The sequence below is a fragment of the Mesoplodon densirostris genome, unplaced genomic scaffold (genome assembly GCF_025265405.1).
Source record: "Mesoplodon densirostris isolate mMesDen1 unplaced genomic scaffold, mMesDen1 primary haplotype scaffold_41, whole genome shotgun sequence".
Taxonomy (NCBI): Eukaryota; Metazoa; Chordata; class Mammalia; order Artiodactyla; family Ziphiidae; genus Mesoplodon; species Mesoplodon densirostris.
Window position 1 is genome coordinate 6,059,633 of NW_026778197.1, and position 144,179 is coordinate 6,203,811.

Consider the following 144,179-nt stretch of genomic DNA (forward strand, 5'->3'; position numbering starts at 1 on the left):
ACATGGAGAATTTTGAGGACAAGGGACATTGAGCTTTGAGATGACAAGGCATGGAGCATGGTGATGGCAAAACCTTGGAGCATTGTGATGAGAAGACCTTGGGTAATTGTGATGTCGAGCATCATGGAGCACTGTAATGACAAGGGGCATGAAGCATTGTGATGACAGGTTTCACGGAGCATTGTGATCACAGGGTTCATGGAGCATTGTGATGACAAGTGCATGGAGCATTGTGATGACAAGTGCATGGAGCATTGAAATGTCAAGTGCATGGAGAATTGTGATGACAAGAGCATGAAACGTTGTGATGAGAAGTGTCATGTAGCATTGTGATGTCAAGGACGTGGAGAATTGTGATGACAAGGGACATGGAGCATTGTGATAACCAGAGCGTGGAGCATTGTGATGACAGGGGTCATGGAGCATTATTATGACAAGAGCCATAGTGCATTCTGACATAAGATATCACTTATGAAGGGAATGTAAACATGGCTAAATATGAAATGAATTAGGGAAGAGAACAGAGTCTCAGATTTAGAAAACACTCTAACGCTTGCTTAAGGGGAAAGAGAGGTGGGGAGATGCACAAAACAGAAGTTTGATATTAGCTCAGGTAATGTTCCATAATCCAAAAACAGAAGAGACAAGCCCTACTCCTTCCTCAGTGAATGGAACTCAACATCCCTATTCCCCGCAGAGAAATATATCTGACTAGTAAGAATTTTAACACCTATGTATTGATATGTCTCCATAAGGGAACGAAGTGTGTCTAGAACGACATAAACATGGCAGTGAAAATCAACTCAAACCCACTATAAAAATAAATTTCAAAACAAAAGATAAAAACAGTAAAATTCTTACACAATACCTTCAGGGGTTCTGATGAAACCTGGAATGACCCTATCTACAATGACAGCTGGATGTGGCATAAGGCTGGTCACTTGGGACTGAGAGGATTGGTGAGATTGGGTGAAAAAATGCCGACCCTTTAAAGCAATAATGCCTGCCACCCATTCCATGGTTCCCATCTCTCCAGGTAGAAGGGAATATCACTACAATTATAACATGTATGGGAACCTAGAGAATGGAAACCGACTTATGGTGAAAGGTTTTTAAAACTCTACTACTTTTTTTCTCTCCTTGTGCTCCAGTTTGACATTCCAACTGCTTTACTATCACTCTCACAACTTGGAGAGTCAGCCCCTATAACCTCATGGTTCACACAGTTGGCAAATTCTGCAGAGGATATAAGGGATGAGAGAGAACCAAAGAGAGAGTAGCTGTAGGCATTTGGATGGCCACATGTCACTCTAATTTCCCGTCACGAAGAGGAATTAACCAAAGTCTCAGCCTTCCCCCCCAGAACCAGGATAGTTCCAGAAGCAAAACTGTGGATCTGTGGTCAGCTAACAAAAACGCAAGTTGAAAAATGGAGCTCAGGGCCACAGCAATTCACTAACCTGCAGAGTTATAAAGGAGTACTCTCTTCCAAAAATCTGTTGACGGAAAGCCACGAGGCGGAAGCGAAAATGAGGCAGAATGGCATGTAACAGATTTCAAGAGGTACATTGGAATCGCCTTTAAACCCAGGAAAAGCATCACAACGTCGAAAATTATGGAAATGGCCATAAAGGGCATATGGGATTTCACGTGAATATATTCAGGAGAAAACGCTTATGACCTTTTCAGACAAGCAAGCAAGCGGGCAATGCAAATCTGCACTACAATGAAGTATCACTTCCCACCGGTCAAACAGGACATCCACAAAATGTGTAAAAACCAGAAAGGCAAGACAGGCCCTGGAGAACAGGGTGCCCTGTTAGGCTGATGGGCGGGATGTAAATTGCCAACTGCCTCTCTGGAGGAGTGCATTGTGTTACCTAAAACAAGTAAACAACAAAGCTATGGAGCCAAGAGCACTTCCAATCTAGGGAATATACCTTGGGAAAACTGAAATCAATAAGACAGATCCACACAAAAATTCAGGGCTGCACTGCTTACAAAAACCTCAACTTGGGTACACCTTAAATATCCCAGGAAAGATAAAAATGGTTCAGGAAATTGTGGTACTTACGTATGATGGATTATCCCTGAGCCATAAAATCAATGTCATAAGGCCAGTAGCAGCAAAATGAGTGGATTCAGGTACGATGATTCTAAGTGAAATAAGTCACACAGAAAAAGAAACTTATCATAAAATATCACTTATGAAGATCCTGTAAACATGGCTACACATGAACTGAGTTAGGAAAGAAAAGAGAGTCTCACATTTAGAAAACACCCTTTTGTCTTCTTAAGGGGGAAGGAGAGGTGGGGTGATGCATAAAACCAGAGTTTGATATTAGTACAGGTACCGTTCCAAAAACCAAATATGGAATAGACAAGACCTACTCCTTCCTCAGTGAAAGGGACTCAACACCTCATATTCACCGCAGAGTAATATATCTTACTAGTAAGAATCTTAATACCTATGTATTGATATGTCTCCATAAGGGAAACAAGTGTGTCTAGACTGGCATAAACATGGCAGTGAGAATCAGCTCAAACCCACTATATAAAGCAATTTCAAAAACAAAACAAAAAAACAGGGAAATTTCTTACAATTCCTTCAGGGTATCTGATGAAACTGGGAATGACCCTATCTACAATGACAGCTGGATGTGGCATAAGGCTGGACACTTGGGACTGAGAGGATTGGTGAGATTGGGTGAGCAAATGCAGACCCTTTAAATCAATAATGAGTGGCACCCATTCCATTTGTCCCAACTCTGCTGGTTGAAGGGAATATTACTACAGGTATAACATGTACGGGAAACCTAGGGAATGGACACACTGTGAATACGAAAGGTTTCTAAAACTCAACGAATAGTCCCTCTCCTAGTGCTCGGGTTTGAATTTCCAACTGCATTACTATCAATCTCCCAACTTAGAGAGACTGCCCCTTTAACCTCCTGCTTCTCACAGGTTGCCAAATTGGCAGAGGATGAAAGGGAAGAGGGAGAACCAATGAGAGAGTAGCTGTTAGGCATTTGGACGGGCACATGTCACTCTAATTTCCCGGCCGGAAGCAGAATTAACCAAAGTCTCAGCCACGCACTATGTACCAGCATAGGTCGTGAAGCAATATTTTGGGCTTGCGTTCAGCTCACAAAAAACGAGTTGAAAACTGGACCACAGGGGCACAGCAATTCACAAACTGGCAGAGTATAAAGGACAACTATCGTCCACAAATCTGTTGAGGGAAGGCACCGAGGCGGACTTGAATGCAAGGCCGAATAGCAGGAAACAGATTTCAAGAGTTACGTAGGAATCACCTATAAATCACAGGAAGAGGGGCAAAACTTCGACAATGATGCACATGGCCAAAAAGGGCGTATGCGTTTTCTCCTGAATATATTCAGGAGAAAACGCATACGCCCTTTTTGACAACAAAGCAAGTGGGCAATGCAAATCTGCACTACAAAGTAGTATCACTTCCCACCGGTCAAAAGGGATATCTGCAAAATGTGTAAAATCCAGAAAGGCAAGACAGGCCATGGAGAACAGGGAGTCTTGTTATGCTGATGGGCGGGATGTAAATTGCCAACTGCCTCACTGGAGGAGTGCATTGTGTGCCCTAAAACAAGTAAACAACAGAGCTACAGAGCCAAGGGCACTTCCACTCTAGGGAATATACCTTGGGAAAACTGAAAATCAATGAGACAGAGCCAGCCCCAAATTTAGGGCTGGACTGCTTACAAGAACCTCAACTTGTGTACACCTTAAATATCCCAAGAAATATAAAAATGGTTCAAAAAATTGTGGTACTTATGTACAATGCAATATCCCTCAGCCATGAAATCAATGTCATAAGACCAGTAGCAGCAAAGTGAGTGGTTCACGTACGATGATTCTAAGTGAAATAAGTCACACAGAAAAATAAACTTATCATAAGATATCACTTATGAAGTTCCTGTAAACATGGCTACACATGAACTGAGTTAGGAAAGAGAAGAGAGTCTCACATTTAGAAAACACTCTTATGCCTGCTTAAGGGCGAAAGAGAGGTGGGGTGATGCATAAAACCAGAGTTTGATATAAGCACAGGTACCTTTCCAAAAACCAACTATGAAATAGACAAGAACTACACCTTCCTCAGTGAAAGGGACTCAAAACCCCATATTTCCCACAGAGGAATAGATCTGACTAGTAAGAATCTTAAAACCTATGTATTGATATGTCTCCGTAAGGGAATCAAGTGTGTCTAGACTGGCATAAACATGGGAGCGAGAATCAGCTCAAACCCACTATAAAAAGGAATTTCAAAAACAAAACATAAAAACTGGATAATTCTTTACAAATCTTTCAGGGTCTCTGATGAAACCTGGAGTGACCCAATCTACAATGACAGCTGGGTGTGGCATAAGGCTTGACACTTGGGACTGAGAGGACTGGTGAGATTGGGTGAGAAATTGCAGACAGTATAAAGCCATAATGCATGGCCCCCATTCCATGTTTCCCAACTCTCCAGGTTAAAGGGAATATTACTACAACTATAACATGTACGGGAAACCTAGAGAATGGACACACTGTGAATATGAAAGTTTTTAAATACTCAATGAATAGTCCCTCTACTGGTGCTCCGGTTTGACATTCCAACTGCTTTACGATCAATCTCCTAACTTGGAGAGACAGCCCTTTTAACCTCCTGGTTCACACAGGTTGCCTCTTGGCAGAGGATGGAAGGGAAGAGGGAGAACCAATGAGAGAGTAGCTGTTAGGCATTTGGACGGGCACGTGTCACTCTAATTTCCCGGCAAGAAGAAGAATTAACCAAAGTCTCAGCCACCCACAGCGAACCAGTATACGTCCTGAACCAAAATTTTGGACTTGCGTTCAGCTCACAAAAAACGAGTTGAAAAATGGAGCTCAGGGGCACAGCAATTCACAAACTGGCAGATTAATAAAGGACAACTATCGTCCTAAAATCTGTTGAGGGAAGGCAACGAGGCCGAATTGAAAGCTAGGCAGAATAGCAGGAAACAGATTTCAAGAGGTACCAAGGAATCACCTGTAAAGCACAGGAAGAGGGGCACAACTTCGACAATGATGCACTTGGCCAAAAAGGGCGTATGCTTTTTCTACTGAATATATTCAGGAGAAAACGCATACGCCCTTTTTGGCCAAGCAAGCAAGCAGGCAATGCAGATATGCACTACAATGAAGTATCACTTCCCACCAGTCCAAAGGGACATCCACAAAATGTGTAAAAACCAGAAAGGCAAGACAGGCCCTGGAGAACAGGTAGCCTTGTTATGATGATTGGCGGGATGTAAATTGCCAACTGCCTCACTGGAGGAATGCATTGTGTTCCCTAAAACAAGTAAACAACAGAGCTACAGGGCCAAGGGCACTTCCAGTCAAGGGAATATACCTTGGGAAAACTGAAAATCAATAAGACAGAGCCACCCCCAAATTTAGAGCTACACTGCTTACAAGAACCTCAACTTGGGTACACCTTAAATATCCCAGGAAATATAAAAATGGTTCAAAACATTGTGGTACTTACGTAAGATGGAATATCCCTCAGCCATGAAATCAATGTCATACGACCAGTAGCAGCAAAGTGAGTGGATTCAGGTACGATGATTCTAAGTGAAATAAGTCACACAGAAAAAGAAACTTATCATAAGATATCACTTATGAAGATCCTGTAAACATGGCTACACATGAACTGAGTTAGGAAAGAGAACAGAGTCTTACATTTAGAAAACACTCTTATGCCTGCTTAAGGGGGAAGGAGAGATGGTGTGATACATAAAACCAGAGTTTGATATAAGCACAGGTACCGTTCCAAAAACCAACTATGGAATAGACAAGACCTACACCTTCCTCAGTGAAAGGGACTCAAAAACACATATTTCCCTCAGAGGAATAGATCTGACTAGTAAGAATCTTAAAACCTATGTATTGATATGTCTCCATAAGGGAATCAAGTGTGTCTAGACTGGCATAAACATGGCAGCAAGAATCAGCTCAAACCCACCATAAAAAGGAATTTCAAAAACAAAACAAAAAAACAGGGAAATTCTTTACAATTCCTTCAGGGTGTCTGTTGAAACCTGAATGACCCTATCTGCAATGACAGCTGGATGTGGTATAAGGCTGGACACTTGGGACTGAGAAGATACGTGAGATTGGGTGAGCAAATGCAGACCCTTTAAAGCAATAATTCATGGCACCCATTCCATGGGTCACAATGCTCCAGGTTGAAGGGAATATTACTACAGCTATAACATGTACGGGAAACCTACAGAATGGATACGCTGTGAATATGAAAGGTTTCTAAAACTCAACGAATAGTCCCTCTCGTGGTGCTCCGTTTTGACTTTACATCAGCTTTCCTATCAATCTCCCAACTTGGAGAGACAGTCCCTTTAACCTCCTGGTTCGCACAGGTTGCCAATTTGGCAGAGGATGGAAGGGAAGAGGGAGAACCAATTAGAGAGTAGCTGTTAGGCATTTGGACGGGCACCTGTCACTCTAATTTCCCGGCAGGAAGAAGAATTAACCAAAGACTCAGCCACCCATCGGGCACCAGTATAGGTCCAGAAACCAAAATTTTGGACTTGCATTCAGGTCACAAAAAATGAGTTGAAAAATGGAGCTCAGGGCCACAGTAATTCACAAACAGGCAGATTAATAAAGGACAACTATCGTCCAAAAATCTGTTGAGGGAAGGCAACGAGGCCTACTTGAAAGTGAGGCAGAAAGCAGGAAACAGATTTCAAGAGGTACGTAGGAATCGCCTGTAAAGCACAGGAAGAAGGGCACAACTTCGACAATGATTCACTTGGCTGAAATGGGCGTATGTGTTTTCTACTGAATATATTCAGGGGAAAACACATACGCCCATTTTGGCCAAGCAAGCAAGCGGGCAATGCAAATCTGCACTACAAAGAAGTATCACTTCCCACCGGTCAAAAGAAACAACCACAAAATGTGTAAAAACAAGAAAGGTCAGAGAGGCCCTGGAGAACAGGGAGCCTTGTTATGCTGATGGGCGGGATGTAAATTGCTAACTGCCTCACTGGAGGAGTGCATTGTGTTCCCTAAAACAAGTAAACAACAGAGCTACAGAGCCAAGGGCACTTCCAGTCTAGGGAATATTCCTTGGGTAAACTGAAAATCAATAAGATAGAGCCACCCCCAAATTTAGGGCTGCACTGCTTACAAGAACCTCAACTTGGGTACACCTTAAATATCCCAGGAAATATAAAAATGGTTTAAAAAATTTTAGTACTTACATACGATGGAATATCGCTCAGCCATCAAATCAATGTCATAAGACCAGTAGCAGCAAAGTGAGTGGTTCAGGTACGATGATTCTAAGTGAAATAAGTCACACAGAAAAGAAACTTAGCATAAGATATCAATTATGAAGATCCTGTAAACATGGCTATACATGAACTGAGTTTGGAAAGAGAACAGAGTCTCACATTTAGAAAACACTCTTATGCCTGCTTAAGGGGGAAGGAGAGGTGGGGTGATGCATAAAATCAGAGTTTGATATAAGCACAGGTACCGTTCCAAAAACCAACTATGGAATAGACAAGACCCACACCTTCCTCAGTGAAAGGGACTCAAAACCCCATATTTCCCGCAGAGGAATAGATCTGACTAGTATGAATCTTAAAACCTATGTATTGATATGTCTCCGTAAGGGAATCAAGGTGTCTAGACTGACATAAACATGGCAGCGAGAATCAGCTCAAACCCACTATAAAAAGGAATTTCAAAATCAAAACAAAAAAACAGGGAAATTCTTTAAAATTCCTTCAGGGTCTCTGATGAAACATGGAATGACCCTATCTACAATGACAGCTGGATGTGGCATAAGGCTGGACACTTGGGACTGAGAGGATTGGTGAGATTGGGTGAGCAAATGCAGACCCTTTAAAGCAATAATGCTTGGGCCCCATTCCATGGGTCCCAACTCTCCAGGTTGAAGGGAATATTACTACAGCTATAACATGTACGGGAGACCTAGAGAATGGGCACACTGTGAATATGAAAGGTTTCTAAAACTCAACGAATAGTCCCTCTCCTTTTGTTCCATTTTGACTTTCCAACTGCTTTACTATCAATCTCCCAACTTGGAGAGACAGCCCCTTTAACATCCTGGTTCGCACAGTTTGCCAATTTGGCAGAGGATGTAAGGGAAGAGGGAGAACGAATGAGAGAGTAGCTGTTAGGCATTTGGACGGGGACATGTCACTCTAATTTCCCGGCAGAAAGAAGAATTAACCAAAGTCTCAGACACCCGTCGGGAACGAGTATAGGTCCTGAACCAGAAATTTGGACTTGCGTTCAGCTCACAAAAAACGAGTTGAAAAATGGAGCTCAGGGGCACAGCAATTCACAAAGTGTCAGAGTAATAAAGGACAACTATCATCCAAAAATCTGTTGAGGGAAGGCAACGAGGCCACCTTGAATGCGAGGCAGAATTACAGGAAACAGATTTCAAGAGGTACGTAGGAATCGCCTGTAAAGAACAGGAAGAGGGGCACAACTGCGAAAATGGTGCACTTGGCCAAAAAGGGCGTATGCGTTTTCTCCTGAATATATTCAGGAGAAAACGCATACGCCCTTTTTGGCCAAGCAAGCAAGCGGGCAATGCAAATCTGCACTACAAATAAGTATGATTTCCCACCGGTCAAAAGGGACATCCACAAAATGTGTAAAAACCAGAAAGGCAAGACAGGCCCTGGAGAACTGGGAGCCTTGTTATGCTGATGGGCGGGATGTAAATTGCCAACTGCCTCACTGGAGGAGTGCATTGTGTTCCCTAAAACAAGTAAACAACAGAGCTACAGAGCCAATGGCACTTCCAGTCTAGGGAATATACCTTGGGAAAACTGAAAATCAATAAGAGAGAGCCACCCCCAAATTAAGGGCTACACTGCTTACAAGAACCTCAACTTGGGTACACCTTAAATATCCCAGGAAATATAAAAATGGTTCAAAAAATTGTGGTACTTACATACGATGGAATATCCCTCAGCCATGACATCAATATCATAAGACCAGTAGCAGCAAAGTGAGTGGATTCAGGTAGGATGATTCTAAGTGAAATAAGTCACACAGAAAAAGAAACTTATCATAAGATATGACTTATGAAGATCCTGTAAACATGGCTACACATGAACTGAGTTAGGAAAGAGAACAGAGTCTCACATTTAGAAAACACTCTTATGCCTGCTTAATGGGGAAGGAGAGGTGGGGTGATGCAGAAAACCAGAGTTTGATATAAGCACAGGTACCGTTCCAAAAACCAACTATGGAATAGGCAAGACCTACACCTTCCTCAGTGAAAGGGACTCAAAACCCCATATTTCCCAGAGAGGAATATATCTGACTAGTAAGAATCATAAAACCTATGTATTGATATGTCTCCCTAAGGGAATCAAGTGTGTCTAGACTGGCATAAACATGGCAGCGAGAATCAGCAAAAACCCACTATAAAAATGAATTTCAAAAACAAAACAAAAAACAGGGAAATTCTTTACAATTCCTTCAGGGTCTCTGATGAAACCTGGAATGACCCTATCTACAATGACAGCTGGATGTGGCATAAGGCTGGACACTTGGGACTGAGAGGATTGTTGAGATTGGGTGAGAAATTGCAGACACTATAAAGCAATAACGCATGGCCCCCATTCCATGTTTCCCAACTCTCCAGGTTAAAGGGAATATTACTACAGCTCTAACATGTATGGGAAACCTAGAGAATGGACACACTGTGAATACGAAAGGTTTCTAAAACTCAAAGAATATTCCCTCTCCTTTTTTTCCGGTTTGACTTTCCAACTGCTTTACTATCAATCTCCCAACTTGGAGAGACAGTCCCTTTAACCTCCTGGTTCGCACAGGTTGCCAATTTGGCACAGGATGAAAGGGAAGAGGGAGAACCAATGAGAGAGTAGCTGTTAGGCATTTGGACGGGGACATGTCACTCTAATATCCCGGCAGAAAGAAGAATTAACCAAAGTCTCAGACACCCGTCGGGAACGAGTATAGGTCCTGAACCAGAAATTTGGACTTGCGTTCAGCTCACAAAAAACGAGTTGAAAAATGGAGCTCAGGGGCACAGCAATTCACAAAGTGTCAGAGTAATAAAGGACAACTATCATCCAAAAATCTGTTGAGGGAAGGCAACGAGGCCACCTTGAATGCGAGGCAGAATAGCAGGAAACAGATTTCAAGAGGTACGTAGGAATCGCCTGTAAAGAACAGGAAGAGGGGCACAACTGCGAAAATGGTGCACTTGGCCAAAAAGGGCGTATGCGTTTTCTCCTGAATATATTCAGGAGAAAACGCATACGCCCTTTTTGGCCAAGCAAGCAAGCGGGCAATGCAAATCTGCACTACAAAGAAGTATCATTTCCCACCGGTCAAAAGGGACATCCACAAAATGTGTAAAAACCAGAAAGGCAAGACAGGCCCTGGAGAACTGGGAGCCTTGTTATGCTGATGGGCGGGATGTAAATTGCCAACTGCCTCACTGGAGGAGTGCATTGTGTTCCCTAAAACAAGTAAACAACAGAGCTACAGAGCCAATGACACTTCCAGTCTAGGGAATATACCTTGGGAAAACTGAAAATCAATAAGAGAGAGCCACCCCCAAATTAAGGGCTACACTGCTTACAAGAACCTCAACTTGGGTACACCTTAAATATCCCAGGAAATATAAAAATGGTTCAAAAAATTGTGGTACTTACATACGATGGAATATCCCTCAGCCATGAAATCAATATCATAAGACCAGTAGCAGCAAAGTGAGTGGATTCAGGTAGGATTATTCTAAGTGAAATAAGTCACACAGAAAAAGAAACTTATCATAAGATATCACTTATGAAGATCCTGTAAACATGGCTACACATGAACTGAGTTAGGAAAGAGAACAGAGTCTCACATTTAGAAAACACTCTTATGCCTGCTTAAGGGGGAAGGAGAGGTGGGGTGATGCAGAAAACCAGAGTTTGATATAAGCACAGGTACCGTTCCAAAAACCAACTATGGAATAGGCAAGACCTACTCCTTCCTCAGTGAAAGGGACTCAAAACCCCATATTTCCCAGAGAGGAATATATCTGACTAGTAAGAATCATAAAACCTATGTATTGATATGTCTCCCTAAGGGAATCAAGTGTGTCTAGACTGGCATAAACATGGCAGCGAGAATCAGCACAAACCCAGTATAAAAATGAATTTCAAAAACAAAACAAAAAACAGGGAAATTCTTTACAAGTCCTTCAGGGTCTCTGATGAAACCTGGAATGACCCTATCTACAATGACAGCTGGATGTGGCATAACGCTGGACACTTGGGACTGAGAGGATTGGTGAGATTGGGTGAGCAAATGCAGACCCTTTAAAGCAATAATGCAAGACCCCTATGCCATGGGTCCCAACACTCCAAGTTGAAGGGAATATTACTACAGCTATAACATGTACGGGAAACCTAGAGAATGGACACACTGTGAATACAAAAGGTTTCTAAACTCAACGAATAGTCCCTCTCGTGGTGCTCCAGTTTGACTTTCCTACTGCTTTACTATCAATCTCCCAACTTGGAAATACAGCCCCTTTAACCTCCTGATTCTCACAGGTTGCCAATTTGGCAGAGGATGGAAGGGAAGAGACAGAACCAATGAGAGAGTAGCTGTTAGGCATTTGGACGGGCACATGTCACTCTAATATCCCGGCAGGAAGAAGAATTAACCAAATTCGTAGTCACCCATCGGGAACCAGTATAGGTCCTGAACCAAAATTTTGGAGTTGCGTTCAGCTCACAAATAATGAGTTGAAAAATGGAGCTCAGGGGCACAGCAATTCACAAACTGGCAGAGTAATAAAGGACAACTATCGTCCCAAAATCTGTTGAGGGAAGGCAACGAGGCCGACTTGAAAGCGAGGCAGAATAGCAGGAAACAGATTTCAAGAGGTACGTAGGAATCGCCTGTAAAGCACAGGAAGAGGGGCACAACTTCGACAATGATTCACTTGGCCAAAAATGGTGTATGCCTTTTCCCATGAATATATTCAGGAGAAAACACATACGCCCTTTTTGGCCAAGCAAGCAAGCTGGCAATGCAAATCTGCACTACAAAGAAGTATCACTTCCCACCGGTCCAAAGGGACATCCACAAAATTTGTAAAAACCAGAAAGGCCAGAGAGGCCCTGGAGAACAGGGAGCCTTGTTATGCTGATGGGCGGGATGTAAATTGCCAACTGCCTCACTGGAGGAGTGCATTGTGTTCCCTAAAACAAGTAAACAACAGAGCTACAGAGCCAAGGGCACTTCCAGTCTAGGGAATATACATTGGGAAAACTGAAAATCAATAAGACAGAGCCACCCCCAAATTTAGGGCTGCACTGCTTACAAGAACCTCAACTTGGGTACACCTTAAATATCCCAGGAAATATAAAAATGGTTCAAAAAATTGTGGTTCTTACGTACGATGGAATATCCCTCAGCCATGAAATCAATGTCATAAGACCAGTAGCAGCAAAGTGAGTGGATTCAGGTACGATGATTCTAAGTGAAATAAGTCACACAGAAAAACAAACTTATCATAAGATATCACTTATGATGATCCTGTAAACATGGCTACACATGAACTGAGTTAGGAAATAGAACAGAGTCTCACATTTAGAAAACACTCTTATGCCTGCTTAAGGGGGAAGGAGAGGTGGGGTGATGCAGAAAACCAGAGTTTGATATAAGCACAGGAACCATTCCAAAAACCAATTATGGAATAGACAAGACCTACACCTTCCTCAGTGAAAGGGACGCAAAACCCCATATTTCCTGCAGAGGAATATATCTGACCAGTAAGAATCTTAATACCCATGTATTGATATGTCTCCATAAAGGAATGAAGTGTGTCTAGACTGGCATAAACATGGCAGCGTAAATCAGCTCAAACCCACTATAAAAAGGAATTTCAAAAACAAAACAAAAAAAACAGGGAAATTCTTTACAATTCCTTCAGGGTATCTGATGAAACCGGGAATGACCCTATCTACAATGGCAGCTGGATGTGGCATAAGGCTGGACACTTGGGACTGAGAGGATTGGTGAGATTTGGTGAGCAAATGCATACCCTTTAAAGCAATAATGCAAGGCCCCCATGCCATGGTTTCCAACTCTCCATTTTGAAGGGAATATTACTACAGCTATAACATGTACGGGAAACCTAGAGAATGGACACACTGTGAATACAAAAGGTTTCTAAAACTCAACGAATAGTCCCTCTCGTGGTGCTCCGGTTTGACTTTCCAACTGCTTTACTATCAATCACCCAACTTTGAGATACAGCCCCTTTAACCTACTGGTTCGCACAGGTTGCCAATTTGGCAGAGTATGGAAGGGAAGAGGGAGAACCAATGAGAGAGTAGCTGTTAGGCATTTGGACGGACACATGTCACTCTAATTTCCAGGCAGGAAGAAGAATTAACCAAAGTCTCAGCCACCCACCGGGAACCAGTATACGTCCTGAACCAAAATTTTGGACTTGCATTCAGCTAACAAAAAACTAGTTGAAAAAAGGAGCTCAGCGGCACAGCAATACACAAACTGGCAGAGTAATAAAGGACAACTATCGTCCAAAAATCTGTTGCGGAAAGGCAAAGAGGCCGACTTGAAAGCGAGGCAGAATAGCAGGAAAGAGATTTCAAGAGGTACGTAGGGATGGCCTGTAAACCACAGGAAGAGGGGCACAACTTCGACAATCATGCACTTGGCCAAAAAGGGCGTATGCGTTTTCTCGTGAATATATTCAGGAGAAAACGCATACGCCCTTTTTGGCCAAACAAGCAAGCAGGCAATGCAAATCTGCACTACAAAGAAGTATCACTTCCCACCGGTCCAAAGGGACATCCACAAAATGTGTACAAACCAGAAAGGCCAGAGAGGCCCTGGAGAACAGGGAGCCTTGTTATGCTGATGGGCGGGATGTAAATTGCCAACTGCCTCACTGGAGGAGTGCATTGTGTTCCCTAAAACAAGTAAACAACAGAGCTACAGAGCCAAGGGCACTTCCAGTCTAGGGAATATACCTCGGTAAAACTGAAAATCAATAAGACAGAGCCACCCCAAATTTACGGCTACACTGCTTACAAGAACCTCAACTTGGGTACACCTTAAATATCCCAGGAAATTAAAAAATGGTTCAAAAAATTGTGGTAATTACGTACGATGGAATATCCCTCAGCCATGAAATCAATGTCATAAGACCAGTAGCAGCAAAATGAGTGGATTCAGGTACGATGATTCTAAGTGAAATAAGTCACACAGAAAAAGAAACTTAGCATAAGATATCATTTATGAAGTTCCTGTAAACATGGCTACACATGAACTGAGTTAGGAAAGAGAACAGAGTCTCATATTTAGAAAACACACTTATGCCTGCTTAATGGGGAAGGAGAGGTGGCGTGATGCATAAAACCACAGTTTGATATAAGCTCAGGTACCGTTCCAAAAACCAAATGTGGAATAGACAAAACCTACACCTTCCTCAGTGAAAGGGACGCAAAACCCCATATTTCCCGCAGAGGAATAGATCTGACTAGTAAGAATCTTAAAACCTATGTATTGATATGTCTCCGTAAGGGAATCAAGTGTGTCTTGACTGGCATAAACATGGCAACGAGAATCAGCTCAAACCCAGTATAAAAAGGAATTTCAAAAACAAACCAAAAAAAACAGGGAAATTCTTTACAATTCCTTCAGGGTCTCTGATGAAACCTGGAATGACCCTATCTACAATGACAGCTGGATGTGGCATAAGGCTGGAAGCTTGGGACTGAGAGGATTGGTGAGATTGGGTGAGCAAATGCAGACCCTTTAAAGCAACAATGCATGGCACCCATTCCATGGGTCCTAACTCTCTAGGTTGAACGGAGTATTACTACAGCTATAACATGTACGGGAAACCTAGAGAATGTACACACTGTGAATACGAAAGGTTTCAAAAACTCAACAAATAGTCCCTCTCTTGGTACTCTGGTTTGACTTTCCAACTGCTTTACTATCCATCTCCCAACTTGGAGAGACAGCCCCTTTTACCTCCTGGTTCGCAAAGGTTGCCAATTTGGCAGAGGATGGAAGGGAATAGGGAGAACCAATGAGATAGTAGCTGTTAGGCATTTGGACGGGCATCTGTCACTCTAATTTCCCGGCAGGAAGAAGAATTAACCAAAGTCTCAGCCACCCATCGGGAACGAGTATAGGTCCTGAACCAAAATTTTGGACTTGTGTTCAGCTCACAGAAAACGAGTTGAAAAATGGAGCTCAGGGGCATAGCAATTCACAAACTGGCAGAGTAATAAAGGACAACTATCGTCCAAAAATCTGTTGATGGAAGGCCATGAGGCCGACGTGAAAACGATGCAGAATAGCAGGAAACAGATTTCAAGAGGTACGTAGGAATCGCCTGTAAAGCACAGGAAGAGGTGCACAACTTCGACAATGATGCACTTGGCCAAAAAGGGCGTATGCGTTTTCTCCTGAATATATTCAGGAGAAAACGCATACGCCCTTTTTGGCCAAGCAAGCAAGCAGGCAATGCAAATCTGCACTACAAAGAAGTATCACTTCCCACCGGTCCAAAGGGACATCCACAAAATGAGTAAAAACCAGAAAGGCAAGACAGGCCCTGGAGAACAAGTTGCCTTGTTATGCTGATGGGCGGGATGTAAATTGCCAACTGCCTCACTGGAGGAGTGCATTGTGTTCCATAAAACAAGTTAACAACAGACCTACTGAGCCAAGGGCACTTTCAGTCTCGGGAATATACCTTGGGAAAACTGAATATCAATAAGATAGAGCCACCCCCAAATTTAGGGCTGCACTGCTTACAAGAACCTCAACTTGGGTACACCTTAAATATCCCAGGAAATATAAAAATGGATCAAAAAATTGTGGTAATTACGTACGATGGAATACCCCTCAGCCATGAAGTCAATGTCATAAGACCAGTAGCAGCAAAGAGAGTGGATTCAGGTACGAAGATTCTAAGTGAAATAAGTCACACACAAAAAGAAACTTATCATAAGATATAACTTATGAAGATCCTGTAAACATGGCTACACATGAACTGAGTTGGGAAAGAGAATACAGTCTCACATTTAGAAAACACTCTTATGCCTGCTTAAGGGGGAAGGAGTCGTGGGGTGATGCATAAAACCAGAGTTTGATATAAGCACAGTTACTGTTCCAAAAACCAACTATGGAATATACAAGACCTACACCTTCCTCAGTGAAAGGGACTCAATACCCCATATTTCCCGCAGAGGAATAGATCTAACTAGTAAGAATCTTAAAACCTATGTATTGATATGTCTCCATAAGGGAATAAAGTGTGCCTAGACTGGCATAAACATGGCAGCGAGAATCAGCTCAAACCCACTATAAAAAGGAATTTCAAAAACAAAACAAAAAAACAGGGAAATTCTTTACAATTCCTTCAGCGTATCTGATGAAACCTTGAATGACCCTATCTACAATGACAGCTGGATGTGCAATAAGGCTGGACACTTGGGACTGAGAGGATTGATGAGGTTGGGTGAGCAAATGCAGACCATTTAAAGAAATAATGCATGGCCCCCATTCCATGGGTCCCAACTCTGCAGGTTGAAGGGAATATTACTACAGCTATAACATGTACGGGAAACCTAGAGAATGGACACACTGCGAATACGAAAGGTTTCTAAAACTCAACGAATAGTCCCTCTGCTGGTGCTCCGGTTTGACTTTCCAACTGCTTTACTATCAATCTCCCAAAGTGGAGAGACAACCCCTTTAACCTCATGGTTCACACAGGTTGCCAATTTTGCAGAGGATGTAAGGGAATAGGGAGAACTAATGAGAGAGTAGCTGTTAGGCATTTGGACGGGCACATGTCACTCTAAATTCCCGGCAGGAAGAAGAATTAACCAAAGTCTCAGCCACCCATCGGGAACCAGTATAGGTCCTGAACCAAAATTTTGGACTTGTGTTCAGCTCACAGAAAACGAGTTGAAAAATGGAGCTCAGGGGCATAGCAATTCACAAACTGGCAGAGTAATAAAGGACAACTATCGTCCAAAAATCTGTTGATGGAAGGCAATGAGGCCGACGTGAAAGCGATGCAGAATAGCAGGAAACAGATTTCAAGAGGTACGTAGGAATCGCCTGTAAAGCACAGGAAGAGGGGCACAACTTCGACAATGATGCACTTGGCCAAAAAGGGCGTATGCGTTTTCTCCTGAATATATTCAGGAGAAAACGCATACGCCGTTTTTGGCCAAGCAAGCAAGCAGGCAATGCAAATCTGCACTACAAAGAAGTATCACTTCCCACCGGTCCAAAGGGACATCCACAAAATGTGTAAAAACCAGAAAGGCAAGACAGGCCCTGGAGAACAAGTTGCCTTGTTATGCTGATGGGCGGGATGTAAATTGCCAACTGCCTCACTGGAGGAGTGCACTGTGTTCCATAAAACAAGTTAACAACAGAGCTACAGAGCCAAGGGCACTTCCAGTCTCGGGAATATACCTTGGGAAAACTGAATATCAATAAGACAGAGCCACCCCAAAGTTTAGGGCTGCACTGCTTACAAGAACCTCAACTTGGCTACACCTTTAATATACCAGGAAAGACAAAAATGGTTTTAAAATTTTGGTACTTATGTACGATGGAATACCCGTCAGCCATAAAATCAATGTCATAAGGCCAGTAGCAGCAAAATGAGTGGATTCAGGTATGATGATTCTAAGTGAAATAAGTCACAAAGTAAAAGAAACTTATACTAAGATATCATTATGAAGGTCCTGTAAACAAGGCTACACAGGAACTGAGTTAGGAAAAAGAACAGACTCTCACATTTAGAAAACACTCTTATGCCTTCTTAAGGGGGAAGCAGAGGTGGGTTGATGCGTAAAACCAGAGTTTGATAGTAGTACAGGTACTATTCCAAAAACCAAATATGGAATAGGCAAGACCTACACATTCATCAGTGAAAGGGACTCAACCTCCCATACTTCCCGCAGAGGTATATATCTGACTAGTAATAACCTTAAAACCTATGTATTGATATGTCTCCGTAAGGGAATCAAGTGTGTCTAGACTGGCTTAAACATGTCAGTGAGAATCAGCTACAACCTACTATAAAAAGGAATTTCAAACACAAAACAAAAAAACAAGGAATTTCTTTACAATTCATTCAGGGTCTCTGATGAAACCTGGAATGAACATATTTACAACGACAGCTGGATGTGGCATAAGGCTGGACATTTGGCTCTGAGAAGATTGGTGAGATTGGGTGAGCAAATGCAGACCTTTTAAAGCAAAAATGTGTGGCCACCATTCCATGGGTCCCAAATCTCCAAGTTGAAGTGAATATTACTACAGCTTTAACATATACGGGAAACGTAGAGAATAGAAACACTGTGAATACGAAAGGTTTCTAAAACCTAACTAATAATCCCTCTCCTTGTGCTGCAGTTTCACTTTCCAACTGCTATACTATCAATCTCCCAACTTGCAGAGACAGCCCCTTTAACCTCCTGGTTCCCACAGGTTGGCAATTTGGCAGAGGATTGAAGGGAAGAGGGAGAACCAATGAGAGATTAGCTGTTAGGCATTTGGACTGGCACATGTCACTCTAATTGCACGGGAGGAAGAATTAACCAAGACTCATCCCCCTGCCGGGAACTGGTATAGGTCCTGCAACGAAATTTTGGACTTGCGGTCAGCTTACAAATAACGAGTTGAAAAATGGAGCTCAGGGGCACAGCAATTCACAAACTGGCAGAGTAATAAAGGACAACTCTCGTCCAAAAATCTGTTGATGGAAGGCAACGAGGCTGACCTGAAAGCGAGACAGCATAGCAGGAAACAGATTTCAAGAGGTACTTTGGAATTGCCTGTAAAGCACAGGAAGAGGGACACAACTTTAACAATGATGCACTTGGCCAGAAAGGGCGTATGTGTTTTCTCCTGAATATATTTAGGAGAAAACGCATACACCCTTTTTGGCCAAGCAATGAAGCGGGCAATGCAAATCTGCACTACAACGAAGTATCACTTCCCACCGGTCAAAAGGGACATCCACAAAATGTGTGAAAACCAGAAAGGCAAGACAGGCCCTGGAGAACAGGGAGCATTGTTATGCTGATGGGCGGGATGTAAATTGCCAACTGCCTCTCTGGAATAGTGCATTGTGTTCCCTAAAACAAGTAAACAACAGAGCTACAGAGCCAAGGGCACTTCCAGTCTAGGGAATATACTTTGGGAAAAGTGAAAATCAATAAGCCTGAGCCACCACAATATTTACGGCTGCACTGCTTACAAGAACCTCATCTTGGGTACACCTTAAATATCCTAGGAAAGACAAAAATGGTTCAAGAAATTGTGGTACTTACATACGATGGAATATCCCACAGCCATGAAATCAATGTCATAAGGCCAGTAGCAGCAAAATGAGTGGATTCAGGTACGATGATTCTAATTGAAATAATTCACATAGAAAAAGAAACTTATCATAAGATATCACTTATAAAGGTCCTGTAAACATGGCTACATATGAACTGAGTTAGGAAAGATAACAATGTAACTAATCTTATCATAACATATCACTCATATCGGGAATGTACACATGACTACACATGAACTGAATTACAAACACAACAGTGTCACACATTTAGAAAACATCTCCAGCCTCCTTAAGGTGAAACCCGAGGTGGGGTGATGCATAAAACCACAGTTTTAAATTAGCATAGATACCGTTATATAAACCATGTATGTAATACACAACACCTACTCCTGGCACAGTGAACTGGACCCAACACCCCCTATTCATTGCAGAGGAATATGTCTGACTCTAAGTATTTTAAAACATATGTATTCTCATGTCTCCATAAAGGAATCCTGTCTATGTATAACCGCATGAACACAGCACTGAAATTCAGTTAAACCCACTTATAAAAATAAATTTCAAAAGCAAATTGCAAAAACAGTGAAACAGTGAGAAAGTTTTAAAAATTACTTTCAGGGCCTGTGATGCAACCTGGATTGACCATCTTTACACCCACAGCTGGATGAGACGTAAGACTGGACACTTGGGGCTGACAAGATTGCTGAGGTTGTGTGAGCAAAAGAACACCACTTAGAGCAATACTGTGTGCTACCCGTTCTAGTGGTCCCAGCTCTCCATTTTTAAGGGAATCTTCCTACAGTTAAAACATGCATGGGAAAACCAGTGGATGGTACACTGTGTAATTGGGAACGTTTTCTAAAAGGTACCTCATTTTTCCTTTTGTCGTGCTCGGCTTCACCATTCCATCTGAATTACTAAAAACATCCCCACTTGGAGTGTCAGCACCTTTACCCTCCTGTTATGCACAGTTTGCAAACTGTGCAGAGGATGAACAGGAAGAGGGGGAATAAATGAGAGATTAGCTGTAGGTGTTTGCATGGGCACATGTCACTCTAGTTTCCCATCAGGAAGAAGAATTAACCAAAGGCTCAGCCTGAAGCCCTGGAACCAGACTAGGGCCTAAAGCCATCCTGCGGTATTGCAGCCAGCTCACAAATAGGCGAGTTGAAAAATGGAAATCAGGGGCAGAGCAATTCACAAACTTGCAGAGTTATAAAGGACAACTATCATCCATATATATATTGAGGTAAGACAGTGAAGATGATTTGAATGCAAGGCAGAATTGAAGGAAACAGATTTCAAGAGGTAGATTGGAGTCGTCTTTAAAGCACATGAAAAGCGAAAGAACTTCGACAATGTTGCCCTTAGCTGAAAAGGGAGTATGTGTATTTTCTTGAATATATTCGGGAAAAATGCATATGCCCTTTTTGGCTAAGCAAGCCATCAGGCATTGCAATTCCACACTACAGAGAAGTATGCCTTACCTCCAATCAAAAGGGCCATCCGCAAATAGTGTAAAAACCACAAATGCAGGACAGGCCATGGAGAAAAGGGAGCCTGGTTACGCTGATGGACAGGATGTAAATTGCCAACAGCCCCTCTGGAGAACTGTATGTTGTTTTCCAAAACAGAGCTACAGAGCATAGCACACTTCCACTCATGGGCGTGTATTTTGGGAAAACTAAAAATCCACAACACACAGCCAGCCCAAAGTTTAGGGCTGCTCTGTTTACAAGAAATTCGACTTCGGTACACTTTAAATACCCCAGGAAAGGAAAAAAAATGGATTTAGATGTTGTGGTACTTATATACAATGGAATGTCACTCAGACATAAAATCAATGTCATAAGGCCAATAGCAGCTTAATGAGTGGCTTTAGGTATGATGATGCTAAGTGAAATGAGCCACAAAGAGAAAGAAACTTATTGTTATATATCACTTATAGAGGGAATGTAAACATGGCTACACATGAACTGAATTTCAAAAGAGAACAGAGTTATACATTTAGAAAACACACTTATGCCTCCTTAAGGGGAAAGGTGACGTGGGGTGATGTGTAAAAGCAGAGTTTGAAATTAGCACAGATCCCATTCCATATACCAAATATATAATAGATAAAACCTACTCCTTTCTCAATGAACTGGACACAAAACACCCTATTCACTGAAGAGGAATACATCTGACTGGTAATAACCTTGAAACCTATGTATTTATATGTCTCCATAATGGAATCAAGTGTATGTAGACTGGCATAAACACAGATCAATGGAACAGGACAGAAAGCCCAGAGATAAACCTACATACCTATGGCTATCTCATCTATGACAAAGGAGCTAAGGATATACAATGGAGAAAAGACAGTCTCTTCAGTAATTGGTGCTGGGAAAACTGGACCCCTACACATATAAGAATGAAATTAGAACACTCCATAACACCATACACAAAAATAAACTCTAAGTTGATTAGAGATCTAAATATAAGACCAGACATTATAAAACACTTAGAGGAAACCATAGGCAGAACACTCTATGACATAAATCACAGCAAGTTCCTTTTTGACCCACCTCCTAGAGAAATGGAAATAAAAACAGAAATCAACAAATGGGACCTAATGAAACTTAAAAGCTTTTACATAGTACAGGAAAACATAAACAAGATGCAAAAACAACCCTCAGAATGGGAGAAAATATTTTCAAATGAAGCAATTGACAAAGGATTAATCTCCAAACTTTACAAGCACCACATGTAGCTCAATATCACAAAAACAAACAACCCAATCCAAAAAAGGGCAGAAGACCTAAATAGACATTTCTCCAAAGAAGATATACAGATTACCAAGAAACACATGAAAGGATGCTGAACATCATTAATCATTAGAGAAATGCAAATCAAAACTACCATGAGGTATCACCTCACAGCAGTCAGAGTGGCAATCATCAAAAAAATCTACAAAACAATAAATGCTGGAGAGGCCTTTATTGGAGAAAAGGGAACAAATTTGCACTGTGGGTGGGAATTTAAATTGATATGGGCACTAGGGAGAACTGTATGGAGGTTCCTTTAAATAACTAACAATAGAAGTACCATACGACACAACAATCCAACTACTGGGCATTTGCCTTGCGAAAACCATAATTCAAAGAGTTATGTACAAAAATGTTCATTGCAGCTCTATTTGCATTAGCCAGGACATGGAAGCAACGTAAGTGTCCATCGACAGATGAATGGATAAAGAAGATCTGGCACATATATACAATGGAATATTACTCAGCCATAAAAAGAAGCAAAACTGAGTTATTTGTACTGAGTTGGATGGACTTAGAATCTGTCCTACACAGTGAAGTAAGTCAGAAAGGGAAAAACAAATACTGTATGTTAACAGAGATATACGGAATCTAATGAAGAAAAAAAAAAGATTTTGAAGAACCTAGTGGCAGACAGGATTAAGGACACAGACATAGAGAAAGGACTTGAGGACACCGGAAGGGGGATGGGTAAGCTGGGACGAAGTGAGAGAGTGGCATGGACATAAATACATTACCAAATGTAACACCGATAGCTACTGGGAAGCAGCCACATAGAACAGGGAGATCAGCTCGGTGCTTTGTGACCACATAAAGGGGTGGGATATGGAGTGTGGGAGGGAGATGCAAGAGGGAGGGGATCTGGTGATATTTGTATATGTATAGCTGATTCACTTTGTTATAAAGCAGAAACGAACACTCCATTGTAAAGCAATTATACTCCAATAAACGTGTAAAAGGAAAAAAAAAAAAAAAAGAAAGCCCAAGGATAAACCTACACACCTATGGTCAACTAATCTATGACAAAGGAGGAAAGACTATACAATGGAGATAAGACAGTCTCTTCAATCATTGGTGCTGGGAAATATGGACAGCTACATGTAAAAGAAAGAAGTTAGAACACTCCCCAACACCATACATAAAAATATATTCAAAATGGATTAGAGACCTTAATGTAAGACCGGACAGTATAAAACTCTGAGAGGAAAACTTACGAAGGATACTCTGACATAAATCACAGCAAGATCTTTTTTGATCCACCTCCTATAGTAATGAAATAAAAAAGAAAACTAAACAGATGGGACCTAATGAAACGTAAAAGCTTTTGCAAAGCAAAGGAAACTTCAAACAAGACAAAAAGACAACCCTCAGAATGGCAGAAAATATTTGCAAACGAATCAATGGACAAATGATTAATCTCCAATATATATAAACAGCTCATGCAGCTCAATATTAATAAAACAAACAACCCGATACAAAAATGGAAGATCTAAATAGACATTTCTTCCAAGAAGACATAGAGATGGCCAGTACGCACATGAAAATCTGCTCAACATCACTAATTATTAGAGAAATGGAAATCGAAAGTACAATGAGGTATCACGTCACATCATCAGAAAATCTACAAACAACAAATGCTGGAGAGGGTGTGGAGAAAAGGAACTTTCTTCCACTATTGTTGGGAATGTAAATCGATACAGTCTCTATGGAGAACAGTATGGAGGTTCCTTAAAAAACTAAAAATAGAATTACCATATAATCCAGCAATCCCACTACTGGGCATATACCCAGAGAAAACCATAAATCAAAAAGACACATTCAACACAGTGTTCATTGCAGCACTATTTACAATAGCCAGGTAATGAAAGCAACCTAAGTGCCCACAGACAGACGAATGGATAAAGATGTGGTACTTATATACAATGGAATATTACACAGCCATACATAGGAATGAAATTGGGTCATTTGTAGAGACCTTGATGGATCTAGAGACTGTCATACGGAGTGAAGTAAGTCAGAAAGAGAAAAACAAATATTGTATATTAATGCATATATGTGGAACCTAGAAAAATGATACAGATGAACCGGTTTGCAGGGCAGAGAGAGAGACACAGATGTAGAGAACAAACATATGGACACCAAGGGGGGAACACCATGTGAGGGTGGTGGTGGGATGAATTGGGAGACTGGGATTCACATGTGCACACTTATATGTATAAAATAGATATCCAATAAGAACCTGCTGTATAAAAGAAATACATAATTTTTTAAAAATTAAAAATATATAAATAACATTTAATAAAATAAAACAGAATAAAAGTTTTCCCTTCACATAGATGTCTTTATATTAATGCATTATTTCCATGTTTATATTTCCAAATTTAAAAAAAGAGGAATAAATAAAATCTACCTTGAACCAAAAAGAAAAAAAAGAAAAAAAAAAAAAACAGAACCCACCAGTTATACAGAGGAAAATCGTATCAGGGCACTAGCTCCAGTGGTAAAAAATTCTTAAGTTGGTCAGAGGTGGGAAATCGTCTCCCATGCAGTCAGCAGCGCTCCCCCCCACAAGGAGCATCCTCATTGCAAAGCTGGGGAACTGTGTCGAGGCATCTGTGAGTAAATGTGAGCTGAGCCCGAGTCCTGCTGCAGCTGAACTCTTCCCACCCTTTCCAGGTAAAACACCTGAATATGTACAAGCACTTGCAAGCCTAGAGGAAGGGCTGTGGAGCCACACCAGCGACAGCACGTAGGCCGACTTGGTGCCTGCTGGCCAGTTAGGATGGTCCTGGCCCCAGATGCTCTTCTGGAAGCTTTCCATTTCCCTGCCTGAGATTCCTCTCCTGCCACGGCCCCCACTGTTTTTTACTTCCTCACCTCTGCCTGGGGAGAAAGTCCAGCGGCAGGTATGGGTGACACATCCTCTTCTTTAGCAGGTGGCAGCCTGGCAACTCCTGCTTAAAGTCCAGGAGAGCCCCACTCACACTGGGCCACCCACAAAGCCACGGCCCCTCACTCCCTCCCACCACCCCAGCCCCGACACTGCTGACGGGGCAGAGAATATGGCGTCAGGCACAGCTACAGGGGGTCTTAATGACTGGAGAGGTGTTTATATTGACCTCAACCCAGGCACACCTGGAGAGGGCTGGCAGGCAGTGTCAGGCTGCCAAATCAGCCAATCCTCACCCCTCAGGGGCTCACAGTTGCAGAAACTGAATTTTGCTAAACGGGCCAGGCCCAAGGAACAGGTGTGGGCCCTTGAGAGTCAGGCTAGACAAGGGGCTGCAGCTGCGGCTTGTTTTCTTATCATTTTATCTGGTCCATGAGTGGAAAACAACTTCAAGAAGACCCTATCCTAATGAGAGGAACCCAGGAGTCAGGGAGAGGAGTGATGGTGGGTGGAGACAGAGGCCTGGTGCCCTGGCTGCACTGGAAGTGTCTGGAAGACCAGGCAGAGAGAGGCTGCACAGAGTGATAACCAGGGTCACAGACCTGTCAGAGCTGCTGTTTGTTAGTTCAAGTCCTGCTCTGAGGTGTTCTGTGTCAGCTGTGAGCGACAGGTGAGCTGGGGATTATCTGCAAGGTGGGCTATGTGCACATTTCCTGTGTGTCCAGCCCTGCTGGGGTACCTGCCCAGGGGAGCTCTGTATCCTGGTAAGGGCCTGACTATGAGAGCCCAATGGGCTGCTGGGTAGCTGCACAGGTGAGCTCCATACCCTGGGAGGGACTTGACCACGAGAGCCCCGTAGGCGGTGGGGTGGGGGGTGCAGCCCAGGTGAGCTCCATATCCTGGGATTGGCCTGACGACGAGAGCCCCATGGGCTGCTGGAGACCTGGTAAAGGATATCAGGACAGTCAGTGAAGCCACCGAGGATATACATCCAGTAGCTCCTATTTCCTACACCCTGCTGCTCATTCTACCATCCAGCAGGCCATGGCATTCTGTATTAGACTTCAATGATGCCTTCTTCTGTATTCCATTCATCTCAGAGTCACAAGAATTTTCGGCTTGTGAGTGGCAGGAAACAACATGCAACACAAGCAATAATGCTGGGCCGTCCTGCCCCAATGGTTCAAAAATCCCCAAACCATCATTGGGGAAATGTCCTCTAAAGACCTAAACGTTCTACCTCTGTAAAAGGGAACCCTCTTTCAATATGCAGATGACATTCTGATCCCCAGGCCTACTAAAGACGCCTCTGAACTACCTAGCCAAGAAAGGATAAAAGGTGTCCAAGAAAAAGGCTCAAATATCCCAGGCTAAGGTGACATGTCTGGGCTTCATTCTCACAGATATTCGGAGAAACGCATTCCAGGATAGGGAAGAAGCCATTTGCAGCCTTACCTCTTCTAAAACTAGAAGACAGCTTAGGGGTTCCTGTGGAGGCCAAGGTTTTCTGCATCTGGATCCCTAACTACAGTCTAATAGCTGGGCCTCTACATGAAACACTGACACAGAAAGATGATGATCCTTTTGTATAGAATCCAGAAGCAGCCTTTCAAGAATGGAAAGAGCAGTCAATTCAGACCCTTGCCAAGGAACTCCCTAATTTAGCTAAACCTTTTGACCTTTACATACCCGGTCAAAGGTTAATCGTCCTTGGAGCCTTAGTGCAAAAACTGGGACCACTTGAAATGGAGCAACACAAGAATGCCCTTCAGGTATGATAAACTATGGTCACCAAGGGCTTTGCCCACCGACTCATCAGGCCAGGATACTGGGGTATCTACAAAGCTGGAAATCAGCAGCCCGCAAGGCCAGCTCCCTCCTAAGGGAAAAGGACCCCACGTGGTGATCCTAACCACCCATCATGCCCTGAAGTTGCAGGGGTCACTCTTTGGGCACACTGACCTCGAGTGAGGAGGCCCTCCAACTCCAACCTCCAGAGAGACAAACGGGAGCAACGGGCCACCAAGATGACTCGTGTGACCATCACTTGACCTGGAGTTTCTCTCAGAAAACAACAAGGCTGTGCCCCGAAAGAGCAGACTACTGCTTGCAGGACTTCCTGCACCCAGAGGGGAGCTAATAAGCTTGGCGGGGGAAACGTATATCACGCTTTCACCATAGAAAACCCTACAGACACCGCGATGATGGTGGCCAATATGACCGGCTGGACTGCTGGCTACTTATAAAGGCCGTTGACTCAGTGGACGTCATGGTCCTGGATCACAACTGACCCTGGACTGTCTGGGAGTTGCGCGGCCAGCGTTCTGACACATGGTGCTGTTTGTACATTAATTCAGGGACCTAATTAAAGAAAGCACAGACTACTGGTCAGAGCATCTAGGCTGGCAAAAACCGTCAGCCTAAGGTCGCCAAACAAATGTGGGGTGGGGTGAAACCTGCCACTGCTGCATCTCTGCTCATCTCTTTCCTGGACCATTAAAGGTCATTAGAATCTGTAACACTTCCAGTGCTGGTGCTCAGGCAGACGAGAAGTTGGGCAGGAGGCCTTGGGACAATCAACCTCACCTGGAGGCTGGTGGGGAGATGTTTTGCCCCTCCCCCCAGGTATCAGGGCTCCCACCACAGCATGAAGCACTTACAAAAGAGGGGTCTGCACAGTCAACACCCCAAGAATGAGGAACGGAACAAAAAGCAGAGGAGGTGTTTGTCTCCGGCAACATTCATTAAAAATTCCTGGGAGATAAAAAGAGAATCTGGGCAATAAAATAAAGTCTAACCTGTTTTTTCTTTGTGCTTTGTCTAATTTCACGTGCTCCTAGGGTTCCGCATGCAGAGGTCCCACACCCGGCACTTCAGACCCGATTTCCTAGTGCAGAATGGCTGGGTCGACACCTCAGCTAGCGGGTTCCCATGCAGACTCCATGGCTTAGAGCCTGAGCTGCAGCCAACCCAGCCCTCGAGAGCTCCATCCCCTCCCACCCAAGGATGCTGCCGGGATCCCTACACAGCATCCCATCCCACAGCCCTTGTGGGAGTGCACGCTCTCACCCCTCCATTCTGTTTTAAAAATAATGTTTCCTTTGCTTCTGAACCAAACTCAGTCTTGATCTGTTGGTTCCAATGACACTGGGCATGGGGACTCCTGTTGGGGTCCACTCTGGAGGATCAGTAACAGAAATTGAGAACATTGTAACTTCAATGAACAGATGTGTGAGCCAAACTGTAGTTTACATAGAGCAGTGTATAATGCTCGGGTAAAATAAGATGTTTCTAAGACTTACCTTTGATATTTCCATCACTTTACTATAAGCAAGTTCAGTGAAGACGTCTGTCGTATTTGTCAGGTCAACATTAGAGAAATGAAGTGATTGATTTCCATGGATGTACATCGAATACTCTTGGCTGAAGCTTCAATCTTGTTTTGAATGCTTTTCCATTGAAAAGGATACCTCTCTTTCAGCTCCCCCGTTTCTGAGAAGTATAAAATCTTATAATTTATTATTACCAAAGGGGAAAGGTAGGAGAAGGGATATATTAACAGTTTGGGATTAACACATACACACTGCTATGTATAAAATAGATCATCAACAAGGAACTACTGTATAGCACAGGGAACTACACTGAATATTTTGCAATAACCTATAAGGGGAAATAATCTGAAAAAGAATCGATATTTTTATTGACAGCATCTATCAATGACAGATAAAATGTAACCTAAGCAAGGCCGATGGTGAACACTTCTGACCCTGAAGATTTCAATCATCTAAAGTTTGGGCTCTGCCTATTTCCCAAGGCCCTTAATGGACATACGTGTAGCCGTAGCTTAAAAATTCCCCAATTTGGGGTTCGGGGAGACACTGATTTGGAAAAATCCCTGGTGTTCTCCTTACATGCACGGGACCCTTCCTACAGCTAAAACATGCCTGTCACACCTAGAGGATGGTACACCGTTTGATCGTAAAGAGTTTGGAAAAGGCACCTCATCTCCTCATCGCCTGGTGCTCGGGTTCACCCCTCCAGCATCTTTCCTGACAATCTCCTCACTTGGGGATATCAGCACCGTAAACATCCTGTTGCACACAGTTTGGAATTTGTCCAGAGGATGAAGCGGAAGGATGAGAAAAAATTAGAGGCAAGTCTTAGTTGTTCGGACAGGCACATGCCACTCTAATTTCCAATCCGGAAGACAAATTCATCAAAGGCTAGAATTGCCCACGGAAACAGAATAGGGCTAGAGGCAATCCTGCTGTTTTGTGTCCAGTTTCCAAAAACACAAGTTGAATAATGGAACTCAGGGGCACTAAAATTCATGAAACTGCAGAGTTGAAAATATCTATTGTCGAAAAATATATTGAGGTAAGTCACAGAAAAGGACTTGTAAGCAAGGGAGAGTGGCAGGAAACAGATTTGAAGAGGTAGAAAGGACTCCCCATTAAAGCACAAGAAAAGGGGCTGAACATCGCCAATGATGCAGTTTGCCCAAAAGGGCGTATGCATTTTTTTCTGAATATATTCAAGTAAAGGCCATACACACTTTTTATCCAACCAAACAGGTGGGCACTGGAAATCAATACTACAAAATGTATCACTTCACATCAGTCAGAAGGGCCATCCTCATAAAGTGTAAACACCAGAAATGCAGGACAGGGCGAGGAGAAAAGGGAGCACTGTGAGGTTGATAGTGGAAATGTAATTTGCCAACAGCCACTCTGGAGAAGTGTATTGTGTTTGCTAAAACATCTAAAAAATGAGCTACAGAGCATAGGGCACTTGCACTCATGGGCGTATACCTTGGGAAAAACAAAAATGGACAGAAAACAGGCACGCCAACGTTTACCACCTCTCTGTTAAAAAGGGCCTCCACTTGGATATAACCTAAATGTCCCTGGAAGGATAAAATGGATAAAAGAGATGGGGTACTTATGTAGAGTGGAATATTACTCATCCAGAAATCCATGAAATAAGGCCAGTTGTAACAACTCTGGAGGAGTTACATACGATCATTCTAAGTGACATATGTCAGAAAGAAAAAGACACATATCATAAGATGTCACTTAAAGGTGGAATCAAAAATGGCTACACATGAAATAAACTACAAAACAGAAACATAGTCAAATATGTAGAAAATAGACATAAGGCTGCTAAATGGGAAAGGTGGGGAATGGTGAGGTATTATCCAGGAGGTTGAAATAAGCAAAGATACCATTCCAAGTACCGAATTGAATAACTGACAAGGCCTACACAGTACCTCAAAGAACTGCACTCAGCCCACTCAAGTCAGTGGACAATAATACATATGACTCGTAAGCATCTGAAAAATAATTTATTGTTGTCTCTCAGTACATGAATCAAGTGGATGTACAGCAGCAAAAAACAGAGCTTTGAAAATCAGCTGTAACCAATATAAAAATAAATTTTAAAATATTTATAAAAACAGTGAGACAGACAAAAATTCTTACAACAGTTGTTGAAGGGCTACAATGTAACAGGGATTGAACACATGTAGACCCACAGCAGGATGATATATAAGGCTGGAAGCTATACAGGCTAAGAGATGTTAGAGAGGCTGTGTGAGGAAATGCAGACCTTTTAAATTAATACTGCCTGGTACCCATTCCATGGGTCCCAAATAGGCAGGTTCAAGGGAATCTTCTGACAGCAAAAACATGCCTGGGAAACCGAGATGAATGTACACCGTGTGCTCAGGAAAGGTGTCTAAAATGCACCTCATTTTTGATCTCCTGGTGCTGGGGTTCGCCATTCCAGCCACATTACTAACAATCTCCCCACTTGGAGAATAAGCACCTTTAACCTCCTGTTTCACACAGTTTGCAATTTGTGCAGAGGATAAATGGGAAGGGGGGAACCAATGAGAGATTAGCTGTAGGAGTTTTGACAGGCACATGTCACTCTAATTTCCCATTAGGAAGAAGAATTAACCAAAGGCTCAGCCTGCCTCCTCAGAACCAGAATAGGGCCAGAAGCAATCCAAAGGTTTGGCGGCCAGCTCACAAAAACAACGAGTTGCAAAATGGAGCTCAGGGGCAGACAATTCAAAGACGTGCAAAGATATAAATGATAACCAACGTCGAAAAATATATTCAGGTAAGGCAACGAAGAGGATCTGAATGAGAGGCAGAATTGCAGGAAACAGATTTCAAAAGGTAGATTGTACTCACATTTAAAGCATATGGAAAGCAGCAGAATTTCTCAAATGATGCAGTTGGGCAAAAGGGTGTATGCATTTTTTTCGTGAATATCTTTAGGAAAAAAACGCATACAGAGTTTTTGGCCAACCAAGCAAGCGGTAAATGCAAATCCGCACAACAAAGAAGTCTCAATGTCCACTGATCAGAAAGGCCATCCAAAAAATGTGTACAAACCAGAAATGCTGGAGAGGTCATGGAGAACAGGGAGCCTAGTCACGCTGATGGGTGGGGTATAAATATCCAAGAGCCACTCTGAAGAAGTGTATGCTGTTTCCTAAAACATTTAAATACAAAGCCCCGGAGGAAAGGGGACTTCAACTCATGGGCATATAACTTGGGAAGACTAAATATTGACAAGACACAGGCACCCCAAAATTTAGGGCTGCTCTGCATACAAGAACCTCAACTTCGGTACACCTTAAATATCCCAGGAAAAAGAGAAATGCATAAATAACTTGTGGTAATTTTGTACAATGGAATATCACTCAGACGTGAAATCAATGTCATAAGGCCAGTAGCAGCATAAAGAGTGGATTTAGGTATGATGATTCTAAGTGAAATTAGTCACACAGAAAAAGAATCTTATCATAAGATATCACTTACAGAGGGAATGTCAACATCAAAACACATGAACTGAATTAAGAAAGAGAACAGAGTCTCACATTTAGAAAACACTCTTATGCCTGTTCAATGGGAAAGGAGAGGTGGGGTGATGCATAAAACCAGAGTTTGATATTAGCACAGGTACCATTCCATAAACCAAATACAGAATAGACGAGACCTACCCCTTCCTCAGTGAACGGGACTCAAAACCCCTATTCCCTGCAGAGGAATATATCTGACTAGTAAGAATCTTAAAACCTATGTATTGATATGTCTCCGTAAGGGAATCAAGTGTGTCTAGACCGGCATAAATACGTCAGTGAAAATCAGCTCAACCCCATTATAAAAATGAATTTCAAAAACACACACACAAAAAAAGCGAAATTCTTACACAATTCCTTCAGGGGTTCTGATGAAACCGGGAATGACCCTCTCTGCAAAGACAGCTGGATGAGACATAAGGCTGGACACTTGGGACTGAGAGGACTGGAGATTAGGAGAGAAAATGCAGACCCTTTAAAGTAGTAATGCATGCCACCATTCCATGGATCCCAAATCTCCAGGTAGAAAGGAATATCACTACAGTTATAACGTGTATGGGAAACCTAGAGCATGGACACCCTGTGATGGCGAAAGGTTTCTAAAAGTCTCCTAATTTTTCCACTCCTTGTGCTCCAGTTTGGCATTGCAACTGCTTTACTATCAATCTCCCAACTTAGGAGAGCCAGCCCCTATAACCTCCTCGTTCGCACAGTTTGCTAATTGTGCAAAGGATGAAAGGGAAGAGGGAGAACAAATCAGAGAGTAGACGTAGGCATTTCGACGGGCACATGTCACTTTAATTTCCCGTCAGGAAGAAGAATTAACCAAAGCCTCAGCCACCCACAGGGAACAGTATAGCCAGCCTTGGTACAAGTATAGGTCCTGAAGCAAAATTGTGGATTTGCGGTCAGCTCCCAAAAATGGGATTTGAAAATTGGAGCTCACGGGCACAGCAATTCACAAAACTACAGAGTTATAAAGGACTACTCTCTTCCAAAAATCTGTTTAGGGAAGGCAACGAAGCTGACTTGAAAATGAGGCAGAATTGCACAAAACATATTTCAAGAGGTAAATTGGAATCACCTTTAAAGCACAGGAAAATAATCACAACTTTGACAATGATGCACTTGGCCAAAAAGGGCGTATGCCTTTTCTCCTGAATATATTCAGGAGAAAACGCATATGCCCTTTTTGGTCAATCTAGCAAGAGTGCAATGCAAATCCACACTACAAAGAATTGTCACTTCCCACGGGTCAAAAGGGACATCTGAAAATCTGTAAAAACCAGAACGGCAAGAGGGAGATGACAAGGGCATGAAGCAATGTGATCCCAAGGGTCATGAAGGATTGTGATGACAAGCGCATGGAGCATTTTGAAGAAAAGATTATGTAGCATATTGCTGACAAAGGCATGGAGCATTGTGATGACAAGGTTCATGGAGCACTGTGATGACAAGTGTCATGGAGCATTGTGATTACAGGGGTCATGGAGCATTGGGATGACAAGGGCATGGAGGATTTTGATGACAAGAGTCCCGGATCATTTTGTTGTCAGGGTTCATGGATCGTTGTGATGACAGGGGTCATGGAGCATTGAGATCACAGGGGTCATGGAGCATTGTGATGAGAAGGTCAAGGAGCATTGGGCTGAAAATGTTCATGGAGTATTGTGATGACAGGGATCCTGGAGGATTGTGATGACAAGGTACTGAAGCATTGTGATGAGAAGACCATGGAAACTTGTGATGACAAGTCTCATGGAATATTCTGATGAAAAGGAGCATGGAGCATTGTGATTACAGGAGTCGTGGAGCATTCTGATGACAAGGGCATCGAGCATTGGGATGAGATGGCCATGGAGCGTTCTGATGACATGCATCATGGAGCTTTGTGATTACAAGGGCATGAAATATTGTGATGAAAAAGGCATGGAACCTTGTCATGACAGGGTTCATGGAGCATACTGACGACAAGTGTCAAGGAGCATTGTGATGACAAGTGTATTGAGCATTGTGATGACAAAGGTCATGGAGCATTGTGATGAGAAGACCATGGATAATTGTGATGACGAGCGTCATGGGGTGTTGTGATGATAAGTGTTATGGAACATCGTGATCACAATGGTTTGGAGCATTATGATGACAGAGGTCATGGAGAATTCTGATTTCATTGTGATGACAATAGCATGAAGCATTATGATGATGGGCATGGTGCATTGTGATGACAGGGTTCATGGATCATTGAAATGAAAAGGGGCATGGAGCATTGTGATTACAGGGGTCTTGGAGCATTGTGATGAGAATCGTCATGGAGCCTTGTGATGACAAGTCCATGGAACATCGTGATGGCAGGGGTCATGGAGCATTGTTATGATAGGGCTAATGGAGCTTTGTGATGGCAAGGGCATGGAACATTGTGATGAGAAGGCCATGGAGCATTCTGATGACATGCATCATGGAGCTTTGTGATGACAAGGTCATGGAGCAATGTGATGAGAGCGTTCATGGAGAATTGTGATGACAGTGACATGGAGCATTGTGATGAAAAGTTCATGGAGCATTGTGGTGACAAATTTCACAGAGCCTTGTGATGATGAGGGCATTGACCATTGTGATGACACAGGTAATGAAGCCTTGTGATGATGGGACACACGGAGCATTTTGATGAATGGTGTCATGTAGCATTGTGATGACAGGGGCATGGAGCATTGGTCTGACAAGTTTCATGGATAATTGTGTTTACAGTGGGCATAGCACTTTGTGATGACAAGGGCATGGAGCATTGTGATGACAAGGTCATGGAGTATTGTGAAGACAGGTGTCAGGGAGCATTGTGATGACAAGGTCATGGAGTATTGTGAAGACAGGTGTCAGGGAGCATTGTGATAGCATATTTCATGTTCCATTGTGATGACAATTGCATGGAGCATTGTGATGCCAAGTGTTTTGGAGGATTGTGATGACAAAGGTAATGGTGCATTGTGATGATAAGGGCTTGGAGCATTGTGATGACAAGGGTCATGGAGCATTGTGATGACAAGGGCATGGAGCATTGTGATGGCAAGACCGTGGAGCATTGTGATGAGAAGACCATGGATAATTGTGATGACGAGCGTCATGGAGCGCTATAATGACAAGGGGTATGGAGCATTGTGATGAGAGTGGCCATGGAGCATTGAGATGACAAGTGTCATGGAGCATGTAGATGACAAGGGCGTGGAGCATTGTGATGAGAAGACCATGGATAATTGTGAATGACGAGCGTCATGGAGCACTGTAATGACAAGGGGTATGGAGCATTGTGATGACAGTGCATATAGAGCATTGTGATGACAAGTGTCACGGAGCATTCGGATGACAAGCTTATGGATTATTGTGATGACAATGGCATGGAGCATTGTGATGAAAAGGGCATGGAGCATTGTGATGACAGGGGTCATGGAACATTGTGATGTCAGGGGACATGGAACGTTTTGATGAATAGGGTCATGGAGCATTTTGATGACAGGGGTTATGGAACAATGTGATGTCAGGGGTCATCGAACATTGTGATGATAAGTGCATGTAGCATTGTGATGACAGGAGTCATAGAACATTGTGATGACAGGGCTGAGGGAGTATTGTGATGAATAGTGATGAAACATTGTGATATCAGTTGAGAGAGAGCATTTTGTTGAGAAGTGCATGGAGCATTGTGATGACAAGGTTTATGGAGCATTGTGATGACAAGATTGTGGAGCACTTGATGACAAGCACATGGCAAATTGTGATGATATGTGTCATGGAGCATTGTGCTGACAAGCACATGGAGCATTGTAATAACAACGGTCTTGGAGCATTGTGCTGAGAAAGGCATAGAGTATTGTGATGACAAGGGTCAAAGAGCATTGTGATGAAAAGTTCATGGAGCATTATGGTTAAAAAGGTCACAGAGACTGTTGATGACGAGGGCATGGACCATTGTGATGGCAAAGGTCATGAAGCACTGTGATGACTGGAGTCACGGAGCATTGTGATGACAGGGGTCATGGAGCATTGTGATAACAAGGGCATGGAGCATTGTGATGACAAGGGCATGGATCATTGGTCTAATATGTTTCATGGATTATTGCAATGACAGTTGGAATGGCGCATTGTGATGACAAGGGGATGGAGCATTGTGAAGACCAGGTCATACAGTATTGGAAGACAGGTGTCAGGGAGCATTGTGAGGACATATGTAATGGCCCATTGTGATTACAATGGCATGGAGCATTGTGATGCAAGTGTCATGGAGGATTCTGATGACAAATGTAATGGAACATTGTGATGACAATGGCTTGGAGCATTGTGATGAAAAGAGTCAGGGAGCATAGTGCTGGTAAGTGCATGGAGAATTGTGATGACAAGGGTCATGGAGCATTCTGATGACAAGCTTGTGGAGTATTTGGATGACAATGGCATGGAGCATTGGGATGAAAACTGCATGTGGCATTGTGATGAAAAAGGCATGGAGCCTTTTTGTGACAGGGTTCATGGAGCATTCTGACGACAAGTGTCAGGGAGCATTGTGATGACAAGTGTATTGAGAATTGTGGTGGCAAAGGTCATGGAGCATTGTGATGAAAAGGGCATGGAGTATTGTGATGACAGGCATCATGGAGCGTTGTGATGACAAGTGTTATGGAACATTGTGATCACAAGTGTTTGGAGCATTGTGATGAAACCGGTCATGAATCATTTTGATTTCAAGGATCATGGAGCACTGTGATGACAAGGGCATGAAACAATGTTATCCCAAGGTTCATGGAGGATTTTGAAGACAATGGTAATGGAGTATTGTGATGACAAGCACATAGAACATTGTAATGACAATGTCATGTAGCATTTTGCTGACAAAGGCATGGAGCATTGTGATGACAGGTGTCATGGACCACTGTGATGACATGCGTCACATAGCATTGTGAATACAGGGGTCATGGAGCATTGGGATGACAAGGGCATGGATCATTGTGATGACAAGTGTCATGGAACATTGGGCTGAAAATGTTCATGGAGTATTGTGATGACAGGTGTCATGGAGCATTGTGATGACAAGAGTCCCCGAATACTGTGTTGTCAGGGGTAATGGAGTGTTGTGATGACAGTGGTCCTGGAGCATTGTGATGATATTGATCATGGAGCATTGTGATGAGAAGGTCATGGTGCATTAGGCTGAAAATGATCATGGAGTACTGTGATGACAGGGGTCATGGAACATTGTGATGACAAGGTAATGGAGCATGGTGATGACAAAGTCTTGGAGCATTGTGATGAGAAGACCATGGAGACTTGTGATGACAAGTCTCATGGAGTATTCTGATGAAAAGGGGCATGGAGCATTGTGATGACAGGCGTCTTTGAGCATTGTTATGACAAGGGCATGGAGCATTTTGAAGAGCAGGACATGGAGCATTCTGATGAATGTGTCATGGAGCACTGTGATGAGAAGTGTATGGAACAATGTGATTACAGGTGTCTTGGAGCATTTTGATGTAAAGGGCATGGATCATTGTGATGAAAAAGGCATGGACCCTTGTCATGACAGTGTTCAAGGAGTATACTGACGACAAGCGTCAGGGAGCATTGTGATGACAAGTGTATTGAGCATTGTGATGACAAATTTTATGGAGCATAGTGATGAGAAGACCATGGATAATTGTGATTATGAGCGTCATGGGGTGTTGTGATGATAAGTGTTATGGAATATTGTGATCACAACGATGTGGAGCATTGTGATGACAGAGGTTATGTAGCATTTTGATTTCATTGTGATGACAATTGCCTTAAGCATTATGATTATGGGCATGATGCATTGTGATGACAGGGTTCATGGAGCATTGAGATGAAAACGGGCATGTAGCATTGTGATTACAGCGGTCATTAAGCAATTTGAAAACAAGGGCATGGAGCATTTTGATGAGAAGGCCATGGAACATTCTGATGACATGTGTCATGGAGGTTTGTGATGACAAGGCCATGGAGCATTGTGATTACAGGGGTCTTCGAGCATTGTGATGACAAGTGTCATGGAGCATTGTGATGACAAGGCCGTGGAACATTGTGATGGCAGGGGTCACGGAGCATTGTTATGACAGGGGTAATGCAGCATTGTGATGAGAAGGACATGGAGCATTGTGATTACAAAGTTTATGGAGCATTGCCATGACAAATTTTTGGACCGTTGTTATGAAAAGCGCGTGGCACATTGAGATGACAAGTGTCATGGAGCATTTTTCTGACAAAGGCATGGAGCACTGTGATGACAGGAGTCACGGAGCATTGTGATGGAAAGTTCATGGAGCATTGTGGTTACAAAGGTCACAGAGCCTTCTGATGACGCAGGCATGGACCATGGTGATGACAAATATAATGAAGCATTGTGATGACTGGAGTTAAGGAGCATTGTGATGACAGGGGTAATGGAGCATTGTGAAGACAAGGGCATGGAGCATTGTGATGTCAGGGGCATGGAACATTGGTCTGACAAGTTTCATAGATTATTGTCATGAGAGTGGACATGGTGCATTGTGATGACAAGGGCATGGATCATGGTGATGAGAAGGTCATGGAGTATTGTGAAGACAGGTGTCAGGGAGCATTGTGATGACATATGTCATGGTCCATTGCGATGACAATGGCATAGAGCATTGTGATGCCAAATGTAATGGAGGATTGTGATGACAAATTTAAAGGAGCATTGTGATGACTAGGGCTTGGAGCATTATGATGAAACGGGCCATTGAGAATTTTCATGACAAGTCGTGAAGCAACGTGATGACAAGGTCCTGGAGCATTGTGATGAGAAACCATGGAGCCTTGTGATGACAAATCTCATCGAGCATACTGATGAAAAGGGGCATGGACCATTGTGATTACAGTGGTCTTTGCACATTGTGATGACAAAGGCATGAAGCAATGTGATCCCAAGGTTCATGGAGGATTGTGATGACAATGGTAATGGAGTATTGTGATGACAAGGCCATGGAGCATTGTGTTGTCAGGGGCATGGTGCATTTGTCTGACAAGCTTCATAGATTATTGTGATGAGAGTGGACAAGGTGCATTGTGATGACAAGAGCATGGATCATGGTGATGAGAAGGTCAAGGAGTATTGTGAAGACAGGTGTCAAGGAGCATTGTGATGACATATGTCATGTTCCATTGCGATGACAATGGCAGGGAGCATTGTGATGCCAAATGTAATGGAGGATTGTGATGACAAATTTAAAGGAGCATTGTGATGGCTAGGGATTGGAGCATTATGATGACAAGGGCCATTGAGTATTTTCATGACAAGTCGTGAAACATTGTGATTATAAGGTCCTAGAGCACTGTGATGAGAAACCATGGCGGCTTGTGATGACAAATCTAATGAAGCATACTGATGAAAAGGGGCATGGAGCATTGTGATTACAGGGGTCTTGGAACATTGTGATGTCAAGTGTCATGGAGCCTTGTGATGACACGGCCGTGGAACATTGTGATGGCAGGGGTCATGGATCATTGTTATGACAGGTGTAATGGAGCATTGTGATGAGAAAGCCAAGGAGCATTGTGATTACAAGGTTTATGGAGCATTGCGATGACAAATTTGAGGACCGATGGGATGAAAAGCAGGTGGCACAATGTAATGACAAGGGTCATGGAGCATTTTTCTGACAAAGGCATGGAGCATTGTGATGATAAGGGTCACGGAGAATTGTGATGAAAAGTTCATGGAGCATTGTGGTTAAAAAGGACACAGAGCCTTGTGAGGATGCGGGCATGGACCATTGTGATGACAAATACTATGAAGCATTGTGATGACTGGAGTCACGGAGCATTGTGATGACAGGGGTCATGGAGCATTGTGATGACAAGGGCATGGAGCATTGTGATGACAGGGGCATGGAGCATTGTGATAAATAGTAAATGGAGTATTTTGAAGAAAGGTGTCAGGGAGCATTTTGATGAAATATGTCACGGTCCATTTCGATGACAATGGCATGGAGCATTGTGATGCCAAATGTAATGGAGGATTTTGATGACAAATATAATGGAGCATTGTGATGACTAGGGACTGGAGCATTATGATGACAAGGGCCATTGAGAATTTTCATGACAAGGTCGTGAAGCATTGTGATGACAATGTTCTTGAGCATTGTGATAAGAAAACCATGGAGCCTTGTGATGACAAATCTCATGGAGCATACTGATGAAAAGGGGCATGTACCACTGAGATTATAGGGGTCTTGGAAGACTGTGCTGACAAGGGAATGGAGATTTGTGAGGAGAAGGCCAAGGAGCATTCTAATGACATGCGTCATTTAGCTTTGTGATGAAAAGGGCATGGAACCTTGTGATTACAGGGGTCTTGGAGCACTGTGATGAAAAGGGCATGGATCATTGTGATGAAAAATCCATGGAGCCTTCTCATGACAGGATTCAAGGAGCATACAGATAACAAGTGTCAGGGAGCATTTTGATGACGAGGGTATTGAGCATTGTGATGACAAAGTTCATGGAGCATTGTGATGAGAAGACCACGGATAATTGTGATGACGAGTATCATGGGGCATTGTGATGACAAGTGTTATGGAATATTGTGATCACAAGGGTATGGAGCATTCTTATGACAGAGTTCATGGAGCATTTTTATTTCTTTGTGATGACAATAGCATGAATCATTATGATGATGGGCATGGTGCATTGTGATGACAGGGTTCATGGATCATTGAGATGAAAAGGGGCATAGAGCATTGTGATTACAGTGTTCTTGGAGCATTGTGATGAGAAGGGTCATGGAGCCTTGTGATAACAAGGCCATGGAACATCGTGATGGCAGGGGTCATGGAGCATTGTTATGACAGGGGTAATGGAGCATTGTGATGGCAAGGGCATAGAGCATTATGATGAGAAGCCATGGAGCATTCTGATGACATGTGTTATGGAGCTTTGTGATGACAAGGGCATGGAGCAACGTGATGAGAGCGTTCATGGAGCACTGTGATGACAATGACATGGAGCATTGTGATGGCAAGGGTAATGGATCTTTGTGATGACAAAGATCATGGAGCATTTTGATGACAAGGGCGTTGTGCATTGTGATGAGAAGGGCCGGGAGCAGTGTGATGACAGGGTCATTGAGCAATTTGATGAAAAGTGTCATGGAACATTTTGATGACATGTGTTATGGAACATTGTGATGTCAGGAGTCATAGAGCATTTTGATGAAAAGGGTCATGGAGCATTTTGATGACAGGGGTATTGGAATAATGTGATGTCAGAGGTCATCAAACATTGTGATGATAAGTGCATGTAGCATTGTGATGACAGGAGTCATGGAACATTGTGATGACAGGGGTGAGGGTGTATAGTGACGAATAGTGATGTAACTTTGTAATATCAGGGGTGAGAGATCATTTTGATGAGAAGTGCATGGAGCACTGTGATGAGAAGTTTTATGGAGAATTATGATGACGAGATTGTGGAGCACTGTGATGACAAGCGTATGGTGCATTGTGATGACATGTGTCATGGAGCATTGTCCTGACAAGCACATGGAGCATTGTGATGACAAGAGTCAGGGAGCATTGTGCTGACAAGTGCATGGAGAATTGTGATGACAAGCGTCATGGAGCATTCTGATGAAAAGCTTGTGGAGTATTTTGATGACAATGGCATGGAGCATTGTGATGAAAACGGCATAAAGAATAGTGATGAAAAAGGCATCATGGAGCGTTGTGATGACAAGTGTTATGGAACATTGTGATCACAAGGTTTTGGAGCACTGTGATGACAGAGGTCATGAATCATTTTGATTTCAAGGAGCATGGAGGATTGTGATGACAAAGGGAATGAAGCAAAGAGATCCCAATGTTCATGGAGGATTTTGATGACAATGGTAATGGAGTACTGTGATGACAAGCGCATAGAGCATTGTAATGACAAGGTCATGTAGTATTTTGCTGACAAAAGCATGGAGCATTGTGATGACAGGTGACATGGAGCACTGTGATGCCAAGCGTCATGGAGCATTGTGAATACAGGGGTCATGGAGCATTGTGATGACAAGGGCATGGATCATTGTGGTAACAAGTGTCATGGAGCATGGGGCTGAAAACGTTCATGGAGTATTGTGATGACAGGGGTCATGGAGCATTGTGATGATAGAGGTCATGGATAATTTTGATTTCATTGTGCTGACAATAGCCTGAAGCATTATGATGATGGGCATGGTGCATTGTGATGACAGGGTTCATGGAGCATTGAGATGAAAAGGGGCATGGAGCATTGTGATTACAAGGGTCTTGAAGCATTGTGATGACAAGGGCATGGAGCATTGTGATTTCCGGGGTCATGAGCATTGTGATGAGAAGTATCATGGAACCTTGTGATGACTAGGCCGTGGAACATTGTGATGGTAGGGGTCATGGTGCATTGTTATGACAGGGGTAAAGGAGCATTGTGATGAGAAGGGTATGGAACTTATGACTGAAATGTTTCATGGATTATTGTGATGAGAGTGGGCATGGAGCATTGTGATGACAAGGGCACGGAACACTGTGATAAATGGGTCATGCAGAACTGTAATGACAAGGGCAGGGAGCATTGTGATGACAAGTGTCATGGAGCTTTGTGATGACAAGGGCAAGGTGCAATGTGATGAGAGGGTTCATGGAGCATTGTGATGACAATGACATGGAGAATTGTGATGCAAAGGGTCTTGGAACATTGTGATGACAAAAGTAATGGAGCATTTTAATGACAAGTGCATGGTGCATTTTGATGAGAAGGGCAGGGAGCATTTTGATGACCGGGTCATGCAGCAATTTGATAAAAAGTGTAATGGAACCTTTTGATGGCAGGGGTTATAGAACATTGTGATGGCAGGGGTCTTGGAGCTTTGGGATGGAAAGTGTCATGGAGCATTTTGATGACAGGGCTTATGGAACATTGTGATGGCAGGGGTCATGGAACATTGTGATGATAAGGGGATGTAGCATTGTGATGACAGTGTCATGGAACATTGTGATTACAAGGATGAGGGTGTATTGTGATGACTAGTGATGGAACATTGTGATATCTCTGGTGAGAGAGCATTTTGATGAGAAGTGCATGGACCATTGGGATTACAAGGTTTATGGAGCATTGCAATGACAAGGTTTGGAACGTTGTGATGAAATGTGCATGGCACATTGTGATGACAATGGTCATGGAGCATTGTGATGATTGGAGTCACGGAGCATTGTGATGAAAGGTGTCATGGAGCATTGGAGTCACGGAGCATTGTGATGAAAGGTGTCATGGAGCATTGGAGTCACGGAGCATTGTGATGAAAGGTGTCATGGAGCATTGTGATGACAAGGGCATGGAGCATTGTGATGACAGGGGCATGGAGAATTGGTCTGACAAGTTTCATAGATTATTGTGATGATAGTGGACATGGTGCATTGTGATGACAAGGGCATGGAGCATTGTGATGTCAAGGGCATGGAGTATTTTGAAGACAGGTGTCAGGGAGCATTGTGATGACATATGTCATAGTCCATTGCGATAAATATGGCATGGAGCATTGTGATGCCAAATGTAATGGAGGATTGTGATGACAAATATAATGGAGCATTGTGATGACTAGGGCTTGGAGCATTATGATGACAAGGGCCATTGAGAATTTTCAGGACAATGTCTTGAAGCATTGTGATGACAAGGTCCTGGAGCATTGTGATGAGAAAACCATGGAGCCTTGTGATGACAAATCTCATGGAGCATACTGATGAAAAGGGGCATGGAGCATTCTGATTACAGGGTTCTTGGAACATTGTGAAAACAAAGGCATGGAGCATTGTGATTACAAGGGCATTGATCTTTGTGATGACAAGGGCATGGAATATTGTGAAGACAGGTGTCAGGGAGCATTGTGATGACATATGTAATGGTCCATTGCGATGACAATGGCATAGAGCATTGTGATGCCAAATATAATGAAGGATTGTGATGACAAATATAATGGAGCATTGTGATGACTAGGGCTTGGAGCATTATGATGACAAGGGCCATTGGGAATTTTCATGACAATGTCGTGAAGCATTGTGATGACAAGGTCCTGGAGCATTGTGATGAGAAAACCATGGAGCCTTGTGATGACAAGTCTCATGGAGCATACTGATGTAAAGGGGCATGGAGCATTCTGATTACAGGGGTCTGGGATCATTGTGATAACAAGGGCATAGAGCATTGTGATGACAAGGGCACGGAACATTGGTCTAATAAGTTTCATGGATTATTGTCATGACATTTGGAAAGGCGCATTATGATGACAAGGGCATGGAGCATTGTGATGACCAGGTCATGCAGTATTGTCAAGATAGGTGTCAGGGAGCATTGTGATGACATATGTAATGGCACATTGTGATGACAATGGCATGGAGCATTGTGATGCCAAGTATCATGGAGGATTCTGATGACAAAGGTAATGGAGCATTGTGAATGACAATGGCTTGGAGCATTGTGATGACAAGGGTCAGGGAGCATTGTGCTGACAAGTGCATGGAGCATTGTGATGACAAGGGTCATGGAGCTTTCTGATGACAAGCTTGTGGAGTATTTTGATGACAATGGCATGGAGCATTGTGATGAAAAGGGCATGGGGCTTTGTGATGAAAAAGGCATGGAGCCTTTTCGTGACAGGGTTCAAGGAGCATTCTGACGACAAGTGTCAGGGAGCATTGTGATGACAAGTGTATTGAGAATTGTGATGACAAAGGTCATGGAGCATTGTGATGAAAAGGGCATGGATTATTGTGATGACAGGCATCATGGATCGTTGTGAGGACAAGTGTTATGGAACATTGTGATCACAAGTGTTTGGAGCATTGTGATGACAGAGGTCATGGATCATTTTGATTTCAAGGAGCATGGAGCATTGTGATGACAAGGGCATGAAGCAATGTGATCCCAAAGTTCATGGAGGATTGTGATGACAATGGAAATGGAGTATTGTGATGACAAGTGCATAGAGCATTGTAATGACAAGGTCATGTAGCATTTTGCTGACAAAGGCATGGAGCATTGTGATGACAGGTGTCATGGAGCACTGTGATGACAAGCGTCATGGAGCATTGTGAATACATGGGTCATGGAACATTGGGATAACATGGGCATGGATCATTGTGATGACAAGTGTCATGGAGCTTTGGGCTGAAAATGTTCATGGAGTATTGTGATGACAGGGGTCATGGAGCATTGTGATTACAGGGGTCTTGGAGCATTGTGATGACAAGAGTCCCGGATCATTGTGTTGTCAGGTGTCATGGAGTGTTGTGATGACAGTGGTCATGGAGCATTGTGATGATATTGGTAATGGAGCATTGTGATGAGAAGGTCATAGAGAATTGGGCTGAAAATGTTCATGGAGTATTGTGATGACAGGGGTCTTGGAGCATTGTGATGACAAGGGAATGGAGCATGGTGATGACAAGGTCTTGGAGCATTGTGAGGAGATGACCATGGAGACTTGTGATGACAAGTCTAATGGAGCATTCTTATGAAAAGGGGCATGGAGCATTGTGATTATGGGGGTCTTGAAGCATTGTGATGACAAGGGCATGGAGCATTGTGAGGCGAAGGCCATGGAACATTGTGATGACATGCGTCATGGAGCTTTGTGATGACAAGGGCATGGAGCATTGTGATTACATGGGTCTTGGAGCATTGTGCTGACAAGGGTCCTGGAGCCTTGTGATGACAAGGCCGTGGAACATTGTGATGGCAGGGGTCATGGAGCTTGTTATGACAGAGGTAATGGAGCATTGTGATGAGAAGTGCATTGAGCATTGGTCTGAAATATTTCATGGATTATTGTGATGAGAGTGGGCATGGCGCATTGTGATGACAAGGGCACGGTACACTGTGATACATGGGTCATGGAGGATTGTAATGACAAGGGCATGGAGCATTGTGATGAGAAGGGCATCGAGCATTGTGATGACAAGTGCCATGGAGCTTTGTGATGACAAGGGCATGGAGCAATGTGATGAGAGGGTTCATGGATCATTGTGATGACAATGACATGGAGCACTGTGATGCCAAGGGCCATGGAGCTTTGTGATGACAAAGGTCATGGAGCAGTTTGATGACAAGGGTGTGGTGCATTGTGATGAGAACGGCAGGGAGCATTGTGATGACCAAGTAATGCAGTATTGTAAAGAGAGGTGTCAGGGAGCATTGTGATGACATATGTAATGGCCCATTGTGATGACAATGGCATGGAGCATTGTGATGCAAACTTCCATTGAGGATTCTGATCACAAAGGTAATGGAGCATTGTGATCACAATGGCTTGGAGCATTGTGATGACAAGTGTCAGGGAGCATTGTGCTGACAAGTGCATGGAGAATTTTGATGACAAGGGTCATGGAGCATTCTGATGACAAGCTTGTGGAGTATTTTGAGGACAATGGCATGGAGCATTGGGATGAAAAGGGCATGGGGCTTTGTGATGAAAAAGGCATGGAGCCTTTTCGTGACAGGGTTCAAGGAGCATTCTGACGACAAGTGTCAGGGAGCATTGTGATGACAAGTGTATTGAGAATTGTGATGACAAAGGTCATGGAGCATTGTGATGAAAGGGGCATGGATTATTGTGATGACAGGCATCATGGAGCGTTGTGAGGACAAGTGTTATGGAACATTGTGATCACAAGGGTTTGGAGCATTGTGATGACAGAGGTCATGGATCATTTTGATTTCAAGGAGCATGGAGCATTGTGATGACAAGGGCATGAAGCAATGTGATCCCAAAGTTCATGGAGGATTGTGATGACAATGGAAATGGAGTATTGTGATGACAAGTGCATAGAGCCTTGTAATGACAAGGTCATGTAGCATTTTGCTGACAAAGGCATGGAGCATTGTGATGACAGGTGTCATGGAGCACTGTGATGACCAGCGTCATGGTGCATTGTGAATACATGGGTCATGGAACATTTGGATAACATGCGCATGGATCATTGTGATGACAAGGGTCATGGAGCATTGGGCTGAAAATGTTCATGGAGTATTGTGATGACAGGGGTCATGGAGCATTGTGATTACAGGGGTCTTGGAGCATTGTGATGACAAGAGTCCCGGATCATTGTGTTGTCAGGTGTCATGGAGTGTTTTGATGACAGTCGTCATGGAGCATTGTGATGATATTGGTCATGGAGCATTGTGATGAGAAGGTCATAGAGAATTGGGCTGAAAATATTCATGGAGTATTGTGGTGACAGGGGTTATGGAGCATTGTGATGACAAGGGATTGGAGCATGGTGATGACAAGGTCTTGGAGCATTGTGAGGAGATGACCATGGAGACTTGTGATGACAAATCTAATGGAGCATTCTGATGAAAAAGGGAATGGAACATTGTGATTACTGGAGACTTCGAGCATTGTGATGACAATGGCATGGAGCATTGTGAGGAGAAGACCATGGAACATTCTGATGACATGCGTCATGGAGCTTTGTGATGACAAGCGCATGGAGCATTGTGATTACATGGATCTTGGAGCATTGTGATGACAAGGGTCATGGAGCCTTGTGATGACAAGGCCGTGGAATATTATGATGGCAGGTGTCATTGAGCATTGTTACGACAGAGGTAACGGAGCATTGTGATGAGAAGGGCATTGAGCATTGATCTGAAATGTTTCATGGATTACTGTGATGAGAGTGGGCATGGCGGTTTGTCATGACAAGGGCACGGTACACTGTGATACATGGGTAATGGAGGATTGTAATGACAAGGTCATGGAGCATTGTGATGAGAATGGCATCAAGCATTGTGATGACAAGTGTCATGGAGCTTTGTGATGACAAGGACATGGAGCAATGTGATGAGAGGGTTCATGGAGCATTGTGATGACAATGACATGGAGCATTGTGATGCCAAGGGTCATGGAGCTTTGTGATGACAAAGGTCATGGAGCATTTTGATGACAAGTGTGTGTTGCATTGTGATGAGAAGGGCAGGGAGCATTTTGATGACAGGGTCATGCAGCAATTTGATGAAAAGTGTAATGGAACATTTTGATGCCAGGGGTTATAGAACATTGTGATGCCAGCGGTCATGGAGCTTTGGGATGACAGTGGTCATGGAGCATTGTGATTATATTGGCCATGGAGCATTGTGATGAGAAGGTCGTGGAGCATTGGGCTGAAAATGTTCATGGATTATTGTGATGACAGGGGTCATGGAACATTGTGATGACAATGACTTGGAGCATTGTGATGACAAGGGTCAGGGAGCATTGTGCTGACAAGTGCATGGAGAATTGTGATGACAAGGGTCAGGGAGCATTCTGATGACAAGCTTGTGGAGTATTTTGATGACAATGGCATGGAGCATTGTGATGAAAACCGCATGGGGCATTGTGATGAAAAAGGCATGGAGCCTTTTCGTGACAGGTTTCAAGGAGCATTCTGATGACATCTGTCAGGGAGCATTGTGATGACTAGTGTAAAGAGAATTGTGGTGACAAAGGTCATGGAGCACTGTGATGACAAGAGTCAAGATCATTGTGAATACAGGCGTCATGGAGCATTGGGATGACAAGGGCATGGATCATTGTGATGACAAGGGTCATGGAGCACTGGGCTGAAAATGTTCATGGAGAGTTGTGATGACAGGGTTCATGGAGCATTGTGATGCCTACGGAATGGAGCATTGTGATGACAAATGTCCCAGATCATTGTGTTGTCTGGTGTCATGGAGTGTTGTGAGGACTGTGGTCATGGAGCACTGTGATGATATTGGCCATGGAGCATTGTGATGAGAAGGTCGTGGAGCATTGGGCTGACATTTGTTCATGGATTATTGAGATAACAGGGGTCATGTAGCATTGTGATGACAAGGGAATGGATCATGGTGATGACAAGGTCCTGGAGCATTGGGATGGGGAGACCATGGAGACTTGTGATGAAAAGTCTCATGGAGCATTCTGATGAAAAGGGGCATGGAGCATTGTGATTACAGGGGTCTTGGAGCATTGTGATGAAAAGGGCATGGAACATTGTGATGAGAAGGCCAGGAAACATTCTGATGACATGCCTCATGGAGCTTTTTGATGACAAGGCCATGGAGCATTGTGATTACAGGGATCTTGGAGCATTGTGATGGAAAGGGAAATGATTATTGTGATGAAAAAGGCATGGAGACTTGTCATGACAGGGTTCAAGGAGCATACTGATGACAAGTGTCAGGGAGCATTGTGATGACAAGTGTATTGAGCATCAGGATGACAAAGGTCATGGAGCATTGTGATGAGAAGACCATGGATAATTGTGATGATGAGCGTCATGGGGTGCTGTGATGATAAGTTTTATGGAACATTGTGATCACAAGGGTTTGGAGCATTATGATGTCAGAGGTCATGGACAATATTGATTTCATTGTGATGACAATAGACTGAAGTATTATGATGATGGGCAACGTGCACTGTGATGACAGGGTTCATGGAGCATTGAGATGAAAATGGGCATGGTGCATTGTGTTTACAAGGTCTTGGAGCATTGTGATGACAAGGGCAAGGATCATTGTGATGAGAACGCCATGGAATATTCTGATGACATGCGTCATGGAGCTTTGTGATGAGAAGGGCATGGAGCATTGTGATTACAGTGGTTTTCAGCATTGTGATGACAAGTGTCATGGAACTTTGTGAAGACTACGCCGTGGAACATTGTGATGGCAGGGTTCATGGTGCATTGTTATGACAGAGGTAATGGAGCATTGTGATGAGAAGGCCATGGAACATTGGTCTGAAATGTTTCATGAATTTTTGTGATGAGAGTGGGCATGGAGCATTGTGATGACAAGGGTACGGAACTCTATGATACATTCGTCATGCAGGATTGTAATGACAAGGGCATGGAGCATTGTGATGAGAAGGGCATTGAGCATTGTTATGACAAGTGTCATGGAGCTCTGTGATGACAAGGGCATTGAGCAATATTATGAGAGGGTTCATGGAGCATGGTGATGACAATGACATTTAGCATTGTGATGCCAGGGGTCATGGAGCATTCTGCTGACCAGTCATGGAGCATTTTGATGACAAGGACATGGTGCATTGTGATGAGAAGGGCAGGGAGCATTTTGATGAAAGGATCATGCAGCAATTTGATGAAAAGTGTAATGGAACATTTTGATGGCGGGGTTTATAGAACATTGTGATGTCAGGGGTCTTGGAGATTTGGGATGAAAAGGATCATGGAGCATTTTGATGACATGGGTTATGGAACATTGTGATGTCATGGGTCATGGAACATTGTGTTGATAAGGGTATGTAGCAGTGTGATGACAGGGTCATGGAACATTCTGATTACAGGGGTGAGGGAGTATTGCGATGACTAGGGATTGAATACTGTGATATCTCTGGTAACAGCGCATTTTGATGAGAAGTGCATGGAGAATCGTGATTACAAAGTTTATGGAGCATTGCAATGACAAGATTGTGGACCGTTGTGATGAAATGCGCGTGGCACACTGTGATGATAATGGTTATGGAGCATTGTTCTGACAAAGACATGTAGCATTGTGATGACGAGAGTCACAGAGAATTGTGATGAAAAGTTCATGGAGCATTGTGGTAACAAATGTCACAGAGCCTTGTGATGACACGGGCTTGGACAATTTTGAGGAAAAACGTTATGAAGCATTGTGATGACTGGAGTCACTGAGCATTGAGATGACAGGGTTCATGGAGGTCTGTGATGACATGTGTCATGGAACATTGTGCAGACAAGTGCATGGAGCATTTTGATGACCAGGGTCATGGAGCATTGTGCTGAGAAAGGCATAGAGCATTGTGATGACAAGGGTCAAAGAGCATTGCGAAGAAATGTTCATGGAGCATTGGGGTTAAAAAGGTCACAGAGACAGTTGATGACAAGGACATGGACCATTGTGATGACAAAGTTCATTAAACATTGTGATGACTGGAGTCACGGAGCATTGTGATAACAAGGGCATGGAGCATTGTGATGACAAGGGCATGGAACATTGGTGTAATAAGTTTCATGGTTTGTTGCGATGACAGTTGGAATGGCCTATTGTGATGACAAGGGCATGGAACATTGTGATGAGAAGGCCATGGAGCATTCTGATGACATGTGTCAAGGAACTATGTGAAGACAAGGGCATGGAGCAATGTGATGAGAGCGTTCATGGAGCATTGTGATGACAATGACATGGAGCATTGTGATGCCAAGGGTAATGGATCTTTGTGATGACAAAGGTCATGGAGCATTTTGATGGCAAGGGCGTTGTGCATTGTGATGAGAAGGGCAGGGAGCATTCTGATGACTGGGTCATAAAGCAATTTTTTTTTATTTTATTTATTTTATTTATTTTACAAATTTAATCAGTTATACATATACATATGTTCCCATATCCCCTCCCTTTTGCGTCTCCCTCCCACCCTCCCTATCCCACCCCTCCAGGCGGTCACAAAGCACCGAGCTGATCTCCCTGTGCTATGAGGCTGCTTCCCACTAGCTATCTACCTTACGTTTGGTAGTGTATATATGTCCATGCCTCTCTTTCACTTTGTCACAGCTTACCCTTCCCCCTCCCCATATCCTCAAGTCCATGCTCTAGTAGGTCTGTGTCTTTATTCCTGTCTTACCCCTATGTTCTTGATGACATTTTTTTCTTAAATTCCATATATATGTGTCAGCATACAGTATTTGTCTTTCTCTTTCTGACTTACTTCACTCTGTATGACAGACTCTAGGTCCATCCACCTCATTACAAATAGCTCAATTTCATTTCTTTTTATGGCTGAGTAATATTCCATTGTATATATGTGCCACATCTTCTTTATCCATTCATCCGATGATGGACACTTAGGTTGTTTCCATCTCCGGGCTATTGTAAATAGGGCTGCTATGAACATTTTGGTACATGTCTCTTTTTGAATTATGGTTTTCTAAGGTTATATGCCCAGTAGTGGGATTGCTGGGTCATATGGTAGTTCTATTTGTAGTTTTTTAAGGAACCTCCATACCGTTCTCCATAGTGGCTGTACCAATTCACATTCCCACCAGCAGTGCAAGAGTGTTCCCTTTTTTCCACACCCTCTCCAGCATTTATTGTTTCTAGATTTTTTGATGATGGCCATTCTGACTGGTGTGAGATGATATCTCATTGTAGTTTTGATTTGCATTTCTCTAATGAGTAAAGATGTTGAGCATCCTTTCATGTGTTTGTTAGCTGTCTGTATATCTTCTGTGGAGAAATGTCTATTTAAGTCTTCTGCCCATTTTTGGATTGGGTTGTTTGTTTTTTTGCTATTGAGCTGTATGAGCTGCTTATAAATTTTGGAGATTAATCCTTTGTCTGTTGCTTCATTTGCAAATATTTTCTCCCATTCTGAGGGTTGTCTTTTGGTCTTGTTTATGGTTTCCTTTGCTGTGCAAAAGCTTTGAAGTTTCATTAGGTCCCATGTGTTTATTTTTGTCTTTATTTCCATTTCTCTAGGAGGTGGGTCAAAAAGGATCTTGCTGTGATTTATGTCATAGAGTGTTCTGCCTATGTTTTCCTCTAGGAGTTTGATAGTGTCTGGCCTTACATTTAGGTCTTTAATCCATTTTGAGCTAATTTTTGTGTATGGTGTTAGGGAGTGATCTAATCTCATACTTTTACATGTCCCTGTCCAGTTTTCCCAGCACCACTTATTGAAGAGACTGTCCTTTCTCCACTGTACATTCCTGCCTCCTTTATCAAAGATAAGGTGACCATATGTCCGTGGGTTTATCTCTGGGCTTTCTATCCTGTTCCATTGATCTATCTTTCTGTTTTTGTGCCATTACCATACTGTCTTGATTACTGTAGCTTTGTAGTATAGTCTGAAGTCAGGGAGCCTGATTCCTCCAGCTCCATTTTTCGTTCTCAAGATTGCTTTGGCTATTCGGGGTCTTTTGTGTTTCCATACAAATTGTGAAATTTTTTGTTCTAGTTCTGTGAAAAATGCCATTGGTAGTTTGATAGGTATTGCATTGAATCTGTAGATTGCTTTGGGTAGTAGAGTCATTTTCACAATGTTGATTCTTCCAATCCAAGAACATGGTACATCTCTCCATCTATTTGTATCATCTTTAATTTCTTTCATCAGTGTCTTATAATTTTCTGCATACAGGTCTTTTGTCTCCTTAGGTAGGTTTATTCCTAGATATTTTATTCTTTTTGTTGCAATGGTAAATGGGAGTGTTTCCTTGATTTCACTTTCAGATTTTTCATCATTAGTATATAGGAATGCCAGAGATTTCTGTGCATTAATTTTGTATCCTGCAACTTTACCAAATTCATTGATTAGCTCTAGTAGTTTTCTGGTAGCATCTTTAGGATTCTCTATGTATAGTATCATGTCATCTGCAAACAGTGACAGCTTTACTTCTTCTTTTCCCATTTGGATTCCTTTTATTTCCTTTTCTTCTCTGATTTCTGTGGCTAAAACTTCCAAAACTATGTTGAATAAGAGTGGTGAGAGTGGGCAACCTTGTCTTGTTCCTGATCTTAGTGGAAATGGTTTCAGTTTTTCACCATTGAGGACGATGCTGGCTGTGGGTTTGTCATATATGGCCTTTATTATGTTGAGGAAAGTTCCCTCTATGCCTACTTTCTGCAGGGTTTTTATCATAAATGGGTGTTGAATTTTGTCAAAAGCTTTCTCTGCATCTATTGAGATGATCATATGGTTTTTCTCCTTCAACTTGTTAATATGGTGTATCACATTGATTGATTTGCGTATATTGAAGAATCCTTGCATTCCTGGAATAAACCCCACTTGATCATGGTGTATGATCCTTTTAATGTGCTGTTGGATTCTGTTTGCTAGTATTTTGTTGAGGATTTTTGCATCTATGTTCATCAGTGATATTGGCCTGTAGTTTTCTTTCTTTGTGACATCCTTGTCTGGTTTTGGTATCAAGGTGATGGTGGCCTCGTAGAATGAGTTTGGGAGTGTTCCTCCCTCTGCTATATTTTGGAAGAGTTTGAGAAGGATAGGTGTTAGCTCTTCTCTAAATGCTTGATAGAATTCGCCTGTGAAGCCATCTGGTCCTGGGCTTTTGTTTGTTGGAAGATTTTTAATCACAGTTTCAATTTCAGTGCTTGTGATTGGTCTGTTCATATTTTCTATTTCTTCCTGATTCAGTCTTGGCAGGTTGTGCATTTCTAAGAATTTGTCCATTTCTTCCAGGTTGTCCATTTTATTGGCATAGAGTTGCTTATAGTAATCTCTCATCATCTTTTGTATTTCTGCAGTGTCAGTTGTTACTTCTCCTTTTTCATTTCTAATTCTATTGATTTGAGTCTTCTCCCTTTTTTTCTTGATGAGTCTGGCTAATGGTTTATCAATTTTGTTTATCTTCTCAAAGAACCAGCTTTTAGTTTTATTGATCTTTGCTATCGTTTCCTTCATTTCTTTTTCATTTATTTCTGATCTGATTTTTATGATTTCTTTCCTTCTGCTAACTTTGGGATGTTTTTGTTCTTCTTTCTCTAATTGCTTTAGGTGCAAGGTTAGGTTGTTTATTCGAGATATTTCCTGTTTCTTAAGGTGGGATTGTATTGCCATAAACTTCCCTCTTAGAACTGCTTTTGCTGCATCCCATAGGTTTTGGGTCGTCGTGTCTCCATTGTCATTTGTTTCTAGGTATTTTTTAATTTCCTCTTTGATTTCTTCAGTGATCACTTCGTTATTAAGTAGTGTATTGTTTAGCCTCCATGTGTTTGTATGTTTTACAGCTCTTTTCCTGTAATTGATATCTAGTCTCATAGCATTGTGGTCGGAAAAGATACTTGATACAATTTCAATTTTCTTAAATTTACCAAGGCTTGATTTGTGACCCAAGATATGATCTATCCTGGAGAATGTTCCATGAGCACTTGAGAAAAATGTGTATTCTGTTGTTTTTGGATGGAATGTCCTATAAATATCAATTAAGTCCATCTTGTTTAATGTATCATTTAAAGCTTGTGTTTCCTTATTTATTTTCATTTTGGATGACCTGTCCATTGGTGAAAGTGGGGTGTTAAAGTCCCCTACTATGATTGTGTTACTGTCGATTTCTCCTTTTATGGCTGTTAATATTTCCCTTATGTATTGAGGTGCTCCTATGTTTGGTGCATAAATATTTACAATTGTTATATCTTCTTCTTGGATTGATCCCTTGATCATTATGTAGTGTCCTTCTGTGTCTCTTCTAGTTGTCTTTATTTTAAAGTCTATTTTGTCTGATATGAGAATTGCTACTCCAGCTTTCTTTTGGTTTCCATTTGCATGGAATATCTTTTTCCATCCCCCTACTTTCAGTCTGTATGTGTCTCTAGGTCTGAAGTGGGTCTCTTGTAGACAGCATATATATGGTTCTTGTTTTTGTATCCATTCAGCCAGTCTGTGTCTTTTGGTGGGAGCATTTAGTCCATTTACATTTAAGGTAATTATTGATATGTATGTTCCTATTCCCATTTTCTTAATTGTTTTGGGTTCATTATTGTAGTTCTTTTCCTTCTGTTGTGTTTCTTGCCTAGAGAAGTTCCTTTAGCATTTGTTGTAAAGCTGGTTTGGTGGTGCTGAACTCTCTCAGCTTTTGCTTGTCTGTAAAGGTTTTAATTTCTCCATCAAATCTGAATGAGATCTTTGCTGGGTAGAGTAATCTTGGTTGCAGGTTTTTCTCCTTCATCACTTTAAGTATGTCCTGCCACTCCCTTCTGGCTTGTAGAGTTTCTGCTGAGAGATCAGCTGTTATCCTGATGGGGATTCCCTTGTGTGTTATTTGTTGTTTTTGCCTTGCTGCTTTTAATATGATTTCTTTGTGTTTAATTTTTGACAGTTTGATTAATATGTGTCTTGGTGTATTTCTCCTTGGATTTATTCTGTATGGGACTCTCTGTGCCTCCTGGACTTGATTAACTATTTCCTTTCCCATATTAGGGAAGTTTTCAACTATAATCTCTTCAAATATTTTCTCAGTCCCTTTCTTTTTCTCTTCTTCTTCTGGAACCCCTATAATTCGAATGTTGGTGCGTTTAATGTTGTCCCAGAGGTCTCTGAGGCTGTCCTCTGTTCTTTTCATTCTTTTTTCTTTATTTTGCTGTGCAGCAGTTATTTCCACTATTTTATCTTCCACCTCACTTATCCGTTCTTCTGCCTCAGTTATTCTGCTATTGATCCCATCTAGAGTATTTTTGATTTCATTTATTGTGTTTTTAATCGATGCTTGATTCGTCTTTAGTTCTTCTAGGTCCTTGTTAACTGTTTCTTGCATTTTGTCTATTCTATTTCCAAGATTTTGGATCATCTTTACCATCATTATTCTGAATTCTTTTTCAGATAGACTACCTATTACCTCTTCATTTGTTAGGTCTGGTGGGTTTTTATCTTGCTCCTTCTCCTGCTGTGTGTTTTTCTGTCTTCTCATTTTGCTTATATTACTGTGTTTGGGGTCTCCTTTTTGCAGGCTGCAGGTTCGTAGTTCCCGTTGGTTTTGGTGTCTGTCCCCAGTGGCTAAGGTTGGTTTAGTGGGTTGTGTAGGCTTCTTGGTGGAGGGGACTACTGCCTGTGTTCTGGTGGATGAGGCTGGATCTTGTCTTTCTGGTGCGCAGGTCCACGCCTGGTGGTGTGTTTTGGGGTGTTTGCGGACTTTTTATGAATTGAGGCAGCCTCTCTGCTAATGGGTGGCGTTGTGTTCCTGTCTTGCTAGTTGTTTGGCATAGGGTGTCCAGCACTGTAGCTTGCTGGTCGTTGAGTGAAGCTGGGTGCTGGTGTTGAGATGGAGATCTCTGGAAGATTTTCGCCGTTTGATATTATGTGGAGCTGGGAGGTCTCTTGTGGACCAGTGTCCTGAAGTTCTCTCTCCCACCTCAGAGGCACAGCACTGACTCCTGGTTACTCAATTTGGGATGATTTGTTGTCTATTCATGTATTCCACAGATGCAGGGTACATGGAGTTGATTGTGGAGCTTTAATCCGCTGCTTCTGAGGCTGCTGGGAGAGGTTTCCCTTTCTCTTCTTTGTTCTCACAGCTCCTGGGTCTCAGCTTTGGATTTGGCCCCGCCTCTGCGTGTAGGTCGCCGGAGGGCGTCTGTTCTTCGCTCAGACAGGACAGGGTTAAAGGAGCAGCCTCTTCGGGGACTCTGGCTCACTCAGGCCGGGCGGGAGGGAGGGGCACGGAGTGCGGGGCGAGCCTGCAGCGGCAGAGGTCGGCGTGACGTTGCACCAGACCAAGGCGCGCCGTGCGTTCTACCAGGGAAGCCGCCCCTGGATCCCGGGATCCCGGCAGTGGCAGACTGCACAGGATGCCGGAAGGGCGGTGTGGACAGTGACCTGCGCTCACACACAGGCTTCTTGGCGGCGGCAGCAGCAGCCGCAGCGTCCCACGCCCGTCTCTGGGCTCCGCGCTTTCAGCCGCGACTCGCGCCCGTCTCTGGAGCTCCTTTACACGGCGCTCATAATCCCCTCTCCTCGCGCACCAGGAAACCAAGAGGGAAGAAAAAGTCTCCTGCCTCTTTGGCAGCTCCAGAGTTTTCCCGGACTCCCTCCCGGCTAGCTGTGGCACATTAGCCCCCTTCAGGCTGAGTTCTCGCCGCCAGCCCCAGTCCTCTCCCTGCGCTCTGACCGAAGCCTGAGCCTCAGCTCCAGCGCCGTCCGCCCCGGCGGGGGAGCAGAAAAGCCTCTCGGGCTGGTGAGTGCCACTCGGCACCGCTCCTCTGTGCGGGAATCTCTCTGCTTTGCCCTCCCCAGGTATGTGGGGAGTTTCTTGCCTTTTGGGAGGTCTGGGGTCTTCTGCCAGCGTTCAGTAGGTGTTCTGTAGGAGTTGTTCCACGTGTAGCAGTATTTCTGGTGTATCTGCGGGGAGGAAGGTGATCTCCGCGTCTTACTCTTCCTCCATCTTACCCGGAAGTCCATAAAGCAATTTGATGAAAAGTGTCATGGAACATTTTGATGACAGGTGTTATGGAACATTGTGATGTCAGGGGTCATCGAACATTGTGATGATAAGTGCATGTAGCATTGTGATGACAGGAGTCATGGAACACTGTGATGACAGGGGTGAGAGAGTATTGTGACAAATAGTGATGTAGCATTGTGATATCAGTGGTGAGAGAGCATTTTGATGAGAAGTGCATGGAGCACTGTGATGACAAATTTTATGGAGCATTGTGATGACAAGGTTGTGGAGCACTGTGATGACAAGCGCATGGTGCATTGTGATGACATGTGACATGGAGCATTGTGCTGACAAGCGCATGGAGCACTGTGATAACAAGGTTCATGGAGCATTGTGCTGAGAAAGACATAGAAAATTGTGATGACAAGGGTCAAAGAGCATTGTGATGAAAAGTTCATGGAGCATTGTGGTTGAAAAGATCACAGAGACTGTTGATGACGAGGGCATGGACCATTGTAATGACAAAGGTCTTGAAGCATTGTGATGACTGGAGTCATGGAGCATTGTGCTGACAGGGGTCATGGAGCATTGTGATAATAAGGGCATTGAGCAACGTGATGAGAATGGCATGGAACATTTGTCTAATGAGTTTCATGCAGTATTTCGATGACAGTTGGAATGGCACACTGTGATGACAAGGGCATGGAGCATTGTTATGACCAGGTCATGCCGTATTGTGAAGACAGGTGTCAGGGAGCATTGTGATCACATATGTAATGGCCCATTGTGATGAGGATGGCAGGAGTATTGTGATGCCAAGTGTCAGGGAGGATTTTGATGACAAAGGTAATAGAGCATTGTGATGACAATGGCTTGGAGCATTGTGATGACAAGGGTCATGGAGCATTCTGATGACAAGCTTGTGGAGTATTTTGATGACAATGGCATGGAGCATTGTGATGAAAACGGCATGGGGCATTGTGATGAAAAAAGCATGGAGCCTTTTCGTGACAGGGTTCAAGGAGCATTCTGATGAAAAGTGTCAGGGAGCATTGTGATGAGAAGTGTATTGAGAATTGTGCTGACAAAAGTCATGGAGCATTGTGAAGAAAAGGGCATGGAGTATTGTGATGACAGGCATCATGGAGCGTTATGATGACAAGTGTTATGGAACATTGTGATCACAAGGGTTTGGAGCATTGGGATGACAGAGGTGATGGATCATTTTGATTTCAAGGAGCATGGAGCATTGTGATGACAAGGGCATGAAGCAATGTAATCCCAAAGTTCATGGAGGATTGTGATGACAATGGAAATGGAGTATTTTGATGACAAGCTCATAGAGTATTGTAATGACAAGGTCATGTAGCATTTTGCTGACAAAGGCATGGAGCATTGTGATGACATGTGTCATGGAGCTCTGTGATGACAAGTGTCAAGGAGCATTGTGAATACAGGGGTCATGGAGCATTGGAATGACAAAGCCATGGATCATTGTGATGCCAAGGTTCATGGAGCACTGGGCTGAAAATGTTCATGGAGAGTTGTGATGACAGGTGTCATGTAGCATTGTGACGACAAGCTAATGGAGCATTGTGATGACAAGAGTCCTGTATCATTGTGTTGTCAGGTGTCATGGAGTGTTGTGATTACATTGGTCATGGAGCATTGTGATGATATTGGCAATGGAGCATTGTGATGAGAAGGTCGTGGAGCATTGGGCTGAAAATGTTCATGGATTATTGTGATGACAGGGGTCATGGAGCATTGTGATGACAAGGGAATGGAGCATGGTGATGACAAGTTCCTGGAGCATTGTGATGAGAAGATCATGGAGACTTGTGATGGCAAGTCTCATGGAGCATTCTGATGAAAAGGGGCATGGAGCATTGTGATTACAGGGGTCTTGGAGCATGGTGATGACTAGGGCATAGAGCATTGTGATGAGAAGTCCATGAAGCATTCTGATGGCATGCATCATGGAGTTTTGTGATGACAAGGGCATGGAGCATTGTGATTACAGGGACCTTGGAGGATTGTGATGAAATGGTCATGGATCATTGTGATGAAAAATGCATGGAACCTTGTCATAACAGGGTTCAATGAGCATACTGACGACAAGTGTCAGGGAGCATTGTGATGACAAGAGCATGAAGAAAAGTGATCCCAAGGTTCATGGAGGACTGTGATGACAATGGAAATGGAGTATTGTGATGACAAGCGCATAGAGGATTTTAATGACAAGGTCATGTAGCATTTTGTTGACAAATGCATGGAACATTGTAATGACATGTGTCATGGAGCACTGTGTTGACAAGCGTTATGGAGCATTGTGAATACAGGGTTCAAGGAGCATTGGGATGACGAGGGCATGGATCATTGTGATGACAAGTGTCATGAAGCACTGGGCTGAAAATATAAATGGAGTGTTGTGATGACAGGTGTCATGGAGCATTGTGATGACTAGGGAATGAAGCATTGTGTTGCAAAGTGTCATGGAGGATTCTGATGACAAAAGTAATGGAGCATTGTGATGACAATGGCTTGGAGAATTGTGATGACAAGGTTCAGGGAGCATTGTGCTGACAAGTGCATGGAGAATTGTGATGACAAGGGTCATGGAGCATTCTGATGACAAGCTTTTGGAGTATTGGGATGACAGTGGCATGGAGCATTGTGATGAAAACGGCATGGGGCATTGTGATGAAAAAGGCATGGAGCCTTTTCGTGACAGTGTTCAAGGAGCATTCTGATGACAAGTGTCAGGGAGCATTGTGATAACATGTATATTGAGAATTGTGATGAAAAGGTCATGGATCATTGTGATGAAAAAGGCATAGATCCTTGTCATGACAGGGTTCTAGGAGCATACTGACGACAAGTGTCAGGGAGCATTTTGATGACAAGTGTATTGAGCATTGTGATGACAAAGTTCAAGGAGCATTGTGATGAGAAGTCCATTGATAATTGTGATGACGAGCCACATGGGGCATTGTGATGAAAGTGTTATGGAATATTGTGTTCACAAGGGTTTGGAGCATTGTTATGACAGAGGTCATGGAGCATTTTGATTTCATTGTGATGACAATAGCATGAAGCATTATGCTGATGGGCATGGTGCAATGTGATGACAGGCTTCATGGATCATTGAGATGAAAAGTGGCATAGAGCATTGTGATTACAGTGTTCTTGGATCATTGTGATGAGAAGGGTCATGGAGCTTTTGATGCCAAGGCCATGGATATTCGTGATGACAGGGGTCATGGAGCATTGTTATGACAGGGGTAATGGAGCATTGTGATGGCAAGGGCATGGAACATTGTGATGAGAAGGCCATGGAGCATTTTGATGACATGTGTCATGGAGCTTTTTGATGACAACGGCATGGAGCAATGTGATGAGAGCGTTCATGGAGCATTGTGATGACAATGACATGGAGCATAGTGATGCCAAGGGTCATGGATCTTTGTGATGACAAAGGTCATGGAGCATTTGGATGGCAAGTGCGTGGTGCATTGTGATGAGAAGCGCAGGGAGCATTCTGATGACAGGGTCATGGAGCAATTTGATGAAAAGTATCATGGAACATATTGATGACAGGTGTTATGGAACATTGTGATGTCAGGGGTCATCGAACTTTGTGATGATAATTGCATGTAGCATTGTGATGACAGGAGTCATGGAACATTGTGACGACAAGGGTGAGGGTGTTTTGTGACAAATAGTGATGTAGCATTGTGATATCAGTGGTGAGAGGGCATTTTGATGAGAAGTGCATGGAGCATTGTGATGACAAATTTATGGAGCATTGTGATGCCAAGATTGTGGAGCACTCTGATGACAAGCGCATGGTGCATTGTGATGACATGTGTCATGGAGCATCTTGCTGACAAGCGCATGGAGCATTGTGATGACAAGGGTCATGGAGCATTGTGCTGAGAAAGGCATAGAGCATTGTGATGACAAGGGTCAAAGAGCATTGTGATGAAAAGTTCATGGAGCATTGTGGTTAAAATGGTCACAGATACTGTTGATGACGAGGGCATGAATCATTGTGATGACAAAGGTCATGAAGCATTGTGATGACTGGAGTCACGGAACATTGTGATGACAGAGGTCATGGAGCATTGTGATAACAAAGGCATGGAGCATTGTGATGACAAGGGCATGAAACATTGGTCTAATAAGTTTCATGGATTATTGCGATGACAGTTGGAATGGCGCATTGTGACGACAAGGGCATGGAGCATCCCGATGACAAGGTCATGCAGTATTGTGAAGACAGGTGTCAGGGAGCATTGTGATGACATATATAATGGCCCATTATGATGACGATGGCTTGGAGCATTGTGATGCCAAGTGTCATGGAGGATTCTGATGACAAAAGTAATGGAGCATTGTGCTGACAAGTGCATGGAGAATTGTGATGACAAGGGTCATGGAGCATTCTGATGACAAGCTTATTGAGTATTTTGATGACAATGTCATGGAACATTTTGATGAAAACGGCATGGGGCATTGTGATGAAAAAAGCATGGAGCCTTTTCGTGACAGGGTTCAAGGAACATTGTGATGACAAGTGTCAGGGAGCATTGTGAGGACAAGTGTATTGAGAATTGTGATGAGAAATGTCATGGAGCTTTGTAATGAAAAGGGCATGGAGTATTGTGATGACAGGCATCATGGAGTGTTGTGATGACAAGTGTTATGGTACATTGTGATCAGAAGGGTTTGGAGCATTGTGATGACAGAGGTCATAGATCATTTTGATTTCAAGTAGCATGGTGAATTGTGATGACAAGGGGATGAAGCAATGTGATCCCAAAGTTCATGGAGGATTGTGATGACAATGGAAATGGAGTATTGTGATGACAAGCGCATAGAGCACTGTCATGACAACGTCATGTAGCATTTTGATGACAAAGGCATGCAGCATTGTGATGACATGTGTCATGGCCACAGTGATGACAATCGTTTCCGTCCATTGTGAATACAGGGGTCATGGATCATTGGGATGACAAGGGCATGGATCTTTGTGATGACAAGGGTCATGGAGCAGTGGGCTGAAAATGTTCATGGATTGTTGTGATGACAGCAGTCATGGAGCATTGTGATGAATAGGGAATGGAGCACTGTGATGAAAAGAGTCCCGGATCATTGTGTTGTCAGGTGTCATGGAGTGTTGTGATTACAGTGGTCATGGAGCATTGTGATGATATTGGCAATGGAGCATTGTGATGAGAAAGTAGTGGAACATTGGGCTGAAAATGTTCATGGATTATTGTGATGACAGGGGTCATGGAGCATTGTGATGACAAGGGAATGGAGCATGGTGGTGACAAGGTCTTGGAGCATTGTGAAAAGAAGACCATGGAAAGTTGTGATGACAAGCCTTATGGAGCATTCTGAAGAAAAGGGGACTGGAGCATTGTGTTTACAGGAGTCTTAGAGCATTGTGATGACTAGGGCATGGAGCATTGTGATGAGAAAGCCATGGAGCATTCTGTTGACATGCGTCATGGAGTTTTGTCATGACAAGGGCATGGAGCATTGTGATTACAGGGATCTTGGAGTATTGAGATGAAAAAGTCATGGATCATTGTGATGAAAAAGGCATGGAGCCTTGTCATGACAGGGTTCAAGGAGCATAATGACGACAAGTGTCAGGGAGCATTGTGATGACAAGTGTATTGAGCATTGGGATGACAAAGATCATGGAGCACTGTTATGAGAAGACCATGGAAAATTGTGATGATGAGCATCATGGTGTGTTGTGATGATAAGTGTTATGCAACATTGTGATCACAAGGGTTTGGAGCATTATGATGACAGAGGTCATGGAAAATATTGATTTCATTGTGATGACAATAGCCTGAAGCATTATGATGATGTGCATGGTGCATTGTGATGACAGGGTTCATGGAGCATTGAGATGAAAAGGGGCATGGAGCATTGTAATTACAAGGGTTTTGGAGCATTGTGATGACAAGGACATGGAGCATGGTGATGAGGAGGCCATGGAACATTCTGATTACATGCGTCATGGAGCTTTGTGATGACAAGGGCATGGAGCATTGTGATTTCAGGGGTCTTGAGCATTGTGATGAGAATTGTCATGGAACCTTGTGATGACTAGGCCATGGAACATTGTGATGGCAGCGGTCATGGTGCATTGTTATGACAGGGGTAATGGAGCATTGTGATGAGAAGGGTATGGAACTTTGCTCTGAAATGTTTCATGGATTATTGTGATGAGAGTGGGCATGGAGCATTGTGATGACAAGGGCACGGAACACTGTGATACATGGGTCATGCAGGACTGTAATGACAAGGGCATGGAGCATTGTGATGAGAAGGGCATCGAGCATTGTGATCACAAGTGTCATGGAGCTTTGTGATGACAAGGGCACAGAGCAATATTATGAGAGGTTTCATGGAGCATTGTGATGACAATGACATGGAGCATTGTGATGCCAAGGGTCATGGATCTTTGTGATAACAAAGGTCATGGAGCATTTTGATGGCAAGGGCGTTGTGCATTGTGATGAAAAGGGCAGGGAGCATTGTGATGACTGGGTCATGGAGCAATTTGATGAAAAGTGTCATGGAACATTTTGATGACAGGTGTTATGGAACATTGTGATGTCAGGGGTCATCGAACTTTGTGATGATAAGTGCATGTAGCATTGTGATGACAGGAGTCATGGAACATTGTGATGACAGGGGTGAGGGAGTATTGTGACAAATAATGATGTAGCATTGTGATATCAGTGGTGAGAGAGCATTTTGATGAGAAGTGCATGGGTCATTGTGATGACAAATTTTATAGAGCATTGTGATGACAAGGTTGTGGAGCACTGTGATGACAAGCTCATGGTGCATTGTGATGACATGTGTCATGGAGCATTGTGCTGACAAGCACATGGAGCTTTGTGATGACAAGTGTCATGGAGCATTGTGCTGAGAAAGGCATAGAGCATTGTGATGACAAGGGTCAAAGAGTATTGTGATGAAAAGTTCATGGAGCATTGTGGTTAAAAAGGTCACAGAGACTGTTGATGACAAGGGCATGGACCATTGTGATGACAAAGGTAATGAATCACTGAGATGACTGGAGTCACGGAGCATTGTGATGACAGGGGTCATGGAGCATTGTGATAACAAGGGCATGGAGCATTGTGATGACAAGGGCATGGAACATTGGTCTAATACCTTTCATGGAGTATTGCGATGAGAGTTGGAATGGCACTCTGTGATGACAAGGGCATGGAGGATTGTGATGACCAGGTCATGTCGTATTGTGAAGACAGGTTTCAGAGAGCATTGTGATCACATATGTAATGGCCCATTGTGATGAGGATGGCATGGAGCATTGTGATGCCAAGTGTCAGGGAGGATTCTGATGACAAAGGTAATGGAGCATTGTGATGACTGGAGTCACGGAGCATTGTGATGACAGGGGTCATGGAGCATTGTGATGAAAAGGGCATGGGACATTGTGATGACAGGGGCATGGAGCTTTGGTCTGACTAGTTTCAGAGATTACTGTGATGACAGAGGACATGGTTCATTGTGATGACAAGGGCATGGATCATTGTGATGACAAGGGCATGGAGTATTGTGAAGACAGGTGGCAGGGAGCATTGTGATGACATATGTCATGGTCCATTGTGATGACAATGGCAGGGAGCATTGTGATGCCAAATGTAATGGAGGATTGTGATGACAAATATAATGGAGCATTGTGATGACTAGGGCTTGGAGCATTATGATGACAAGGGCCATTGAGAATTTTCATGACAATGTCGTGAAGAATTGTGATGACAAGGTCCTGGAGCATTGTGATGAGAAAACCATGGAGCCTTGTGATGACAAGTCTCATGGAGCATACTGATGAAAAGGGGCATGGAGCATTCTTATTACAGGGGTCTTGGAACATTGTGATAACAAGTGCATGGAGCATTGTGATGACATGGGCATGCAGCATTGGTCTAATAAGTTTCATGGATTATTGTGATGAGAGTTGCAATGGTGCATTGTGATGACAAGGGCATGGAACTTTGTGATGACCAGGTCATGCAGTATTGTGAAGAGAGGTGTCAGGGAGCATTGTGATGACATATGTAATGGCCCATTGTGATGACAATGGCATGGAGCATTGTGCTGCCAAGTGTCATGAGGGATTCTGATGAAAAAGGTAAAGGAGCATTGTGATGACAATGGCTTGGAGCATTGTGATGACAAGGGTCAGGGAGCATTCTGATGACAAGCTTGTGGAGTATTTTGATGACAATGGCATGGAGCATTGGGATGAAAACGGCATGGGGCTTTGTGATGAAAAAGGCATGGAGCCTTTTCGTGCCAGGTTTCAAGGAGCATTATGACGACAAGTGTCAGGGAGCATTGTGAGGACAAGTTTATTGAGAATTGTGATGACAAAGTTCATGGAGCATTGTGATGAAAAGGGCATGGAGTATTGTGATGACAGGCATCATGGAGCGTTGTGAGGACAAGTGCTTTGGAACATTGTGATCACAAGGGATTGGAACATTGTGATGACAGAGGTCATGGATCATTTTGATTTCAAGGAGCATGGAGCACTGTGATGACAAGGGCATGAATCAATGTGATCCCAAGGTTCATGGAGGATTGTGATGAAAATGGTAATGGAGTATTGTGATGACAAGCGCATAGAGCATTGTAATGACAAGGTCATGTAGCATTTTTCTGACAAAGGCATGGAGCATTGTGATGACAGGTGTCATGGAGCACTGGTCTGAGAAGTTTCATAGATTATTGTGATGACAGTGGACATGGTGCATTGTGATGACAAGGGCATGGAGCATTGTGATGACAAGGGCATTGAGTATTGTGAAGACAGGTGACAGGGAGCATTGTGATGACATATGTCATGGTCCATTGCGATGACAATGGCATGGAGCATTGTGATGCCAAATGTATTTGAGGATTGTGTTGACAAATATAAAGGAGAATTGTGATGACTAGGGCTTGGAGCATTATGATGACAAGGGCTATTGAGAATTTTCATGACAAGTTCCTGAAGCGTTGAGATGACAAGGACCAGGAGCATTGTGATGAGAAATCCATGGAGCCTGGTGATGACACGTCTCATGGAGCATACTGATGAAAAGGGGCATGGAGCATTGTGATGACCAGGTCATGCAGTATTGTGAAGAGAAGTGTCAGGGAGCATTGTGATGACATATGTAATGGCCCATTGTGATGACAATGGCATGGCTCATTGTGATGCCAAGTGTCATGGAGGATTCTGATGACAAAGGGAATGGAGCATTGTGGTGACAATGGCTTGGAGCATTGTTATGAGAAGGGTCAGGGAGCATTGTGCTGACAAGTGCATGGAGAATTGTGATGACAAGGGTCATGGAGCATTCTGATGACAAGCTTGTGGAGTATTTTGATGACAATGGCATGGAGCATTGTGATGAAAAGGGCATGGGGCTTTGTGATGAAAAAGGCATGGAGCCTTTTCGTGACAGGTTTCAAGGAGCATTCTGAGGACAAGTGTCAGGGAGCATTGTGATGACAAGTGTATTGAGAATTGTGATGACAAATATCATGGAGCATTGTGATGAAAAGGGCATGGAGTATTGTGATGGCAGGCATCATGGAGCGTTGTGATGACAAGTGTTATGGAACATTGTGATCACAAGGGTTTGGAGCATTGTGATGACAGAGGTCATGGATCATTTTGATTTCAAGGAGCATGGAGCATTTTGATGACATGCGCATGAAGCAATGTGATCCTAAGGTACATGGAGGATTGTGATGACAATGGTAATGGAGTATTGTGATGATAAGCACATAGAGCATTGTACTGACAAGGTCATGTAGCATATTGCTGACAAAGGCATGGAGCATTGTGATGACATGTGACATGGAGCACTGTGATGAAAAGTGTCAAGGAGCATTGTGAATACAGGGGTCAAGGAACATTGGGATGACAAGGGCCTGGATCAGTGTGATGACAAGTGTCATGGAGCATTGGGATGAAAATGTACATGGAGTATTGTGATGACAGGGGACATGGAGCACTGTGATTGCAGGGGTCTTGGAGCATTGTGATGACAAGAGTCCCGGATCATTGTGTTGTCAGGTGTCATGGAGTTTTCTGATGAGAGTGGTCATGGAGCATTGTGATAATATTGGTCATGGAGCATTGTGATGAGAAAGTCATGGAGCATTGTGCTGAAAATATTCATGGAGTATTGTGATGACAGGGGTCATGGAGCATTGTGATGACAAGGGAATGGAGCATTGTGATGAGATGACCATGGAGACTTGTGATGACAAGTCTAATGGAGCATTCTGATGAAAAGGGGCATGGAGCATTGTGATTACGGGGGTCTTGGAGCATTGTGCTGACAAGGGCTTGGAGCATTGTGAGGAGAAGGCCATGGAACATTCTGATGACATGCGTCATGGAGCTTTTGATGACTAGGGCATGGAGCATTGTGATTACATGGGTCTTGGAGCATTGTGATGACAAGGGTCATGGAGCCTTGTGATGACAAGGCCCGGGAACATTGTGATGGCAGGGGTCATGGAGCTTGTTATGACAGAAGTAATGGAGCATTGTGATGAGAAGGGCATTGAGCTTTGGTCTGAAATATTTCATGGATTATTGTGATGAGAGTGGACATGGCACATTGTGATGACAAGGGCACGGTACACTGTGATACATGGGTCATGGAGGATTGTAATGACAAGGGCATGGATTATTGTGATGAGAAGGGCATCGAGCAATGTGATGACAAGTGCCATGGAGCTTTGTGATGACAAGGGCATGAAGCAATGTGATGAGAGGGTTCATGGAGCATTGTGATGACAATGACATGTAGCATTGTGATGCCAAAGGTCATGGAGCTTTGTGATGACAAAGGTCATGGAGCATTTTGATGACAGGGTCATGCAGCAATTTGATGAAAAGTGTAATGGAACCTTTTGATGACAGGGGTTATAGAACATTGTGATGCCAGGGGTCATGGAGCTTTGGGATGAAAAGGGTCATAGAGCATTTTGATGACAGGGGTTATGGAACATTGTGATGTCAGGGGTCATGGAACATTGTGCTGATAAGGGGATGTAGCATTGTGATGACAGGGGTCATGGAATATTGTGATAACAGGGGTGAGGGAGGATTGTGATGACTAGTGATGGAACATTGTGATATCTCATGTGAGAGAGCATTTGGATGAGAAGTGCATGGAGCATTGTGATTACAAGGTTTATGGAGCATAGCGATGACAAGTTTTTGGATCATTGTGATGAAAAGCGCATGGCACATTGTGATGACAAGGGTTATGGAGCATTGTTCTGACAAAGACATGGAGTATAGTGATGACGAAGGTCACAGAGCATTGTGATGAAAAGTTCAAGGACATTTTGTTTAAAAAGTCACAGAGCCTTGTGATGATGCGGACATGGACCGTTGTGATGACAAACGTTATGAAGCATTGTGATGACTGGAGTCACGGAGCATTGTGATGACAGGGGTCATGGAGCATTGTGATGAAAAGGGCATGGAACATTGTGATGACAGGAGCATGGAGCTTTGGTCTGACTAGTTTCAGAGATTATTGTGATGACAGAGGACATGGTGCATTGTGATGACAAGGGCATGGATCATTGTGATGACTAGGGCATGGAGTATTGTGAAGACAGGTGTCAGGGAGCATTGTGATGACATATGTCATGGTCCATTGCGATGACAATGGCAGGGAGCATTGTGATGCCAAATGTAATGGAGGATTGTGATGACAAATATAATGGAGCATTGTGATGACTAGGGCTTGGAGCATTATGATGACAAGGGCCATTGAGAATTTTCATGACAATGTCGTGAAGAATTGTGATGACAAGGTCCTGGAGCATTGTGATGAGAAAACCATGGAGCCTTGTGATGACAAGTCTCATGGAGCATACTGATGAAAAGGGGCATGGAGCATTCTGATTACAGGGGTCTTGGAACATTGTGATAAAAAGTGCATGGAGCATTGTGATGACATGGGCATGCAGCATTGGTCTAATAAGTTTCATGGATTATTGTGATGAGAGTTGCAATGGCGCATTGTGATGACAAGGGCATGGAACTTTGTGATGACCAGGTCATGCAGTATTGTGAAGAGAGGTGTCAGGGAGCATTGTGATGACATATGTAATGGCCCATTGTGATGACAATGGCATGGAGCATTGTGATGCCAAGTGTCATGAGGGATTCTGATGAAAAAGGTAATGGAGCATTGTGATGACAATGGCTTGGAGCATTGTGATGACAAGGGTCAGGGAGCATTCTGATGACAAGCTTGTGGAGTATTTTGATGACAATGGCATGGAGCATTGGGATGAAAACGGCATGGGGCTTTGTGATGAAAAAGGCATGGATCCTTTTCGTGCCAGGTTTCAAGGAGCATTATGACGACAAGTGTCAGGGAGCATTGTGAGGACAAGTTTATTGAGAATTGTGATGACAAAGTTCATGGAGCATTGTGATGAAAAGGGCATGGAGTATTGTGATGACAGGCATCATGGAGCGTTGTGAGGACAAGTGCTTTGGAACATTGTGATCACAAGGGATTGGAACATTGTGATGACAGAGGTCATGGATCATTTTGATTTCAAGGAGCATGGAGCACTGTGATGACAAGGGCATGAATCAATGTGATCCCAAGGATCATGGAGGATTGTGATGACAATGGTAATGGAGTATTGTGATGACAAGCGCATAGAGCATTGTAATGACAAGGTCATGTAGCATTTTGCTGACAAAGGCATGGAGCATTGTGATGAGAGGTGTCATGGAGCACTGTGATGACAAGCGTCACGGAGCATTGTGAATACAGGGGTCATGGAGCATTGGGATAACAAGGACATGGACCATTTTGATGACAAGGGTCATGGAGCATTGGGCTGAAAATGTTCATGAAGTATTTTGATGACAGGGGTCATGGAGCATTGTGATTACAGGGGTCTTGGAGCATTACGATGACAAGGGTCTCAGATCACTGTGTTGTCAGGTGTCATGGGGTGTTGTGATGACTGTGGTCATGGAGCAATGTGATGATATTAGTCATGGAGCATTGTGATGAGAATGTCATGGAGCACTGGGCTGAATATGTTCATGGAGTATTGTGATGACAGGGGTCATGGAGCATTGTGATGACAAGGGAATGGAGCATGGTGATGACAAGGTCTTGGAGCACTGTGATGAGTTAAGCATGGAGACTTGTGATGACTATTCTAATGGAGCATTCTAATGAAAAGGGGCATGGAGCAATATGATTACAGGGGTCTTGGAGCATTGTGATGACAAGGGCATGGAGCATTGTGAGGAGAAGGCAATGGAACATTCTGATGACATGCGTCATGGAGCTTTGTGATGACAAGGGCATGGAGCATTGTGATTACATGGGTCTTGGAGCATTGTGTTGACAGGGACATTGAGCACTGGTCTGACAAGTTTCATAGATTATTGTGATGACAGTGGATATGGTGCATTGTGATGACAAGGGCATGGAGCATTGTGATGAGAAGGTCATGGAGCATTGGGCTGAAAATGTTCATGGAGTATTGTGATGACAGGGGTCTTGGAGCATTGTGATGACAAGGGTCCCGGATTATTGTGTTGTCAGGTGTCATGGAGTGTTGTGATGAGAGTGGTCATGGAGTTTTGTGATGACAAGGGCATCGAGCATTGTGATTACAGGGACCTTGGAGCATTGTGATGAAATGGTCATGGATCATTGTGATGAAAAATGCATGGAAACTTGTCATGACAGGGTTCAAGGAGCATACTGACGACAAGGTTCAGGGAGCATTGTGATGACAAGTGTATTGAGCATTGTGATGACAAAGATCATGGAGCATTGTGATGAGAAGACCATGGATAATTGTGATGATGAGTGTCATGGGGTGTTGTGATGATACGTGTTATGCAACATTGTGATCACAAGGGTTTGGAGCATTATGATGACAGAGGTCATGCAGAATATTGATTTCATTGTGATGACAATAGCCTGAAGCATTATGATGATGGGCATGGTGCATTGTGATGACAGGGTTCATGGAGCATTGAGATGAAAAGGGGCATGGAGCATTGTGATTACAAGGGTCTTGGAGCATTGTGATAACAGACTTCATGGAGCATTGAGATGAAATGGGGCATGGAGCATTGTGAGGACAAAGGTTTTGGAGCATTGTGATGACAAGGGCATGGAGCATTGTGATGAGAAGGCCATGGAACATTCTGATGACATGCGTCATGGAGCTTTGTGATGACAAGGGCATGGAGCATTATGATATCAGGGGTCTTGAGCATTGTGATTAGAATTATCATGGAACCTTGTGATGACTAGGCCGTGGATCATTGTGATGGCAGGTGTCATGGTGCATTGTTATGACAGGGTTAATGGAGCATTGTGATGAGAAGGGTATGGAACTTTGGTCTGAAATGTTTCATGGATTATTGTGATGAGAGTGGGCATGGAGCATTGTGATGACAAGGGCACGGAACACTGTGATACATGGGTCATGCAGGAGTGTAATGACAAGGGCATGGAGCATTGTGATGAGAAGGGCATCGAGCATTGTGATGACAAGTGTCATGGAGCTGTGTGATGACAAGGGCATGGAGCAATGTGGTGAGAGGGCTCATGGAGCATTGTGATGTCAATGACAGGGAGCATTGTGATGCCAAGGGTCTTGGAGCTTTGTGATGACAAGTCATCGAGCATTTTGATGAGAAGGGCAGGGAGCATTTTGATGACCGGGTCATGCAGCAATTTGATAAAAAGTGTAATGTAACATTTTGATGGCAGGGGTTATAGAAAATTGTGATGGAAGGGGTCTTGGAGCTTTGGAATGGAAAGGGTCATGGAGCATTTTGATGACAGGGCTTATGGAACATTGTGATGGCAGGGGTCATGGAACATTGTGATGATAAGGGGATGTAGCATTGTGATGACAGTGTCATGGAACATTGTGATTACAAGGATGAGGGTGTATTGTGATGACTAGTGATGGAACATTGTGATATCTCTGGTGAGAGAGCATTTTGATGAGAAGTGCATGGACCATTGTGATTACAAGGTTTATGGAGCATTGCAATGACAAGGTTTGGAACGTTGTGATGAAATGAACGTGGCACATTGTGATGACAATGGTCATGGAGCATTGTTCAGACAAAGACATGGAGCATTGTGATGACAAGTTTCTCAGAGAATTGTGATGAAAAGTTCATGGAGCATTGTGGTTACAAAGGTCACAGAGCCTTGTGATTACGCGGGCATGGACCATTGTGATGACAAACGTTATGAAGCATTGTGATGACTGGAGTCACGGAGCATTGTGATGACAGGCGTCATGGAGCATTGTGATGACAAGGGCATGGAGCATTGTGATGACAGTGGCATGGAGCATTGGTCTGACAAGTTTCATAGATTATTGTGATGAGAGTGGGCATGGTGCATTGTTATGACAAGGGCATGGAGCATTGTGATGATAAGGTCATGGAGTATTGTGAAGACAGGTGTCAGGGAGTATTGTGATGACATATGTCATGGTCCATGGCGATGACAATGGCATGGAGCTTTGTGATACCAAATGTAATGGAGGATTGTGATGACAAATATAATGGAGCATTTTGATGATTAGGGCTTGAAACATTATGATGACAAGGGCCATTGAAAATTTTGATGACAAGGTCGTGAAGCATTGTGATGACAAGGTCCTGGAGCATTGTGATGACAAAACCATGGAGCCTTGTGATGACAAGTCTCATGGAGTATACTGATGAAAAGGGGAATGGAGTATTGTGATTACAGGGGTCTTGGAACATTGTGAAGACATGGGCATGAAGCATTGTGAGGAGAAGACCTAGGAGTATTCTGATGGCATGCGTCATTGTGCTTTGTGATGACAATGGCATGGACCATTGTGATTACATGGGACTTGGAGCATTGTGATGAAAAGGGCATGAATCATTGTGATGAAAAAGGCATGGAGCCTTGTCATGACAGGGTTCAAGGAGCATACAGACAACAAGTGTCAGGGAGCATGTTGATGACAAGTGTATTGAGCATTGTGATGACGAAGGTCATGGAGCATTGTGATGACAATGGCTTGGAGCATTGTGATGACAAGGGTCAGGGAGCACTGTGCTGACAAGTGCATGGAGAATTGTGATGACAAGGGTCATGGAGCATTCTGATGACAAGCTTGTGGAGTATTTTGATGACAATGGCATGGAGCATTGTGATGAAAATGGCATGGGGCATTGTGATGTAAAAGGCATGGAGCCTTTTCGTGACAGGTTTCAAGGAGCATTCTGATGACAAGTGTCAGGGAGCATTGTGATGACAAGTGTATTGAGAATTGTGGTGACAAAGGTCAAGGAGCATAGTGATGAAAAGGGCATGGAGTATTGTGGTGACAGGCATCATGGAGCGTTGTGATGACAAGTGTTATGGAACATTGTGATCACAAGTGTTTGGAGCATTGTGATGACAGAGGTCATGGATCATTATGATTTCAAGGAGCATGGAGCATTGTGATGACAAGGGCATGAAGCAATGTGATCCCAAAGTTTATGGAGGATTGTGATGACAATGGAAATGGAGTATTGTGATGACAAGTGAAGAGCACTGTAATGACAATGTCATGTAGCATTTTGCTGACAAAGGCATGGAGCATTGTGATGACATGTGTCATGGAGCACTGTGATGACAAGCGTCAAGGAGCATTGTGAATACAGGGGTCATGGAGCATTGGGATGACAAGGGCATGGATCATTGTGATGACAAGTGTCATGGAGCATTGGGCTGAAAATGTGCATGGAGTATTGTGATGACAGGGGACATTGAGCACTGTGATTGCAGGGGTCTTGGAGCATTGTGATGACAAGTGTCCCGGATCATTGTGTTGTCAGGTGTCATGGAGTTTTGTGATGACAGTGGTCATGGAGCATTGTGATAATATTGGTCATGGAGCATTGTGATGAGAAGGTCATGGAGCATTGTGCTGAAAATATTCATGGAGTATTGTGATGACAGGGGTCATGGAGCATTGTGATGACAAGGGAATGGAGCATTGTGATGAGATGACCATGGAGACTTGTGATGACAAGTCTAATGGAGCATTCTGATGAAAAGGGGCATGGAGCATTGTGATTACGGGGGTCTTGGAGCATTGTGCTGACAAGGGCTTGGAGCATTGTGAGGAGAAGGCCATGGAACATTCTGATGACATGCGTCATGGAGCTTTTTTGACTAGGGCATGGAGCATTGTGATTACATGGGTCTTGGAGCATTGTGATGACAAGGGTCATGGAGCCTTGTGATGACAAGGCCCGGGAACATTGTGATGGCAGGGGTCATGGAGCTTGTTATGACAGAAGTAATGGAGCATTGTGATGAGAAGGGCATTGAGCTTTGGTCTGAAATGTTTCATGGATTATTGTGATGAGAGTGGACATGGCACATTGTGATGACAAGGGCACGGTACACTGTGATACATGGGTCATGGAGGATTGTAATGACAAGGGCATGGATTATTGTGATGAGAAGGGCATCGAGCAATGTGATGACAAGTGCCATGGAGCTTTGTGATGACAAGGGAATGAAGCAATGTGATGAGAGGGTTCATGGAGCATTGTGATGACAATGACATGTAGCATTGTGATGCCAAAGCTCATGGAGCTTTGTGATGACAAAGGTCATGGAGCATTTTGATGACAGGGTCATGCAGCAATTTGATGAAAAGTGTAATGGAACCTTTTGATGACAGGGGTTATAGAACATTGTGATGCCAGGGGTCATGGAGCTTTGGGATGAAAAGGGTCATAGAGCATTTTGATGACAGGGGTTATGGAACATTGTGATGTCAGGGGTCATGGAACATTGTGCTGATAAGGGGATGTAGCATTGTGATGACAGGCGTCATGGAATATTGTGATAACAGGGGTGAGGGAGGATTGTGATGACTAGTGATGGAACATTGTGATATCTCATGTGAGAGAGCATTTGGATGAGAAGTGCATGGAGCATTGTGATTACAAGGTTTATGGAGCATAGCGATGACAAGTTTTTGGATCATTGTGATGAAAAGCGCATGGCACATTGTGATGACAAGGGTTATGGAGCATTGTTCTGACAAAGACATGGAGTATAGTGATGACAAAGGTCACAGAGCATTGTGATGAAAAGTTCAAGGGCATTTTGTTTAAAAAGTCACAGAGCCTTGTGATGATTCGGACATGGACCGTTGTGATGACAAACGTTATGAAGCATTGTGATGACTGGAGTCACGGAGCATTGTGATGACAGGGGTCATGGAGCATTGTGATGAAAAGGGCAAGAAACATTGTGATGACAGGGGCATGGAGCTTTGTTCTGACTAGTTTCAGAGATTATTGTGATGACAGAGGACATGGTGCATTGTGATGACAAGGGCATGGATCATTGTGATGACAAGGGCATGGAGTATTGTGAAGACAGGTGTCAGGGGGCATTGTGATGACATATGTCATGGTCCATTGCGATGACAATGGCAGGGAGCATTGTGATGCCAAATGTAATGGAGGATTGTGATGACAAATATAATGGAGCATTGTGATGACTAGGGCTTGGAGCATTATGAAGACAAGGGCCATTGAGAATTTTCATGACAATGTCGTGAAGAATTGTGATGACAAGGTCCTGGAGCATTGTGATGAGAAAACCATGGAGCCTTGTGATGACAAGTCTCATGGAGCATACTGATGAAAAGGGGCATGGAGCATTCTGATTACAGGGGTCTTGGAACATTGTGATAACAAGTGCATGGAGCATTGTGATGACATGGGCATGCAGCATTGGTCTAATAAGTTTCATGGATTATTGTGATGAGAGTTGCAATGGCGCATTGTGATGACAAGGGCATGGAACTTTGTGATGACCAGGTCATGCAGTATTGTGAAGAGAGGTGTCAGGGAGCATTGTGATGACATATGTAATGGCCCATTGTGATGACAATGGCATGGAGCATTGTGATGACAAGTGTCATGAGGGATTCTGATGAAAAAGGTAATGGAGCATTGTGATGCCAATGGCTTGGAGCATTGTGATGACAAGGGTCAGGGAGCATTCTGATGACAAGCTTGTGGAGTATTTTGATGACAATGGCATGGAGCATTGGGATGAAAACGGCATGGGGCTTTGTGATGAAAAGGCATGGAGCCTTTTCATGCCAGGTTTCAAGGAGCATTATGACGACAAGTGTCAGGGAGCATTGTGAGGACAAGTTTATTGAGAATTGTGATGACAAAGTTCATGGAGCATTGTGATGAAAAGGGCATGGAGTATTGTGATGACAGGCATCATGGAGCGTTGTGAGGACAAGTGCTTTGGAACATTGTGATCACAAGGGATTGGAACATTGTGATGACAGAGGTCATGGATCATTTTGATTTCAAGGAGCATGGAGCACTGTGATGACAAGGGCATGAATCAATGTGATCCCAAGGATCATGGAGGATTGTGATGACAATGGTAATGGAGTATTGTGATGACAAGCGCATAGAGCATTGTAATGACAAGGTCATGTAGCATTTTGCTGACAAAGGCATGGAGCATTGTGATGACAGGTGTCATGGAGCACTGTGATGACAAGCGTCACGGAGTACTGTGAATACAGGGGTCATGGAGCATTGGGATAACAAGGACATGGACCATTTTGATGACAAGGGTCATGGAGCATTGGGCTGAAAATATTCATGAAGAATTTTGATGACAGGGGTCATGGAGCATTGTGATTACAGGGGTCTTGGAGCATTACGATGACAAGGGTCTCAGATCACTGTGTTGTCAGGTGTCATGGGGTGTTGTGATGACTGTGGTCATGGAGCATTGTGATGATATTTGTCATGGAGCATTGTGATGAGAATGTCATGGAGCACTGGGCTGAATATGTTCATGGAGTATTGTGATGACAGGGGTCATGGAGCATTGTGATGACAAGGGAATGGAGCATGGTGATGACAAGGTCTTGGAGCACTGTGAGGAGTTAAGCATGGAGACTTGTGATGACTAGTCTAGTGGAGCATTCTGATGAAAAGGGGCATGGAGCATTGTGATTACAGGGGTCTTGGAGCATTGTGATGACAAGGGCATGGAGCATTGTGAGGAGAAGGCAATGGAACATTCTGATGACATGCGTCATGGAGCTTTGTGATGACAAGAGCATGGAGCATTGTGATTACATGGGTCTTGGAGCATTGTGTTGACAGGGACATTGAGCACTGGTCTGACAAGTTTCATAGATTATTGTGATGACAGTGGATATGGTGCATTGTGATGACAAGGGCATGGAGCATTGTGATGAGAAGGTCATGGAGCATTGGGCTGAAAATGTTCATGGAGTATTGTGATGACAGTGGTCTTGGAGCATTGTGATGACAAGGGTCCCGGATTATTGTGTTGTCAGGTGTCATTGAGTGTTGTGATGAGAGTGGTCATGGAGTTTTGTGATGACAAGGGCATCGAGCATTGTGATTACAGGGACCTTGGAGCATTGTGATGAAATGGTCATGGATCATTGTGATGAAAAATGCATGGAAACTTGTCATGACAGGGTTCAAAGAGCATACTGACGACAAGGTTCAGGGAGCATTGTGATGACAAGTGTATTGAGCATTGTGATGACAAAGATCATGGAGCATTGTGATGAGAAGACCATGGATAATTGTGATGATAAGCGTCATGGGGTGTTGTGATGATACGTGTTATGCAACATTGTGATCACAAGGGTTTGGAGCATTATGATGACAGAGGTCATGCAGAATATTGATTTCATTGTGATGACAATAGCCTGAAGCATTATGATGATGTGCATGGTGCATTGAGATGACAGGGTTCATGGAGCATTGAGATGAAAAGGGGCATGGAGCATTGTGATTACAAGGGTCTTGGAGCATTGTGATAACAGACTTCATGGAGCATTGAGATGAAATGGGGCATGGAGAATTGTGATGACAAAGGTCTTGGAGCATTGTGATGACAAGGGCATGGAGCATTGTGATGAGAAGGCCATGGAACATTCTGATGACATGCATCATGGAGCTTTGTGATGACAAGGGCATGGAGCATTATGATATCAGGGGTCTTGAGCATTGTAATGAGAATTATCATGGAACCTTGTGATGACTAGGCCGTGGATCATTGTGATGGCAGGTGTCATGGTGCATTGTTATGACAGGGTTAATGGAGCATTGTGATGAGAAGGGTATGGAACTTTGGTCTGAAATGTTTCATGGATTATTGTGATGAGAGGGTTCATGGGGCATTGTGATGACAATGACATGTAGCATTGTGATGCCAAAGGTCATGGAGCTTTGTGATGACAAAAGTCATGGAGCATTTTGATGACAGGGTCATGCAGCAATTTGATGAAAAGTGTAATGGAACCTTTTGATGACAGGGGTTATAGAACATTGTGATGCCAGGGGTCATGGAGCTTTGGGATGAAAAGGGTCATAGAGCATTTTGATGACAGGGGTTATGGAACATTGTGATGTCAGGGGTCATGGAACATTGTGCTGATAAGGGGATGTAGCATTGTGATGACAGGCGTCATGGAATATTGTGATAACAGGGGTGAGGGAGGATTGTGATGACTAGTGATGGAACATTGTGATATCTCATGTGAGAGAGCATTTGGATGAGAAGTGCATGGAGCATTGTGATTACAAGGTTTATGGAGCATAGCGATGACAAATTTTTGGATCATTGTGATGAAAAGCGCATGGCACATTGTGATGACAAGGGTTATGGAGCATTGTTCTGACAAAGACATGGAGTATAGTGATGACAAAGGTCACAGAGCATTGTGATGAAAAGTTCAAGGACATTTTGTTTAAAAAGTCACAGAGCCTTGTGATGATGCGGACATGGACCGTTGTGATGACAAACGTTATGAAGCATTGTGATGACTGGAGTCACGGAGCATTGTGATGACAGGGGTCATGGAGCACTGTGATGAAAAGGGCATGGAACATTGTGATGACAGGGGCATGGAGCTTTGGTCTGACTAGTTTCAGAGATTATTGTGATGACAGAGGACATGGTGCATTGTGATGACAAGGGCATGGAGCATTGTGATGATAAGGTCATGGAGTATTGTGAAGACAGGTGTCAGGGAGTATTGTGATGACATATGTCATGGTCCATGGCGATGACAATGGCATGGAGCTTTGTGATACCAAATGTAATGGAGGATTGTGATGACAAATATAATGGAGCATTTTGATGATTAGGGCTTGAAACATTATGATGACAAGGGCCATTGAAAATTTTGATGACAAGGTCGTGAAGCATTGTGATGACAAGGTCCTGGAGCATTGTGATGACAAAACCATGGAGCCTTGTGATGACAAGTCTCATGGAGTATACTGATGAAAAGGGGAATGGAGTATTGTGATTACAGGGGTCTTGGAACATTGTGAAGACATGGGCATGAAGCATTGTGAGGAGAAGACCTAGGAGTATTCTGATGGCATGCGTCATTGTGCTTTGTGATGACAATGGCATGGACCATTGTGATTACATGGGACTTGGAGCATTGTGATGAAAAGGGCATGAATCATTGTGATGAAAAAGGCATGGAGCCTTGTCATGACAGGGTTCAAGGAGCATACAGACAACAAGTGTCAGGGAGCATGTTGATGACAAGTGTATTGAGCATTGTGATGACGAAGGTCATGGAGCATTGTGATGACAATGGCTTGGAGCATTGTGATGACAAGGGTCAGGGAGCACTGTGCTGACAAGTGCATGGAGAATTGTGATGACAAGGGTCATGGAGCATTCTGATGACAAGCTTGTGGAGTATTTTGATGACAATGGCATGGAGCATTGTGATGAAAATGGCATGGGGCATTGTGATGTAAAAGGCATGGAGCCTTTTCGTGACAGGTTTCAAGGAGCATTCTGATGACAAGTGTCAGGGAGCATTGTGATGACAAGTGTATTGAGAATTGTGGTGACAAAGGTCAAGGAGCATAGTGATGAAAAGGGCATGGAGTATTGTGGTGACAGGCATCATGGAGCGTTGTGATGACAAGTGTTATGGAACATTGTGATCACAAGTGTTTGGAGCATTGTGATGACAGAGGTCATGGATCATTATGATTTCAAGGAGCATGGAGCATTGTGATGACAAGGGCATGAAGCAATGTGATCCCAAAGTTTATGGAGGATTGTGATGACAATGGAAATGGAGTATTGTGATGACAAGTGAAGAGCACTGTAATGACAATGTCATGTAGCATTTTGCTGACAAAGGCATGGAGCATTGTGATGACATGTGTCATGGAGCACTGTGATGACAAGCGTCAAGGAGCATTGTGAATACAGGGGTCATGGAGCATTGGGATGACAAGGGCATGGATCATTGTGATGACAAGTGTCATGGAGCATTGGGCTGAAAATGTGCATGGAGTATTGTGATGACAGGGGACATTGAGCACTGTGATTGCAGGGGTCTTGGAGCATTGTGATGACAAGTGTCCCGGATCATTGTGTTGTCAGGTGTCATGGAGTTTTGTGATGACAGTGGTCATGGAGCATTGTGATAATATTGGTCATGGAGCATTGTGATGAGAAGGTCATGGAGCATTGTGCTGAAAATATTCATGGAGTATTGTGATGACAGGGGTCATGGAGCATTGTGATGACAAGGGAATGGAGCATTGTGATGAGATGACCATGGAGACTTGTGATGACAAGTCTAATGGAGCATTCTGATGAAAAGGGGCATGGAGCATTGTGATTACGGGGGTCTTGGAGCATTGTGCTGACAAGGGCTTGGAGCATTGTGAGGAGAAGGCCATGGAACATTCTGATGACATGCGTCATGGAGCTTTTTTGACTAGGGCATGGAGCATTGTGATTACATGGGTCTTGGAGCATTGTGATGACAAGGGTCATGGAGCCTTGTGATGACAAGGCCCGGGAACATTGTGATGGCAGGGGTCATGGAGCTTGTTATGACAGAAGTAATGGAGCATTGTGATGAGAAGGGCATTGAGCTTTGGTCTGAAATGTTTCATGGATTATTGTGATGAGAGTGGACATGGCACATTGTGATGACAAGGGCACGGTACACTGTGATACATGGGTCATGTAGGATTGTAATGACAAGGGCATGGATTATTGTGATGAGAAGGGCATCGAGCAATGTGATGACAAGTGCCATGGAGCTTTGTGATGACAAGGGCATGAAGCAATGTGATGAGAGGGTTCATGGAGCATTGTGATGACAATGACATGTAGCATTGTGATGCCAAAGGTCATGGAGCTTTGTGATGACAAAGGTCATGGAGCATTTTGATGACAGGGTCATGCAGCAATTTGATGAAAAGTGTAATGGAACCTTTTGATGACAGGGGTTATAGAACATTGTGATGCCAGGGGTCATGGAGCTTTGGGATGAAAAGGGTCATAGAGCATTTTGATGACAGGGGTTATGGAACATTGTGATGTCAGGGGTCATGGAACATTGTGCTGATAAGGGGATGTAGCATTGTGATGACAGGCGTCATGGAATATTGTGATAACAGGGGTGAGGGAGGATTGTGATGACTAGTGATGGAACATTGTGATATCTCATGTGAGAGAGCATTTGGATGAGAAGTGCATGGAGCATTGTGATTACAAGGTTTATGGAGCATAGCGATGACAAGTTTTTGGATCATTGTGATGAAAAGCGCATGGCACATTGTGATGACAAGGGTTATGGAGCATTGTTCTGACAAAGACATGGAGTATAGTGATGACAAAGGTCACAGAGCATTGTGATGAAAAGTTCAAGGGCATTTTGTTTAAAAAGTCACAGAGCCTTGTGATGATTCGGACATGGACCGTTGTGATGACAAACGTTATGAAGCATTGTGATGACTGGAGTCACGGAGCATTGTGATGACAGGGGTCATGGAGCATTGTGATGAAAAGGGCAAGAAACATTGTGATGACAGGGGCATGGAGCTTTGTTCTGACTAGTTTCAGAGATTATTGTGATGACAGAGGACATGGTGCATTGTGATGACAAGGGCATGGATCATTGTGATGACAAGGGCATGGAGTATTGTGAAGACAGGTGTCAGGGGGCATTGTGATGACATATGTCATGGTCCATTGCGATGACAATGGCAGGGAGCATTGTGATGCCAAATGTAATGGAGGATTGTGATGACAAATATAATGGAGCATTGTGATGACTAGGGCTTGGAGCATTATGAAGACAAGGGCCATTGAGAATTTTCATGACAATGTCGTGAAGAATTGTGATGACAAGGTCCTGGAGCATTGTGATGAGAAAACCATGGAGCCTTGTGATGACAAGTCTCATGGAGCATACTGATGAAAAGGGGCATGGAGCATTCTGATTACAGGGGTCTTGGAACATTGTGATAACAAGTGCATGGAGCATTGTGATGACATGGGCATGCAGCATTGGTCTAATAAGTTTCATGGATTATTGTGATGAGAGTTGCAATGGCGCATTGTGATGACAAGGGCATGGAACTTTGTGATGACCAGGTCATGCAGTATTGTGAAGAGAGGTGTCAGGGAGCATTGTGATGACATATGTAATGGCCCATTGTGATGACAATGGCATGGAGCATTGTGATGACAAGTGTCATGAGGGATTCTGATGAAAAAGGTAATGGAGCATTGTGATGCCAATGGCTTGGAGCATTGTGATGACAAGGGTCAGGGAGCATTCTGATGACAAGCTTGTGGAGTATTTTGATGACAATGGCATGGAGCATTGGGATGAAAACGGCATGGGGCTTTGTGATGAAAAGGCATGGAGCCTTTTCGTGCCAGGTTTCAAGGAGCATTATGACGACAAGTGTCAGGGAGCATTGTGAGGACAAGTTTATTGAGAATTGTGATGACAAAGTTCATGGAGCATTGTGATGAAAAGGGCATGGAGTATTGTGATGACAGGCATCATGGAGCGTTGTGAGGACAAGTGCTTTGGAACATTGTGATCACAAGGGATTGGAACATTGTGATGACAGAGGTCATGGATCATTTTGATTTCAAGGAGCATGGAGCACTGTGATGACAAGGGCATGAATCAATGTGATCCCAAGGATCATGGAGGATTGTGATGACAATGGTAATGGAGTATTGTGATGACAAGCGCATAGAGCATTGTAATGACAAGGTCATGTAGCATTTTGCTGACAAAGGCATGGAGCATTGTGATGACAGGTGTCATGGAGCACTGTGATGACAAGCGTCACGGAGTACTGTGAATACAGGGGTCATGGAGCATTGGGATAACAAGGACATGGACCATTTTGATGACAAGGGTCATGGAGCATTGGGCTGAAAATATTCATGAAGAATTTTGATGACAGGGGTCATGGAGCATTGTGATTACAGGGGTCTTGGAGCATTACGATGACAAGGGTCTCAGATCACTGTGTTGTCAGGTGTCATGGGGTGTTGTGATGACTGTGGTCATGGAGCATTGTGATGATATTTGTCATGGAGCATTGTGATGAGAATGTCATGGAGCACTGGGCTGAATATGTTCATGGAGTATTGTGATGACAGGGGTCATGGAGCATTGTGATGACAAGGGAATGGAGCATGGTGATGACAAGGTCTTGGAGCACTGTGATGAGTTAAGCATGGAGACTTGTGATGACTAGTCTAGTGGAGCATTCTGATGAAAAGGGGCATGGAGCATTGTGATTACAGGGGTCTTGGAGCATTGTGATGACAAGGGCATGGAGCATTGTGAGGAGAAGGCAATGGAACATTCTGATGACATGCGTCATGGAGCTTTGTGATGACAAGAGCATGGAGCATTGTGATTACATGGGTCTTGGAGCATTGTGTTGACAGGGACATTGAGCACTGGTCTGACAAGTTTTATAGATTATTGTGATGACAGTGGATATGGTGCATTGTGATGACAAGGGCATGGAGCATTGTGATGAGAAGGTCATGGAGCATTGGGCTGAAAATGTTCATGGAGTATTGTGATGACAGTGGTCTTGGAGCATTGTGATGACAAGGGTCCCGGATTATTGTGTTGTCAGGTGTCATTGAGTGTTGTGATGAGAGTGGTCATGGAGTTTTGTGATGACAAGGGCATCGAGCATTGTGATTACAGGGACCTTGGAGCATTGTGATGAAATGGTCATGGATCATTGTGATGAAAAATGCATGGAAACTTGTCATGACAGGGTTCAAAGAGCATACTGACGACAAGGTTCAGGGAGCATTGTGATGACAAGTGTATTGAGCATTGTGATGACAAAGATCATGGAGCATTGTGATGAGAAGACCATGGATAATTGTGATGATGAGCGTCATGGGGTGTTGTGATGATACGTGTTATGCAACATTGTGATCACAAGGGTTTGGAGCATTATGATGACAGAGGTCATGCAGAATATTGATTTCATTGTGATGACAATAGCCTGAAGCATTATGATGATGTGCATGGTGCATTGAGATGACAGGGTTCATGGAGCATTGAGATGAAAAGGGGCATGGAGCATTGTGATTACAAGGGTCTTGGAGCATTGTGATAACAGACTTCATGGAGCATTGAGATGAAATGGGGCATGGAGCATTGTGATGACAAGGGTCTTGGAGCATTGTGATGACAAGGGCATGGAGCATTGTGATGAGAAGGCCATGGAACATTCTGATGACATGCATCATGGAGCTTTGTGATGACAAGGGCATGGAGCATTATGATATCAGGGGTCTTGAGCATTGTAATGAGAATTATCATGGAACCTTGTGATGACTAGGCCGTGGATCATTGTGATGGCAGGTGTCATGGTGCATTGTTATGACAGGGTTAATGGAGCATTGTGATGAGAAGGGTATGGAACTTTGGTCTGAAATGTTTCATGGATTATTGTGATGAGAGGGTTCATGGAGCATTGTGATGACAATGACATGTAGCATTGTGATGCCAAAGGTCATGGAGCTTTGTGATGACAAAAGTCATGGAGCATTTTGATGACAGGGTCATGCAGCAATTTGATGAAAAGTGTAATGGAACCTTTTGATGACAGGGGTTATAGAACATTGTGATGCCAGGGGTCATGGAGCTTTGGGATGAAAAGGGTCATAGAGCATTTTGATGACAGGGGTTATGGAACATTGTGATGTCAGGGGTCATGGAACATTGTGCTGATAAGGGGATGTAGCATTGTGATGACAGGCGTCATGGAATATTGTGATAACAGGGGTGAGGGAGGATTGTGATGACTAGTGATGGAACATTGTGATATCTCATGTGAGAGAGCATTTGGATGAGAAGTGCATGGAGCATTGTGATTACAAGGTTTATGGAGCATAGCGATGACAAATTTTTGGATCATTGTGATGAAAAGCGCATGGCACATTGTGATGACAAGGGTTATGGAGCATTGTTCTGACAAAGACATGGAGTATAGTGATGACAAAGGTCACAGAGCATTGTGATGAAAAGTTCAAGGACATTTTGTTTAAAAATTCACAGAGCCTTGTGATGATGCGGACATGGACCGTTGTGATGACAAAAGTTATGAAGCATTGTGATGACTGGAGTCACGGAGCATTGTGATGACAGGGGTCATGGAGCACTGTGATGAAAAGGGCATGGAACATTGTGATGACAGGGGCATGGAGCTTTGGTCTGACTAGTTTCAGAGATTATTGTGATGACAGAGGACATGGTGCATTGTGATGACAAGGGCATGGAGCATTGTGATGATAAGGTCATGGAGTATTGTGAAGACAGGTGTCAGGGAGTATTGTGATGACATATGTCATGGTCCATGGCGATGACAATGGCATGGAGCTTTGTGATACCAAATGTAATGGAGGATTGTGATGACAAATATAATGGAGCATTTTGATGATTAGGGCTTGAAACATTATGATGACAAGGGCCATTGAAAATTTTGATGACAAGGTCGTGAAGCATTGTGATGACAAGGTCCTGGAGCATTGTGATGACAAAACCATGGAGCCTTGTGATGACAAGTCTCATGGAGTATACTGATGAAAAGGGGAATGGAGTATTGTGATTACAGGGGTCTTGGAACATTGTGAAGACATGGGCATGAAGCATTGTGAGGAGAAGACCTAGGAGTATTCTGATGGCATGCGTCATTGTGCTTTGTGATGACAATGGCATGGACCATTGTGATTACATGGGACTTGGAGCATTGTGATGAAAAGGGCATGAATCATTGTGATGAAAAAGGCATGGAGCCTTGTCATGACAGGGTTCAAGGAGCATACAGACAACAAGTGTCAGGGAGCATGTTGATGACAAGTGTATTGAGCATTGTGATGACGAAGGTCATGGAGCATTGTGATGACAATGGCTTGGAGCATTGTGATGACAAGGGTCAGGGAGCACTGTGCTGACAAGTGCATGGAGAATTGTGATGACAAGGGTCATGGAGCATTCTGATGACAAGCTTGTGGAGTATTTTGATGACAATGGCATGGAGCATTGTGATGAAAATGGCATGGGGCATTGTGATGTAAAAGGCATGGAGCCTTTTCGTGACAGGTTTCAAGGAGCATTCTGATGACAAGTGTCAGGGAGCATTGTGATGACAAGTGTATTGAGAATTGTGGTGACAAAGGTCAAGGAGCATAGTGATGAAAAGGGCATGGAGTATTGTGGTGACAGGCATCATGGAGCGTTGTGATGACAAGTGTTATGGAACATTGTGATCACAAGTGTTTGGAGCATTGTGATGACAGAGGTCATGGATCATTATGATTTCAAGGAGCATGGAGCATTGTGATGACAAGGGCATGAAGCAATGTGATCCCAAAGTTTATGGAGGATTGTGATGACAATGGAAATGGAGTATTGTGATGACAAGTGAAGAGCACTGTAATGACAATGTCATGTAGCATTTTGCTGACAAAGGCATGGAGCATTGTGATGACATGTGTCATGGAGCACTGTGATGACAAGCGTCAAGGAGCATTGTGAATACAGGGGTCATGGAGCATTGGGATGACAAGGGCATGGATCATTGTGATGACAAGTGTCATGGAGCATTGGGCTGAAAATGTGCATGGAGTATTGTGATGACAGGGGACATTGAGCACTGTGATTGCAGGGGTCTTGGAGCATTGTGATGACAAGTGTCCCGGATCATTGTGTTGTCAGGTGTCATGGAGTTTTGTGATGACAGTGGTCATGGAGCATTGTGATAATATTGGTCATGGAGCATTGTGATGAGAAGGTCATGGAGCATTGTGCTGAAAATATTCATGGAGTATTGTGATGACAGGGGTCATGGAGCATTGTGATGACAAGGGAATGGAGCATTGTGATGAGATGACCATGGAGACTTGTGATGACAAGTCTAATGGAGCATTCTGATGAAAAGGGGCATGGAGCATTGTGATTACGGGGGTCTTGGAGCATTGTGCTGACAAGGGCTTGGAGCATTGTGAGGAGAAGGCCATGGAACATTCTGATGACATGCGTCATGGAGCTTTTTTGACTAGGGCATGGAGCATTGTGATTACATGGGTCTTGGAGCATTGTGATGACAAGGGTCATGGAGCCTTGTGATGACAAGGCCCGGGAACATTGTGATGGCAGGGGTCATGGAGCTTGTTATGACAGAAGTAATGGAGCATTGTGATGAGAAGGGCATTGAGCTTTGGTCTGAAATGTTTCATGGATTATTGTGATGAGAGTGGACATGGCACATTGTGATGACAAGGGCACGGTACACTGTGATACATGGGTCATGTAGGATTGTAATGACAAGGGCATGGATTATTGTGATGAGAAGGGCATCGAGCAATGTGATGACAAGTGCCATGGAGCTTTGTGATGACAAGGGCATGAAGCAATGTGATGAGAGGGTTCATGGAGCATTGTGATGACAATGACATGTAGCATTGTGATGCCAAAGGTCATGGAGCTTTGTGATGACAAAAGTCATGGAGCATTTTGATGACAGGGTCATGCAGCAATTTGATGAAAAGTGTAATGGAACCTTTTGATGACAGGGGTTATAGAACATTGTGATGCCAGGGGTCATGGAGCTTTGGGATGAAAAGGGTCATAGAGCATTTTGATGACAGGGGTTATGGAACATTGTGATGTCAGGGGTCATGGAACATTGTGCTGATAAGGGGATGTAGCATTGTGATGACAGGCGTCATGGAATATTGTGATAACAGGGGTGAGGGAGGATTGTGATGACTAGTGATGGAACATTGTGATATCTCATGTGAGAGAGCATTTGGATGAGAAGTGCATGGAGCATTGTGATTACAAGGTTTATGGAGCATAGCGATGACAAGTTTTTGGATCATTGTGATGAAAAGCGCATGGCACATTGTGATGACAAGGGTTATGGAGCATTGTTCTGACAAAGACATGGAGTATAGTGATGACAAAGGTCACAGAGCATTGTGATGAAAAGTTCAAGGGCATTTTGTTTAAAAAGTCACAGAGCCTTGTGATGATTCGGACATGGACCGTTGTGATGACAAACGTTATGAAGCATTGTGATGACTGGAGTCACGGAGCATTGTGATGACAGGGGTCATGGAGCACTGTGATGAAAAGGGCATGGAACATTGTGATGACAGGGGCATGGAGCTTTGGTCTGACTAGTTTCAGAGATTATTGTGATGACAGAGGACATGGTGCATTGTGATGACAAGGGCATGGATCATTGTGATGACAAGGGCATGGAGTATTGTGAAGACAGGTGTCAGGGAGCATTGTGATGACATATGTCATGGTCCATTGCGATGACAATGGCAGGGAGCATTGTGATGCCAAATGTAATGGAGGATTGTGATGACAAATATAATGGAGCATTGTGATGACTAGGGCTTGGAGCATTATGATGACAAGGGCCATTGAGAATTTTCATGACAATGTCGTGAAGAATTGTGATGACAATGTCCTAGAGCATTGTGATGAGAAAACCATGGAGCCTTGTGATGACAAGTCTCATGGAGCATACTGATGAAAAGGGGCATGGAGCATTCTGATTACAGGGGTCTTGGAACATTGTGATAACAAGTGCATGGAGCATTGTGATGACATGGGCATGCAGCATTGGTCTAATAAGTTTCATGGATTATTGTGATGAGAGTTGCAATGGCGCATTGTGATGACAAGGGCATGGAACTTTGTGATGACCAGGTCATGCAGTATTGTGAAGAGAGGTGTCAGGGAGCATTGTGATGACATATGTAATGGCCCATTGTGATGACAATGGCATGGAGCATTGTGATGCCAAGTGTCATGAGGGATTCTGATGAAAAAGGTAATGGAGCATTGTGATGACAATGGCTTGGAGCATTGTGATGACAAGGGTCAGGGAGCATTCTGATGACAAGGTTGTGGAGTATTTTGATGACAATGGCATGGAGCATTGGGATGAAAACGGCATGGGGCTTTGTGATGAAAAAGGCATGGAGCCTTTTCGTGCCAGGTTTCAAGGAGCATTATGACGACAAGTGTCAGGGAGCATTGTGAGGACAAGTTTATTGAGAATTGTGATGACAAAGTTCATGGAGCATTGTGATGAAAAGGGCATGGAGTATTGTGATGACAGGCATCATGGAGCGTTGTGAGGACAAGTGCTTTGGAACATTGTGATCACAAGGGATTGGAACATTGTGATGAGAGAGGTCATGGATCATTTTGATTTCAAGGAGCATGGAGCACTGTGATGACAAGGGCATGAATCAATGTGATCCCAAGGATCATGGAGGATTGTGATGACAATGGTAATGGAGTATTGTGATGACAAGCGCATAGAGCATTGTAATGACAAGGTCATGTAGCATTTTGCTGACAAAGGCATGGAGCATTGTGATGACAGGTGTCATGGAGCACTGTGATGACAAGCGTCACGGAGCATTGTGAATACAGGGGTCATGGAGCATTTGGATAACAAGGACATGGACCATTTTGATGACAAGGGTCATGGAGCATTGGGCTGAAAATGTTCATGAAGTATTTCGATGACAGGTGTCATGGAGCATTGTGATTACAGGGGTCTTGGAGCATTACGATGACAAGGGTCTCAGATCACTGTGTTGTCAGGTGTCATGGGGTGTTGTGATGACTGTGGTCATGGAGCATTGTGATGATATTTGTCATGGAGCATTGTGATGAGAATGTCATGGAGCACTGGGCTGAATATGTTCATGGAGTATTGTGATGACAGGGGTCATGGAGCATTGTGATGACAAGGGAATGGAGCATGGTGATGACAAGGTCTTGGAGCACTGTGATGAGTTAAGCATGGAGACTTGTGATGACTATTCTAATGGAGCATTCTGATGAAAAGGGGCATGGAGCATTATGATTACAGGGGTCTTGGAGCATTGTGATGACAAGGGCATGGAGCATTGTGAGGAGAAGGCAATGGAACATTCTGATGACATGCGTCATGGAGCTTTGTGATGACAAGAGCATGGAGCATTGTGATTACATGGGTCTTGGAGCATTGTGTTGACAGGGACATTGAGCACTGGTCTGACAAGTTTCATAGATAATTGTGATGACAGTGGATATGGTGCATTATGATGACAAGGGCATGGAGCATTGTGATGAGAAGGTCATGGAGCATTGGGCTGAAAATGTTCATGGAGTATTGTGATGATAGGGGTCTTGGAGCATTGTGATGACAAGGGTCCCGGATTATTGTGTTGTCAGGTGTCATGGAGTGTTGTGATGAGAGTGGTCATGGAGTTTTGTGATGACAAGGGCATGGAGCATTGTGATTACAGGGACCTTGGAGCATTGTGATGAAATGGTCATGGATCATTGTGATGAAAAATGCATGGAAACTTGTCATGACAGGGTTCAAGGAGCATACTGACGACAAGGGTCAGGGAGCATTGTGATGACAAGTGTATTGAGCATTGTGATGACAAAGATCATGGAGCATTGTGATGAGAAGACCATGGATAATTGTGATGATGAGCGTCATGGGGTGTTGTGATGATACGTGTTATGCAACATTGTGATCACAAGGGTTTGGAGCATTATGATGACAGAGGTCATGCAGAATATTGATTTCATTGTGATGACAATAGCCTGAAGCATTATGATGATGGGCATGGTGCATTGTGATGACAGGGTTCATGGAGCATTGAGATGAAAAGTGGGATGGAGCATTGTGATTACAAGGGTCTTGGAGCATTGTGAAGACAGACTTCATGGAGCATTGAGATGAAATGGGGCATGGAGCATTGTGATGACAAGGGTCTTGGAGCATTGTGATGACAAGGGCATGGAGCATTGTGATGAGAAGGCCATGGAACATTCTGATGACATGCGTCATGGAGCTTTGTGATGACAAGGGCATGGAGCATTGTGATATCAGGGGTCTTGAGCATTGTGATGAGAATTATCATGGAACCTTGTGATGACTAGGCCGTGGATCATTGTGATGGCAGGTGTCATGGTGCATTGTTATGACAGGGTTAATGGAGCATTGTGATGAGAAGGGTATGGAACTTTGGTCTGAAATGTTTCATGGATTATTGTGATGAGAGTGGGCATGGAGCATTGTGATGACAAGGGCACGGTACACTGTGATACATGGGTCATGCAGGACTGTAATGACAAGGGCATGGAGCATTGTGATGAGAAGGACATCGAGCATTGTGATGACAAGGGCATGGAGCATTTTGATGAGAAGGGCAGGGACCATTTTGATGACCGTGTCATGCAGCAATTTGATAAAATGTGTAATGGAACATTTTGATGGCAGGGGTTATAGAACATTGTGATGTCAGGGGTCTTGGAGCTTTGGGATGGAAAGGGTCATGGAGCATTTTGATGACAGGGCTTATGGAACATTGTGATGGCAGGGGTCATGGAACATTGTGATGATAAGGGGATGTAGCATTGTGATGACAGTGTCATGGAACATTGTGATTACAAGGATGAGGGTGTATTGTGATGACTAGTGATGGAACATTGTGATATCTCTGGTGAGAGAGCATTTTGATGAGAAGTGCATGGACCATTGTGATTACAAGGTTTATGGAGCATTGCAATGACAAGGTTTGGAACGTTGTGATGAAATGCGCGTGGCACATTGTGATGACAATGGTCAGGGAGCATTGTTCTGACAAAGACATGGAGCATTGTGATGACAAGTTTCTCAGAGAATTGTGATGAAAAGTTCATGGAGCATTGTGGTTACAAAGGACACAGAGCCTTGTGATGACGCGGGCATGGACCATTGTGATGACAAACGTTATGAAGCATTGTGATGACTGGAGTCACGGAGCATTGTGATGACAGGGGTCATGGAGCATTGTGATGACAAGGGCATGGAGCATTGTGATGACAGTGGCATGGAGCATTGGTCTGACAAGTTTCATAGATTATTGTGATGAGAGTGGGCATGGTGCATTGTGATGACAAGGGCATGGAGCATTGTGATGATAAGGTCATGGAGTATTGTGAAGACAGGTGTCACGGAGCATTGTGATGACATATGTCATGGTCCATGTCGATGACAATGGCATGGAGCATTGTGATACCAAATGTAATGGAGGATTGTGATGACAAATATAATGGAGAATTGTGATGATTAGGGTTTGGAGCATTATGATGACAAGGGCCATTGAAAATTTTGTTGAAAAGGCCGTGAAGCATTGTGATGACAAGTTCCTGGAGCATTGTGATGAGAAAACCATGGAGCCTTGTGATGACAAGTCTCATGGAGCATACTGATGAAAAGGGGAATGGAGCATTGTGATTACAGGGGTCTTGGAACATTGTGAAGACAAGGGCATGGAGCATTGTGAGGAGAAGACCAAGGAGCATTCTGATGGCATGCGTCATTGAGCTTTGTGATGACAATGGCATGGACCATTGTGATTACATGGGACTTGGAGCATTGTGATGAAAACGGCATGGATCATTGTGATGAAAAAGGCATGGAGCCTTGTCATGACAGGGTTCAAGGAGCATACAGACAACAAGTGTCAGGGAGCATGTTAATGACAAGTGTATTGAGCATTGTGATGACGAAGGTCATGGAGCATTGTGATGAGAACACCATGGATAATTGTGATGACGAGCATCCTGGGGCATTGTGATGACAAGTGTTATGGAATATTGTGATCACAAGGGTTTGGAGCATTGTTATGACAGAGGTCATGGAACATTTTGATTTCGTTGTTATGACAATAGCATGAAGCATTATGATGATGGGCATGGTGCATTGTGATGACAGGGTTCATGGATCATTGAGATGAAAAGGGGCATAGAGGATTGTCATTAGAGTGTTCTTGGAGCATTGTGATGAGAAGGGTCATGGAGGCTTGTGATGACAAGGCCATGCAACATCGTGATGGCAGGGGTCATGGAGCATTGTTATGACAGGTGTAATGGAGCATTGTGATGGCAAGGGCATGGAGCATTGTGATGACATGTGTCATGGAGCATTGTGCTGACAAGGGTCTTGGAGCATTGTGATGACAAGGGTCATGGAGCATTGTGCTAAGAAAGGCATAGAGCATTGTGATGACAAGTGTCAAAGAGCATTGTGATGAAAAGTTCATGGAGCATGGAGGTTAAAAAGGTCACAGAGACTGTTGATGACGAGGGCATGGACCATTGTGATGACAAAGGTCATGAAGCATTGTGATGACTGGAGTCACGGAGCATTGTGATGACAGGGGTCATGGAGCATTGTGATAACAAGGGCATGGAGCATTGTGATGGCCAGGGCATGGAACATTTGTCTAATAACTTTCATGGAGTATTACGATGAGCGTTGGAATGGCACACTGTGATGACAAGGGCATGGAGCATTGTGATGACCAGGTCATGCCGTATTGTGAAGACAGGAGTCAGGGAGCATTGTGATCACATATGTAATGGCCCATTGTGATGAGGATGGCATGGAGCATTGTGATGAGAAGACCATGGATAAATGTGATGATGAGCGTCATGGGGTGTTGTGATGATACGTGTTATGTAACATTGTGATCACAAGGGTTTGGAGCATTATGATGACAAAGGTCATGCAGAATATTGATTTCATTGTGATGACAATAGCCTGAAGCATTATGATAATGGGCATGGTGCATTGTGATGACAGGTTTCATGGAGCATTGAGATGAAAAGGGGCGTGGAGCATTGTGATGACAAGGGTCATGGAGCATTGTGATGACAAGGGCATGGAGCATTGTGATGACAGTGGCATGGAGCATTGGTCTGACTAGTTTCATAGATTATTGTGATGAGAGTGGGCATGGTGCATTGTGATGACAAGGGCATGGAGCATTGTGATGATAAGGTCATGGAGTATTGTGAAGACAGGTGTCAGGGAGCATTGTGATGACATATGTCATGGTCCATGGCGATGACAATGGCATGGAGCTTTGTGATACCAAATGTAATGGAGGATTGTGATGACAAATATAATGGAGCATTGTGATGATTAGGGTTTGGAGCATTATGATGACAAGGGCCACTGAAAATTTTGATGACAAGGTCGTGAAGCATTGTGATGACAAGGTCCTGGAGCATTGTGATGACAAAACCATGGAGCCTTGTGATGACAAGTCTCATGGAGCATACTGATTAAAAGGGGAATGGAGCATTGTGATTACAGGGGTCTTGGAACATTGTGAAGACAAGGGCATGGAGCATTGTGAGGAGAAGGCCAAGGAGCATTCTGATGGCATGCGTCATTGAGCTTTTTGATGACAATGGCATGGACCATTGTGATTACATTGGACTTGGAGCATTGTGATGAAAAGGGCATGGATCATTGTGATGAAAAAGGCATGGAGCCTTGTCATGACAGGGTTCAAGGAGCATACAGACAACAAGTGTCAGGGAACATGTTGATGACAAGTGTATTGAGCATTGTGATGACGAAGGTCATGGAGCATTGTAATGAGAAGTCCATGGATAACTGTGATGACAAGCATCCTGGGGCATTGTGATGACAAGTGTTATGGAATATTGTGATCACAAGGGTGGGAGCATTGTTATGACAGAGGTCATGGAACATTTTGATTTCGTTGTTATGACAATAGCATGAAGCATTATGATGATGGGCATGGTGCATTTTGATGACAGGGTTCATGGATCATTGAGATGAAAAGGGGCATAGAGCATTGTGATTACAGTGTTCTTGGAGCACTGTGATGAGAAGGGTCATGGAGCCTTGTGATGACAAGGCCATGGAACATCGTGATGGCAGTGTTCATGGAGCATTGTTATGACAGGTGTAATGGAGCATTGTGATGGCAAGGGCATGGAGCATTGTGATGAGAAGGCCATGGAGCATTCTGATGACATGTGTCATGGAGCTATGTGAAGACAAGGCCATGGAGCAATGTGTTGAGATCGTTCATGGAGCATTGTGATGACAATGACATGGAGCATTGTGATGCCAAGGGTCATGGATCTTTGTGATGACAAAGGTCATGGAGCATTGTGATGGCAAGGGCGTTGTGCATTGTGATGAGAAGGTCAGGGAGCATTCTGATGACAGGGTCATGGAGCAATTTGATGAAAAGTGTCATGGAACATTTTGATGACAGGTGTTATGGAACATTGTGATTTCAGGGATCATCGAACATTGTGATGATAAGTGCATGTAGCATTGTGATGACAGGAGTCATGGAACATTGTGATGACAGGGGTGAGGGAGTAATGTGACAAATAGTGATGTAGCATTGTGATATCAGTGGTGAGAAAGCATTTTGATGAGAAGTGCATGGAGCATTGTGATGACAAATTTTATGGAGCATTGTGATGACAATGTTGTGGAGCACTGTGATGACAAGCGCATGGTGCATTGTGATGACATGTGTCATGGAGCATTGTGCTGACAAGCGCATGGAGCATTGTGATGACAAGGGTCATGGAGCATTGTGCTGAGAAAGGCATAGAGCATTGTGATGACAAGGGTCAAAGAACATTGTGATGAAATTTCATGGAGCATTGTGGTTAAAAAGGTCACAGAGACTGTTGATGACGAGGACATGGACCATTGTGATGACAAAGGTCATGAAGCATTGTGATGACTGGAGTCACGGAGCATTGTGATGACAGGGTCATGGAGCATTGTGATAACAAGGGCATGGAGCATTGTGATGGCAAGGGCATGGAACATTGGTCTAATAACTTTCATGGAGTATTGCGATGAGAGTTGGAATGGCACACTGTGATGACAAGGGCATGGAGCATTGTGATGACCAGGTCATGCCGTATTGTGAAGACAGGTGTCAGGGAGCATTGTGATCACATATGTAATGGCCCATTGTGATGAGGATGGCATGGAGCATTGTGATGCCAAGTGTCAGGGAGGATTCTGATGACAAAGGTAATGGAGCATTTTGATGACAATGGCTGGGAGCATTGTGATGACAAGGGTCAGGGAGCATTGTGCTGACAAGTGCATGGAGAATTGTGATGAAAAGGGTCATGGAGCATTCTGATTACAAGCTTGTGGAGTATTTTGATGACAATGGCATGGAGCATTGTGAAGAAAATGGCATGGGGCATTGTGATGAAAAAGGCATGGAGCCTTTTCGTGACAGTGTTCAAGGAGCATTCTGATGACAAGTGTCAGGGAGCATTGTGATGACAAGTGTATTGAGAATTGTGGTGACAAAGGTCATGGAGCATTGTGATGACAAGTGTATTGAGAATTGTGGTGACAAACGTCATGGAGCATTGTGATGAAAAGGGCATGGAGTATTGTGATGACAGGCATCATGGAGCGTTGTGAGGACAAGTGTTATGGAACATTGTGATCACAAGGGTTTGGAGCATTGTGATGACTGAGGTCATGGATCATTTTGATTTCAAGGAGCATGGAGCATTGTGATGACAAGGGCATGAAGCAATGTGATCCCAAAGTTCATGGAGGATTGTGATGACAATGGAAATGGAGTATTGTGATGACAAGCGCATAGAGCATTGTAATGACAAGATCATGTAGCATTTTGCTGACAAAGGCATGGAGCATTGTGATGACATGTGTCATGGAGCACTGTGATGACAAGCGTCAAGGAGCATTGTGAATACAGGGGTCATGGAGCTTTGGGATGACAAGCGCATGGATCATTGTGATGACAAGCGTCATGGATCACTGGGCTGAAAATGTTCATGGAGAGTTGTGATGACAGGTGTCATGTAGCATTGTGACGACAAGGGAATGGGGCATTGTGATGACAAGAGTCCTGGATCATTGTGTTGTCAGGTGTCATGGAGTGTTGTGATGACAGTGGTCATGGAGCATTGTGATGATATTGGCAATGGAGCATTGTGATGAGAAGGTCGTGGAGCATTGGGCTGAAAATGTTCATGGATTATTGTGATGACAGGGGTCATGGAGCATTGTGATGACAAGGGAATGGATCATTGTGATGTCAAGGTCCTGGAACATTGTGATGAGAAGACCATGGAGACTTGTGATGGCAAGTCTCATGGAGCATTCTGATGAAAAGGGGCATGGAGCATTGTGATTACAGGGGTCTTGGAGCATTGTTATGACTAGGGCATAGGGAATTGTGATGAGAAGGCCATGGAGCATTCTGATGACATGCGTCATGGAGATTTGTGATGACAAGGGTATGGAGCATTGTGATTACAGGGACCTTGGAGCATTGTGATGAAATGGTCATGGATCATTGTGATGAAAAATGCACGGAAACATGTCATGACAGGGTTCAAGGAGCATACTGACGACAAGGGTCAGGGAGCATTGTGATGCCAAGTGTATTGAGCATTGTGATGACAAAGATCATGGATCATTGTGATGAGAAGACCATGGATAATTGTGATGATGAGCGTCATGGGGTGTTGTGATGATACGTGTTATGCAACATTGTGATCACAAGGGTTTGGAGCATTATGATGACAGAGGTCATGCAGAATATTGATTTCATTGTGATGACAATAGCCTGAAGCATTATGATGATGGGCATGGTGCATTGTGATGACAGGGTTCATGGAGCATTGAGATGAAAAGCGGCATGGAGCATTGTGATGACAAGGGTCTTGGAGCATTGTGATGACAAGGGAAAGGAGCATTGTGATGAGAAGGCCATGGAACATTCTGATGACGTGCGTCATGGAGCTTTGTGATGACCAGGGCATGGAGCATTGTGATATCAGGGGTCTTGAGCATTGTGATGAGAATTATCATGGAAACTTTTGATGACTAGGCCGTGGATCATTGTGATGGCAGGTGTCATGGTGCATTGTTATGACAGGGGTAATGGAGCATTGTGATGAGAAGGGTATGGAACTTTGGTCTGAAATGTTTCATGGATTATTGTGATGAGAGTGGGCATGGAGCATTGTGATGACAAGGGCACAGAACACTGTGATACATGGGTCATGCAGGACTGTAATGACAAGGGCATGGAGCATTGTGATGAGAAGGGCATCGAGCATTGTGATGACAAGTGTCATGGAGCTTTGTGATGACAAGGGCATGGAGCAATGTGATGAGAGGGTTCAAGGAGCATTGTGATGACAATGACATGGAGCATTGTGATGCCAAGGGTCTTGGAGCTTTGTGATGACAAGTCATGGAGCATTTTGATGAGAAGGGCAGGGACCATTTTGATGACCGTGTCATGCAGCAATTTGATAAAATGTGTAATGGAACATTTTGATGCCAGGGGTTATAGAACATTGTGATGGCAGCTGTCTTGGAGCTTTGGGATGGAAAGGGTCATGGAGCATTTTGATGACAGGGCTTATGGAACATTGTGATGGCAGGGGTCATGGAACATTGTGATGATAAGGGGATGTAGCATTGTGATGACAGTGTCATGGAACATTGTGATTACAAGGATGAGGGTGTATTGTGATGACTAGTGATGGAACATTGTGATATCTCTGGTGAGAGAGCATTTTGATGAGAAGTGCATGGACCATTTTGATTACAAGGTTTATGGAGCATTGCAATGACAAGGTTTGGAACGTTGTGATGAAATGCGCGTGGCACATTGTGATGACAATGTTCATGGAGCACTGTTCTGACAAAGACATGGAGCATTGAGATAACAAGTTTCTCAGAGAATTGTGATGAAAAGTTCATGGAGCATTGTGGTTACAAAGGTCACAGAGCCTTGTGATGACACGGGCATGGACCATTGTGATGACAAACGTTATGAAGCATTGTGATGACTGGAGTAACGGAGCATTGTGATGACAGGGGTCATGGAGCATTGTGATGACAAGGGCATGGAGCATTGTGATGACAGTGGCATGGAGCATTGGTCTGACAAGTTTCATAGATTATTGTGATGAGAGTGGGCATGGTGCATTGTGATGACAAGGGCATGGAGCATTGTGATGATAAGGTCATGGAGTATTGTGAAGACAGGTGTCAGGGAGCATTGTGATGACATATGTCATGGTCCATGGCGATGACAATGGCATGGAGCTTTGTGATACCAAATGTAATTGAGGATTGTGATGACAAATATAATGGATCATTGTGATGATTAGGGTTTGGAGCATTATGATTACAAAAGCCATTGAAAATTTTGATGACAAGGTCGTGAAGCATTGTGATGACAAGGTCCTGGAGCATTGTGATGACAAAACCATGGAGCCTTGTGATGACAAGTCTCATGGAGCATACTGATGAAAAGGGGAATGGAGCATTGTGATTACAGGGGTCTTGGAACATTGTGAAGACAAGGGCAGGGAGCATTGTGAAGAATAGACCAAGGAGCATTCTGATGACATGCGTCATTGAGTTTTGTGATGACAATGGCATGGACCATTGTGATTAAATGGGACTTGGAGCATTGTGATGAAAAGGGCATGGATCATTGTGATGAAAAAGGCATGGAGCCTTGTCATGACAGGGTTCAAGGAGCATACAGACAACAAGTGTCAGGGAGCATGTTGATGACAAGTGTATTGAGCATTTTGATGACGAAGGTCATGGAGCATTGTGATGAGAAGACCATGGATAATTGTGATGACGAGCATCCTGGGGCATTGTGATGACAAGTGTTATGGAATATTGTGATCACAAGGGTTTGGATCATTGTTATGACAGAGGTCATGGAACATTCTGATTTCGTTGTTATGACAATAGCATGAAGCATTATGATGATGGGCATAGTGCATTGTGATGACAGGGTTCATGGATCATTGAGATGAAAAGGGGCATAGAGCATTGTGATTACAGTGTTCTTGGAGCATTGTGATGAGAAGGGTTATGGAGCCTTGTGATGACAAGGCCATGGAACATCGTGATGGCAGTGGTCATGGAGCATTGTTATGACAGGGGTAATGGAGCAATGTGATGGCCAGGGCTTGGAGCATTGTGATGAGAAGGCCATGGAGCATTCTGATGACATGTGTCATGGAGCTCTGTGAAGACAAGGGCATGGAGCAATGTGATGAGAGCGTTCATGGAGCATTGTGATGACAATGACATGGAGCATTGTGATGCCAAGGGTCATGGATCTTTGTGATGACAAAGGTCATGGAGCATTTTGATGGCAAGGGCGTTGTGCATTGTGATGAGAATGCAGCGAGCATTCTGATGACAGGGTCATGGAGCAATTTGATGAAAAGTGTCATGGAACATTTGATGACAGGTGTTATGGAACATTGTGATTTCAGGGGTCATCGAACATTGTGATGATAAGTGCATGTAGCATTGTGATGACAGGAGTCATGGAACATTGTGATGACAGGGGTGAGGGAGTATTGTGACAAATAGTGATGTAGCATTGTGATATCAGTGGTGAGAGAGCATTTTGATGAGAAGTGCATGGATCATTGTGATGACAAATTTTATGGAGCATTGTGATGACAATGTTGTGGAGCACTGTGATGTTAAGCGCATGGTGCATTGTGATGACATGTGTCATGGAGCACTGTGCTGACAAGCGCATGGAGCATTGTGATGACAAGGGTCATGGAGCATTGTGCTGAGAAAGGCATAGAGCATTGTGATGACAAGGGTCAAAGAGCATTGTGATGAAAAGTTCATGGATCATTGTGGTTAAAAAGGTCACAGAGACTGTTGATGACGAGGGCATGGACCATTGTGATGACAAAGTTCATGAGGCATTGTGATGACTGGAGTCACAGAGCATTGTGATGACAGGGGTCATGGAGCATTGTGATAACAAGGGTATGGAGCATTGTGATGACAATGACATGGAACATTGGTCTAACAACTTTCATGGAGTATTGCGATGAGAATTGGAATGGCACACTGTGATGACAAGGGCATGGAGCATTGTGATGACCAGGTCATGCCGTATTGTTAAGAGAGGTGTCAGGGAGCATTGTGATGACATTTGTAATGGCCCATTGTGATGAGGATGGCATGGAGCATTGTGAGGCCAAGTGTCATGGAAGATACTGATGACAAAGGTAATGGAGCATTGTGATGACAATGGCTTGGAGCATTGTGATGACAAGGTTCAGGGAGCATTGGGCTGACAAGTGCATGGAGAATTGTGATGACAAGGGTCATGGAGCATTCTGATGACAAGCTTGTGGAGTATTTTGATGACAATGGCATGGAGCATTGTGATGAAAATGGCATGGGGCATTGTGATGAAAAAGGCATGGACCCTTTTCGTGACACGGTACAAGGAGCATTCTGATGACAAGTGTCAGGGAGCATTGTGATGACAAGTGTATTGAGAATTGTGGTGACAAAGGTCATGGAGCATTGTGATGAAAAGTGCATGGAGTATTGTGATGACAGGCATCATGGAGCGTTGTGATGACAAGTGTTATGGAACATTGTGATCACAAGGGTTTGGAGCATTGTGATGACAGTGGTCATGGGTCATTTTCATTTCAAGGAGCATGGAGCATTGTGATGACAAGGGCATGAAGCAATGTGATCGCAATATTCATGGAGGATTGTGATGACAATGGAAATGGAGTATTGTGATGACAAGCGCATAGAGCATTGTAATGACAAGGTCATGTAGCATTTTGCTGACAAAGGCATGGAGCATTGTGATGACATGTGTCATGGAGCACTGTGATGACAAGCGTCACAGAGCATAGTGAATACAGGGGTCATGGAGCATTTGGATGACAAGGGCATGGATCATTGTGACGACAAGGGTCATGGAGCACTGGGCTGAAAATGTTCATGGAGAGTTGTGCTGACAGGTGTCATGGAGCATTGTGATGACAAGGGAATGGAGCATTGTGATGACAAGAGTCCTGGATCATTGTGTTGTCAGGTGTCATGAAGTGTTGTGGTGACAGTGGTCATGGAGCATTGTGATGATATTGGCAATGTAGCATTGTGATGAGAAGGTCGTGGAGCATTGGGCTGAAAATGTTCATGGATTATTTTGATGACAGGGGTCATGGAGCATTGTGATGACAAGGGAATGGATCATGATGATGTCAAGGTCCTGGAATATTGTGATGAGAAGACCATGGAGACTTGTGATGGCAAGTCTCATGGAGCATTCTGATGAAAAGGGGCATGGAGCATTGTGATTACAGGGGTCGTGGAGCATTGTTATGACTAGGGCATAGAGCATTGTGATGAGAAGGCCATGGAGAATTCTGATGACATGCGTCATGGAGTTTTGTGATGACAAGGGCATGGAGCATTGTGATTACAGGGACCTTGGAGCATTGTGATGAAATGGTCATGGATCATTGTGATGAAAAATGCATGGAAACTTGTCATGACAGGGTTCAAGGAGCATACTGACGACAAGGGTCAGGGAGCATTGTGATGACAAGTGTATTGAGCATTGTTATGACAAAGATCATGGAGCATTGTGATGAGAAGACTATGGATAATTGTGATGATGAGCATCATGGGGTGTTGTGATGATACGTGTTATGCAACATTGTGATCACAAGGGTTTGGAGCATTATGATGACAGAGGTCATGCAGAATATTGATTTCATTGTGATGACAATAGCCTGAAGCATTATGATGATGGGCATGGTGCATTGTGATGATAGGGTTCATGGAGCATTGAGATGAAAAGCGGCATGGAGCATTGTGATTACAAGGGTCTTGGAGCATTGTGATGACAGATTTCATGGAGCATTGTGATGAAATGTGGCATGGAGCATTGTGATGACAAGGGTCTTGGAGCATTGTCATGACAAGGGCATGGAGCATTGTGATGAGAAGGCCATGGAACATTCTGATGACATGCGTCATGGAGCTTTGTGATGACAAGGGCATGGAGCATTGTGATATCAGGGGTCTTGATCATTGTGATGAGAATTATCATGGAACCTTGTGATCACTAGGCCGTGGATCATTGTGATGGCAGGTGTCGTGGTGCATTGTTATGACAGGGGTAATGGAGCATTGTGATGAGAAGGGTATGGAACTTTGGTCTGAAATGTTTCATGGATTATTGTGATGAGTGTGGGCATGGAGCATTGTGATGACAAGGGCACGGAACACTGTGATACATGGGTCATGCAGGACTGTAATGACAAAGGCATGGAGCATTGTGATGAGAAGGGCATCGAGCATTGTGATGACAAGTGTCATGGAGCTGTGTGATGACAAGGGCATGGAGCAATGTGATGAGAGGGTTCATGGAGCATTGTGATGACAATGACATGGAACATTGTGATGCCAAGGGTCTTGGATCTTTGTGATGACAAAGGTCATGGAGCATTTTGATGGCAAGGGCGTTGTGCATTGTGATGAGAAGGGCAGGGAGCATTCTGATGACAGGGTCATGGAGCAATTTGATGAAAAGTGTCATGGAACATTTTGATGACAGGTGTTATGGAACATTGTGATTTCAGGGCTCATCGAACATTGTGATGATAAGTGCATGTAGCATTGTGATGACAGGAGTCATGGAACATTGTGATGACAGGGGTGAGGGAGTAATGTGACAAATAGTGATGTAGCATTGTGATATCAGTGGTGAGAGAGCATTTTGATGAGAAGTGCATGGAGCATTGTGATGACAAATTTTATGGAGCATTGTGATGACAATGTTGTGGAGCACTGTGATGACAAGCGCATGGTGCATTGTGATGACATGTGTCATGGAGCATTGTGCTGAAAAGCGCATGGAGCAATGTGATGACAAGGTTCATGGACCATTGTGCTGAGAATGTTCATGGAGCATTGTGGTTAAAAAGGTCACAGAGACGGTTGATGACGAGGGCATGGACCATTGTGATGACAAAAGTCATGAAGCATTGTGATGACTGGAGTCACGGAGCATTGTGATGACAGGGGTCATGGAGCATTGTGATAACATGGGCATGGAGCATTGTGATGACAAGGGCATGGATCATTGTGAAGACAAGGGCATGGAGCATTGTGAGGAGAAGACCAAGGAGCATTCTGATGGCATGCGTCATTGAGCTTTGTGATGACAATGGCATGTACCATTGTGATTACATGGGACTTGGAGCATTGTGATGAAAAGGGCATGGATCATTGTGACCAAAAAGGCATGGAGCCTTGTCATGACAGGGTTCAAGGAGCATACAGACAACAAGTGTCAGGGAGCATGTTGATGACAAGTGTATTGAGCATTGTGATGACGAAGGTCATAGAGCATTGTGATGAGAAGACCATGGATAATTGTGATGACGAGCATCCTGGGGCATTGTGATGACAAGTGTTATGGAATATTGTGATCACAAGGGTTTGGATCATTGTTATGACAGAGGTCATGGAACATTTTGATTTCGTTGTGATGACAATTGCATGAAGCATTATGATGATGGGCATGGTGCATTGTGATGACAGGGTTCATGGATCATTGAGATGAAAAGGGGCATACAGCATTGTGATTACAGTGTTCTTGGAGCATTGTGATAAGAAGGGTCATGGAGCCTTGTGATGACAAGGCCATGGAACATCGTGATGGCAGGGGTCATGGAGCATGGTTATGACAGGGGTAATGGAGCATTGTGATGGCAAGGGCTTGGAGCATTGTGATGAGAAGGCCATGGAGCATTATGATGACATGTGTCATGGAGCTATGTGAAGACAAGGGCATGGAGCAATGTGATGAGAGTGTTCATGGAGCACTGTGATGACAATGACATGGAGCATTGTGATGCCAAGGGTCATGGATCTTTGTGATGACAAAGGTCATGGAGCATTGTGATGGCAATGGCTTTGTGCATTGTGATGAGAAGAGCAGGGAGCATTCTGATGACAGGGTCATGGAGCAATTTGATGAAAAGTGTTATGGAACATTTTGATGACAGGTGTTACGGAACATTGTGATTTCAGGGGTCATCGAACATTGTGATGATAAGTGCATGTAGCATTGTGATGACAGGAGCCATGGAACATTGTGATGACAGGGGTGAGGGAGTATTGTGACAAATAGTGATGTAGCATTGTGATATCAGTGGTGAGTGAGCATTTTGATGAGAAGTGCATGGAGCATTGTGATGACAAATTTTATGGAGCATTGTGATGACAATGTTGTGGAGCATTGTGATGACAAGCACATGGTGCATTGTGATGACATGTGTCATGGAGCATTGGGCTGACAAGCGCATGGAGCATTGTGATGACAAGGGTCATGGAGCATTGTGCTGAGAAAGGCATAGAGCATTGTGATGACAAGGGTCAAAGAGCATTGTGATAAAAAGTTCATGGAGAATTGTGGTTAAAAAGGTCACAGAGACTGTTGATGACGAGGGCATGGACCATTGTGATGACAAAGGTCATGAAGCATTGTGATGACTGGAGTCACGGAGCACTGTGATGACAGGGGTCATGGAGCATTGTGATAACAAGGGCATGGAGCATTGTGATGACAAGGGCATGGATCATTTGTCTAATAAGTTTCATGGATTATTGCAATGACATTTGGAATGGCGCATTGTGATGACAAGTTTCACAGAGAATTGTGATGAAAAGTTCATGGAGCATTGTGGTTACAAACGTCACAGAGCCTTGTGATGACGTGGGCATGGACCATTGTGATGACAAACGTTATGAAGCATTGTGATGAGTGGAGTCATGGAGCATTGTGATGACATGGGTCATGGAGCATTGTGATGACAAGGGCATGGAACATTGGGATGACAGTGTCATGGAGCATTGGTCTGACAATTTTCATAGATTATTGTGATGAGAGTGGGAATGGTGCATTGTAATGACAAGGGCATGGAGCATTTTGATAATAAGGTCATGGAGTATTGTGAAGACAGTTGTCAGGGAGCATTGTGATGAAATATGCCATGGTCCATTGCGAAGACAATGGCATGGAGCATTGTGATACCAAATGTAATGGAGGATTGTGATAACAAATATAATGGAGCATTGTGATGATTAGGGCTTGGAGCATTATGATGACAAGGGCCATTGAAAATTTTCAGGAAAAGGTAGGGAAGCATTGTGATGACAATGTCCTGGAGCATTGTGATGACAAAACAATGGAGCCTTGTGATGACAAGTCTCATGGAGCATCCTGATGAACAGGGACATGGAGCATTGTGATTACAGGGGTCTTGGAACATTTGGATGACAAGGGCATGGAGCATTGTGAGGAGAAGACCAAGGAGCACTCTGATGTCATGCGTCATTGAGCTTTGTGATGACAAGGGCATGGAGCATTGTGATTACAGGGGTCTTGGGGCATTGTGATGAAAAGGGTATGGAGCATTGTGATGAAAATGGCATGGAGCCTTGTCATGACAGGGTTCAAGGAGCATACAGACATCAAGTGTCAGGGAGCAGTTTGATGACAAGTGTATTGAGCATTGTGATGACGAAGGTCATGGAGCATTGTGATGAGAAGGCCATGGATAATTGTGTTGACGAGCGTCATGGGGCATTTTGATGACAAGTGTTATGGAATATTGTGATCACAAGGGTTTGGAGCATTGTTATGACAGACGTCATGGAACATTTTGATTTCATTTTTATGACAATAGCATGAAGCATTATGATGATGGGCATGGTGCATTGTGATGACAGGGTTCATGGTTCATTGAGATGAAAAGGGGCATAGAGCATTATGATTACAGTGTTCTTGGAGCATTGTGATGAGCATGGTCATGGATCCTTGTGATGACAAGGCCATGGAACATCGTGAAGGCAGGGGTCATGGAGCATTGTTATGACAGGTGTAATGGAGCATTGTGATGGCAAGGGCATGGAGCATTGTGATGAGAAGACCATGGAGCATTCTGATGACATGTGTCATGGAGCTATGTGAAGATAAGGGCATGGAGCAATGTGATGAGAGCGTTCATAGAGCATTGTGATGACAATGACATGGAGCATTGTGATGCCAAGGGTCATGGATCTTTGTGATGACAAGTCATGAAGCATTGTGATGACAAGGGCATTGAGCATTGTGATTACAGGGGTCGTGGAGCATTGTTATGACTAGGGCATAGAGCATTGTGATGAGAAGGCCATGGAGAATTCTGATGACATGCGTCATGGAGTTTTGTGATGACAAGGGCATGGAGCATTGTGATTACAGGGACCTTGGAGCATTGTGATGAAATGGTCATGGATCATTGTGATGAAAAATGCATGGAAACTTGTCATGACAGGGTTCAAGGAGCATACTGACGACAAGGGTCAGGGAGCATTGTGATGACAAGTGTATTGAGCATTGTTATGACAAAGATCATGGAGCATTGTGATGAGAAGACTATGGATAATTGTGATGATGAGCATCATGGGGTGTTGTGATGATACGTGTTATGCAACATTGTGATCACAAGGGTTTGGAGCATTATGATGACAGAGGTCATGCAGAATATTGATTTCATTGTGATGACAATAGCCTGAAGCATTATGATGATGGGCATGGTGCATTGTGATGATAGGGTTCATGGAGCATTGAGATGAAAAGCGGCATGGAGCATTGTGATTACAAGGGTCTTGGAGCATTGTGATGACAGATTTCATGGAGCATTGTGATGAAATGTGGCATGGAGCATTGTGATGACAAGGGTCTTGGAGCATTGTCATGACAAGGGCATGGAGCATTGTGATGAGAAGGCCATGGAACATTCTGATGACATGCGTCATGGAGCTTTGTGATGACAAGGGCATGGAGCATTGTGATATCAGGGGTCTTGATCATTGTGATGAGAATTATCATGGAACCTTGTGATCACTAGGCCGTGGATCATTGTGATGGCAGGTGTCGTGGTGCATTGTTATGACAGGGGTAATGGAGCATTGTGATGAGAAGGGTATGGAACTTTGGTCTGAAATGTTTCATGGATTATTGTGATGAGTGTGGGCATGGAGCATTGTGATGACAAGGGCACGGAACACTGTGATACATGGGTCATGCAGGACTGTAATGACAAAGGCATGGAGCATTGTGATGAGAAGGGCATCGAGCATTGTGATGACAAGTGTCATGGAGCTGTGTGATGACAAGGGCATGGAGCAATGTGATGAGAGGGTTCATGGAGCATTGTGATGACAATGACATGGAACATTGTGATGCCAAGGGTCTTGGATCTTTGTGATGACAAAGGTCATGGAGCATTTTGATGGCAAGGGCGTTGTGCATTGTGATGAGAAGGGCAGGGAGCATTCTGATGACAGGGTCATGGAGCAATTTGATGAAAAGTGTCATGGAACATTTTGATGACAGGTGTTATGGAACATTGTGATTTCAGGGGTCATCGAACATTGTGATGATAAGTGCATGTAGCATTGTGATGACAGGAGTCATGGAACATTGTGATGACAGGGGTGAGGGAGTAATGTGACAAATAGTGATGTAGCATTGTGATATCAGTGGTGAGAGAGCATTTTGATGAGAAGTGCATGGAGCATTGTGATGACAAATTTTATGGAGCATTGTGATGACAATGTTGTGGAGCACTGTGATGACAAGCGCATGGTGCATTGTGATGACATGTGTCATGGAGCATTGTGCTGAAAAGCGCATGGAGCAATGTGATGACAAGGTTCATGGACCATTGTGCTGAGAATGTTCATGGAGCATTGTGGTTAAAAAGGTCACAGAGACGGTTGATGACGAGGGCATGGACCATTGTGATGACAAAAGTCATGAAGCATTGTGATGACTGGAGTCACGGAGCATTGTGATGACAGGGGTCATGGAGCATTGTGATAACATGGGCATGGAGCATTGTGATGACAAGGGCATGGATCATTGTGAAGACAAGGGCATGGAGCATTGTGAGGAGAAGACCAAGGAGCATTCTGATGGCATGCGTCATTGAGCTTTGTGATGACAATGGCATGTACCATTGTGATTACATGGGACTTGGAGCATTGTGATGAAAAGGGCATGGATCATTGTGACCAAAAAGGCATGGAGCCTTGTCATGACAGGGTTCAAGGAGCATACAGACAACAAGTGTCAGGGAGCATGTTGATGACAAGTGTATTGAGCATTGTGATGACGAAGGTCATAGAGCATTGTGATGAGAAGACCATGGATAATTGTGATGACGAGCATCCTGGGGCATTGTGATGACAAGTGTTATGGAATATTGTGATCACAAGGGTTTGGATCATTGTTATGACAGAGGTCATGGAACATTTTGATTTCGTTGTGATGACAATTGCATGAAGCATTATGATGATGGGCATGGTGCATTGTGATGACAGGGTTCATGGATCATTGAGATGAAAAGGGGCATACAGCATTGTGATTACAGTGTTCTTGGAGCATTGTGATAAGAAGGGTCATGGAGCCTTGTGATGACAAGGCCATGGAACATCGTGATGGCAGGGGTCATGGAGCATGGTTATGACAGGGGTAATGGAGCATTGTGATGGCAAGGGCTTGGAGCATTGTGATGAGAAGGCCATGGAGCATTATGATGACATGTGTCATGGAGCTATGTGAAGACAAGGGCATGGAGCAATGTGATGAGAGTGTTCATGGAGCACTGTGATGACAATGACATGGAGCATTGTGATGCCAAGGGTCATGGATCTTTGTGATGACAAAGGTCATGGAGCATTGTGATGGCAATGGCTTTGTGCATTGTGATGAGAAGAGCAGGGAGCATTCTGATGACAGGGTCATGGAGCAATTTGATGAAAAGTGTTATGGAACATTTTGATGACAGGTGTTACGGAACATTGTGATTTCAGGGGTCATCGAACATTGTGATGATAAGTGCATGTAGCATTGTGATGACAGGAGCCATGGAACATTGTGATGACAGGGGTGAGGGAGTATTGTGACAAATAGTGATGTAGCATTGTGATATCAGTGGTGAGTGAGCATTTTGATGAGAAGTGCATGGAGCATTGTGATGACAAATTTTATGGAGCATTGTGATGACAATGTTGTGGAGCACTGTGATGACAAGCGCATGGTGCATTGTGATGACATGTGTCATGGAGCATTGGGCTGACAAGCGCATGGAGCATTGTGATGACAAGGGTCATGGAGCATTGTGCTGAGAAAGGCATAGAGCATTGTGATGACAAGGGTCAAAGAGCATTGTGATAAAAAGTTCATGGAGAATTGTGGTTAAAAAGGTCACAGAGACTGTTGATGACGAGGGCATGGACCATTGTGATGACAAAGGTCATGAAGCATTGTGATGACTGGAGTCACGGAGCACTGTGATGACAGGGGTCATGGAGCATTGTGATAACAAGGGCATGGAGCATTGTGATGACAAGGGCATGGATCATTTGTCTAATAAGTTTCATGGATTATTGCAATGACATTTGGAATGGCGCATTGTGATGACAAGTTTCACAGAGAATTGTGATGAAAAGTTCATGGAGCATTGTGGTTACAAACGTCACAGAGCCTTGTGATGACGTGGGCATGGACCATTGTGATGACAAACGTTATGAAGCATTGTGATGAGTGGAGTCATGGAGCATTGTGATGACATGGGTCATGGAGCATTGTGATGACAAGGGCATGGAACATTGGGATGACAGTGTCATGGAGCATTGGTCTGACAATTTTCATAGATTATTGTGATGAGAGTGGGAATGGTGCATTGTAATGACAAGGGCATGGAGCATTTTGATAATAAGGTCATGGAGTATTGTGAAGACAGTTGTCAGGGAGCATTGTAATGAAATATGCCATGGCCCATTGCGAAGACAATGGCATGGAGCATTGTGATACCAAATGTAATGGAGGATTGTGATAACAAATATAATGGAGCATTGTGATGATTAGGGCTTGGAGCATTATGATGACAAGGGCCATTGAAAATTTTCAGGAAAAGGTAGGGAAGCATTGTGATGACAATGTCCTGGAGCATTGTGATGACAAAACAATGGAGCCTTGTGATGACAAGTCTCATGGAGCATACTGATGAACAGGGACATGGAGCATTGTGATTACAGGGGTCTTGGAACATTTTGATGACAAGGGCATGGAGCATTGTGAGGAGAAGACCAAGGAGCACTCTGATGTCATGCGTCATTGAGCTTTGTGATGACAAGGGCATGGAGCATTGTGATTACAGGGGTCTTGGGGCATTGTGATGAAAAGGGTATGGAGCATTGTGATGAAAATGGCATGGAGCCTTGTCATGACAGGGTTCAAGGAGCATACAGACATCAAGTGTCAGGGAGCAGTTTGATGACAAGTGTATTGAGCATTGTGATGACGAAGGTCATGGAGCATTGTGATGAGAAGGCCATGGATAATTGTGTTGACGAGCGTCATGGGGCATTTTGATGACAAGTGTTATGGAATATTGTAATCACAAGGGTTTGGAGCATTTTTATGACAGACGTCATGGAACATTTTGATTTCATTGTTATGACAATAGCATGAAGCATTATGATGATGGGCATGGTGCATTGTGATGACAGGGTTCATGGTTCATTGAGATGAAAAGGGGCATAGAGCATTATGATTACAGTGTTCTTGGAGCATTGTGATGAGCATGGTCATGGATCCTTGTGATGACAAGGCCATGGAACATCGTGAAGGCAGGGGTCATGGAGCATTGTTATGACAGGTGTAATGGAGCATTGTGATGGCAAGGGCATGGAGCATTGTGATGAGAAGACCATGGAGCATTCTGATGACATGTGTCATGGAGCTATGTGAAGATAAGGGCATGGAGCAATGTGATGAGAGCGTTCATAGAGCATTGTGATGACAATGACATGGAGCATTGTGATGCCAAGGGTCATGGATCTTTGTGATGACAAGTCATGAAGCATTGTGATGACAAGGGCATTGAGCATTGTGATTACAGGGGTCGTGGAGCATTGTTATGACTAGGGCATAGAGCATTGTGATGAGAAGGCCATGGAGAATTCTGATGACATGCGTCATGGAGTTTTGTGATGACAAGGGCATGGAGCATTGTGATTACAGGGACCTTGGAGCATTGTGATGAAATGGTCATGGATCATTGTGATGAAAAATGCATGGAAACTTGTCATGACAGGGTTCAAGGAGCATACTGACGACAAGGGTCAGGGAGCATTGTGATGACAAGTGTATTGAGCATTGTTATGACAAAGATCATGGAGCATTGTGATGAGAAGACTATGGATAATTGTGATGATGAGCATCATGGGGTGTTGTGATGATACGTGTTATGCAACATTGTGATCACAAGGGTTTGGAGCATTATGATGACAGAGGTCATGCAGAATATTGATTTCATTGTGATGACAATAGCCTGAAGCATTATGATGATGGGCATGGTGCATTGTGATGATAGGGTTCATGGAGCATTGAGATGAAAAGCGGCATGGAGCATTGTGATTACAAGGGTCTTGGAGCATTGTGATGACAGATTTCATGGAGCATTGTGATGAAATGTGGCATGGAGCATTGTGATGACAAGGGTCTTGGAGCATTGTCATGACAAGGGCATGGAGCATTGTGATGAGAAGGCCATGGAACATTCTGATGACATGCGTCATGGAGCTTTGTGATGACAAGGGCATGGAGCATTGTGATATCAGGGGTCTTGATCATTGTGATGAGAATTATCATGGAACCTTGTGATCACTAGGCCGTGGATCATTGTGATGGCAGGTGTCGTGGTGCATTGTTATGACAGGGGTAATGGAGCATTGTGATGAGAAGGGTATGGAACTTTGGTCTGAAATGTTTCATGGATTATTGTGATGAGTGTGGGCATGGAGCATTGTGATGACAAGGGCACGGAACACTGTGATACATGGGTCATGCAGGACTGTAATGACAAAGGCATGGAGCATTGTGATGAGAAGGGCATCGAGCATAGTGATGACAAGTGTCATGGAGCTGTGTGATGACAAGGGCATGGAGCAATGTGATGAGAGGGTTCATGGAGCATTGTGATGACAATGACATGGAACATTGTGATGCCAAGGGTCTTGGATCTTTGTGATGACAAAGGTCATGGAGCATTTTGATGGCAAGGGCGTTGTGCATTGTGATGAGAAGGGCAGGGAGCATTCTGATGACAGGGTCATGGAGCAATTTGATGAAAAGTGTCATGGAACATTTTGATGACAGGTGTTATGGAACATTGTGATTTCAGGGCTCATCGAACATTGTGATGATAAGTGCATGTAGCATTGTGATGACAGGAGTCATGGAACATTGTGATGACAGGGGTGAGGGAGTAATGTGACAAATAGTGATGTAGCATTGTGATATCAGTGGTGAGAGAGCATTTTGATGAGAAGTGCATGGAGCATTGTGATGACAAATTTTATGGAGCATTGTGATGACAATGTTGTGGAGCACTGTGATGACAAGCGCATGGTGCATTGTGATGACATGTGTCATGGAGCATTGTGCTGAAAAGCGCATGGAGCAATGTGATGACAAGGTTCATGGACCATTGTGCTGAGAATGTTCATGGAGCATTGTGGTTAAAAAGGTCACAGAGACGGTTGATGACGAGGGCATGGACCATTGTGATGACAAAAGTCATGAAGCATTGTGATGACTGGAGTCACGGAGCATTGTGATGACAGGGGTCATGGAGCATTGTGATAACATGGGCATGGAGCATTGTGATGACAAGGGCATGGATCATTGTGAAGACAAGGGCATGGAGCATTGTGAGGAGAAGACCAAGGAGCATTCTGATGGCATGCGTCATTGAGCTTTGTGATGACAATGGCATGTACCATTGTGATTACATGGGACTTGGAGCATTGTGATGAAAAGGGCATGGATCATTGTGACCAAAAAGGCATGGAGCCTTGTCATGACAGGGTTCAAGGAGCATACAGACAACAAGTGTCAGGGAGCATGTTGATGACAAGTGTATTGAGCATTGTGATGACGAAGGTCATAGAGCATTGTGATGAGAAGACCATGGATAATTGTGATGACGAGCATCCTGGGGCATTGTGATGACAAGTGTTATGGAATATTGTGATCACAAGGGTTTGGATCATTGTTATGACAGAGGTCATGGAACATTTTGATTTCGTTGTGATGACAATTGCATGAAGCATTATGATGATGGGCATGGTGCATTGTGATGACAGTGTTCATGGATCATTGAGATGAAAAGGGGCATACAGCATTGTGATTACAGTGTTCTTGGAGCATTGTGATAAGAAGGGTCATGGAGCCTTGTGATGACAAGGCCATGGAACATCGTGATGGCAGGGGTCATGGAGCATGGTTATGACAGGGGTAATGGAGCATTGTGATGGCAAGGGCTTGGAGCATTGTGATGAGAAGGCCATGGAGCATTATGATGACATGTGTCATGGAGCTATGTGAAGACAAGGGCATGGAGCAATGTGATGAGAGTGTTCATGGAGCACTGTGATGACAATGACATGGAGCATTGTGATGCCAAGGGTCATGGATCTTTGTGATGACAAAGGTCATGGAGCACTGTGATGGCAATGGCTTTGTGCATTGTGATGAGAAGGGCAGGGAGCATTCTGATGACAGGGTCATGGAGCAATTTGATGAAAAGTGTTATGGAACATTTTGATGACAGGTGTTACGGAACATTGTGATTTCAGGGGTCATCGAACATTGTGATGATAAGTGCATGTAGCATTGTGATGACAGGAGCCATGGAACATTGTGATGACAGGGGTGAGGGAGTATTGTGACAAATAGTGATGTAGCATTGTGATATCAGTGGTGAGTGAGCATTTTGATGAGAAGTGCATGGAGCATTGTGATGACAAATTTTATGGAGCATTGTGATGACAATGTTGTGGAGCACTGTGATGACAAGCGCATGGTGCATTGTGATGACATGTGTCATGGAGCATTGGGCTGACAAGCGCATGGAGCATTGTGATGACAAGGGTCATGGAGCATTGTGCTGAGAAAGGCGTAGAGCATTGTGATGACAAGGGTCAAAGAGCATTGTGATAAAAAGTTCATGGAGAATTGTGGTTAAAAAGGTCACAGAGACTGTTGATGACGAGGGCATGGACCATTGTGATGACAAAGGTCATGAAGCATTGTGATGACTGGAGTCACGGAGCACTGTGATGACAGGGGTCATGGAGCATTGTGATAACAAGGGCATGGAGCATTGTGATGACAAGGGCATGGATCATTTGTCTAATAAGTTTCATGGATTATTGCAATGACATTTGGAATGGCGCATTGTGATGACAAGTTTCACAGAGAATTGTGATGAAAAGTTCATGGAGCATTGTGGTTACAAACGTCACAGAGCCTTGTGATGACGTGGGCATGGACCATTGTGATGACAAACGTTATGAAGCATTGTGATGAGTGGAGTCATGGAGCATTGTGATGACATGGGTCATGGAGCATTGTGATGACAAGGGCATGGAACATTGGGATGACAGTGTCATGGAGCATTGGTCTGACAATTTTCATAGATTATTGTGATGAGAGTGGGAATGGTGCATTGTAATGACAAGGGCATGGAGCATTTTGATAATAAGGTCATGGAGTATTGTGAAGACAGTTGTCAGGGAGCATTGTGATGAAATATGCCATGGTCCATTGCGAAGACAATGGCATGGAGCATTGTGATACCAAATGTAATGGAGGATTGTGATAACAAATATAATGGAGCATTGTGATGATTAGGGCTTGGAGCATTATGATGACAAGGGCCATTGAAAATTTTCAGGAAAAGGTAGGGAAGCATTGTGATGACAATGTCCTGGAGCATTGTGATGACAAAACAATGGAGCCTTGTGATGACAAGTCTCATGGAGCATACTGATGAACAGGGACATGGAGCATTGTGATTACAGGGGTCTTGGAACATTTTGATGACAAGGGCATGGAGCATTGTGAGGAGAAGACCAAGGAGCACTCTGATGTCATGCGTCATTGAGCTTTGTGATGACAAGGGCATGGAGCATTGTGATTACAGGGGTCTTGGGGCATTGTGATGAAAAGGGTATGGAGCATTGTGATGAAAATGGCATGGAGCCTTGTCATGACAGGGTTCAAGGAGCATACAGACATCAAGTGTCAGGGAGCAGTTTGATGACAAGTGTATTGAGCATTGTGATGACGAAGGTCATGGAGCATTGTGATGAGAAGGCCATGGATAATTGTGTTGACGAGCGTCATGGGGCATTTTGATGACAAGTGTTATGGAATATTGTGATCACAAGGGTTTGGAGCATTGTTATGACAGACGTCATGGAACATTTTGATTTCATTGTTATGACAATAGCATGAAGCATTATGATGATGGGCATGGTGCATTGTGATGACAGGGTTCATGGTTCATTGAGATGAAAAGGGGCATAGAGCATTATGATTACAGTGTTCTTGGAGCATTGTGATGAGCATGGTCATGGATCCTTGTGATGACAAGGCCATGGGACATCGTGAAGGCAGGGGTCATGGAGCATTGTTATGACAGGTGTAATGGAGCATTGTGATGGCAAGGGCATGGAGCATTGTGATGAGAAGACCATGGAGCATTCTGATGACATGTGTCATGGAGCTATGTGAAGATAAGGGCATGGAGCAATGTGATGAGAGCGTTCATAGAGCATTGTGATGACAATGACATGGAGCATTGTGATGCCAAGGGTCATGGATCTTTGTGATGACAAGTCATGAAGCATTGTGATGACAAGGGCATTGAGCATTGTGATATCAGGGGGCTTGAGCATTGTGATGAGAAGTATCATGGAACCTTGTGATGACTAGGCCGTGGAATATTGTGATGGCAGGTGTCATGGTGCATTGTTATGACAGGGGTAATGGAGCATTGTGATGAGAAGGGTATGGAACTTTGGTCTGAAATGTTTCATGGATTATTGTGATGAGAGTGGGCATGGAGCATTGTGATGACAAGGGCATGGAACACTGTGAAACATGTGTCATGCAGGACTGTAATGACAAGGGCATGGAGCATTGTGATGAGAAGGGCATTGAGCATTGTGATGACAGGTGTCATGGAGCTTTGTGATGACAAAGGTATTGAGCAATGTTATGAGATGGTTCATGGAGCATTGTGATTACAATGACATTGAGCATTGTGATGCCAAGGGTCATGGAGCTTTGTGATGACAAGTCCTGTAGCATTTTGATGACAAGGGCATGGTGCATTGTGAAGAGAAGGGCAGGGAGCATTTTGATGACGTGGTGATGCAACAATTTGATAAAAAGTGTAAAGGAATATTTTGATGGCAGTGGTTATAGAACATTGTGATGTCAGGGGTCTTGGAGCTTTGGGATGGAAAGGGTCATGGAGCATTTTGATGACACGGGTTATGGAACACTGTGATGGCAGGGGTCATGGAACATTCTGATGATAAGGGGATGTAGCAGTGTGATGAGAGGGTCATGGAACATTGTGATTCCAGGGGTGAGGGAGTATTGTGATGACTAGTGATGGAACATTGTGCTATCTCTGGTGAGAGAGCATTTTGATGAGAAGTGCATGTACCATAGTGATTACAAGGTTTATGGAGCATAGCAATGAAACGGTTGTGGACAGTTGTGATGAAATACACGTGGCACATTGTGATGGCAATGGTCATGGAGCATTGTTCTGACAAAGGCATGGAGCATTGTGATGACAAGGGTCACAGAGAATTGTGATGAAATGTTCATGGAGCATTGTTGTTACAAAGGTCACAGAGCCTTGTGATGACACGGGCATGGACCATTGTGATGACAAACGTTATGAAGCATTGTGATGACTGGAGTCACGGAGCATTGTGATGACAAATTTTATGGGGAATTGTGATGACAAGATTGTGGAGCACTGTGATGACAAGCGCATGGTACATTGTAATGACATGTGTCAAGGATCATTGTGCTGACAAGCGCATGGAGCATTGTGATGACAAGGGTCATGGAGCATTGTGCAGAGAAAGGCATAGAGCATTGTGATGAAAAGGGTCAAGGAGCATTATGATGAAATGTTCATGGAGCATTGTGGTAAAAAAGGACACAGAGACTGTTGATGACGAGGGCATGGACCACTGTGATGACAAAGGTCATGAAGCACTGTGATGACTGGAGTCACGGAGCATTGTGATGACAGGGGTCATGGAGCATTGTGATAACAAGGGCATGGAGCATTGTGATGACAAGGGCATGGAACATTGGTCTAATAATTTTCATGGATTATTGCGATGACAGTTGTAATGTCGCATTGTGATGACAAGGGCATGGAGCATTCTGATGACCAGGTCATACAGTATTGTGAAGTCAGGTGTCACGGATCATTGTGATGACATATGTAATGGCCCATTGTGATGACGACGGCATGGAGCATTGTGATGCCAATTGTCATGGAGGATTCTTATGACAAAGGTAATGGAGCATTGTAATGACAATGGCTTGGAGCACTGTGGTGACAAGTTTCAGGGAGCATTGTGCTCACAAGTGCATGGAGAATTGTGATGACAAGGGTCATGGAGCATTCTGATGACAAGCTTGTGGAGTATTTTGATGACAATGGCATGGAGTATTGTGATGAAAATGGAATGGGCATTGTGATGAAAAAGGCATGAAGCCTTTTTTGTGACAGGGTTCAAGGAGCATTCTGATGACAATTGTCAGGGAGCATTGTGATTACAATTGTATTGAATATTGTGATGACAAAGTTCATGGAGCTTTGTAATGAAAAGGGCATGGAGGATTGTGATGACAGGCATAATGTAGCATTGTGATGACAAGTGTTATGGAACATTGTGATCACAAGTGTTTGGAGCATTGTGATGACAGAGGTTTGGATCATTTTGACTTCAAGGAGCATGGAGCATTGTGATGACAAGGGCATGAAGCAATGTGATCCCAAGGATCATGGAATATTGTGATGACAATGGAAATGGAGTATTGTGATGACAAGTGCATAGAGGACTGTAATGACAAGGTCTTGTAGCATTTTGCTGACAAATGCATGGAGCATTGTGATGACATGTGTCATGGAGCACTGTGATGACAAGCTTCACGGAGCATTGTAAATACAAGGGTCATGGAGCATTGGGATGACAAGGGCATGGATCATTTTGATGACAAGGGTCATGGAGCACTGGGCTGAAAATGTTCATGGAGAGTTGTGATGACAGGGGTCATGTAGCATTGTGATGAATAGGGAATGGAGCATTGTGATGAGAAGACTCCCGGATCATTGTGTTGTCAGGTGTCATGGAGTGTTGTGATGACAGTGGTCATGGAGCATTTTGATGATATTGGCCATGGGGCATTGTGATGAGAACGTCGTGGAGCATTGGGCTGAAAATGTTCATGGATTATTGTGATGACAGGGCTCATGGAGCATTGTGATGACAAGGGAATGGAGCATGGTGATGACAAGGTCCTGGAGCATTGTGATGAGATGACCATGGAGACTTGTCATGACAAGTCTCATGGAGCATTCTGAAGAAAAGGGGCATAGAGCATTGTGATTACAGGGATCTTGGAGGATTGCGATGAAAAGGTCATGGATCATTGTGATGAAAAAGGCATGGAGCCTTTTCATGACAGGGTTCAAGGAGCATACTGATGACAAGGGTCAGGGAGCATTGTGATGACAAGTGTATTGAGCATTGTGATGACAAAGTTCATGGAGCATTGTGATGAGAAGACCATGAATAATTGAGATGATGAGCGTCATGGGGTGTTGTGATGATAAGTGTTATGCAACATTGTGATCACAAGGGTTTGGAGCATTATGATCACAGAGGTCATGGAGAATATTGATTTAATTGTTGTGACAATAGCCTGAAGCTTTATGATGATGGGCATGGTTCATTGTGATGACTAGGTTCATGAAGCATTGAGATGAAAAGGGGCATGGAGCATTGTGATTACAGGGGTCTTGGAGCATTGTGATGACAAGGGCATGGAGCATTGTGATGAGAAGGCCATGGAGCATTATGATGACATGTGTCATGGAGCTATGTGAAGACAAGGGCATGGAGCAATGTGATGAGAGTGTTCATGGAGCACTGTGATGACAATGACATGGAGCATTGTGATGCCAAGGGTCATGGATCTTTGTGATGACAAAGGTCATGGAGCATTGTGATGGCAATGGCTTTGTGCATTGTGATGAGAAGGGCAGGGAGCATTCTGATGACAGGGTCATGGAGCAATTTGATGAAAAGTGTTATGGAACATTTTGATGACAGGTGTTACGGAACATTGTGATTTCAGGGGTCATCGAACATTGTGATGATAAGTGCATGTAGCATTGTGATGACAGGAGCCATGGAACATTGTGATGACAGGGGTGAGGGAGTATTGTGACAAATAGTGATGTAGCATTGTGATATCAGTGGTGAGTGAGCATTTTGATGAGAAGTGCATGGAGCATTGTGATGACAAATTTTATGGAGCATTGTGATGACAATGTTGTGGAGCACTGTGATGACAAGCGCATGGTGCATTGTGATGACATGTGTCATGGAGCATTGGGCTGACAAGCGCATGGAGCATTGTGATGACAAGGGTCATGGAGCATTGTGCTGAGAAAGGCGTAGAGCATTGTGATGACAAGGGTCAAAGAGCATTGTGATAAAAAGTTCATGGAGAATTGTGGTTAAAAAGGTCACAGAGACTGTTGATGACGAGGGCATGGACCATTGTGATGACAAAGGTCATGAAGCATTGTGATGACTGGAGTCACGGAGCACTGTGATGACAGGGGTCATGGAGCATTGTGATAACAAGGGCATGGAGCATTGTGATGACAAGGGCATGGATCATTTGTCTAATAAGTTTCATGGATTATTGCAATGACATTTGGAATGGCGCATTGTGATGACAAGTTTCACAGAGAATTGTGATGAAAAGTTCATGGAGCATTGTGGTTACAAACGTCACAGAGCCTTGTGATGACGTGGGCATGGACCATTGTGATGACAAACGTTATGAAGCATTGTGATGAGTGGAGTCATGGAGCATTGTGATGACATGGGTCATGGAGCATTGTGATGACAAGGGCATGGAACATTGGGATGACAGTGTCATGGAGCATTGGTCTGACAATTTTCATAGATTATTGTGATGAGAGTGGGAATGGTGCATTGTAATGACAAGGGCATGGAGCATTTTGATAATAAGGTCATGGAGTATTGTGAAGACAGTTGTCAGGGAGCATTGTGATGAAATATGCCATGGTCCATTGCGAAGACAATGGCATGGAGCATTGTGATACCAAATGTAATGGAGGATTGTGATAACAAATATAATGGAGCATTGTGATGATTAGGGCTTGGAGCATTATGATGACAAGGGCCATTGAAAATTTTCAGGAAAAGGTAGGGAAGCATTGTGATGACAATGTCCTGGAGCATTGTGATGACAAAACAATGGAGCCTTGTGATGACAAGTCTCATGGAGCATACTGATGAACAGGGACATGGAGCATTGTGATTACAGGGGTCTTGGAACATTTTGATGACAAGGGCATGGAGCATTGTGAGGAGAAGACCAAGGAGCACTCTGATGTCATGCGTCATTGAGCTTTGTGATGACAAGGGCATGGAGCATTGTGATTACAGGGGTCTTGGGGCATTGTGATGAAAAGGGTATGGAGCATTGTGATGAAAATGGCATGGAGCCTTGTCATGACAGGGTTCAAGGAGCATACAGACATCAAGTGTCAGGGAGCAGTTTGATGACAAGTGTATTGAGCATTGTGATGACGAAGGTCATGGAGCATTGTGATGAGAAGGCCATGGATAATTGTGTTGACGAGCGTCATGGGGCATTTTGATGACAAGTGTTATGGAATATTGTGATCACAAGGGTTTGGAGCATTGTTATGACAGACGTCATGGAACATTTTGATTTCATTGTTATGACAATAGCATGAAGCATTATGATGATGGGCATGGTGCATTGTGATGACAGGGTTCATGGTTCATTGAGATGAAAAGGGGCATAGAGCATTATGATTACAGTGTTCTTGGAGCATTGTGATGAGCATGGTCATGGATCCTTGTGATGACAAGGCCATGGGACATCGTGAAGGCAGGGGTCATGGAGCATTGTTATGACAGGTGTAATGGAGCATTGTGATGGCAAGGGCATGGAGCATTGTGATGAGAAGACCATGGAGCATTCTGATGACATGTGTCATGGAGCTATGTGAAGATAAGGGCATGGAGCAATGTGATGAGAGCGTTCATAGAGCATTGTGATGACAATGACATGGAGCATTGTGATGCCAAGGGTCATGGATCTTTGTGATGACAAGTCATGAAGCATTGTGATGACAAGGGCATTGAGCATTGTGATATCAGGGGGCTTGAGCATTGTGATGAGAAGTATCATGGAACCTTGTGATGACTAGGCCGTGGAATATTGTGATGGCAGGTGTCATGCTGCATTGTTATGACAGGGGTAATGGAGCATTGTGATGAGAAGGGTATGGAACTTTGGTCTGAAATGTTTCATGGATTATTGTGATGAGAGTGGGCATGGAGCATTGTGATGACAAGGGCACGGAACACTGTGAAACATGTGTCATGCAGGACTGTAATGACAAGGGCATGGAGCATTGTGATGAGAAGGGCATCGAGCATTGTGATGACAGGTGTCATGGAGCTTTGTGATGACAAAGGTATTGAGCAATGTTATGAGATGGTTCATGGAGCATTGTGATTACAATGACATTGAGCATTGTGATGCCAAGGGTCATGGAGCTTTGTGATGACAAGTCCTGTAGCATTTTGATGACAAGGGCATGGTGCATTGTGAAGAGAAGGGCAGGGAGCATTTTGATGACGTGGTGATGCAACAATTTGATAAAAAGTGTAAAGGAATATTTTGATGGCAGTGGTTATAGAACATTGTGATGTCAGGGGTCTTGGAGCTTTGGGATGGAAAGGGTCATGGAGCATTTTGATGACACGGGTTATGGAACACTGTGATGGCAGGGGTCATGGAACATTCTGATGATAAGGGGATGTAGCAGTGTGATGAGAGGGTCATGGAACATTGTGATTCCAGGGGTGAGGGAGTATTGTGATGACTAGTGATGGAACATTGTGCTATCTCTGGTGAGAGAGCATTTTGATGAGAAGTGCATGTACCATAGTGATTACAAGGTTTATGGAGCATAGCAATGAAACGGTTGTGGACAGTTGTGATGAAATACACGTGGCACATTGTGATGGCAATGGTCATGGAGCATTGTTCTGACAAAGGCATGGAGCATTGTGATGACAAGGGTCACAGAGAATTGTGATGAAATGTTCATGGAGCATTGTTGTTACAAAGGTCACAGAGCCTTGTGATGACGCGGGCATGGACCATTGTGATGACAAACGTTATGAAGCATTGTGATGACTGGAGTCACGGAGCATTGTGATGACAAATTTTATGGGGAATTGTGATGACAAGATTGTGGAGCACTGTGATGACAAGCGCATGGTACATTGTAATGACATGTGTCAAGGATCATTGTGCTGACAAGCGCATGGAGCATTGTGATGACAAGGGTCATGGAGCATTGTGCAGAGAAAGGCATAGAGCATTGTGATGAAAAGGGTCAAGGAGCATTATGATGAAAAGTTCATGGAGCATTGTGGTAAAAAAGGACACAGAGACTGTTGATGACGAGGGCATGGACCATTGTGATGACAAAGGTCATGAAGCACTGTGATGACTGGAGTCACGGAGCATTGTGATGACAGGGGTCATGGAGCATTGTGATAACAAGGGCATGGAGCATTGTGATGACAAGGGCATGGAACATTGGTCTAATAATTTTCATGGATTATTGCGATGACAGTTGTAATGTCGCATTGTGATGACAAGGGCATGGAGCATTCTGATGACCAGGTCATACAGTATTGTGAAGTCAGGTGTCACGGATCATTGTGATGACATATGTAATGGCCCATTGTGATGACGACGGCATGGAGCATTGTGATGCCAATTGTCATGGAGGATTCTTATGACAAAGGTAATGGAGCATTGTAATGACAATGGCTTGGAGCACTGTGGTGACAAGTTTCAGGGAGCATTGTGCTCACAAGTGCATGGAGAATTGTGATGACAAGGGTCATGGAGCATTCTGATGACAAGCTTGTGGAGTATTTTGATGACAATGGCATGGAGTATTGTGATGAAAATGGAATGGGCATTGTGATGAAAAAGGCATGAAGCCTTTTTGTGACAGGGTTCAAGGAGCATTCTGATGACAATTGTCAGGGAGCATTGTGATGACAATTGTATTGAGAATTGTGATGACAAAGTTCATGGAGCTTTGTAATGAAAAGGGCATGGAGGATTGTGATGACAGGCATAATGTAGCATTGTGATGACAAGTGTTATGGAACATTGTGATCACAAGTGTTTGGAGCATTGTGATGACAGAGGTTTGGATCATTTTGACTTCAAGGAGCATGGAGCATTGTGATGACAAGGGCATGAAGCAATGTGATCCCAAGGATCATGGAATATTGTGATGACAATGGAAATGGAGTATTGTGATGACAAGTGCATAGAGGACTGTAATGACAAGGTCTTGTAGCATTTTGCTGACAAATGCATGGAGCATTGTGATGACATGTGTCATGGAGCACTGTGATGACAAGCTTCACGGAGCATTGTAAATACAAGGGTCATGGAGCATTGGGATGACAAGGGCATGGATCATTTTGATGACAAGGGTCATGGAGCACTGGGCTGAAAATGTTCATGGAGAGTTGTGATGACAGGGGTCATGTAGCATTGTGATGAATAGGGAATGGAGCATTGTGATGAGAAGACTCCCGGATCATTGTGTTGTCAGGTGTCATGGAGTGTTGTGATGACAGTGGTCATGGAGCATTTTGATGATATTGGCCATGGGGCATTGTGATGAGAACGTCGTGGAGCATTGGGCTGAAAATGTTCATGGATTATTGTGATGACAGGGCTCATGGAGCATTGTGATGACAAGGGAATGGAGCATGGTGATGACAAGGTCCTGGAGCATTGTGATGAGATGACCATGGAGACTTGTCATGACAAGTCTCATGGAGCATTCTGAAGAAAAGGGGCATAGAGCATTGTGATTACAGGGATCTTGGAGGATTGCGATGAAAAGGTCATGGATCATTGTGATGAAAAAGGCATGGAGCCTTTTCATGACAGGGTTCAAGGAGCATACTGATGACAAGGGTCAGGGAGCATTGTGATGACAAGTGTATTGAGCATTGTGATGACAAAGTTCATGGAGCATTGTGATGAGAAGACCATGAATAATTGAGATGATGAGCGTCATGGGGTGTTGTGATGATAAGTGTTATGCAACATTGTGATCACAAGGGTTTGGAGCATTATGATCACAGAGGTCATGGAGAATATTGATTTAATTGTTGTGACAATAGCCTGAAGCTTTATGATGATGGGCATGGTTCATTGTGATGACTAGGTTCATGAAGCATTGAGATGAAAAGGGGCATGGAGCATTGTGATTACAGGGGTCTTGGAGCATTGTGATGACAAGGGCATGGAGCATTGTGATGAGAAGGCCATGGAACATTCAGATGACATGCGTCATGGAGCTTTGTGATGACAAGGGAATGTAGCATTGTGATTTCAGTGGTCTTGAGCATTGTGATGAGAAGTGTCATGGAACCTTGTGATGACTAGGCCGTGGAACATTGTGATGGCAGGGGTCATGGTGCACTGTTATGACAGGGGTAATGGAGCATTGTGCTGAGAAGGGTAGGAACTTTGGTCTGAAATGTTTCTTGGATTATTGTGATGAGAGTGGGCATGGAGCATTGTGATGACAAGGGCTCGGAACACTGTGATACATGGGTCATGCAGGACTGTAATGACAAGGGCATGGAGCATTGTGATTAGAAGGGCATCGAGCATTGTGATGACAAGTGTCATGGAGCTTTGTGATGATAAGTGTTATGCAACATTGTGATCACAAGGGTTTGTAGCATTATGATCACAGAGGTCATGGAGAATATTGATTTAATTGTGATGACAATAGCCTGAAGCATTATGATGATGGGCATGCTTCATTGTGATGACAGGTTTCATGAAGCATTGAGATGAAAAGGGGCATGGAGCATTGTGATTACAGGGGTCTTGGAGCATTGTGATGACAACGGTATGGAGCATTGTGATGAGAAGGCCATGGAACATTCTGATGACATGCGTCATGGAGCTTTGTGATGACAAGGGAATGTAGCATTGTGATTTCAGGGGTCTTGAGCATTGTGATGAGAAGTGTCATGGAACCTGGTGATGACTAGGCCGTGGAATATTGTGATGGCAGGGGTCATGGTGCATTGTTTTGACCGGGGTAATCGAGAATTGTGATGAGAAGGGTATGGAACTTTGGTCTGAAATGTTTCATGGATTATTGTGATGAGAGTGGGTATGGAGCATTGTGATGACAAGGGCACAGAACACTGTGACACATGGGTCATGCAGGACTGTAATGACAAGGGCATGGAACATTGTGATTAGAAGGACATGGAGCATTGTGATCACAAGTGTCATGGAGCTTTGTGATGACAAGGGCATGGAGCAATGTTATGAGAGGGTACATGGAGCATTGTGATGCCAATGACATGGAGCATTGTAATGCCAAGAGTCATGGAGCTTTGTGATGACAAGTCATGGAGCATTTTGATGAAAAGGGCATGGTGCATTGTGATGAGAAGTGCAGGGAGCATTTTGATGACCGGTTCATGCAGCAATTTGATAAAAATTGTAATGGAACATTTAGATGACAGGGGTTATAGAATATTCTGATGTCAGGGGTCTTGGAGCTTTGGGATGGAAAGGGTCATGGAGCATTTTGATGACAGGGCTTATGGAACATTGTGATGGCAGGGGTCATGGAACATTGTGATGATAAGTGGATTTAACATTGTGATGACAGGGTCATGGATCATTGTGATTCCAGGGGTTAGGGAGTATTGTGATGACTAGTGATGGAACACTGTGATATCTCTGGTGAGAGAGCATTTTGATGAGAAGTGCATGGACCATTGTGATTACAAGGTTTATGGAGCATTGCAATTACAAGGTTGTGGACAGTTGTGATGAAATGCGCATGGCACATTGTGATGACAATGGTCATGGAGCATTATTCTGACAAAGACATGGAGCATTGTGATGACAAGGGTCACTGAGAATTGTGATGAAAAGTTCATGGAGCATTTTGGTTACAAAGGTCACAGAGCCTTGTGATGATGCAGGCATGGACCATTGTGATGAAAAACGTTATGAAGAATTGTGATGACTGGAGTCAAGGAGCATTGTGATGACACGGGTCATGGAGCACTGTGATGACAAGGGCATGGTGCATTGTGATGACAGGGGCATGGATCATTGGTCTGACAAGTTTCATAGATTATTGTGCTGAGAGTGGGCATGGTGCATTGTGATGACAATGACATGGAGCACTGTGATGCCAAGCGTCATGGATATTTGTGACGACAAATGTCATGGAGCATTTTGATCGCAAGGGCGTTGTTCATTGTGATGAGAAGGGCATGGAGCATTGTGATGACAGGGTCATGGAGCAAGTTGATGAAAAGTGTCATGGAACATTTTGATGACAGGTGTTATGGAACATTGTGATGTCATGGGTCATCGAACATTTTGATGATAAGTGCATGTAGCATTGTGATGACAGGCGTCATGGAACATTGTGATGACAGGGGTGACGGAGTATTGTGACAAAACTGATGTAGCATTGTGATATCAGTGGTGAGAGAGCATTTTGATGAGAAGTGCATGGAGCATTGTGATGACAAATTTTATGGGGAATTGTGATGACAAGATTGTGGAGCACTGTGATGACAAGCGCATGGTGCATTGTGATGACATGTGTCAAGGAGCATTGTGCTGAAAAGCGCATGGAGCATTGTGCTGACAAGGGTCATGGAGCATTGTGCTGAGAAAGGCATAGAGCATTGTGATGACAAGTGTATTGAGAATTGTGATGACAAAGGTCATGGAGCTTTGTAATGAAAAGGGCATGGAGTATTGTGATGACAGGCATCATGGAGCGTTGTGATGACAAGTGTTATGGAACATTGTGATCACAAGTGTTTGTAGCATTGTGATGACAGAGGTTTGGATCATTTTGACTTCAAGGAGCATGGAGCATTGTGATGACAAGGGCATGAAGCAATGTGATCCCAAGGTTCATGGAGGATTGTGATGACAATGGAAATGGAGTATTGTGATGACAAGCGCATAGAGGACTGTAATGACAAGGTCTTGTAGCATTTTCCTGACAAAGGCATGGAGCACTGTGATGACATGTGTCATGGAGAACTGTGAGGACAAGCTTCACGGAGTATTGTGAATACAGGGGTCATGGAGCATTGGGATGACAAGGGAATGGATCATTGTGATGACAAGGGTCATGGAGCACTGGGGTGAAAATGTTCATGGAGTGTTGTGATGACAGGGGTCATGGAGCATTGTGATGACTAGGGAATGGAGCATTGTGATGAGAAGAGTCCCGGATCATTGTGTTGTCAGGTGTCATGGAGTGTTGTGATGACAGTGGTCATGGAGCATTGTGATGATATTCGCCATGGAGCATTGTGATGAGAAGGTCGTGGATCATTGGGCTAAAAATGTTCATGGATTATTGTGATGACAGGGGTCATGGAGAATTGTGATGACAAGGGAATGGAGCATGGTGATGACAAGGTCCTGGAGCATTGTGATGAGAAGACCATAGAGACTTGTGAAGACAAGTCTCATGGAGCATTCTGATTAAAAGGGGCATGGAGCATTGTGATTACAGGGGTCTTGGAGCATTGTGATGACAGAGGTCATGGAGCATTTTAATTTTGTTGTGATGACAATAGCATGAAGCATTATGATGATGGGCATGGTGAATTGTGATGACAGGGTTCATAGATCATTGAGATGAAAAGCGGCATAGAGCATTGTGATTACAGGGTTCTTGGAGCATTGTGATGAGAAGGGTCATGGAGCTTTGTGATGACAAGGCCATGGAACATTGTGATGGCAGGGTTCATGGAGCATTGTTATTACTGATGTAATGGAGCATTGTGATGGCAAGGACATGGAGCATTGTGATGACATGTGTCATGGAGCTTTGTGAACACATAGGCATGGATCAATGTGATGAGAGCATTCTTGGAGCACTGTGATGACAATGACTTGGAGCAGTGTGATGCCAAGTGTCATTGATCTTTGTGATGACAAAGGTCAGGAGCATTTTGATGGCAAGGGCGTTGTGCATTGTGATGAGAAGGGCAGGGTGCATCCTGAGGACAGGGTCATGGAGCAATTTAATGAAAAGTTTTATGGAAAATTTTGATGACAGGTGTTATGAAACATTGTAATATCAGGGGGCATGGAGCATTGTGATGACCAGGTCATGCCGTATTGTTAAGAGAGGTGTCAGGGAGCATTGTGATGACATTTGTAATGGCCCATTGTGATGAGGATGGCATGGAGCATTGTGAGGCCAAGTGTCATGGAGGATACTGATGACAAAGGTAATGGAGCATTGTGATGACAAGGTTCAGGGAGCATTGTGCTGAGAAAGGCATAGAGCATTGTGATGACAAGGGTCAAAGAGCACTGTGATGAAAAGTTCATGGAGCATTGTGGTTAAAATGGTCACAGAGACTGTTGATGACGAGGGCATGGACCATTGTGATGACAAAGGTCATGAAGCATTGTGATGACTGGAGTCACGGAGCATTGTGATGACAGGGGTCATGGAGCATTGTGGTAACAAGGGCATGGAGCTTTGTGATGACAAGGACATGGAACATTGGTCTAATAATTTCATGGAGTATTGCGATGAGAGTTGGTATGGCACACTGTGATGACAAGGGCATGGAGCATTTTGATGACCAGGTCATGCCGTATTGTGAAGACAGGTGTCAGGGAGCATTGTGATCACATATGTAATGGCCCATTGTGATGAGAATGGCATGGAGCACTGTGATGCCAAGTGTCAGGGAGGATCCTGATGACAAATGTAATGGAGCCTTGTTATGACAATGGCTTGGAGCATTGTGAAGACAAGGGCCACGGAGCATTGTGCTGAAATGTGCATGGAGAATTGTGATGACAAGGGTCATGGAGCATTCTGATGACAAGCTTGTGGAGTATTTTGATGACAATGGCATGGAGCATTCTGATGAAAATGGCATGGGGCATTGTGATGAAAAAGGCATGGAGCCTTTTCGTGACAGGGTTCAAGGAGCATTCTGATGACAAGTGTCAGGGAGGATTGTGATGACAAGTGTATTGAGAATTGTGGTGACAAAGGTCATGGAGCATTGTGATGAAAAGGGCATGGATTATTGTGATGACAGGCATCATGGAGCGTTGTGATGACAAGTGTTATGGAACATTGTGATCACAAGGGTTTGGAGCATTGTGATGACAGAGGTCATGGATCATTTTGATTTCAAGGAGCATGGAGCATTGTGATGACAAGGGCATGAAGCAATGTGATCCCAAAGTTCATGGAGGATTGTGATGACAATGGAAATGGAGTATTGTGATGACAAGCGCATAGAGCATTGTAATGTCAAGTTCATGTAGCATTTTGCTGACAAAGGCATGGAGCATTGTGATGACATGTGTCATGGAGTACTGTGATGACAAGCGTCAAGGAGCATTGTGAATACAGGGGTCATGGAGCATTGGGATGACAAGGGCATGGATCATTGTGATGACAAGTGTCATGGAGCACTGGGCTGAAAATGTTCATGGAGAGTTGTGATGATAGGTGTCATGTAACATTGTGACGACAAGGGAATGGATCATTGTGATGACAAGAGTCCTGGATCATTGTGTTGTCAGGTGTCATGGAGTGTTGTGATGACAGTGGTCATGGAGCATTGTGATGATATTGGCAATGGAGCATTGTGATGAGAAGGTCGTGGAGCATTGGGCTGAAAATGTTCATGGATTATTGTGATGACAGGGGTCATGGAGCATTGTGATGACAAGGGCATGGATCCTGGTGATGTCAAGGTCCTGGATCATTGTGATGAGAAGACCATGGAGACTTGTGATGGCAAGTCTCATGGAGCATTCTGATGAAAAGGGGCATGGAGCATTGTGATTACAGGGGTCTTGGAGCATTGTTATGACTAGGGCATAGAGCATTGTGATGAGAAGGCCATGGAGAATTCTGATGACATGCATCATGGAGTTTTGTGATGACAAGGGCATGGAGCATTGTGATTACAGGGACCTTGGAGCATTGTGATGAAATGGTCATGGATCATTGTGATGAAAAATGCATGGAAACTTGTCATGACAGGGTTCAAGGAGCATACTGACGAAAAGGGTCCGGGAGCATTGTGATGACAAGTGTATTGAGCATTGTGATGACAAAGATCATGGAGCATTGTGATGAGAAGACCATGGATAATTGTGATGATGAGCGTCATGGGGTGTTGTGATGATACGTGTTATGCAACACTGTGATCACAAGGATTTGGAGCATTATGATGACAGAGGTCATGCAGAATATTGATTTCATTGTGAAGACAATAGCCTGAAGCATTATGATGATGGGCATTGTGCATTGTGATGACAGGGTTCATGGAGCATTGAGATGAAAAGGGGCATGGAGCATTGTGATTACAAGGGTCTTGGGGCATTGTGATGACAGATTTCATGGAGCATTGAGATGAAATGGGGCATGGAGCATTGTGATGACAAGGGTCTTGGAGCATTGTGATGACAAGGGCATGGAGCACTGTGATGAGAAGGCCATGGAACATTCTGATGACATGCGTCATGGAGCTTTGTGATGACAAGGGCATGGAGCATTGTGATATCAGGGGTCTTGAGCATTGTGATGAGAATTATCATGGAACCTTGTGATGACTAGGCCGTGGATCATTGTGATGGCAGGTGTCATGGTGCATTGTTATGACAGGGGTAATGGAGCATTGTGATGAGAAGGGTATGGAACTTCGGTCTGAAATGTTTCATGGATTATTGTGATGAGAGTGGGCATGGAGCATTGTGATGACAAGGGCACGGAACACTGTGATACATGGGTCATGCAGGACTGTAATGACAAGGGCATGTAGCATTGTGATGAGAAGTGTCATGGAGCTGTGTGATGACAAGGGCATGGAGCAATGTGATGAAATGGTTCATGGAGCATTGTGATGACAGTGACATGGAGCATTGTGATGCCAAGGGTCTTGGAGCTTTGTGATGACAAGTCATGGAGCATTTTGATGAGAAGGGCAGGGAGCATTTTGATAACCACGTCATGCAGCAATTTGATAAAAAGTATAATGGAACATTTTGATGGCAGTGGTTATAGAACATTGTGATGGCAGGGGTCTTGGAGCTTTGGGATGGAACGGGTCATGGAGCATTTTGATGACAGGGCTTATGGAACATTTTGATGGCAGGGGTCATGGAACATTGTGCAGATAAGGGGATGTAGCATTGTGATAACAGTGTCATGGAACATTGTGATTACAAGGATGAGGGTGTATTGTGATGACTAGTGATGGAACATTGTGATATCTCTGGTGAGAGAGCATTTTGATGATAAGTGCATGGACCATTGTGATTACAAGGTTTATGGAGCATTGCAATGACAAGGTTTGGAACGTTGTGATGAAATGCGCGTGGCACATTGTGATGACAATGTTCATGGAGCATTGTTCTGACAAAGACATGGAGCATTGTGATGACAAGTTTCTCAGAGAATTGTGATGAAAAGTTCATGGAGCATTGCTGTTACAAAGGTCACAGAGCCTTGTGATGACGCGGGAATGGACCACTGTGATGAAAAACGTTATGAAGCATTGTGATGACTGGAGTCACGGAGCATTTTAATGACAGGGGTCATGGAGCATTGTGATGACATGGGCATGGAGCATTGTGATGACAGTGGCATGGAGCATTGGTCTGACAAGTTTCATAGATTATTGTGATGAGAGTGGGCATGGTGCATTGTGATGACAATGGCATGGACCATTGTGATTACATGGGACTTGGAGCATTGTGATGAAAAGGGCATGGATCATTGTAATCAAAAAGGCATGGAGCCTAGTCATGACAGGGTTCAAGGAGCATACAGACAACAAGTGGCAGGGAGCATGTTGATGACAAGTGTATTGAGCATTGTGATGACGAAGGTCATGGAGCATTGTGATGAGAAGACCATGGATAATTGTGATGACGAGCATCCTGGGGCATTGTGATGACAAGTGTTATGGAATATTGTGATCACAAGGGTTTGGAACATTGTTATGACAGAGGTCATGGAACATTTTATTTCGTTGTTATGACAATAGCATGAAGCATTATGATGATGGGCAGGGTGCATTGTGATGACAGGGTTCATGGATCATTGAGATGAAAAGGGGCATAGAGCATTGTGATTACAGTGTTCTTGGAGCATTGTGATGAGAAGGGTCATGGAGCCATGTGATGACAAGGCCATGGAACATCGTGATGGCAGGGGTCATGGAGCATTGTTATGACAGGGGTAATGGAGCATTGTGATGGCAAGGGCATGGAGCATTGTGATGAGAAGGTCGTGGAGCATTGGGCTGAAAATGTTAATGGATTATTGTGATGACAGGGGTCATGGAGCATTGTGATGACAAGGGAATGGATCATGGTGATGTCAAGGTCCTGGAACATTGTGATGAGAAGACCATGGAGACTTGTGATTGCAAGTCTCATGGAGCATTCTGATGAAAAGGGGCATGGAGCATTGTGATTACAGGGGTCTTGGAGCATTGTTATGACTAGGGCATAGAGCATTGTGATGAGAAGGCCATGGAGAATTCTGATGACATGCATCATGGAGTTTTGTGATGACAAGGGCATGGAGCATTGTGATTACAGGGACCTTGGAGCATTGTGATGAAATGGTCATGGATCATTGTGATGAAAAATGCATGGAAACTTGTCATGACAGGGTTCAAGGAGCATACTGACGAAAAGGGTCCGGGAGCATTGTGATGACAAGTGTATTGAGCATTGTGATGACAAAGATCATGGAGCATTGTGATGAGAAGACCATGGATAATTGTGATGATGAGCGTCATGGGGTGTTGTGATGATACGTGTTATGCAACACTGTGATCACAAGGATTTGGAGCATTATGATGACAGAGGTCATGCAGAATATTGATTTCATTGTGAAGACAATAGCCTGAAGCATTATGATGATGGGCATTGTGCATTGTGATGACAGGGTTCATGGAGCATTGAGATGAAAAGGGGCATGGAGCATTGTGATTACAAGGGTCTTGGGGCATTGTGATGACAGATTTCATGGAGCATTGAGATGAAATGGGGCATGGAGCATTGTGATGACAAGGGTCTTGGAGCATTGTGATGACAAGGGCATGGAGCACTGTGATGAGAAGGCCATGGAACATTCTGATGACATGCGTCATGGAGCTTTGTGATGACAAGGGCATGGAGCATTGTGATATCAGGGGTCTTGAGCATTGTGATGAGAATTATCATGGAACCTTGTGATGACTAGGCCGTGGATCATTGTGATGGCAGGTGTCATGGTGCATTGTTATGACAGGGGTAATGGAGCATTGTGATGAGAAGGGTATGGAACTTCGGTCTGAAATGTTTCATGGATTATTGTGATGAGAGTGGGCATGGAGCATTGTGATGACAAGGGCACGGAACACTGTGATACATGGGTCATGCAGGACTGTAATGACAAGGGCATGTAGCATTGTGATGAGAAGTGTCATGGAGCTGTGTGATGACAAGGGCATGGAGCAATGTGATGAAATGGTTCATGGAGCATTGTGATGACAGTGACATGGAGCATTGTGATGCCAAGGGTCTTGGAGCTTTGTGATGACAAGTCATGGAGCATTTTGATGAGAAGGGCAGGGAGCATTTTGATAACCACGTCATGCAGCAATTTGATAAAAAGTATAATGGAACATTTTGATGGCAGTGGTTATAGAACATTGTGATGGCAGGGGTCTTGGAGCTTTGGGATGGAACGGGTCATGGAGCATTTTGATGACAGGGCTTATGGAACATTTTGATGGCAGGGGTCATGGAACATTGTGCAGATAAGGGGATGTAGCATTGTGATAACAGTGTCATGGAACATTGTGATTACAAGGATGAGGGTGTATTGTGATGACTAGTGATGGAACATTGTGATATCTCTGGTGAGAGAGCATTTTGATGATAAGTGCATGGACCATTGTGATTACAAGGTTTATGGAGCATTGCAATGACAAGGTTTGGAACGTTGTGATGAAATGCGCGTGGCACATTGTGATGACAATGTTCATGGAGCATTGTTCTGACAAAGACATGGAGCATTGTGATGACAAGTTTCTCAGAGAATTGTGATGAAAAGTTCATGGAGCATTGCTGTTACAAAGGTCACAGAGCCTTGTGATGACGCGGGAATGGACCACTGTGATGAAAAACGTTATGAAGCATTGTGATGACTGGAGTCACGGAGCATTTTAATGACAGGGGTCATGGAGCATTGTGATGACATGGGCATGGAGCATTGTGATGACAGTGGCATGGAGCATTGGTCTGACAAGTTTCATAGATTATTGTGATGAGAGTGGGCATGGTGCATTGTGATGACAATGGCATGGACCATTGTGATTACATGGGACTTGGAGCATTGTGATGAAAAGGGCATGGATCATTGTAATGAAAAAGGCATGGAGCCTAGTCATGACAGGGTTCAAGGAGCATACAGACAACAAGTGGCAGGGAGCATGTTGATGACAAGTGTATTGAGCATTGTGATGACGAAGGTCATGGAGCATTGTGATGAGAAGACCATGGATAATTGTGATGACGAGCATCCTGGGGCATTGTGATGACAAGTGTTATGGAATATTGTGATCACAAGGGTTTGGAACATTGTTATGACAGAGGTCATGGAACATTTTATTTCGTTGTTATGACAATAGCATGAAGCATTATGATGATGGGCAGGGTGCATTGTGATGACAGGGTTCATGGATCATTGAGATGAAAAGGGGCATAGAGCATTGTGATTACAGTGTTCTTGGAGCATTGTGATGAGAAGGGTCATGGAGCCATGTGATGACAAGGCCATGGAACATCGTGATGGCAGGGGTCATGGAGCATTGTTATGACAGGGGTAATGGAGCATTGTGATGGCAAGGGCATGGAGCATTGTGATGAGAAGGTCGTGGAGCATTGGGCTGAAAATGTTAATGGATTATTGTGATGACAGGGGTCATGGAGCATTGTGATGACAAGGGAATGGATCATGGTGATGTCAAGGTCCTGGAACATTGTGATGAGAAGACCATGGAGACTTGTGATTGCAAGTCTCATTGAGCATTCTGATGAAAAGAGACATGGAGCATTGTGATTACAGGGATCTTGGAGCATTGTTATGACTAGGGCATAGAGCACTGTGATGAGAAGGCCATGGAGCATCCTTATGTCATGCGTCATGGAGTTTTGTGATGACAAGGGCATGGAGCATTGTGATTACAGGGAACTTGGAGCATTGTGATGAAACGGTCATGGATCATTGTGATGAAAAATGCATGGAAACTTGTCATGACAGGGTTCAAGGAGCATACTGATGACAAGGGTCAGGGAGCATTGTGATGACAAGTGTCATGGAGCACTGTGATGAGAAGCGTCAAGGAGCCTTGTGAATACAGGGGTCATGGAGCATTGGGTTGACAAGGGTCATGGAGCACTTGGCTGAAAATGTTCATGGAGTGTTGTGATAACAGGGGTCATCGAGCATTGTGATGACTAGGGTATGGAGCATTGTGATGACAAGAGTCCCGGATCATTGTGTTGTCAGGTGTCATGGAGTGTTGTGATGACAGTGGTCATGGAGCATTGTGATGATATTGGCTATTGAGCATTGTGATGAGAAGGTCGTGGAGCATTGGGCTGAAAATGTTCATGGATTATTGTGATGACAGGGGTCATGGAGCATAGTGATGACAATGGCTTGGAGCATTGTGATGACAAGGGTCAGGGAGCATTGTGCTGACAAGTGCATGGAGAATTGTGATGACAAGGGTCAGGGAGCATTCTGATGAAAAGCTTGTGGAGTATTTAATGAAAATGGAATGGAGCAATGTGATGAAAACGGCATTGGGCATCGTGATGAAAAAGGCATGGAGCCTTTTCGTGACAGGTTTCAAGGAGCATTCTGATGACATATGTCAGCGAGCATTGTGATGACAAGTGTAAAGAGAATTATGTTGACAAAGGTCATGGAGCATTGTGATGAAAAGGGCATGGAGTATTGTGATGACAGGCATCATGGAGTGTTGTGATGACAAGTGTTATGGAACATTGTGATCACAAGGGTTTGGAGCATTGTGATGACAGAGGTCATGGATCATTTTGATTTCAAGGAGCATGGAGCATTGTGATGACAAGGGCATGAATCAATGTGATCCCAAGGTTCATGGAGGATTGTGATGACAATGGAAATGGAGTATTGTGATGACAAGCGCATAGAGAATTATAATGACAAGGTCATGTAGCATTTTGCTGACAAAGGCATGGAGCATTGTGATGACATGTGTCATGGAGCTCTGTGTTGACAAGTGTCAAGGAGCATTGTGAATACAGGGGTCATGGAGCATTGGGATGACAAGGGCATGGATCCTTGTGATGACAAGCTTCATGAAGCACTGGGGTGAAAATGTTCATGGAGTGTTGTGATGACAGGGGTCATAGAGCATTGTGACGACTAGGGAATGGAGCATTGTGATGACAAGAGTCCCGGATCATTGTGTTGTCAGCTGTCATGGAGTGTTGTGATGACTGTGGTCATGGAGCATTGTGATGATATTGGCCATGGAGCATTGTGATGAGAAGGTCGTGGAGCATTGGGCTGAAAATGTTCATGGATAATTGAGATGACAGGGGTCATGTAGCATTGTGATGATAAGGGAATGGATCATGGTGATGACAAGGTCCTGGAGCATTGTGATGAGAAGACCATTGAGACTTGTGATGAAAGATCTCATGGAGCATTCTGATGAAAAGGGGCATGGAGCATTGTGATTACAGGGGTCTTGGAGCATTGTGATGAAAAGGGCATGGAACATTGTGATGAGAAGGCCAGGAAACCTTCTGATGACATGCCTCATGGAGCTTTTTGATGACAAGTCCATGGAGCATTGTGATTACACGGATGTTGGAGCACTGTGATGGAAAGGACATGGATTATTGTGATGAAAAAGGCATGGATCCTTGTCATGACAGTTTTCAAGGAGCATACTGACGACAAGTGTCAGGGAGCATTGTGATGACAAGTGTATTGAGCATCGTGATGACAAAGATCATGGAGCATTGTGATGATAAGACCATGGATAATTGTGATGATGAGCGTCATTGGGTGTTGTGATGATAAGTTTTATGGAACATTGTGATCACAAGGGTTTGTAGCATTATGATATCAGAGGTCATGGAGAATATTAATTTCATTGTGATGACAATAGACTGAAGTATTATGATGATGGGCATCGTGCACTGTGATGACAGGGTTCATGGAGCATTGAGATGAAAAGGGGCATGGAGCATTGTGGTTACAAGGGTCTTGGGGCATTGTGATGACAAGGGCATGGAGCATTGTGATGAGAAGGCCATGGAACATTCTGATGACATGCGTCATGGAGCTTAGTGATGAGAAGGGCATGGAGCATTGTGATAACAGTGGTTTTCAGCATTGTGATGACAAGTGTCATGGAACCTTGTGAAGACTAGGCCGTTGAACATTGTGATGGCAGGGGTCAGGGTGCATTGTTATGACAGAGGTAATGGAGCATTGTGATGAGAAGGGCATGGAATATTGGTCTGAAATATTTCATGTATTTTTTTGATGAGAGTGGGCATGGAGCATTGTTATGACAAGGGTACGGAACACTATGATACATTCGTCATGCAGGATTGTAATGACAAGGGCATGGAGCATTGTGATGAGAAGGGCATCGAGCATTGTTATGACAAGTGTCATGGAGCTTTGTGATGACAAGGGCATTGAGCAATGTTATGAGAGGGTTCATGGAGCATTGTGATGACAATGACATTTAGCATTGTGATGCCAGGGGTCATGGAGCTTTCTGCTGACCAGTCATGGAGCATTTTGATGACAAGGACATGGTGCATTGTGATGAGAAGTGTAGGGAGAATTTTGATGACCGGGTCATGCAGCAATTTGATGAAAATTGTAATGGAACATTTTGATGGCAGGGGTTATAGAACATTGTGATGTCAGGTGTCTTGGAGCTTTGGGATGAAAAGGGTCATGGAGCATTTTGATGACATGGGTTATGGAACACTGTGATGTCAGGGGTCTTGGAACATTGTGCTGATAAGGGGATGTAGCAGTGTGATGACAGGGTCATGGAATATTGTGATTACAGGGGTGAGGGAGTATTGTGATGACTAGTGATGGAATACTGTGATATCTCTGGTAACAGCGAATTTTGATGAGAAGTGCATGGAGCATTATGATTACAAGGTTTATGGAGCATTGCAATGACAAGGTTGTGGACCGTTGTGATGAAATGTGCGTGGCACATTGTGATGACAATGGTCATGGAGCATTGTTCTGACAAAGACATGTAGCATTGTGATGACGAGGGTCACAGAGAATTGTAATGAAAAGTTCATGGAGCATTGTGGTAACAAATATCACAGAGCCTTGTGATGACGCGGGCTTGGAAGATTTTGAGTAAAAATGTTATGGAGCATTGTGATGACTGGAGTCACTGAGCATTGTGATGACAGGGGTCATGGAGCACTGTGATGACATGTGTCATGGAACATTGTGCTGACAAGTGCATGGAGCATTGTGATGACAAGGGTCATGGAGCATTGTGCTGAGAAAGGCATAGAGCATTATGATGACAAGGGTCAAAGAGCATTGTGATGAAAAGTTCATGGAGCATTGGGTTTAAAATGGTCACAGAGACTGTTGATGACGAGGGAATGGACCATTGTGATGACAAAGTTCATGAAGCATTGTGATGACTGGAGTAACGGAGCATTGTGATGACAGGGGTCATGGAGCATTGTGATAACAAGGGCATGGAGCATTGTGATGACAAGTGCAGGGAACATTGGTGTAATAAGTTTCATGGTTTGTTGCGATGACAGTTGGAATGGCCTATTGTGATTACATGGGTCTTTGAGCATTGTGATGACAAAGGTCATGGAGCATTGTGAAGAGAAATCCATGGAGCCTTCTGATGACATGTCTCATGGAGCATTCTGATGAAAAGGGGCATGGAGCATTCTGATTACATGGGTCATGGAACATTGTGATAACAAGGGCAAGGAGCATTGGTCTAATAAGTTTCATGGATTATTGTGATGAGAGTTGTAAAGGCACATTGTGATGACAAGGGCATGGAGCATTGTGATGACCAGGTCATGCAGTATTGTGAAGATAGGTGTCAGGGAGCATTGTGATGACATATGTAATGGCCCATTGTGATGACAATGACATGGAGCATTGTGATGCCAAGTGTCATGGAGGATTCTGATGACAAAGGTAATGGAGCATTGTCATGACAATGGCTTCGAGCATTGTGATGATAAGGGTCAGGGAGCATTGTGCTGACAAGTGCATGGAGAATTGTGATGACAAGGGTCATGGAGCATTCTGATGACAAGCTTGTGGAGTATTTTGATGACAATGGCATGGAGCATTGTGATGAAAATGGCATGGGGCATTGTGATGAAAAAAGCATGGAGCCTTTTCGTGACAGGTTTCAAGGAGCATTCTGATGACAAGTGTCAGGGAGCATTGTGATCACATGTGTATTGAGAATTTTGATGACAATGGTCATGGAGCATTGTGATGAAAAGGGCATGGAGTATTGTGATGACAGGCATCATGGAGCGTTGTGAGGACAAGTGTTATGGAACACTGTGATCACAAGGGTTTGGAGCATTGTGATGACCGAGGTCACGGATCATTTTGATTTCAAGGAGCATGGGGCATTTTGATGACAAGGGCCTGAAGCAATGTGATCCCAAGTTTCCTGGAGGATTGTGATGACAATTGTAAGGGAGTATTGTGATGACAAGCGCATAGAGCATTGTAATGACCAGGTCATGTAACATTTTGCTGACAAAGGCATGGAGCATTGTGATGACAGATGTCATGGAGCACTGTGATTACAAGCGTCATGGAACATTGGGATGACAAGGGCATGGAACATTGTGCTGATAAGGGGATGTAGCATTGTGATGACAGTTGTCATGGAACATTGGGATAACAATGGTGAGGGAGGATTGTGATGACTAGTGATGGAACATTGTGATATCTCATGTGAGAGAGCATTTGGATGAGAAGTGCATGGAGCATTCTGATTACAAGGTTGATGGAGCAGAGTGATGACAAGGTTGTGGATCATTGTGATGAAAATCATATGGCACACTGTGATGACAAGGGTCATGGAGCATTGTTCTGACAAAGGCATGGAGCATTGTGATAACAAGGCTCACGGAGCATTGTGATGAAATGTTCATGGAGCATTGTGGTTAAAAAGGTCACAGAGCCTTGTGATGACGCGGGCATGGACCGTTGTATTGACAAACGTTATGAAGCATTGTGATGACTGGAGTCACGGAGCATTGTGTTGACAGGGTTCATGGAGCATTGTGATGACAAGGGCATGGAGCACTGTGATGAGTAGGCCATCGAGCATTGTGATGACAAGTGTCCAGGAGCTGTGTGATGACAAGGGCATGGAGCAATGTGATTAGAGGGTTCATGGAGCATTGTGATGACAATGACATGGAGCATTGTGATGTCAACGGTCATGGAGCTTAGTGATGACAATGGTCATGGAGCATTTTGATGACAAGGGTGTGGTGCATTGTGATGAGAAGGGCAGGGAGCATTGTGATGACAAGGGCATGGAATATTGTGAAGACAGGTGTCAGGGGGCATTGTGATGAAATATGTCATGGTCCATTGCGATGACAATAGCATGGAGCATAGTGATGCCAAATGCAAGGGAGGATTGTGATGACAAATATAATGGAGCACTGTGATGACTAGGGCTTGGAGCATTATGAAGACAAGGGCCATTGAGAATTTTCATGACAATGTCATGAACCATTGTGATGACAAGGTCCTGGAGCATTGTGATGAGAAAACCATGGAGCCTTGCGATGACAAGTCTCATGGAGCATACTGATGAAAAGGGGCATAGGGCATTCTGATTACAGGGGTCTTGGAACACTGTGATAACAAGAGCATGGAGCAATGTGATGACAAGGGCATGGAGCATTGATCTAATAAGTTTCATGGATTATTGTGATGACAGTTGGAATGGCGCATTGTGAAGACAAGAGCATGGAGCATTGTGATGACCAGGTCATGCAGTATTGTGAAGAGAGTTGTCAGGGAGCATTGTGATTACATATGTAATGGCCCATTGTGATGACAATGTCTTGGAGCATTGTGATGCCAAGTGTCATGGAGGATTCTAATGACAAAGGTAATGGAGCATTGTGATGACAATGGCTTGGATCATTGTGATGACAAGGGTCAGGGAGCATTGTTCTGACAAGTGCATGGAGAATAGTGATGACAAGGGTCATGGAGCATTCTGATGACAAGCCTGTGGTGTATTTTGATGACAATGGCATGCAACATTGGGATGAAAACGGCATGGGTCTTTGTGATGAAAAAGACAGGGAGCCTTTTTGTGACAGGTTTCAAGGAGCATTCTGACGACAAGTGTCAGCTAGCATTGTGATGACAAGTGTATTGAGAATTTTGATGACAAAGTTCATGGAGCCTTATGATGAGAAGACCATGGATAATTGTGATG